Raw genomic sequence first — 101,001 nt, 5'->3', positions numbered from 1 at the left:
GAGCCCAGCCCCTCCTGGCTCCATCCTCCTGGCAGGCACTTGTAGGGAGCCATCAGGTCCCCCCTGAGCCTTCTCTTCTCCATCTGAACCCCCCAGGTCCCTCAGCCGTTCCCCATCACACTTGGGCTCTGATCACTAGAATAAGAGGGATGAACAGTCAGTTGTGTCGATTCCTTTCCATTATGCAACAAAGAACCCACAAGAGCAATGTAACCCCATACAAATCACCTGCTCTACTTTCTTCGTGGTAACTTAGCAGAGATCTTGCTGTGGAAAAACAAGCTCATGTATGTGCTCTGATGTAGGGTGCATCTGCATTAAGGTTCTCATCTCAATGGAACGCAGGGGATGGAGTGGGGAATGAAGTTAAAGGGAAGGCAGAGACATTAAACACATTGTGGTCCTGTGCTGTCCAAAGTCAACTGGCAAATCTGTAAGAGCAGAGCTGGATGAGGTGTTAGATCAAGTGAGATCTAGCCCCTAATTCCTTTCTTCCCACATATGCCATCTGGAGTCTTCCAGGCAAAACACAACAGAAGCCCTTATCAAAGGGAATTACTCAAGGATAGTGGCCTTCCATTCCACAATCCCCACGTAAGCTCCAAGCAGAGCTCATCAATAGATCACATCCCTCCCCAGGCTGGCTGTTACTGTTTTGCCCAAGGAATTTACCCTTGGATCCAAGCTGTGCAAGGGGAAACTCTTTGGTATTACAGAGAGATGAAATCTAGAGGGACGAGAGGATGCTGCAGCTTTTGGCAATGGCCTTTAGACAGTGACCACCCTGGAGCACAAAGAACGGGAGAAGGCACCACAGAAGCAAACTCATAAACTACCTACACCCAGCAGAACTAGTGTGAGTGTATGGGGGAGCAAATAGGAAAATACACTTGAATTAAACCCAGGTACAGGGAGGAAAGGGCTGAGCCTGGAAAAGGCCTCAGCAAGCAGCAGGAGTGAGTTTCTGTGCCACACAAGTGCTTTGGAGAGAGATGAGAGGTTGCTCCAGGATCAGTTTATACTCACCCCATTAATGACCAATGCAGCACAGGGAAAGCACCTCCCCAAAGTGATAACACGGATCTTTTTATCTATGTGTAAAGTTACACACAGATACATAATACAGAAGATTTCTATGTGTAAAGTTACTCCCTTGAGAGCCATTTGCTATCCCAAAGGACCAGAGGAGAAGGAGTAAGAGGCAACGCTATATGTGTAAAGTTACACATAGACACATAATACAGAAGATTTCTCTATGGGTAAAGTTACTCCCTTGAGAGCCACTTGCTGTCCCAAAGGACTACAGGAGAAGGGGTAAGAGGCAAGGTTATACTGCTTCATCCAATGCATTCAAATACCTGGTGACGATGCGAACAGCATCCAACAGACCTGCCTGGTGACAGTGACCTCTCCAAACCTCCCTCAGCCCCAAATTAAGAAACTCAGCAGTCTTTTTATTTAAGATAAAAAAAATCGGTATACAGCTGAACATGAGCCCAGTGTTTCCAACCAACCCCTCTCACAGGTCCGGGTTCCATGGTTTGCAGACTATTGGACACCAAAGGAATCAGTAGCGTAAAGAAACCACTCTCATTTCCCCCAAAATTAACGTCTCCAAGACAGCAGCATCCGTGATCAGTTTGTTTTCCATTGGACTTGCTCTAAGAACCAAGAGTTTTCCACATCATTTTGCTGGCAAAGCTTATCTTCATCGCAGTAATTGCTCTGTTTGCTTTAGAACACAGGGCAAGGGTCCTCTAAGAAGCCTCGTAGCGCTGACAAAATAGAGCTGGCTGACAATTCTTCCTGTGATTTACCTTCTAGGACATAGAAATGTTGTTGAGTTGAAACTAAAAGGGGAGGGAACCCCCAGTCCACACAGTTTGGCAAAAGGATTATCCATGAATTAGATACTCCAATGGCTGCAGGAAGCACACAGAGGCTTTTCCATCCTCCCTCTAAGGATCCAGCGGTGCTGAAGGAGGGATGCGTATTCACACCCTCATTCCCCCTTTGGTTGTTGCACTCTTCACATCGCTGCTGCTTCCTTCCTTCCCTCCTCAGGTCCTCCAAAGCAGCCTCAGCAGGGTAACAGCAGCTTGGCAGAAGCAGGCAAAGTCCAGGCAGCAAAAGATTTCCTTTATTACAATAAGCATGGTCTAAGGCTCCACATGATTCTTACAAATAAACCCAGTAAGAACTATGGAAACAAACTGGCTTCGCTACATGTAGGTCAGGATCAGACGTTCTCAGATCTTCTCAACCATACAAAATACTCTTCCCCTCTCCCATCACACGGATGGGAAGGCAGTTCACTCTTTAAGATGTCCCTATCGGGTGCCCTTCCACATTCAGTGACAATAGCACTGGCACCCTTCAGGGCAGATCTGTTTTAAGAAGCCCCCTCTGAAGAAGGAGCAGAAAGGGAGAGGGAGCAGTAATTCAGTCTCTGAAATAAGCATCTCAAAGTCGTTGACACGATGACTTGTGCTGACTCCATCACTTTAATGGTTGTTCTTGGCTGCCTCTTTAGCTGCAATAATCAGAGGAGTGAGGCTAGAGAGAGGCTTGGCAATTTTCAGGAACTGGTGCTAGGAGAAAGAATAAAGAGAAAGGGTTAAATCTGACCCAGAAGTCTTGTGGCTATTCAAAGTATTGGCACTTAGGCCCAGGTGAGTTGAGCAGCTTACTCTGACCTCTGGACAGGAGAAATCAAAAGGTCTTGATACCACCACAAACTTCTGGGGCTTGCCTGAAGTGATGGACAGATTTGCACCCAACACAAGCTAAATTCTCCAGTGTTTGTACATGTTCAAAACCAACCAAAGCTCAGGGAATTCCTCTGGGGAAATATAAAGTCTTGCAATAATCTATTTTCCTCAATGATATGGTTTAGTGGTGGTCTTGGTAGTCCTGGGGTAAATGTTGGACTTCATGATCTCAAAGGTCTTTTCCAACCTTTTCTATGATTCAGGTTCTAAGATTCTATGGTGAACTACAGTGTAGAAGAAAGGTGGGCCAAAAAAAAACCTGCTGGTTTCAAACCCAAGGCACAGGACTCCCTGCAGGAATCACCTCTCATTCCTCTCTTCCTTCTTATCACAGGTCTGGTAAAGGCATTGCCTTAGTCTTATATGGATATTAGAACCCCAGACTGGTTTGTGTTGGAAGGGATCTTAAAGCTCATCCAGTCCCAACCTCTGCCACGGGCAGGGACCCCTTCCACTGGAGCAGCTTGCTCCAAGCCCCTGTGTCCAACCTGGCCTTGAACACTGCCAGGGATGGGGCAGCCACAGCTTCTCTGGGCACCCTGTGCCAGCGCCTCAGCACCCTCACAGGGAAGAGCTTCTGCCTTAGATCCAACCTAAATCTCCCATTTCAGTCTGAACCCATTGCCCCTCATCCTATCGCTACCATCCCTGCACTGTGCAAAGCAGCTGGAATTTTGGAGAGCAGCACAGAACCATTCAGTCTCCTACACAAGATGCTCTGTTAAGGGGGCCTATAGGGATGCTGGGAGGGACTCTTCATCAGGGACTGTAGTGACAGGACAAGGGGTAACGGGTTAAAACTTAAACAGGGGCAGTTTAGATTGGATCTAAGGAGGAAATTCTTTCCTGTCAGGGTGGTGAGGCACTGGAATGGGTTGCCCAGGGAGGTTGTGAGTGCTCCATCCCTGGCGGTGTTCAAGGCCAGGTTGGACGAAGCCTTGGGTGGGATGGTTTAGTGTGAGGTGTCCCTGCCCATGGCAGGGGGGTTGGAACTGGATGATCTTGAGGTCCTTTCCAACCCTAACTGTTCTATGATTCTATGATTCTATATTGATCATCACAACAGCTCTCAGACGAGAGAGAAGCTGTGTAGGGCAAGCCCACCAGCTGTTCTGAGAACAAAAAGCAACTCTATCCCACAGGACTTCTGAGCATCAAGAGGGAACAACCACCCCAGGCAACATGCTTCAAAGATGGAGGGGAAAAATAACATCAGAGACTACAAAGTAGTTCAAACCGGGCTGAAATGTTACGGTCAAAGTGTTCTGCTCAAAGGAACAGAACATTACCGCTTTCTGGTATTTTGCGGCTGGAAAGTCCAGTAGAAAAAGCCATCTTTCAACTACTGCCATTCTTACAATGATTAATGCTTCATTACAGCCTCAGAAGGCAGCAACACACCCAGAACTGGATGCACCAAAGTAGCTGAAAGGAAGGAAAACAAAAACGGGAACTGTCTCACAGCTGAGGTCTGGGTGCCCCTGATCACAGATTCGTTTTAAAAGAGCTGCATTTTCCACCCCCAGAGCAAATTTGACAGAAGGAACACATGAACCACTCCTCACATCCGTGTCAGCAAGGAGCCTGGCAGCCTGGCCCTCCTCTTTCACCAGGAGGTCAAACTAAAGGCATCAGGTTTTGAGTGAAGAACTGATGATGGGATGATGGGACACTGGCACAGGGTGCCCAGAGAAGCTGTGGCTGCCCCATCCCTGGCAGTGCTCAAGGCCAGGTTGGATGAAGCCTTGGGTGGGATGGTTTAGTGTGAGGTGTCCCTGCCCATGGCAGGGGGGTTGGAACTGGATGATCTTGAGGTCCTTTCCAACCCTAACTATTCTAAATATTCTATGACACAGGGGCTTGGAGCAAGCTGCTGTAGTGGAAGGTGTCCCTGCCCATGGCAGGGGTTGGAACTGGAGGAGCTTTAAGATCTTTTCCAGCCTAAACCATTCTGTGATTAAGATACATCACAAACTTCATTCCATCACCTCTTCATGGAGCAGTGTCTGGCAAAACGTGGTATCACCAAACTGCCCCAGGTAATGCAAGCTGTGAATAATCCAAAGAACTTCATGATCCCTCCACCAGGAGGGAGACAACCAGAGCATCTGATAGCTTGAAGCCCTCCTGCTGTCCAAATCAGAATAGCACATCAAGATCATGACAACACATACAGGTGTCATGGCCAGCTGTGTGAAAAAGCCACAGGATTTAAGGGGCTCAGCATCTGGCAGGCCTGGGGCACAGCTATTACTGCACGTTGGTTACAGAACACACTGCACAGCTGCCACTAGTAGCAAGAACAGCATAGAAAGGGAGTAGTTTGCTAACACTTCATTAGAGATTTAGGTTTGAGGTTGGGTTTTCGTGGTCTTTTTTCTAGCAGGTTTCCTTAGCTCTGCTGATGCAGTATTTCAGACCCCAGACAAGATCTTGCCATAAGCCTGGCCTCACTCAGCTGTCCCTGCCCATGGCATGAGGTTGGAACTGGATGATCTTAAGGTCTTTTCTAACCCAAACTGTTCTATGATTCTGTGGTTGCAGGATTACAGTGATTCCTGTTCCCCACCACCTACCTGCAGCAGCTCTTTGGCAGAACCTCTCTTTTCCACATCCATTTCAAGACAACGGTTTAAGAAGTCTCTGAAGATGGGTGAAAGCTTCTCTGGGTTCTGCAGTTCAGGAGTCCCATTAGTGGCAATGAGATACAGGGCCTAAAGCAAAAACAAGCACCAAAGAAACAGGAGGTTATGAAGGTCAGATTCCATCTGTGGATTACAGAGACACCCATTTCTCCTCTGTCTCTGTTCAATGGAGAGGAAGAAAATCCCACCTTATCAGGGTGACTAATCAATGCTTCAGTTTCAGCAAACAGAATAGCTGCCAGCCCTGTTTTAACATGGATGGGATCCAATCCTTTATTGTTTTACCCTCCTAATCTGGGTTTGGATCCTGCAGTCCTCTCCAGGGATTAGGAGGACAAAAACAACATTCCAGACTGTGTTTATATAGGGAAGTTAACTGGCATGACTCTGCCAGTGCTAGACTCCTGCAATAACTATATCCTCATGGGAAAGTACCCCTGAATAAATAGGGTTATTTTCCTCTCAGTACTTTGCCCTAGTGCACAAGGCCTAAAACTTCACTATGATGAAGATGCAGTTGGTTCCTCACAATAGACAGATCCTCAAGCAGCTTTGAACATCCTCCAGAAACAAGTAGCCTTGCTACTGTTTGGGGCTGAAGCACTGACACACACCCCCCCTCTGAGAATGAAGGGACTCAGAATTCCATCCAGTTCTGGATTTCATGCAAGAAATTTCCTGGATGGATTTTCAAAAGGAACGGAAATCTGTTGGAGACTTGTTAATACACAGCCCCTGTGAGCACATCACTCAGCACATCCCATGGGAGCAGGCTGATAGCCTGGGAATTGGCACAAGCTGAGTTAAACGAGGCCAAAGTACTGTTACGCAGCCACCTTCCTTTAACTCGACACCCACTTCCGTTCCTTTCGCTCCTTGCTGCTGCTCTTCTGTCCCCAAAATCAGTTCCAGCGCAAGAGATGGAGACGAAAGTTAAACAGGATCTTTCTAGATCCTGTGTAGCTGAGGGAGAAGCCATAAACCTGGCTTGTATTAGGAGCAGTTACACCCCTACAAACTGACAGCATCACCCCTTTCATTATAAACTAAACAAGGTAAAGACATCAGGAGGCTTAAGCCCTGCCAAAGGTGCATTAATCTTGTAGCTTTATTTGGGACGTGCAAGGAGGAACAACCAGCAGGAAGAAAAAGCTCCATTTATAGAATAGTAATGTCATATTCCTGAACTTAAGGACAACTCTTCCCTCCTGGGTGCACAAGGATTCAAGAAGTCAGCTGCTTTGGTGCCATCAGGTACTCTTTCTGCCTCTATCAGCATCTCCAGAAAGTGGAAGATAATGAGTGTGCATTATCTAACTCATCTGAGCTTACCAGAGGGTCTGCACAGGAAGAATCCACACCTCTGCTACCCAGAGCAAACTATGGCTTATAACTAAAACTATCTCCATCTTCTCACTATGGCATGTAAGGGGGCTGGAGGAGCCTCTTAGCAAACACCTTAGGACAAAAGATACTTGCTTACTCTTAGGGGGTTCTCATTGAGGTAGGGGGGCTCTCCTTCGATCATCTCGATGGCCATTATCCCCAGCGACCAGATATCCACTTTGGGTCCATACGCTTTCCGTGTCACCACTTCAGGTGCCATCCAGTACGGGGTCCCCACCATGGTGCTGCGTTTGCTCTGCTCAGGAGTGATCTGGGCACAGAACCCGAAGTCAGCTGGAAAATAAAGGGGGGGGGGGGAAGAAAGAGACACAAAAATCAGCAAGTTTCTCCAAAACAGTGCTTACAGATGCTAGAGCTGTGGCTACCCTGATGCAACTGGGCAAGGAGGGGTGGTTCTGTGAAGGGCCTGGAGCCCAAGTGTGATGGGGAACGGCTGAGGGACCTGAGGGGTTCAGATGGAGAAGAGAAGGCTCAGGGGGGACCTGATGGCTCCCTACAAGTGCCTGACAGGAGGATGGAGCCAGGAGGGGCTGGGCTCTGCTCCCAAGGAACAAGGGATGGGACAAGAGGAACCGGCCGCAAGCTGCCCCAGGGCAGGTTTAGATGGAGCTGAGGAACAATTCCTGCCCCAGAGGGTGCTCAGGCATTGGAACAGGCTGCCCAGGGCAGGGCTGCAGGCACCGGCCCTGCAAGGGTTCACACCCCGTGGAGACGAGGCCTCAGTGCCATGGGGCAGTGGTGGCCTTGGCAGTGCTGGGAATGGTTGGACTGGATGGGCTTAAAGGGCTTTTCCAATCTTGATTCTATGATTCTAATACAGAAAATGGTGTTGAGAGGCAGGGTTCTAAATCTGACCCAGCAAGGCCATGAGGATCACAGACCTGTCTAATGTGGATGATGGAGATTAGTAAATAACTCTAAGATGCTGAGACACTTGACTGTGCTTGCAGCATTATGCAGCTGTAACACACTATGTAATATATGGCTTAAAGTCTGTTTCTGGGTATGTTAAGAAAGAAATTAATGTACAATCTGACCTAGATACATCCCCCAACCCACATGCTGCATTGCCTGGTGGTATTTGTTGATGGCTGCACAGAGAAGCCGTGGCTGCCCCATCCCTGGCAGTGTTCAAGGCCAGGCTGGACACAGGGGCTTGGAGCAAGCTGCTCCAGTGGAAGGGGTCCCTGCCCGTGGCAGGGGTTGGAACTGGATGAGCTTTAAGGTCCCTTCTAACACAAACCATCCTATGGTTCTATGATATTTGCAGTCCCAGAGATAGCACTTCCCCAGTAGATGCATCATCCCTCAAACAGGCTTTGCTTTACAGAGCAAACAGTGTTCAAAATAAAGTACCTAAATTTATACTGATTATTTTCCTTGAATAGACAGAAAGATGAGGAGCCCTCACACAGATTGCTGGGTCCTATCTCCTACTTGTATTTGACTTACCGAGAGAAAACTCCTTCTGTTCTTGTGAGCCCAGCAGAATGCACCCAGCGAGAGGCACTGCCCATCCTGACCCCCTGTGGCACCATGGCTCTAATTTTAGGCAGGATGATGGAAAGTATCCTGATCCCTCACTGAGGTTTCAAGGGTAACAACCAGGGAAGGTACATATGGTTCATGACGAGAGGAAGTGCTCAGCAGAGCCAATAAGCAGCTCAGGTCCAGAAGGTTACTGCATCCTATCCACAGGGACTTAGCTCTCTAAACTACAGCCCAGTACCTGCACAGTGTGCTCAAAGAAGTTGCTCCGTAAGAACAGAGCACTTTGGCCCTGATCAGCTATTCATTGCTAACACTCCAGAGATGTGACTGTACCAAAGTACAGCTTTAGTCTAAAAAGCAATTATGTGCAAAAAAAATCCCCCACCTTCTTACTCAGCATATCTGCACTGTGTGAATTTTGAGTCATATCTGCTGTCAGTGCTGACAAAAATAGATGTATTTATGCCTGTTGGGTGCCAGCCAACAGAACTGAGAGCAGGAGAAAAGGAGCACAGTTCTGTCAAAGCTAGAGGTGGAAGATAATCATTCACTGCTTTCCAGCCTTATCTCTGCATGGGCAAGGATAAGAACAGCCTCCTTAGCACCCCAGGGGCAGAACAGTCTCAAGGTCTTCATGAGTGGTGATAACACAAGCAGAAAACAATGTTTAGAGGTCAGTCTGGGTTGGACTTGGAAGACGAAGTGCTTTCTAGTTACACAGTTTTCAATTCACTCCTTTTCTAGACTGAAGTAGCATTAAAATACAGTTATCTTAGCCCACAAAACCAGATGAACAAATCCCAGATCTCACTTTGAGGCTGGTATCCATTCACAAGGATTCATGATTGCCCATCTCCCTTAAAACCAATGCCACAGAATACCTACAGGAGCATCCCCACAGCCTCTTCACCACCACATGAAACATCTCCAGCACCCATCTCCCTAATAGGCCTGTCTCAGAGCAGATAACAGACTTGGGTTGACAACTCAAGTCATCACCAGCGATGTTCCCCACATACTCAGTTTGACAGAGCCGTCCATTCCCAGCAGGATGTTGTCACTCTTGATGTCCCTGTGAATAACTTGGTTTGAATGGAGGAATTCCAGAGCTTGGAGACACTGAAAAAAACCCCAAAATGAAACACAAAAGAATTGAGATATTCTTACTGTGCATGAAATCATTCACCAGTCGCAATTAGCCAGCTAATGGTCTAACAACGTGCATTTTGAGTAGCAAGGGCTTGGTGTCTTAGAGACTTTCATATCCTCAGTGTGTGCGAGGCTACAGACAGATATCCCACTGGGATTAGCAGGTCATAGGAGGACAAGTTAGTCCTAAAAGTCCTGAAGAACAGACATAAGAGAACCCAAGGATTCCAAGCCCATTTTGCATTCTAGTCCTCCCTCTATGGCGAAATGTGCTAGGATTGTATGCTGCAACCTCCCGGATGAAACCCATCCTCTGAAAGAATGATGGATTGCAGGAGCTATTGCAGTGACTGTATTACAGGAGCTGGAGACAGCTATTCCCATGGAGGCAGTGACAACTCATGGAAAGCCCATGTCCCCTTCCCAATCCTGGCTCCCTCCAAGCACAAGTGCTGCTTTACCTCTCGGCACACGGCTGCGATCTGTCCTTCATCCATGCAGGTCTCAGTCACAACATCTGTTAGGGAGCCTCCTGCCAAGTACTCCATGACCACCCAGAGCTCTTCTCCTACAAGGTAACTGAAGAGCCAAAACCAGGTTTTAAAATCAGCAAGTGTGAGCGTGCCACCATTTCCCCAGCCAGAACACACTGGGTTTTAAAGCTGTCTTAGAAACACAGAGGAATCATGAGGCTTGGGCAGTGCATTTAACAGCACTGGGGCATCAGGTACTTGTACTTTCTGTACAGGGGAGGATCTGATCAAAACCTGAATGAGCAGAGAGGAGGGTGAGTGCAGAAAGTCAATGAGAGAGGTAATGGGAGAGCAGGCTACAAGTTTCCTGGCCATAAAATTGGGCTGGAGCACCTCTGCTATGGGGACAGGCTGAGAGAGCTGGGCTGGTTCAGTCTGGAGAACAGAAGGCTCCTTAAGGGGAGACCTTAGAGCAGCTCCAGTGCCTAAAGGGGCTGCAGGAAGCCTGGAGAGAGGCTTTGAATGAGGGCAGGGAAGAACTTCTTCCTAATGTCTAATCTCAATCTCCCCTCTGACAATTTAGAGCCATTCCCCCTTGTCCTATCCCTACAGAACAGGCAGAATGGGCTCCATCACTCCCACGTTCCTCCAGGCCGACCATGCTGTTAGCAAGCTGGAATCTTTCTGCAGCCAGAAGGGATAGAACAAGCCAAGAACCACACTGTGAACCAAAGCTGCGCCATGAGCAGCCAAAGGCACATGCCAAGACCGAGGCACCTCAATAATTGATCAAGTTGACACAACACGCAGGGAGGTGGAACTAACAGTGGCTCCTGCAAGCTGCTGCCAAGCAAATGCCGTTTCACAAGACTGGGTGATGCTGTCTCAGGGATGTTTTCACTCTCTTGCTGCAGCAGAGGCCAGTTTTAGCCACTGAGCTGCTTGTCACTGTTGGCGTGACTCAAAACCACCCTCTCAGCAGTGCTGCTGACACCACTAGGAAGCCCATACACCTACATGCTGCTCCCCATGTGCTGTCAGGCACAGCACGGTGTTGTACCTTGGCACCCGCAGCTTCCAAATCAAGGCTGGCAGTAAAAACAAGCTGATGAAAGTCTTTGAGGAAGGAGGAGGTGATCTACAGCTTTCTCTCCATCCATCTGCAAGAGCAGGTAGTGTCTACTGCTGGAAGGTGTTGCTAGGCGTAGATGCCTTAGGAAGGCGTCCACCAAGCCCTTCCTATCACACACACCAGTCACTAGTTGTCCTTTCTTATTGATCAGCTTTATGAAATATGGTTTTCCCCAGAGGTGCAAGATCGTCCTTTATAGATTTCTACACCAGCAACATGCAAACATGAGTCAGCCTGGAAAGAAATCAGTGTTTTCTGCTGCATGACTGTGTGTACCTTCAGCATTATCCCCTGACCTTCCAGCCCTAGTTGAGTTCGGGGATGGGGTGATGGCAACAGTGGCTACCACTTAAAGTAGAGGATTTGTGGGGGTTATTGGGTTAAGGAGAGTTCTGCAAGAAGGAAGAAACCAAAAAGCATCAGTTTGCTTTGAGTGAACCTGGGGATCTGCTGCCTGTGGTTGGAAGCAGGACTCTGAGGGCCTCCTTCATGCAGTAGAAACTGACACCTCCGCAAAGTAAATCAGCACAAACGGCTGCCTGTCTGCACAGGGAAACTGCTGTCCCACTCTTCAGAGCCAGATGCTTCTAAATTCAGCTCCTCAGTACAGCTGAATTAGGCCATGTCACTACCTTAAATGTCACAGCACACCTTCGTGCCACACTGGCTGCTTACACTGCAGCACAAATGCGCTCTTTACCATGAGCAAGTGGGACAAGCAGGTGAGAGGATAAAGCATAGGAAACCCCGGCACAAGGACAGGAGCTGAGGCAAAAAGAAGCAAGAGAGACGGTTTATGCCAATGACCCTCTTGCAGCCCTATTAGGGACTTAGAAGGGGAGACGATGTCAAGAACAGGTCCTGCAATGGTCAGTACATCCTTCCTTGTACTTCCTTCTGCAACAGCAATAGGCAGAAGGCAGTAAGCAGCATTCAAATAGCAGCTTAATTCAGCACCCAGGAAGCAAACAGGCACAATAGACCAGGCAGGAGGGACCAAGCTCCCCAGCAACAGGATCCTGGCATAATAGGCACAAGAATCCCCCTGTTCATCCTAGTTGCCACTCTGTCCAATTGCAGCACTCAAAGAACAGCTAATCCCTCTGAAAAAGATTAGGGAGAGAAAGTGGAGGACAAAAGCAGCAGCTTTTGTTGCTGGAAGTTTGAACAAGAGAGCAGAATGAGCATCTGCCCTGCAGCTGGGATGTGCCAGCCAGACAAGGCAAGTGCGTGTACTCAGCCATGCTCTCTCTAATGGGAAGAGCACGTCTCTCAAACAGCTTTGCCAAAACAAAGCCTCAAATCAGGCAGGAGAAATAAACAGTTTCAGCTCAGATGCAATTCATTCTGCTGGGGAGACCCCCCCTGCAGCCCTGATCCAGCACTGGGGCAGCAGCACAAGAGGGACATGGAGCTGCTGGAGAGAGGCCAGAGGAGGCCACGGAGATGCTGCAAGGGCTGGAGCAGCTCTGCTCTGGAGCCAGGCTGAGAGAGCTGGGCTGGGTCAGCCTGGACAAGAGAAGGCTCCTGAAGGGGAGACCTGAGAGCAGCTCCAGTGCCTAAAGGGGCTGCAGGAAAGCTGGAGAGGGGCTTGGGCCAAGGGCCTGTAGGGACAGGACATGGGAATGGCTTGAACCTGCCCGAGGGGAGACTGAGATGAGCTCTTAGGAAAGTTGGAACTGGATGAGTTCAGTCCTTCCAGTCCAAACCCATGCTGTAATTTTATGCTGTGCTGGGGACAGATGCAAACCTTTTGACATCGTTTTTAGTGGAACTAGCATGGATCTGAGCGGTCTCATTATCAAGGTCCCAAACCATTCTGTGATTCCGTAATTCCTAACTCTTCTTTACCATTTGTTTCATTTTACACCGGTAATCTCCTTCCTGAAAGAAGACAGCCCCTGCCCAGCATCACTTCCCTGCACACACACCCGTCCCCAAAATTTCAGGAGCAGACTTTCTGCCCCTCCAGCAAAGCCTCTCTTCACCGCTAGGCACAGGACACAACTGATGCTGCAGTACACAAGAAATAACTTCTTTTGGCTAAGACATTAAAAGCCTGTTAAAGAAAACTGTTAAAAGCAACAGCTGATAAGATTTTGATGCACACGCAGAGCAAGCAAATGTGCAAATACTCTCTCAGATTCCCGAAAGAGATTCTAGGTCACATCTCTCCATTGCATCTTCAAAAAGAGCTGCCAAGCTTGCAGCTCGCCCTATGCAGGCTCTCTCTTTACCCTGCAATGAGCAAACCTGTAGTTCATCAGGACTGTGAGATTTTGGTGCTGACTGAAAATCATGCTGCAGCCCTACTGGAATTAGCTGTATCTGTAACATAAGGTGAATGGCACAGGCTTGACACAATGCACCACAGTTGTGTTGATAATGGCTTTAACCTGACAGAGGGGAGATTGAGATGAGATCTTAGGCAGTTCTTCCCTATGCGGGTGGTGATGCTCTCAGGTTGCCCAGAGAAGCATAGTGCTAATGCTTTTGCTGCCAGCATCTTTAAAGAGAGCCTAAATACTCCGTGAGGACTGATTCAGATACCTAATTCTCTTAGCATATGGAGAGAGACCACCCAACCACCCCAGTGCTGCCACGTGCATTAAGCAATGCACGGTTGTCGTATACCAGCCTTAAGCTGAGACAGCATCACTCAAGACAGTGACAAGGCAGTGTTCGCAAGTCCCTTTGTGAACACTTCAAACCATGACTTACCTGTCCAAGTAGTTGACAATGTTGGGGTTTTTGTTTTCCCTCATCACAAGGATTTCATTAATAATCAGTTCCTTTTTGGGCTGCTGCTGCAGATTCATCTGTTTGATTGCAACCTGCAGTGAAGAAAGACCAAATAGAGCATTATAACAGGAGTCCCCTCAAAACCCGCCCAGTGTTGGATTACTGTAGTCCCAAACACTTTGTCCATCATGGGTTCCTCACCCATTTAGTAACTGCATTCCTGCAGCCAGTTCATTTCCACACATGATGGAAGGTACTTAAAGCCAAAAAGGACGAGGGGAATTAAAACTTTCACACTGGACCTCTATGTCACATCTGGATGGCCACCTCCATCTATAGATTCTTGATAACAAGAGAGAGATCTCCTCCTCTAATATGGACTGGTATGTCAGAAACCTTTTCTTTCTTAAAGGATTCCTATCAATTTTAGTTTGGATTGGAAGTTTCTGGGAGGTTTTTGGTGTTTTCCCTGCTTCCGTGCACATTTCTGCTTCTAGAACTCTACAGCAGGGCAGCCATGCATGGAAGGTGTAAGTAACACTAGGACGAGTTAGTAGTTTGAGTACTAGTAGTTTAGTACTTCAAGGTGGTGATTCTGTTTCTTTCTCTCACAGCAACACCTGGGAGAAAGAAGCACCAGTGTTTCGATAAAAGGCTGAGAAGAACTGAGTTAGATTCACCTTCATTCCCAGTTATTTACATATAAAGGCATTAGAGATGGATTTGTCTGTTGTAGCCCTTTGGCTTAGTGGCTTTCTGACTGCTTCAGGGTACCTACTCTGCATGTATAGGTGCAGAAAGCAGGAGGGTTTTAACAGCATGTTTTAACTCTCATGTTCCACTCTGTCATGACAGCACCTGGCTCTCAGACAGCCATCAAATCAATCAGACTACTCAGGAAGGCAAGAGGCAGAAGAGGAGAGGGAAGGCATAGGATGCAGATGAAGGAAGACCAGAGCAATACTAAGGATGCTTCAGAGAGGCTCCTGTACTTCCTCAGTCCCGTTCAGAGGGAGTCACTGAAGGGATCCAGAAAGAAGGCAGAAAACCATCAAAGGAGTCCCTCTTCTTCCTGTAAAATTCCTCATTGCTTCCAATTAACTGCAATGCTCTTTCCTCAAGGGCTGCAATTAAACTGAATTCTTCAGGAACTGGAAAAGGGGGTGAAGGAGCTTCAGCAAAAGCACAGTTACGACATTTACTGGTGCATGACCCTGATGCTGTACAAATGCAAAGCAGACACACTTTGCTGCAGACTTCCATAAATATATCTGGAATAATGCATACATTTTCCTCTTTAAAAGTCCTCCATCTAGCATTACTGATTTCCACAGATGCTGCGTATCCCTCACTACTTTATTATGCATGCATCCAACATGCAGGGCGCTTTTCAATATGCAGAAGGGGCAGAAAACCATAGAAAGACATTCCTTGTCTCTCAACTCAAGGGCAGAAAGCAAGTGGGCAAAGGGTGGGAGAGGAACTATTTCTATGTAAGTCAACTACTGTAAGTGTAGGCAGCAAAGGAGCAGAGAGCATATAAAGAGTTTAAGTGGGGACAGGCAGGAATCTTGGGGATGAAGAGAGGAACTACCCAGTCTGAACATTTGCTTTTAGCCTTTGTGGTCACAGAAAGCTTCTTTACACATATGAAATGATTCAGGAACCAACACTTGGGAAATCCTTTTTCCCAGTTCTCTGCCTCATAAATACTTCATTAAACATAGGAAGCCGTAGAGCCCTGACAGACCATCTTTGTCTTGTAGCATCAACTTGAACAGTTAGCACACAATCCAAACTCCACTACTGTGGTATCCTGGCAGCACTTACCTCCTGCCCTGTAGCTACATCCATTGCTGTGTAAACTGTACCTGAGGCTCTAAATCAGAGAGAAAAGAAAGAAACAAACATTTATTAGTGCCTTATAGCAAGACTGAGAGCCTAAAACATGCCCCTTCCCACCCGTCTCTGAAGTGTTCTCACTCCCATTCCTTTTCATGCAATAATTCCAATGGTAAATAACATCTGAAATAGTTCTGAGCCAAGGCTGCTGTTGGAGCAGAAGCCAAAGAACTTAGGGGCAACAAAGCCCCTAATAAGGGGCACTGTGGTCACCCAAACCTTTGCTGCTAAACCAGCAACTTAGCACGGCTTGTAGGACCATGAGTTGATCCCATTTCAGCTGGCATGGCCCCAGCTTGCAGACTGCCCAACGTGATTACAGAGCAACCAGCATCAGCTAAAGCAAACAAAATGAGGCATTTGTAGTGAGGGAAATGGGAGTTTGAGCCTCAGCACAGGGAGCCAACAGCAGATCTCAGTGACCTGCACTGATTTGCCGCACTATAACCTCTCCTACAACCCCTGCTTTGTCCTAAGTCCTAACCCTGCCAAGAGGGGCACAAGACCCATGGTCCAGGAGAGTTGACTCAGAAGATCGTCTTGTACACTGAAAATAAGCAGTTCCTTCCCTGCTTGCAGCTATATTTAGCAACCTGATCATCTAATGACGTGTTTTCTTCTATTAAAACACAACCACGCACACAAAAAAACCCCAAACAGTCCCTGTGACTCAAGACATTGCCAGGAAAGGGAGAGGAGCTGTGGAACCCCCTCAAACAACCAAAAACACACAAGAAAGCAAAAAAGCCCCAGTCAAACACAAACTCTCCAAAGCATCATCAACAGCAGCTTTCACAGCAAACTCACTTAGCCTGGTTTCGGCACTTCCTTCTTAGCATAAGGAAAGGCATAGGAGAGAAGAGGAGGATGTACTAACCCTTGTCCAATCTTCTCGAAACACGTGTACTTCTTTTTGGGGTCACCCACACTCACAATGCTTCCTATGAAAGAAAATAAGAGGCTTTTATAAGCACTTTGTGGTACAGCTTTAAGAACCAGCTGCACTTTAAGAGCAGCCCCATAGCCACAGTGGGCTCTGTTGAGCATTGTGAACCACTCATCAGGAATCCAGAGGTACATAAACACCAGGGAAGTCTTCAGTTATTTATGCACACACATCAGCTGCAGCATTCCCATCTCACAGGCGATTCCCTTTAGAAATGGTGGAATACAGACATTAAAGCACATTAAATCTTCACTAGTAGCTGAACACTGCGCGCTGCTAGGCACAGAATGGAGATACATGGCCCTCATGCATGTGAATACAATTATTATTTGGGCCTGTAAGGATGCTGGAGAGGGACTCTTCATTAGGGACTGTAGTGACAGGACAAGGAGTAATGGGTTAAAACTGAAACAGGGGAAGTTTAGATTGGATATAAGGAGGAAGTTCTTTACTGTAAGGGTACTGAGGCACTGGAATGGGTTGCCCAGGGAAGCTGTGAATGCTCCATCCCTGGCGGTGTTCAAGGCCAGGCTGGACAGAGCCTTGGGTGGGATGGTTTAGTGTGAGGTGTCCCTGCCCATGGCAAGGGGTTGGAACTTGACGATATTAAGGTCCTTTGTAACCCAAACCATTCCATGATTCTATGATATTCTGTTTCCAATCTGAGGCTTTGGAGGTGGGTGTATTCCCCTTAAAAGTGGTAACTGTATGCCAGGAATAACAGATCTGCATCCCTGATCTAGTTCCAGGGATGGGGCAGCCACAGCTTCTCTGGGCACCCTGTGCCAGCGCCTCAGCACCCTCACAGGGAAGAGCTTCTGCCTAAGAGCTCATCTCAGTCTCCCCTCGGGCAGGTTCAAGCCATTCCCCTTGGCCTGTCCCTACAGGCCCTTGTCCAAAGCCCCTCTCCAGCTTTCCTGCAGCCCCTTTAGGCACTGGAGCTGCTTTCAGGTCTCCCCTTCAAGAGCCTTCTCTTGTCCAGGCTGCCCCAGCCCAGCTCTCTCAGCCTGATGTGCCAGGGACCTGCAGATCACATGGTGAGTTGCCAAGGGCTGAATTGGAGAAACTGTCAAAAGGAGCATCACTGCAGCTCACCACCCCCTGCAAACATTAACTGATATTCACAACTCCCCTGAGGCAGGCAGGAATCACACCCTTTCTAGGCTGAAGAAATCTGAGCCAACAACTCCCTAGAGCTCAGCTGGGAGCAAGTCTCTTCTCTAACAGCACCCGGGTGGCTAATAGGATCAAGGGATGCTGAGCTGCATCTGAGCTGCTGTTTGCAAGTCACCCAAGCTGCCAACATACGGTGCTGCTTTCCAAGGGATCTCGGGCTGAGCCTAACCAGATGTATATTGGCAAAGAAGCTGCTCGTGGTCATCAGGCCAAGAAATGCAGTAGCAAGCAGAGTAAGAGCAAGCTATTTTCAGACAGCACTGGAGAGCAGCCAAACCTACAGGGTTTAGGGCAGACAGAGGTAAAGGAAGGGAATATGGCCCATGTTTGGAAAGGAGTGAGAGAAGAGCAATCCGGCTGTATAAACCCACTGTACAATTAGGGAAGCAATGCTGTCTGCCCTGAGGACAAGAATTCCTGGGTAAATACTCATAAACTCTCCATCAAAGCTTGACACAGGCTACAAGTACAGACTGTGAGACAGGGAATGCTTCCCCAAGGCACTGACAGCACAGAATGCTGCAGTGACAAGAGGCAGTTCCTAGTCTTGCCCTGTTTAATGCTCTCATCCCTCAAATGGGGTAATGTTTCCTACTTTCCAAAGAGCCAGGCGAGGATTCAGTAATGCTTGCACCAATGCTGTGATAATGCTAAGAGATTTATCAGCTTCCTTTTAACCTTTGTACATCTTCAGTACGTGTAAATACATATGTGCTTTAAGATTTTAATCACTGTAGTTACATGTCAAACCAAAAGATGTAAAGGTTGCATGTCTGCACAAGTACAACGCCATTGCCCTCAGTGGAAAACCACCAGTTGAAAACAGGATTAAAACCTCATTGCTTATTTCTGACCACTTAACAGCAACCACTGAACTTCACACACACATGTATATCTACAATGAAATCCCTCAAGCATAGCATCATAGAATAGTTAGGGTTGGAAAGGACCTTAAGATCATCCAGTTCCAACCCCCTGCCATGGGCAGGGACACCTCACACTAAACCATCCCACACAAGGCTCTGTCCAACCTGGCCTTGAACACCACCAAGGATAGAGCATTCACAACTCCCTTGTGCAACCCTTTCCAGTGCCTCACCACCCTAACAGGAAAGAATTTCCTCCTTATATCCAATCTAAACTTCCCCTGTTTCAGTTTGAACCCGTTACCCCTTGTCCTGTCACTACAGTCCCTGATGAAGAGTCCCTCCCCAGCATCCCTATAGGCCCCCTTCAGACACTGGAAGCTGCTCTGAGGTCTCCATGCAGCCTTCTCTTCTCCAGGCTCAACAGCCCCACCTTTCTCAGCCTGTCTTCATATGGGAGCTGCTCCAGCCCCTGATCATCCTCGTGGCCTCCTCTGGACTTGTTCCAACAGTTCCATGTCCTCAATGCTAAAGGATCACCAGTTCAACACTGAATGCCACTTGCTGGAGCAAGGAGGGTGTCACAAGTTACATCTGCCTCCCAACACTCCTAAGAGCAGCACTTGTACTTCTCTTCCTTACAGAAGTGAGTGTAGTTGTATTAGGATTGCACCTTTTTCTCCCTGCTTGTTATACCTCATCACAAAAATGGCTTGAATCCTGAATGGTACACAGGTTCTGATTGTGAAGTCAATACTTAGAAACACTGCATGCGAGTTTTCCAGTAGGTCCAGTTAACATGCCATCAATTCAATTGAAGCTTTCTTTAGAGGAATGAGGTACTCAAATGCCATTTTACTTTTAAGTTACACCGTCAGATTAAACTCTCCTTCATCTACCAGTTAGTCTTTGCTTCATGAAATACTGACCTTCAGGGGTATACCCTCAACCCAGGAGATCAGCCCGACCATAGAGGTGCTAACACAATTTACATCAACTGACAAGCAAGGCATGGCTGTAATTAATACAGGATTAGTAGTTCAAAGGATTAGAAATGCTCTACCCTAACAGAAACTGTCCCGGGCTGAGGATAGCATCAGCTGCACAGAAGAGCTGGTTCAGCTGTTGTATGTGCTACAGCATAACCCCGAAATACCAAGCAGCACTTGAACTGAAGGCAGACACTGTTAAAGACACTAAAACAGAGAAACACGATGTATTTGTCTTAAAAACCACCTAATTTGGGTGCCCACACAATGGTAAGGCACTTCAGAATAACCAAGTGCCTTTATACCATGGTATTGTGGAAGGTGAACATAGGGATGCATTTTCTCTCCATCTTTTAGACACTTTATGTCTAACACTGCAATATCCACACTCCAGAGCTGCAGAATATCATGAGCAGCAAACTCAGACCTCACAGTTAAGTAGATGTTACTTATTCAGGGCTTGTTTTGCAGAGCCTGAGGAGCTGTAACTCCCCGGGGACTTCAGTTGGCATCACAGGTGCTCAGCTTACATTTATGCTCCCTCCTTACATCTGCCCCCAGTTTTGGCACACAGTCACAACACATCATCAGTAAGGGATCTCAAAATGGGACTGTCAAAACATTGCAGCTTATGAAAGTTCTGAGAAAGCAACACAGGAGGACCCGGAATTTAAAGGAAGGAACATACTTAATTTTTCCAAGATCTCCTCATCTGACATTTTTGGCTTTTTCTTTTGTTTCTCCATGTTCCTGACCAGCGCATCGGGCGCCGCTGTGCTGTTTTCCGAGGGAGAAGAAATAGGAGAGGTGGCCACATCTCTGGTAGGAGGAGGCAGAGGGTCTATCACAGAGCGGGTGTAGATCTAGTTTTGTTGAGAGAAACATGTTACATGAAGACTTAAACACTTCTATTCACATTGTTCTTGATGCTGTCAGGGCTGCATTTCTAGAGCTACTTTGTTAAGAAGTAAGCAAGGACTCTCTTATCCTCCCAAATAGGTGATAAAACAAAGGTGCTGAGCCAGAAGGAATGGCTCCAACCTCCTCCCTCCTGCTCCCAAGGAGGGCTCAGCACCATGGATGAGGGATCACAGTCAGGACACGTCTCTGACTGCAGTGGTGGGGGCTGAAGGAAGTATTTCTGCTCACAGATTTTGTGTGTTCAGGTCGCGGAGCTATCACAGGGGGTGGAGCTGCATCATCTTCATCATCTTCATCTTCAGACACTGAGGGCACTGCAGGGGTCTCGGAGACAGCTTTCACATTCTGCATTTGGTCACACAAACAACAAAAAGGAAAAAGAGATCTTTAACTGCTTGAATTAGCATTAAAATCTTCATGTGTTCTCTGCAAGTTGGGAGGTTGAGTTATCATCAGCTTTGGGATGGTGACTGAGCTAAGGAGAGATACTGGAAGCAGAATCCGGTAAAATCTTTTCAAATCCCTTTTAAAATTGCTTTCTAAAAGAAAATTTAATGAAAAACATGAAAAATTCTGATTTTTTTTCAAGCTTTGGAAGTGGTTTAGCAAATTATCTGGATTTTTTTTTTTTGCTGTGATTAGAAACGAAAGTCACTTTTAACCTTCTAAATCTGAACCTGGGTTTGAAGTTCATGGCATCTTTACACTAGCAACATCTCAAAATACACTTGGTGACATCCTCAACCCACTAGACTGGCTCTGCTCATGCATCACCAGTTCCCTAAGAGTGGCAGGGGAGAAGAGTGTTAAAATTAAGTTCTCTGTGTAAGAGGGGTAAAGGTACATAGTATTTCACTGAACCTATAATACTTGGAGTCACCAGCACCCTGATATATCATTAACACAACAAAAGCTTTGTGTTAATGATATATAACATAACACAAAAGCTTTGCGTGTTAAAAGCAAGAAAAACAACCTATTTCCTGAACGTCACAGAATGGTTTGGGTTGGAAAGGACCTTAAAGCTCATCCAGTTCCAACCCCCTGCCACAGCCAGGGACATCTTCTACCAGTATATACCCAAAACTAAAGCGTATCCAGTGTCTTCCAAAACCAATCTTAGCACATTGGCAACTACAGCTTTTTTTCAGGGTTTACTTTAAAATCCAACAACCTCAGCTATTACAAACTCCCGAGGATTGATGTACAATGAATGAACAACAGCAAAAACTCTCCTTTCCCTTTCACAGAGAGTCCCAAATGGTCAGATCTGAACACGCTGCCTGTGGAAAGGAGCAGAACCAGTCAACTCCAGGCAATGGCATGGCAGTGAGAAAGCAAGAGATGAGGGAATTGTGGGGGTTTATGACTCATCTTAACTGATTAAGTTTGGTTTCTTCCATCTCACACACACCTAGAGAAACGTATTGCGTCTAACAAAGCAAACAGGAGTGGTGCCTGCCCTGGTACGGACAGAGTAAAGGTCAAGCAGAGAGGAGGAGAACCTTTTCTTTCCTGTTCTGCTGGAGATTAGTTTGGTTAATCAACAGTAACCAACATTAGTTCTGGTCAATCAGATATTGTGGGTTAGTAGCTAATTGGGTTTTGTATCAGAGGTGTTTATAGAGACTTATAAAACCTGACACAGTGGTGGTCAAATTCGAGCTGCAGGAACAGATTGACTTCTATGGAAACACAGCTATTTCTATTCATTAATTCCCTAATTTCTATTCATTATTCCCTAATAAAAGCTACTTCTGCTTACTTGGTTCTCCCCCAGTTGTTAGAAAAGGTGCAAGGAGCATGCCTTGGTTTATAAACATGTCTTCACTATACAAATGTATATAGTTCAGATTTTAAAACACTAAGCAAAGTAGTTTATATGTAATTAACTACTCTATGCAAGGTTTTAATCCCCAAACTCGAGACAGAATGTGAATATCAGGCTTACCAATGTATTTGATGAATTGTAATCCTCTGTTGATTTATCTGAAAGAGATAGTAAAGCCATTGTAAATGAGTTGTAATGCAGTAGCAGTGGGGAGAGGAGAAAAGGACAAGCTCCCTTTGGAAAAGGCAGGAAAAAAGGCTGCTCTGAAACTTTGGCATTACCTTCAGATTCCCAGAACAAGCTGACACCAGGCAGATATGGGAATAGAGGGTAAAAAAAACGGGAATAGAGGGTAAAAAACTGATAGATAAACGGAGGAGCCCCAAATCCCTGCTGCAGGGGGGTGTAACTTCCCAGAGCAACACCTGAATGAATACTGTCCCCATCCATATATGCAACATCTTTCCAATGGGCTAATCACTAGACTGAGGCACTGCAGGTAGCCTGAGACCTGCAAGATGCTCACTCTCAGCCACCTTAACTTCCTGGAACAGAATTAGAGGGACCCATGAGTCAATTGATGGGATTCTTGTTTGACTATTCACACACATACAGGGAAGATTTGTGCTTTTATCCCTGCCTGGAGCCTTCCTAATTAATACCAGTTCTGGTGACATGGCTCTATCCTCTTGAAAGAGCGAAAGCAGGGCTTAATATGAAGGGAATGAGTTGCAGTTGAAAGAGAAAAGGAGTGGTGGGTGGAGATGTTTTCCAATGGGCAGGTAATCCATACAAAGAAGGCACAGAACCTTGGCAGCTCTGACTTTTAGAGGAATCCAGCCAGCAATAAACAAGCAGTTGGCAGCTGAAGAGTATTCCTCAATCATGGAACACAGGAGCAAAGCTCATCCCAAGCATGCGTGAAACAACACAATGCTGGGAAAGTGGAACTGGTGCAAAATGTAGCTGCCTGTTTGTCCAGGGATCACTGGGAACTCAATGCCACCACTCTGGGATCTGCCTTCCAGCTGGAAGCTTCAGAAAACCTGTGTGGTTTGGGGATTTGGCCAGTTGACTGACTCCTCTTCTGCACCTATGTTAGGTAGCAGGATCAACAAAACAACGTGTTGAAGGAAGAGGGACGCTTGAGCAGCCACTCACTCACATCTTCCTTGATAAGACAGATGCACTTGTTGATTAAAGGAAGGAAACCCCACATATAGTGACTAATGGAAAGCTAGACAAACCAGCCCTATGAGACAACCAGCATGTACCTGTGAAACTCATGTACTTCTGGCTGTTGGAAATCTTCTTGGAGTTGTAAAACTCCAACACATCCAGCACTGCCTGAGGGTTCTTCTTCTGCTCTGACTTGGTGATGTTGGAAGTCTGCAGTAAACGTGCCCATTGCTCTGGCATTCCCTGTGGGGAGATTGATGGACCTTGTTAGCTCCTAGTGACCAACATGTTCACAGCACACAGATACCCACTAGAGTTGTGCCACAGCTACACTGTGCTGTGAGGGAAAATAGGAGAGGAGAAGGAAAGGAGGAGGAGAAGGAGAGGAGAAAGAGAGGAGAAGGAGAGGAGAAGGAGAGGAGGAGGAGAAGGAGAGGAGAAAGAGAGGAGAAGGAGAGGAGAAGGAGAGGAGAGGAGAAGAGAAGGAGAAGGAGAGGAGAAGGAGAAGGAGAGGAGAAGGAGAGGAGAAGGAGAGGAGAAGGAGAAGGAGGAGGAGAAGGAGGAGGAGGAGAAGGAGAAGGAGAAGGAGAGGAGAAGGAGAGGAGAAGGAGAGGAGAAGAAGAGGAGAAGAAGAGGAGAAGGAGAGGAGAGGAGAAGAGAAGGAGAAGGAGAGGAGAAGGAGAAGGAGAGGAGAAGGAGAAGGAGAAGGAGAAGGAGGAGGAGGAGAAGGAGAAGGAGAGGAGAAGGAGAGGAGAAGGAGAGGAGAAGGAGAGGAGAAGAAGAGGAGGAGAGGAGAGGAGAAGAGAAGGAGAAGGAGAGGAGAAGGAGAAAGAGAGGAGAAGGAGAGGAGAAGGAGAAGGAGCAGGAGGAGGAGGAGAAGGAGAAGGAGAGGAGAAGGAGAGGAGAAGGAGAGGAGAAGGAGAGGAGAGGAGAAGAGAAGGAGAAGGAGAGGAGAAGGAGAGGAGAAGGAGAGGAGAGGAGAAGAGAAGGAGAAGGAGAGGAGAAGCAGAAGGAGAAGAGAAGGAGAAGGAGAGGAGAAGGAGAGAAGAGAAGGAGAAGGAGAGGAGAAGGAGAAGGAGAGGAGAAGGAGAAGGAGAGGAGAAGGAGAGGAGAAGTGGAGGAGAGGAGAAGAGGAGAAGGAGAGGAGAAGAGGAGAAGGAGAAGGAGAGGAGAAGGAGTTACAAGTCACACATTCCTTACACAGACATGCAAACACAACTCTGCTCACAAGGCTGTGGGCAAGTCCCAGGTCCTTTGATGACCAAAACACAAAACCCAGAAAGGAGCAGACCCAAATGCTGCAGTTCAGGAAGAGCAAGAAACCCCCAAACCCCCAAAACCTTTACGCACATACTAAACACACAGATTTACCTATATCCAAGGCAGTCTATAGAACATATACTGTGTAGCACCTAGCACGATGGACATGCAACATTCATTTGGGTCTTCTCCTAGCACTAGAGCTCATTGATACTAGTGGTTTGGTGCCTATTGTAACCAGAGCTGGGAATGCAGAGATGTTAACTTCCCATATGAAGCTCAGAATTTTATTACAGAGACATCATTTCAGCCAGAAAACAAACACATCTTCAGTACAACCAGACTTGTGCCTTTCAGCAGCAGCAAGAATAAAAGTCTGTAGAGATGAAGTGGCAAGTGACCAGCATAAACTTACCCTCCCTGTTCAAAAGGATGCTGGATGCACCACTTGGATAAATCTATGTTAAACTGAGCAAGTCTAGAGGCTGGCATGAAAAACTACTGTACATATGAATGAGGTGAGGAGAGCAAAGTCCCTGAAAAGAAGCATATTAAAGCCAGGTAAAACCAGCTTGCTCACAAACAACTGCTGCTGCTATAAAATACTATCTCATAATGAAATTAAGAAGCATAAGATGATGCAATACAACTCTGTGGTCATAGTATTTTTCACGTCAGTAAAAACAGCCATAAAAGCATGTGACATTACCTTAGGACAGCACACACATGTTTTGTCATCAGCAGTTATACATGGCTGTGTGTCTCCTAAAGGGGAACTCTCAGAACCCCACTTGGTGGACACAGACTATGCTGTCAACCTAATCCAGCTCTGTAAGAGGAGGGGAGGCGAAGGGAGGAGAGATATACCATGTTTTGCTGTCCACATGAGCCAAAACAATAGCGAAGGTGAAGTTTGCTGGCAGCCTGGGCTCCTGGGATGTGCCAAGTTTGACAAACAGTCTCTCAGCAGGAATTAGTGGGTAACCTCTGCAGATGTGTTTCAAAGGAGATCAAATACACGATGGTAATAGCCTTTCCAGCATCACTACATGAAAGATTGATGGCTCCTCCCAGCAATAAGCCAAACCACAGAGCTCTCTTTTCCTCCAGATTCACTTACCGTGAATTCTCCCGTGACTGCATCAAACCCCACATGAATCGTGTGTTCAAAGTCTGAAGGGAGGGAGATCTCGGGCCGCTCTTTCTCTTTCTTTTTATTAGCTGGAAGAGACAACAAGAACAAGCCATAAGTGCAGCAAGAATTAAAACCTTCCCAATAGCTTCCAGTTCACCAACCCAACCATCCCCCCCTTTTTGCTAGTCATAGGATTTGATTTGGGGCAGGCAAACGGCAAGTTTAAGAACTTTGTCACCTCACTTCAGAGCAGCCACAGCAAATGGACAACAAAAATCAAAGCTCTGTGACACAAAACCACAGGGTTTTTAATGCAGAGTTCTGCATCAAAAGGAGCGTGACCAGCAGGTCAAAGGAGGTGATCCTGCCCCTCTGCTCTGCTCTTGTGAGACCTCACCTGGAGCATTGTGTGCAGTTCTGGTGTCCTCAACATAAAAAGGACATGGAACTGCTGGAACAAGTCCAGAGGAGGCCACAGGGATGATCAGGGGCTGGAGCACCTCCTGTATGAAGACAGGCTGAGGAAGTTGGGGCTGTTGAGCCTGGAGAAGAGAAGCTGCATGGAGACCTCAGAGCAGCTTCCAGTATCTGAAGGGGGCCCATAAGGATGCTGGGGATGGAGTCTTCATTAGGGACTGCAGTGATAGGACAAGGGGTAAGGGGTTCAAACTTAGACAGGGGAAGTTTAGATTGGATATAAGGAGGAAGTTCTTTACTGTGAGGGTGCTGAGGCACTGGCACAGGGTGCCCAGGGAAGTGATAATTGCTCCATCCCTGGCAGTGTTCAAGGCCAGGTTGGACAGAGCCTTCGATGTCATGGTTTAGTGGGAGGCATCCCTGCCCATGGCAGAGGGGTTGGAACTGGATGATCTTAAGGGCCTTTTCAACCCAAACCATTCTCTGATTCTATGAATTAACACAGGACAAGCACAAGACAAGGAAACTGTACTTTGAGTATGTCAAGCATCAATCAGCTGGCCTAGACTCAACAGCACAAGCACTATGTACCTAAAACATTCACTCAGACTTACACAGGTCAGAGTCAATAGCACTACAGTGGCATAAGTGGAAGCCATGCAGTTTTGAACACATTTTTTGATATGTTGTCTAAAGCTACTTTAAGAAACCAAAATATTATGGGCTGTTAAATATACACTCACCTCATATTAAGACAGGGTCAAAATTAACTACAAACACTGTTTTTCAATTGCTTCCTTCAACCTACTTCTTATGAATAATCCCAAATATAACATGTATCTGCTACAAATCTTATATGAGCAAAGCCAGTTATATTTTCCAGCTCACAAAATGAATTAAATGTGGTTTCAATAAGAAGCTTTGAAGATGCAGAGCAAGACAGCAGAATGGGCCAGGTGAGGAGCAGAAGTCACAAAGATACAGGAAAGGCAATAAATCAAAGCAGATGCACTCTGCACATTTTAAAGTCAGGCCTACAAATGAGATTATCATTATGCCTTGGATTAAGTTCATCCATAGAATCACAGAATGGTTTGGGCTGGAAAGGACCTTAAGATCATCCAGTTCTAACCCCCTGCCATGGGTAGGAAAAGGAGATTGACCACATATTAAGGACTCCACTTCCCTTTTCATAGTTACTGTGCTCAAGAACTTGAGATCAGATTGAGAAAAAGCCCCATTCTACATGGATTTGCTGCTGCTTGCAGTTACAACATGAGCAGAGCCAGGAGAAGTGACTAAACCACTTCTGCTTCCCAGCTGCTACCTTTTTTATCGCAAGCCAAACAGGATTTGTTTCGTGGCTGACATTCCTCAGTGCATTTTTGGCAGCAGGAATGCCAAAGCCCAGGTATGTCGGGAACCTGTGAGGCTAACACTCAATGTTGCACTTATTTAAGGCACTGCTGGCGGTGAGTTCAGCAGAGATGGTCAGGGCTCACCCCAAAGGACTGCAATATAGAAGCCCAGACTGGTTTGGGTTGGAAGAGACCTTAAAGCTCATCCAGCTCCAACCCCTGCCACGGGCAGGGACCCCTTCCACTGGAGCAGCTTGCTCCAAGCCCCTGTGTCCAACCTGGCCTTGAGCACTGCCAGGGATGGGGCATCCCATTTCCTTCAGCTCCAGCTCTGGCACTGTTCTGTGTCACTCCTGCTGCACGGAGTAATTTTGGAGAAAGAACAGGATCAGATGCTCCATGTGGGACACGAAGACAGAACAGATTGTTTTCGATCCCTCTTTCAAACAAATGGGATGGGGGAAGCTGAATCACAGAAAAGCAGTGGAGTTGGCAAGGAGAAGGAGAAGAGAAAGCTGCCAGGCTGGAGGAGCCATCACAGAGTGGGAACTAGAAGGAGACAGAGCAGCTGCTGGTTAGCAGACGGTGAGCATGTGCAGCACAGAGCCCTGCCGAAAACGGGACAAGCAGCTGCATCCAGCAGGTACACAGAAAAAGCTGCACGTACTAGCGGTGGATGGAAAGCAAGAGGAGAAGAGATGCAGAGAGAGCCATCAGAGGCACCATATGCTAAGCCCTCTCTACAAGATCAACCCATTCCTGCATGCTAACAAGTAAGGCGTCAACTCAGCCTAGAAGCCCATCATTCAGGTGAGGAAGAAGAGGGAACCTGTACTAGCACTGCTATGCAGGAGTGCTGCATGGATGATGCACAACCACAGAATAACTGCCACAGTAGACTTGAATATATCCCTAAAAAAAGCTTACGGGCATTAAGGTGCTACCCAGAAGTCAATACACTTGGGTGTTTTCTATTTCTACGTTCAAGCAGCCTGAGCTCCTGCCACACACCCAAATGCCAATAAACGTCTCTGCAACCAACTGCTCCAGTAGCTGTTGAGCCAGGAAACTGAAATCACTGCTGCCTGCTAATTTATCCCAAGCAGGAGATGACGGCCTGAGCGAGCCTCAGCTACACAGAGCAATAAAAACAGTTCTGGAGGGCCTGGATAAATAACATAATGGCCTTTGTCAGTCCAGCTCCCTGTTTATGTTCAACACATACGCTGCAGGATAGAAGCAGGAAGAGATTCTTGTGTTTGGAGAGGGACTTTTTACAAAGGCCTATAGGGACAGGCCAAGGGGAATGGCTTTAACCTGCCACAGGGGAGACCGAGATGAGCTCTTAGGCAGAAGTTCTTCCATAGCTAAAAGGAAGTGTACAAACAGGTCTGAGGCCCAGGATTTAAGCTCCTATGTGCCATTTAACCAGGGCTCTGACCGTGCACAGGGGCAGCACAATGCAAAAGACACTTTCCAAAGAGCCTTCAACTAGAACTGCCTTCTTGACCCAGCGACCTGTAGAAGATACCTTCAGGATGTCTCCCCTTGTTGGCCTCCCCTCTGATCTGGGCCCACAGCAGGTCTGTTGCCTGGCTCCACAGCAGGACCCTACTTATTTGAGCTGCACCTCTACATAAAGCACAACCCCTTCACCTTCATTCCCACCCATCCTTCATTAAGTGCCTGCTCCAGTACTGTTTCCTGCCCAAAGAGCTACCACTTCTCCGAAGGGATTGACAGCATCAACTTCAGCAGCTCTCAGGCTACAGCATGAAAGCCAACACCCGTCTTCACTAGCAGAATAAACCACAGAGCATTTCAGTTCTTCACAGGCTCTTTGCAACCCCAGCAGAGGCTAAACCCAAATCACTGCTTCCCTGGGGAAAAGATCCAGAGGTCATGGAGTTGCCCCAGTTACATTCCTCTAACTGAATGGAAAGCAACTCCCCTTTGAGTCATAGAATCATAGAATAGTTAGGGTTGGAAAGGACCTCTAGATCATCTAGTTCCAACCCCCCTGCCATAGACAGGGACACCTCACACTAAACCATCCCACCCAAGGCTTCATCCAACCTGGCCTTGAACACTGCCAGGGATGGAGCACTCACAACCTCCCTGGGCAACCCATTCCAGTGCCTCAGCACCCTCACAGGAAAGAATTTCTTCCTTATATCCAATCTAAGCTTCCCCTGTTTCAGTTTTAACCCGTTACCCCTTGTCCTGTCACTACAGTCCCTGATGAAGAGTCCCTCCCCAGCATCCCTATAGGCCCCCTTCAGGTACTGGAAGGCTGCTCTGAGGTCTCCACGCAGCTTCTCTTCTCCAGTCTGAACAGCCCCAACTTCCTCAGCCTGTCTTCATACGGGAGGTGCTCCAGCCCCTGATCATCCTCGTGGCCTCCTCTGGACTTGTTCCAGCAGTTCCATGTCATTTTTATGTTGAGGACACCAGAACTGCACACAATGCTCCAGGTGAGGTCTCACAAGAGCAGAGCAGAGGGGCAGGATCACCTCCTTCGCCCTGCTGGTCACGCTCCTTTGGATGCAGCCCAGGATACGGTTGCTTTCTGGGCTGCGAGCGCACACTGCAGCCGGCTCATGTTCAGTTTCTCATCGACCAGCACCCCCAAGTCCTTCTCTGCAGGGCCGCTCTGAATCTCTTCTCTGCCCAACCTGTAGCTGTGCCTGGGATTGCTCCGACCCAGGTGTAGGACCTTGCACTTGTCATGGTTGAACTTCATAAGGTTGGCATCAGCCCACTTCACAAGCGTGTCAAGGTCCCTCTGGATGGCATCCCTTCCCTCCAGCGCATCAACCGGACCACACAGCTTGGTGTCATCGGCAAACTTGCTGAGGGCGCACTCAATCCCACTGTCCATGTCAGTGAGTCCAGCCAAACTAACACATAGCACCCAAATTGTTTCAGGCATAAACCAAAGAGGTGTCTGAACACCTGGGAATTTCATTAACGTTTAAGCAGCAGAAGGCACTGTGAATTCAGTTGTCATCATGAGACTGGAAAAAGCTTTCATAAGATGAAAACCAACCCATCTGAAGTGAAGGTGACAGCGTTCAGGGTATTTTTTGCTCAACAGGAATTAGAGGACAGAAGCAACCACTCTCATTGGGGCAGGTGTATTGCAACAGAAGGCTCTGCTGAGCTTGGCTAAACAAAACTCTCTCATATCTCGAAGCATCTGCCACGTTGGCCAATCTTCAGCAAACGCAGGCATCTTCAGTGGCAGTCTGTGCTGATTTTACCCAAACCGTTCACTTCTGCAGCTCTCTTCTCCAATGCAGTTCAAACGAGTGCTTTGGGTTCTATTTTTAATACTCTCTTATAAATTTCAGGCAATCATAGAATCATAGAATGGTTTGGGTCAGAAAGGACCTTAAGCTCATTCAGTTACAACCCCCTGCCACAGGCAGGGACACCTCACACTAAACCATGTCACCCAAGGCTCTGTCCAACCTGTCCTTGAACTCTGCCAGGGATGGAGCATTCACCACTTCTCTGGGCAACCCATTCCAGTGCCTCACCAGCCTCACAGGGAAGAACTTCTTCCTTATATCCAATCTAAACTTCCCCTGTTTCAGTCTGAACCCATTACCCAGTGTCCTATCACTGCAGTCCCTGATGAAGAGTCCTTCCCCAGCATCCTTATAGCCCCCTTGAGACACTGGAAGCTGCTCTGAGGTCTCCACGCAGCTTCTCTTCTCCAGGCTGAACAGCCCCAACTTTCTTAGCCTGTCTCCATACGGGAGGTGCTCCAGCCCCCTTAGCTGTCTGGAACGGCTGAGCTTAGAAATTTAAGCCCCTCAATCCTTTAAGCAGGCCAACACAAAAATCCTGCAGCTTTTTAGGATTAATACTCTTAAGGGCAAGTTCTACCCAAGATCTGGCAAACATTTAACATTGAGTTCATGGGTCTCTGGATTGCAGATTCAAACAATCCAAATGTACAGACTGAGAAAGTTGGGTCTAAGTTGGGGATAAGGCAGAAGCTCTTCCCTGGGAGGGTGCTGAGGCGCTGGCACAGGGTGCCCAGAGAAGCTGTGGCTGCCCCAGCCCTGGCAGTGCTCAAGGCCAGGTTGGACACAGGGGCTTGGAGCAAGCTGCTCCAGTGGAAGGGGTCCCTGCCCATGGCAGGAGGTTGGAACTGGATGATCTTGAGGTCCTTTCCAACCCAAACCATTCTGTGATTCTATGACTGCTGTGATATTCTGTAGAAAATGAACCTACATCTTGCTTACTTAAAGCAGTGACACCAATTTGTCTTTTCACTCATAAAAACGAAGGAAGCAACCTCCCTCCTGAAGCCCAGGAAGATAAAGATACGTAGGCTTGCCTTCAGTGACCCTCTGTCCAGATACCATTGCAATGCAGACTCTACAGAAAGCTGATGTATTAGAAACTCCAAAAAACAGGTCAGATATAAAAAGGAACCGGCAGGAATTAGGGGATGAAGTTTTATTTTCTTTACATCCCTTCGAAAGATTCATGTGAGGGGTTTTTTAAATACCCTGATCTTAAAAATAAGACTTTCACGTAGAGTTCACAGCTCCTCTCTCCATTCCCATCTGTTACAATCCCTCTAACACCAGAAAATTCCTTTAGTTCACAAGAAATGTGCAAGAATCTGCAGTAATGGGTTATTCTTAACAGCAAGCAAGCAATGCCTGACCCAAACACCCAACAGTAAATGACCATGGAGTGACATATGAGAGGCCTAGCAGGAGATGGCCTGTTGGTCATGCTGAACTCACGTTATTTGCTGTTTAAAACAGCAAAACAAGCAAAAGACCTCCCACTGCTCCCCATCAAAGGGTTTGCCAATACCAGATTTAATTGACCTGCTTGTAATTGGTACAAAAGAGATGATTTTAAAGACCATTCTGCACAAGTCAGGCTGGGAAGTGGCAGAGCTCGTCCCAGTTTTCAAGGACACTGTTCTCCTAATTTGAGGAGAAGAGGGAAAACCAAGAAGTTAAAAGAGAAGCCCAAAAGAGAGTAAATGGGATGGATTAAACGTGGCAGGGTTAATCATTACAAAACAGGCTGAGAATGCTGTTCAGCCTGGAGAAGAGAAGCTGCGTGGAGACGTTACAGCAGCTTCCAGTGTCTGGAGGGGGCTACAGGGATGCTGGGGAGGGACTCTTCATTAGGGACTGTAGTGATAGGACAAGGGGTGATGGGTTCAAACTGAAACAGGGGAAGTTCAGTTTAGATATAAGGAAGAAGCTCTTTGCTGTGAGGGTGCCCAGAGAAGCTGTGGCTGCCCCATCCCTGGCAGTGCTCAAGGCCAGGCTGGACACAGGGGCTTGGAGCAAGCTGCTCCAGTGGAAGGGGTCCCTGCCCATGACAGGAGGTTGGAACTGGATGATCTTAAGATCCAACCAAATCAATCCATTCTATGATTCTATGATTATTAAAACCAGATCTACAGAGAGCACCTGATGAACCCCAAAATGACCAAGACAGCTCTGCAGGGGACAAACACACATTTTCTAACACCTAAACCATCACTAAGCATCAGGTGCTCAACTAAGGTCATTCAGAGCAACATTCAAACACAAGGTTTAGAAGAAAAGACAAAATACTGTACTTTTATCTCCTGGTAAAATAGATCGGTAAAATCGGTCCTTCCTTTTCTTCTCCTCCGGGTTGGGAGGCAAAGGTTTGGAGCCATGGTTTAGAGTCCCAGGATCTTTGCTTCCCGATCCAATCATAGTGCTGGTATTTCTCATTGGAGGAGCAGGTGGTTTGTCTTCTGTTTCAACTCCATTGTTTGACATTTTCAGCTGGGGAGGCCGTTACTAGGAATAGGAAAAAGAGAAGAAAGGACAAGCTTGATTTATTGCTTTGTAAACTAGAATCACACACAGTCAAATGAACCACAATAGGTATTTGTGGACCAACCCCCAACCTCATATTAACACAGACATGGTGGCTTGAATTCACCATCATCACTGCCAAGGATGGGGCAGCCACAGCTTCTGTGGGCACCCTGTGCCAGTGCCTCAGCACCCTCACAGGGAACAGCTTCTGCCTAAGAGCTCAGCTCAGTCTCCCCTCGGGCAGGTTAAAGCCATTCCCCTTGGCCTGGCCCTACAGGCCCTTGTCCCAAGCCCCTCTCCAGCTTTCCTGCAGCCCCTTTAGGCACTGGAGCTGCTCTCAGGTCTCCCCTTCAGGAGCCTTCTCTTGTCCAGGCTGCCCCAGCCCAGCTCTCTCAGCCTGGCTCCAGAGCAGAGCTGCTCCAGCCCTCACAGCAGCTCCATGGCCTTCTGTGGCCTCTTTCCAACAGCTCCACGTCCCTCTTGTGCTGCTGCCCCAGAGCTGGATCAGGGCTGCAGGGGGGGGGGGTTCCCCAGAGCACAGCAGAGGGACAGGATCCCCTCCCTGAGCTGCTGGTCCCAGAGCTCTACCCACATCATCTCCATGGCGCAGCCCTGGCTGGTCCCAGGCTATTCCCAGCCTTCCCGCGGTAGCAGCACACTCCAGGCACAATTCAAACCACCAGCAAGTTGACTGCATTTTGATCTTGTTTGGAAGGGTCAAACAAAACTAGATCCTCAACACACACGTAAATCCTTAAGCAAATAATCCCCGCTGTGCAGATTTAGAGACGGAAGCTTTGGAACAGGGTAACGGGTTTATTCTGCAACAACTAACTTGTTCCACCCAAATGAGATCAGCGCTACTGCAGACACAGCCTGCCTACAGCCAGATCCTTCTGGAAGCTGGAATTTGTGTCATGTTCTCAAGAGAAAGTTGGGAGTTAAGTGCAGAACAAAGAGCAACGCAGGACCAGTGTCTGTTTGGGTGGGAAAAGCAGTTCAGCTCCTTTATGAACTTCACAAGCAGTGCGGGAAGATGCTTTGCTCAGGGAGAATTATGGGGTAGCAGAAGGTCAAAAGAGGTTTTGCTCTCTGCAAGTGCAGTTACAGAGCTGAGATCACTGCTGGCTTCCATGGAGCTGCTCTTCCATAGGATGGACTCGGAGGAATAACACTGGGTCACAGTCCAGATCGATCCCACTACCATACCATGGCCCTGTGACCACACACCACCCAGCCAGCTTTCAGTCTTCTCTGGCAAAGCTAGTGATGCTGAGCATCACTGAAATGATTAAGCCCCAGGGCACACGCTGCTCTTGCAGCCGTGGGGAGCTCAGAAGGGCAAATGCTGCCCACAGAAGGCACTCTGCAGCAATACAGAATCATGGAATGGTTTGGATTGGATGGGACCTTAAAGCAGGACCTCACAGCATCTCCGTGGCCTCTTCCGGACTCACTCCAACAGCTCCATGTCTCTCTTGTGTTGATGCAGGACTCTGTGTTAGACCTCACTTAAAGCCGTGATGCCCAAGCTGTTGCCTGCCAAGCATGTCTGCAGCTCTGCCTTCTCCTACACTTACTTGGTTCCTGGTTTCTTCACGCTTGTTCTGATATGGGAGGGCTGGCAGCACTGCACAGCCCTTAATGCTCTAGATAAGCTTTCACGCACAAGGAGCTTTCCAAGAAGTTAGACCCCAGCCCCGCTTCTTCGCAACACAACTGTGCAATGGCATTTTCTATCACTAGCATTTGGAGCAGCGATTTTAACGGTGGGACAGCTTTGGCATTTGGGAGGAGTGGGGGAATTAGATGTGCATTTGTCTGGGTGTGTTCTGGCATGTGCCCTGGGCATCTCCCATCCTCATGCCATTCTCCAGTGTAAAACAGAGCAGAACCAAGTGACAGCTGAAGTGCCAGCCACGAAGTGGTGCAAACAACTCCTCTCTCTGTCCAAGCAGTGGAAAATAGCCTAAACTAAACCCCACGTGGTAAATACCTTGTGCAACATGAAGATATTGAGGCCTCGCTGAGAGGCTTTGCGCATCGCCGTGTCAGTGACTGGAACTGAACTGGCACAGCTAAAGCATCAAAGCACAACATAAGCAGTCGTGCCATCAAGCTGCAGTCTTTGCATTAATGATTATTTAACCATGAGAAAGCAAACTGCTGGGAGGGTGCTGGGAATATGCTGCAAATAGGGAAACAGAAGGAAAATGAGTGTTAGCAGCTCCGTGCCTGCCAAACAGCCTTCCCTAAGGAGCAGGCACCGCATTTGCTGCTGCAACGCCCCGGTTTACCCTCACAGGGGGTTGAACAATGGTGCACTGAGATTTCCCCACTGGCCAGAGTACCTGGAGCTGCAGATGGTGGGGTACAGCCTCATTGCGGGGTCCTGAGCCCACCAAGCGGAGAGGTGAGAATCAGTGCTTGCCACCTCCTATGCAAAGCATGGGACTAAACAGGGGACAGTGTAAAGAATACTGTACTGGGCAATGGGTTCAACATTAGACCAAAGTGCGATACAAGGAAGAGAACAGAGCAGCATGGGGCTCCAGGATGAAGGAAAAGAAGTGAGAAGAAGAAAGCCCTGCCCAGATTCCAGGCAGAGGCTGGCTTAGTGCTGGGGGAAGGAAAAAGAACACGAGCACACAAAAAGGGCATGAAAACATAAGAAGAACCTTCTGGATGTCAAACATCCTCACTCTCAATTCCACCCGTGCCAAACCCCAGGGACATCTGCTCACAGTTTATTCAATATAAGAGGGCTGTTCAAAATCCCTCTGTCAGAAAGGGTAGAGCACAAGTGAATTACTGTTTTACTGCAGGGCTAGAAGCACCAGCAGTACAAGCTCTTGTATCTTGCCTTATTCCCTGAATGAGCAAGTAACTGATGAGAAGTTGCACAGTTTAACACACGATGTTGGTTTACACCTCTCTGAAAACTGCAGCTTTCATAGGGGCAAAGCCTACAGTACACCCTCTCCTTTTGTCTCCATCACTCAAGATCAGACCTTTCCCCTCACCACTTCAAATGTGTGGCATTACAAGAGCTATTTAGTCTGTTTGGAGATGGGGGACAAGAGAAATCCTTCAGCCCCCCACATTAACAGACTGGTTGCACAGATGTTATCCCTGTAACAGCAGCATTATCCTAGAGGGTTCCCAAAAGCCTTTTCCCACTACATATTTAAAGGGAAAACTAAAAACCTGCTTGCATGAGTCCTCCCACTGTGATGCAGAGACACAGACTAACCCAAACTCAACATTGTTATACTTTAACCTTTTGTTGGCTTTAGCGTATGTGGATGCAACCCTGTTCTGACAGAATTAGACCCACCTCTCCACGTCTTTACAGCAGAGCTGAGAGCATGAAGCATGGAGCCATAGCGAGCGGTGCTCATCCCTCTCATGCTAGCCCTAGCTGACTGCCGAGATTCCTTTTGTCCCAAAATAATCTCTTGCATATTCACATGGAATGAGGCGTTAAACACCCCTCTTGTGCAGACCCTGCCCAAGCTCAGAGCACAAGGGAATTGCTTCCCCAGCCAGCATAACACCAGTGCTGCATCACTGAAGTGAGTGGCTCTGCTTGATCCATCCTAAAGGAATGCAAAGCATCACCAGACTGAGTTCCTTCCTTCTTCACACCAGCACAAACCTGCTTTGGGAAATTCATCTTAGATCTCCTCAGTATGATTAAGTGAACAGGGGAAGCAATAAAACAGCACATGAACTTTTCAACCAGAGTCAGATGAGGAAACACATCTTAGCTGCAGACACAATTACTCTCAACTACTGTATCTATTAAGGTACCAGCACTCAAACCAAACCCCACAGGCATCACTAGGAAGGTGCAGCCATCATCATAGAATCCCAGACTGGTTTAAGTTGGAAATGACATTAAAGCTCATCCAGTTCCAACCCCCTGCCATGGGCAGGGACCCCTTCCACTGGAGCAGCTTGCTCCAAGCCCCTGTGTCCAACCTGGCCTTGAGCACTGCCAGGGATGGGGCAGCCACAGCTTCTCTGGGCAACCTGTAGGATGTAGGACTATGATACACTAATGATGTACTAATGTAATGTATGAAGTAGGATGCAGGACTATGATGCACCAACGATGTACTAATGTAATGTGTGAAGTAGGATGTAGCACTATGATGTACTAATGTATGAAGTAGGATGTAGGACTGTGATATACTAATGATGTAGGGCTATTGTTTCTGCAGCCATCTGGGAGCACTGGAAGTTCCAGCTGTTTCAGCACACAGAACTTAGGACAAGTTTTATTACATACAGCAAACCATGACTGCCATAACTCAAATTACAGGGGCCTTCAAATGCTCCCTGCCCCTCCTCATCTTTTGAAGCCCATTAGCTGAACAGCAGACCTGACAAACTCTCCTTTCACGCCTACAGAACTCTTCTGCAGACAGGAAGGAGTGACAGACAACCACACACAAAGGGACAACAGCCACCGGAAACCACTTGGCAGCTCAAGATGGAGCAAGAGGAGGTGCTGAACAGAAGGTGGCAACCACAGGTGCCAACAGCAGCGTTCAAGAGTTCATAGCACACAGACGTGAGATCTGCATTCAGCACCTATGGCTCCAAACCACGAAGTTGGTACTTACAACTTCCATCAAAGCACACTGCTCTAGTGGAAGGTGTCCCTGCCCAGGGCAGGCAGTTGGAGGTCCCTTCCAATCCAAACCAATCTGGGATTCTACGACTCTATATACCTGTAGCTTTCCTGTAATACAGGCGCAGGCTCCTAAGGGGGAGCAGAATGGAACTCCAACATACTGGAGCTTTCCAGCACTACTGTGTGTAACACATACAGAGGAAAGAAAAGAGAAAGAGAACAAAGATCCTCCCTTTATACCATTTTTCCTTCTGGTAAACCCCATCATTTCAGACCTGATCCTCCACACTGAACTACAAGTTTCCATCAAGCCGGTTGTGTTTTCTTTGCATTCCTTAGCAAGACAGGCAGCTGAGTGATTGCTGGAACAGAAAGCAATTAAAAAGTCAGAGGAGCATGAAAACCTCCACTACAGTAGATGCCATAAAGATAACTATGTCCAACGCATACTAATCACAGGAGTCAACACAAAACCTCATAAAAGAGCCATCTATTACTCATGCAGTCTGGCAAGACAGGGGCTGTGAGTTACTCCCTCCAACTTACAGATGAATAAACCATGTTAAACAAGAGCGCTCAGCAAGCGATCCTCCCTCTCTGCCTACTCCCAGAAGGAAGTCTCACGTTTTTCCACGAGGATCTATTTCTCTTGTTGCCAGGGTGAGGAAAAGGTGTTTTGCCCACAGAAACAACAGACCGGGGGAGGCTTGACCTTTAATTGAGTTGATCCTGATCAGAACAAGTGCACCCCTTCAACCCCATAGTGAGACATTGCTGGTGCACACATACACACAGCTAAAACCTCCTTCCTCCTCCTGGCATCGGTGGGAAGGAGCACGGGCTGTCCCCTGCTCTGCTCAAACACGTTGAAAGCAGCAGATTCCCTCCCCTGTGTCACACTTGCATCCAAATCCCAGCAGAAAATGAAGGGCAGAGTTTTCCAGCTGGGTTTCCATACAGGATGAAAAGACTCTCATTTGGGCTAGTTTATTACTTTGAGATGAAGTCTCACACTGAAGGAAGAACACTCCCCCCATGTTCCACCTGAAAAAGAGGGAAGAGGTGTCCTTTCCCTCCACACACAGCAGATGGGATCAGGGACACATGCTGTCACAGGAAAGGGCAGCAGCAACACACTCCCCCTGAGGGAGGACAGATGGATTGTCACATTTGGAGGTGAGGAAAAACCCCCAGGATCTATAGCATCTAGCTGCTTCGCAGCCACTTACTGCACATCCCAGAGCTGTGCAAGCATGCCACTGAACCCAAATGAAGGCAAGGGCCATCAATGCATCAGCACAGACCCAGCGTTTGCATGTGAATTAAAACACCCTCCAGGTTTTCATGAAGGTCTAATAAAGAATTAGAAACCAGCAGTGTTTGCTCTTTAGAATTTACCTGCTAGAGCCCTGCAGGTGCTGCCAACACAGAGATGCAAATGAAATTGCTAAATGAAATGAAACAAGAAATACCTAACGATAAGGACAGGCTTAGAGGAGGATGTCTCCACTGCTGCAGCCGGAGCGGGTGGGTGCGAGGAGGGGAAGGGACACATTCTCATGGCAGATGGCCAACTACTAGTTGCAGTCTTGCTCCGCTGCCAGCATTATTTCCATAGGGCTCAGACATAAAGGATGGCTGAGCAGTTACTGCCAACGGGAATGCTGGAGGGCTCCATGGGCTTGGAATCTTAAAGGGCAAAAGACTGGCGGGTCCTTTTAAAATAAGCTTTTAACTCAACCTCAGCTGCTTAGGGTGGGATTCCCCAGCATGTATTGTGCAGGAGGACATGGACCATCACCGCATGGGGATGACTTCGTAGAATCCCAGAATGGGTTGGGTTGAAGGGACCTTAAAGCTCCTCCAGTTCCAACCCCTGCCACGGGCAGGGACCCCTTCCACTGGAGCAGCTTGCTCCAAGCCCCTGTGTCCAACCTGGCCTTGAGCACTGCCAGGGATGGGGCAGCCACAGCTTCTCTGGGCACCCTGTGCCAGCGCCTCAGCACCCTCCCAGGGAAGAGCTTCTGCCTAAGAGCTCATCTCAGTCTCCCCTCGGGCAGGTTCAAGCCATTCCCCTCGGCCTGGCCCCACAGGCCCTTGGCCAAAGCCCCTCTCCAGCTTTCTTGTTGATCCCCTTTAGGTGCTGGAAGACTTCTGTGTAGGAGAGCTGCAAAATCGCTTCCTGGGCAGATATACACGTGCTAACCCATTGTACCACAGAGGTACATTTCTAAAGAAGAACAGACTAATTATAACCACTTAACTCCTAGCAACAGAGTTCTCCTTTCACTCAAGGAAGCTTCTGTCAGTTTTGTTTTAAATAATCAAGCCCAGTTTGTCCAGTGTGAGTCCATGCACGATTGCTGTGACAGCCACACCGCAGGTTTCGGGAGCATTGAAACAGGTCAAGCCCTTTCCACCAGATTAGGCTTGGATCCAAACCTGCAGAGAGGCAACTCCAGCTTCAACTGCTGTGTTTCAACTTAGCTTTGGCTGTTTCACAAGTGGCAGTGTGAAACTGTTCCACAATCAAGATGTGATGATCTTAAAGGTCATTTCCAACCTGGCTGATTCAGGTTCTATGATTCTATGATCAATGCCAGCTATGTCTGTACCTGGAGTACACAATGAACTCAAGCTTAAACTTTGGATCTGCTGCATCCCTGGGCAGCATCCTGCTCATTTAGACTGAGCACTTACCCCAGTCTAACAGCGCTTTTAAACAGCCCCAGAGAAATAGACTGCATCCATATTTAAAACAAGCAAATCCAAGCTGAGACAGAAGGAACCAGGAGTATCTATCGTTTTTAAAAGCTCTCAGCCCACAAATCATCCTCCTTATTTCCTCCCCTCCAAAGTGCTGCCTCCCCTCCTCCAGCTACATGCCTGAACAAGCACGTTCCCCATTGCAGATGTCAGCCCTGAACAGAGCAGCCTTGGCTCCAGCTCACAGGAAGGCAGGACCAAGTCAAAGCAGCGCCTGGAGTCAGAGTGTGCTAAGCAGGGTAGGTAAAATAAAGGCCTCTTATGTTAAAGCAGAACCCAAAGCTATGTAAGCAGGTTTCCTGGAGGAAATGTGTGTTCCAGAGGAAATGACCAGATGCAGCATAAAGAAAATATACTGACACACACGGTAAAACACCCCCCTGCTGCCCTGCACACAAGTTGTTTTGCTCCCAGTCCAAGCTGCAGATTAGCAGCAGCCAAATCATTCATCATTTTTCCATTGAGAAGTTCCCAATCCAGAAGAGGAACATGGAGCACAGGGCTCAGAATTAAGCCCTTCTGTCCACTAATGTGGGAAATTCATAGTAAAACCGACTCACTTTTTAAACACACACAGGTACTGGTAAAAACTGCACTTTGCTAAATGCACTTCTGCCATTTAAAAAGCAATAGGGGTAAGAAATCATAGAATCATAGAATAGTTCGGGTTGGAAAGGACCATAAGAACATCCAGTTCCAACCCCCCTGCCCCCCCTCACACTAAACCATCTCACCCAAGGCTCTGTTCAGCCTGGCCTTGAACACTGCCAGGGATGGAGCACTCACAACCTCCCTGGGCAACCCATTCCAGTGCCTCACCACCCTCACAGGAAAGAATTTCCTCCTTATATCCAATCTAAACTTCCCCTGTTTAAGTTTGAACCCATCACTCCTTGTCCTATCACTACAGTCCCTGATGAAGAGTCCCTCCCCAGCATCCTTATAGCGCCCTTCAGACACTGGAAGCTGCTCTGAGGTCTCCACGCAGCTTCTCTTCTCCAGGCTGAACAGCCCTAACTTCCCCAGCCTGTCTTCATACGGGAGGTGCTCCAGCCCCTGAGCATCCTCGTGGCCTCCTCTGGACTTGTTCCAGCAGTTCCATGTCCTTTTTATGTTGAGGACACCAGAACTGCACACAATGCTCCAGGTGAGGTCTCACAAGAGCAGAGCAGAGGGGCAGGATCACCTCCTTCGCCCTGCTGGTCACGCTCCTTTTGATGCAGCCCAGGATACGGTTGTGTCAGAGAACATTATCAGGTTAAGGAACAACATCCCATATGCACAAAGGACATAGTAGTGCATTGGCTGCAGAAAACCATAGCATGAAAGTTTGCATTAAGCTGTAAAAGGCGAGGTTTTCTAAGGAGGAGACAAACCTGCAAAGAGGAAACCAATGTTCTTCAGAACCAAACGTATTCAGCTCCTCCCTCGCTGGGAAACTAAAGAGCAAGATGACAACAGAAGCATCCTTAGGGGGTGAAAACTGGGAGGAGTGGCTGACACACCAGAGGACTGTGCTGCCATTCAGCGAGACCTGGACAGGCTGGAGAGTTGGGCGGGGAGAAACTTGATGAAATTTAACAAGGGCAAGTGTAGAGTCTTGCATCTGGGGAAGAACAACCCCATGTACCAGTACAGGTTGGGGGTTGACCTGCTGGAAAGTAGTGAAGGGGAAAGGGACCTGGGGGTCCTGGTGGATAGGAGGATGACCATGAGCCAGCAATGTGCTCTTGTGGCCAAGAAGGCAAATGGCATCTTAGGGTGCATTAGAAAGGGAGTGGTTAGTAGGTCAAGAGAGGTTCTCCTCCCCCTCTACTCAGCCTTGGTGAGGCCGCATCTGGAATATTGTGTCCAGTTCTGGGCCCCTCAATTCAAGAAGGACAGGGAATTGCTTGAAGGAGTCCAGCGCAGAGCCACAAAGATGATTAAGGGAGTGGAACATCTCCCTTATGAGGAGAGGCTGAGGGAGCTGGGTCTCTTTAGCTTGGAGAAGAGGAGACTGAGGGGTGACCTCATCAATGTTTACAAATATGTGAAGGGTAGGTGTCAGGATGATGGAGCTAGGCTTTTTTCAGTGATATCCAGTGATAGGACAAGGGGCAATGGGTGTAAACTGGAACATAGGAAGTTCCACGTTAACATCAGGAAGAACTTCTTTACTGTAAGAGTGACAGAGCACTGGAACAGGTTGCCCAGGGGGGTTGTGGAGTCTCCTACACTGGAGATATTCAAGGCCCGCCTGGACAAGTTCCTGTGTGATGTACTGTAGGTTACCCTGCTCTTGCAGGGGGGTTGGACTAGATGATCTTTTTAGGTCCCTTCCAACCCTTGGGATTCTGTGATTCTGTGATTCTGTGAAGCCATCCAAAAGCCTCAATTAGACTGAGAGGGAGATGCCCCAGCAGCTCAGTGCTAATTGGAAATGCAAATATTTATCAGCAGAGCGTAGCTGCTGTGTGTAGCTCCATTGTGCTCAGTGCAGCTAATGACAGTAGGAAGCCCTGTGCTCCCTGGTATTTAGGTAATGACTGGGAAAGCTGTCACATTCCCTTAATTGCTAGCCAGGATTTTCCTCCTGGCAGCAGTGTTCAACGAAAGGAAATTACAAAGATTGCTCCAGTCTCACGTTGCTTCATTGAAGTTTTAGTTCTTCTTCAAAGCTGGGCAATGATGAAGAATGAATAATTCTCCCAAGGCAGATCGTGCTCTGCATCAAACATGAGCTCGGTGTAGACAAACTGAATTAAGAGACAAGGAAAGCACGGTCAGACACCCAGAACTGAAGGAGCCAATTTAGCATCAGTAAAGACAAACAATATGAGAACCATACATAAACCTGCTTCACGTTTGCCATGAATACTCCTTCAATTATGATACATGTAATGTTCTAAAAGCAGTTCATTTAACAAGCAAAACGAAACAGCCAAAGGGGAGCTTTGGGTTTCCACCTAATTGAGCTTTCACAGTAGAGCCTTCTTTGCTCTTGGAGCATCAGCTCTGTGTTTATTATTCTATGCCATCTAGGAAAACACTCTATTGTACCTACTTCATAACCTCAGTATGAGCAGAAGCAACTGTGGTGAGCACAGTGGCAAGGCCTCATAGAATCAAAGTGGTTTGGGTTGGAAGGGACCTTAAAGGGAAGAATTTCTGCCTAAAATCTCATCTCCATCTCCCCTCTTTCTCACATTCCTCGACTTCCTTCCTTGTACCAAATGGACTGCAGAGCATTCACCAGTCCATTAAGGATCATCAGCATTTAAATTAATGAGGAGTTTGGCTTTAGGAGGTACCATCAGGCCTTTTAGCGCATCATTTACTCGGATCCCAATCATACTTACTGTATGTCAGCAGGGAAAAGAAAGCTCTATCGGACTGGTCCAAAGGAACTGCTGTTTCTGCAGTATATTATGACACAAGTCTACATTAGCACTCAGTTAAATAAAGTCTATGAGCCAAGTGAAGTATTTTTACTCCACTGAATAAAGGGAAATATAAGAACATCACTTATTATGGCAGCAGACCCATTGTAAGGCACGGTGTAATTAGGCATAGGAGTTAATAACAGGACCAGGACTAATAGCCAAGGTTTTCCTCAACACCTTTTTGCAAGCCTTTCTGGGGCATTGATCTTCTTATCCCGTGTTCCTCCTACCACCACCTAAGCAGCTGTAAGTGGGATGTGTGGATCTTCACTGCTACCTATTTAAAACTCATTCCTTCTCATGAAGCAGCAACATTGACTATGGTGGCAAAACCCAATCCAGTGGAGACGGATCAAGCTCCTAGCACAGCCCTGTCAGCACCTGCAGCAAGTGACTTGCTCCTTCCAATCCAATTCTCAGGGGATGAGCATCTACATCATGAAATTAGCAACAATATGAACTGCAGATTCAGCACAACTTGGATTGCACTGATGGATGGATTCCCAGCGTGCATGTTTTATTCATCTCAGGGATGCTTTCTCAGGTTGGTTACATCTGCCCTCTGTAGTTAAAATGCTAAAAGTCATTTTAGGGTCACTACTGAGCAGCCAAGAAGCTCTGCAGGCAGTGCTGTACCTTTGCTAAGTGCTAGCAGCCAAAACTCACTTGGTTTCCAAAATGAAGATATCAACCAAAGACTGATGTTCCAGGAAGCTGTAGTAATCAAGGCACTTTGTTCAGTATCCTGTTCCCTCCCATTGCTGTAAGTCACCTTGCTCAAGTCCCACAGCTACTCCCAACTAAGGTCATCAGCATGTGAATTAGCATCCCTATGAGAGCACAGTGTGCGGCAGATCAGGATGCAGAGTTTCTCCATCATCCTTGATTCCTCATCATCCTCAACTGCAATAATTAAGATTCAAGGACGTTCACTATAAGCACACTATGATAGAGGTTCCTGCTACCTACCCAAAACCCCAAAGCTTCCTCAGCGTTCAGGCACTCAAACCAATTCTCATTTCAGCATTCACCCCAGGTTACCTGACCACGGTCCCTCTATCGCAAATCCAAGAGTGTAAAATGAGACAAGTTTAAATTCCAGAGCTAACACACTGTAATTTCACCCCTCACCTTCACAGTAACAGCTCTGTTCGCTATAAAACTCAGACACAAACAAGGCAGTGGCTTTTGGAACCAGCTATTTCACAGCCCACAGGAAGTCTCAGTGCTGGTCCCTGAGCACACCAAGAGGAATGAATGGAGCTGCGCTTCCCAAACCCAGAGCACAGCAGAGGGGCAGGATCCCCTCCCTGAGCTGCTGCTCACGCTCTGGGGGTGCAGCCCAGCACATGGGGGGGTTCTGGGCTCAAGCGCTCACTGAAGCCGGGTCATGGGGAGCTGCTCCTCACCCAGCACCCCAAGTCCTGCTCCTCAGAGCTGCTCCATCCGGTCTGCCCCGGCCTATGTGTGTGCTGGGATTGCCCCGACCCAGGGGCAGGACCTTGCCCTTGTTGAACTCCATGAGGTTTGTACGATCCCACCTTTGTTTCCTCTCAGCTGAGGTTTCCTGCATTCCTGGTTATTCTCATACCTGGTATTTGCAGGTGCTGATTCACAGCCTTCCAGAAACACACATTTGGCTGCTTTTATGTGTAAGAAAAGTCACTTCAGGATGGAAATAACTTCTTTTTCTGTGAACACTCTGCAATACATATCTAGTTTCATCCGAGGAGATTAAATAAAGCATAAATAAGGAGCTCATAAGGCTGTGTGGAGACCTCATGGCAGCCTTCCAGTACCTGAAGGGGGGCTATAGGGATGCTGGAGAGGCACTCTTCATCAGGGACTAGTGACAGGACAAGGGGTAATGGGTTAAAACTTAAACAGGGGAAGTTTAGGTTGGATATAAGGAGGAAATTCTTTCCTGTTAGGGTGGTGAGGCATTGGAATGGGTTGCCCAGGGAGGTTGTGAGTGCTCCATCCCTGGCGGTGTTCAAGACCAGGTTGGATGAAGCCTTGTGTGGGATGGTTTAGTGTGAGGTGTCCCTGCCCATGGCAGGGGGGTTGGAAATGGATGATCTTGAGGTCCTTTCCAACCCTAACTATTCTATGATTCTAAATATTCTACTTTAACAAAAGCCTCAAAGTTTTATCAGTCTCTGTTGTTCTATTACAGTATTATAAATCACATAGGCAAATTCCTGGCCTGCCATTGTACTAGGTCTCTTTTACCTTTAAAAATAGAAGTTGGATTTGAGCCTAATATATATTCTTCACGTTTTGGTTGAATTTACATCTCCACATTTCCCCTGAGGGGAAGCCCCAATACAATTAAACTGCAATTCAAAATCCGCTTCGTTTCTGTCAAAGCTGAACCGAGATACCTCCAACCCAAGTGGTCATATCCCAGATCACAACCTTTCGATGCGGGTTCTCTAAAATTAGCCTCAGAAGATCAGCCCACAAGTGATTTTGCATCGTTTTAGTACCTTATGTTATGAACAGCTTCTATCCCAGATCTGAGGTGATGCACTACCTCCAGCCCCTGCTCCGCTGGCTCCTAACCTTCTCCCCCCAAAGGAGCATCTGTATTCTGGATATTCCCTGGGAGATTCATTAACTGCTCCTTCCTTAAAGGCTGAAATCATTGGCATTTGTCTCAGACTACATGTCTCAAGCATTTAAAAGACCTGTCAGGACACAGAAATGAGTACATACAGAAACCATCACTTCATCATTCTCTCTGTCCAGCCATCGCAGGCAAAGAGAAGACCTAACTTTTGCCTAATGTCCTTAAAGACCATTCTCTATCTTGCACTCCTGTATATCATTTCCACAGCATTTCACACTCCCTTTTCATGGCAGTGCCCTCAGAGGGAAAGGGTGAATTAGAATATTGGTGTCTCTAGCTTAGGAGGCAATTAGACCAATAACAACAAAGCAGAGCTGAACGTATGCTCAAAATAACCTAGTTAGGATCCTATTTTAATTAAAAATCACTCACATAATCCTATTATCCCGAGGCATGGATCCAATCCAGCACATCACTTCTTAATCTTTTAGCCCCACACCCAGAAAGTGATTAAAAACCCACTGTAAAGAACCAGAATGGTCCTTGCTGTATATCAGGTTCCTCTCTCAAATGGAGAGTGCAGGAAGATAGAGAAATGCATGTTCTGATGTCAGTCAGGCACGCACTAAACAGCTTAAACAAAGAAATTAAAAGCAAAACAGTGAAAGAAACATATCTCAAGCCAGTAAATGGCTTTCTCACTACCTGCAAGCACTTCCTTAAAGGCACCTCTTATTTCCCTGTATTTCCATGCTTCGCCTCCTCTGTCAAAAAGAAGCAAGAGCCTCTTCTACAGCTGCACAAATTACATGATTTTGGAGTAAAAAAAGGGAAAAGAAATATTTCAGATTCACCTTGCATTTCTGGATTTGCTCTCACATGCCCTGTGGGGCCCTGCTGCATAACAAGCATTCTATCCATAAGAGACAGCAGCAGGACAAGCCAGCACTGCTGCCAGAGCTATCTACCTCTGTGAATGGGGGTCCAAAGGGAGATAGCAGGAGCAGAGTAGAGTATGCACCACCATAGAGTGTGAATGTATAAGCGTATGTACACAATACACATACATCTACATATGTGTGCATGTAACTTGAACCACCCAAGTAACTCCCTTGGTTTGTTTACTCCCAGACAGTGATTATGCATCACATGAACCATTATAAAACTATGTAATTACCCTCAAGTGATAGGAAGTACTCAAAAAAAGGGGCTGTGAAAAGCACAATAGAGAGCTCTGAGTTAATGGAATTTGGTATTACACACTGCCCAGTTACTTCCCACTCGTTACCCCCTACTCCACTATGGGGAAACACCCCCCTGCAGCCCTGATCCTGCTCTGGGGCAGCAGCACAAGAGGGACGTGGAGCTGCTGGAGCGAGGCCAGAGGAGGCCATGGAGCTGCTGCGAGGGCTGGAGCAGCTCTGCTCTGGAGCCAGGCTGAGAGAGCTGGGCTGGGGCAGCCTGGACAAGAGAAGGCTCCTGAAGGGGAGACCTGAGAGCAGCTCCAGTGCCTAAAGGGGCTGCAGGAAAGCTGGAGAGGGGCTTGGGACAAGGGCCTGTAGGGCCAGGCCAAGGGGAATGGCTTGAGCCCGAGGGGAGACTGAGCTGAGCTCTTAGGCAGAAGCTCTTCCCTGTGAGGGTGCTGAGGCGCTGGCACAGGGTGCCCAGAGAAGCTGTGGCTGCCCCATCCCTGGCAGTGCTCAAGGCCAGGCTGGACACAGGGGCTTGGAGCAAGCTGCTGTAGTGGAAGGGGTCCCTGCCCGTGGCAGGGGTTGGAGGTGGATGCGCTTTAAGGTCCCTTCCAACCCAAACCACTCTGGGATCCTGTGATTCTATGAATCAACCCTTATTTTTGATTTGTTCATAGTGTTAATTGAAATAGAAGCAGCCACCTCTATGAACAATGACTGAAAGAATATTTTTGCTTATAGTGTATGAGTCTGGTTTAGCAGAATACTGAGTTTAGTTGACGTGCACTAGCATGTGAACTGTTTGCCCCTTCAAGATTTCAGAGCAAACAGATCAGTTAGGCTTTAATCTAGAAAGTGAGAAGACGGAAGAGACTCATTTAAAGAGATTACAGATCCCTAAACCAAAGTCTTTAAGGTCCCTTCCAACCCAAACCATCCCATGATTCTAATGCAAGAGCACCTCCAAAGCCTGACTCATGCTGCCATGTGAGCCTGAAGCTGACAGAAGAGGTGATATTTTGATTGAACCTTCTCTATACCATTAGTGCTTGCACTCATCACAACAGCGGCAGTGGCCCTGATGGGAGGGCTGAACACAAGTGCTACAGCTGTCAACTGCATTCAAATCCTTAAGAGTTTCTCATTTTGGGGCCAGAACCACAATCCATGCAGCAAGACTCATGGGCCTGCAGCTTTTCTGGGGCAGAGTGCTTCAGAAAGGCAGTACAGCTGACACAGACATCACAAACCTAAGCTGGTTGCCTGGTTCTCAAAGGGATTTAAACAGCAGGTGAGTGGGGCTGGGCTGTGGGACATGACCTTTCTTTATTTCAGCTATTTAGATGCAAATTGGTCCCCTTTCCTCCCCCTTTCAACACCATCTGTTAGCCCAGAGGTTCAGACTCTGCCTATGGGGTAGGTCTGGGGGGATGGGGATATAACTAAAGCATGGAGAGTATCTCAGTTGATGCCCCTGTTTCCTCCGAAGCACAGTTCAGGGCAAGAGAAAATATCACTTTGCAATACTGTTCAATTCCAATAGGATTTTCCTCTCTTTCTGCTGCACTTTTCTTACTCACCCCCTGGATTTCCTGCCCTAGAAAGCATTCCTTGTCCAGATTTTGGCCAACAAGCAGCAGAGTAATGCTTGCAGCAGGTTGCTACGGTGTTAGCATAGGGCATGAGCTGGTATTGCAGGAAGTATCAGGGATTCAAGGAATTAAAAGTCTTAGGTGATAATGATGAAGTCCTTCACTACAAGGTGCAGTATTTAATGTTCTTTTAGTGCTAGGGAAGCCACCTCATCTCTGCCTGACTTTCCCAATGAACAGCAGTGTACTCTCAAGAAGTGTTGAGAGATTTGATTCATTAAACACTTCACCCAAGGCTCTGGATTCTTCCCAAAGGAAGGATTATGGGTGATGACACAGAGTACATAGTACACTTACAGGAAGCTTGGAGATGATGGAGGCCTGGGAGGGGTGATGGAAGTGCTGCTACTCACAGGGATACGGACAGGTTGGAGAAACTGGGCAAGACCAACCTCATTAACAAAGGAAAATGCAAAGCCAAGATGCTCCTGAGGAATAACCCCAGGGACCAGCATAGAACGGGAGCCAACTGGCACAAACGAAGCTGCAGACTGGTGGACATCAAGTTGACCATAAGCCTCCAGAGTGCCTTTGCAGCAAAGGTCAACAGCATTTAGGCTGCATTAAGAAAGGCACTGCCATTAGGTAAAGGGAGGGGATCCTTCCCCTCTGCTCAGGGTGGTGAGGCACATCTGGAGTGCTGGACCAAGTGTTCACCTCCCCAGTACAAGAGAGACATAGATATACTGGTCAGAGGCCAGTAAAGGGCCACAAAGAGGATTAAGGCACAAGAGCATCTGATGTACAATGAGAGGCCAAGAGGGCAGAAGGAAAAGCTCCCGGGGGTCTTATTAAGGTGCATAAATACCTGATGGAGGTGTAAAGAAGATGAAACCAGGCTCCTCTTGGTGGTATCCAGCAACAGGACAAGAGGCAACAGGCACAAACTGAAATACAGGAAATTCCATTTCAATGCAAGAAGGAAGGAGGGAAAAAACAAAGCACAAACCAAAACGAAAAGCTTGCTCCCTGAGGGAGGAACCAAACCACAGAACATGGAGTTTCCATCCTTGGGGATGCTCAGAGCCCCACTGGATGTGCCCCTGACCAAACTGTTCCAGCTGCTGCCACTTTAAGGAGGGGTTGGACTCGATTATCCATGGAGATTCCTGCCAACCTCACCAATCCTGCAACTACAAGGCACAAAAAGTGGCAGGGAGGCTCTGAAGGAATGAGACACAACATCATTCCAGCTACTTTTCTGAGTCAAGTGTTTCAGTCAACTGCATCCAAGGCCCCAGTTCAGTGATGAAACAAATGAAAAGAGGTGATAAGTGATAACCTTGAGCAGAAAATGAGTTGGAAGAGTTGGGATCAGTGATCCAACAGCCTCATTTTGAGTTTTAATGTGTGGAGTACAGGCCTGGTACTTGGGAGATGCAAGTTCTCCTCCCAGTCCTCACACAGACCTCTTGTGATGTTGGTGGCACATGAGCAGGGAGAGGAGTGTGAGTAGTGTTTGCTCTACCCTCCTCCAACCGATCCCCTCGCTAAAGGAAAGGCAATTCAGGTAGTTAAAGAGCACACACACTATGAATAAAACCCTTCCCAGGTGCTTCTGCAGCTTCAGTTACCACAAGAAACACATTCTCAGTTAAAAAAAGAAGGGGAAAAGAGAACTACATATGCAATCCTAATGGGAAACTCAACAGCAGAGGGTAAAGGGGGTATAGAGGGATGTGGAAACTCTTCCTTCCCCTTGGAGCGCAGATGATGGGACAGAAGAACCCTCTCCAGCTTGGACTATGAATAGGCAGAGACCCCCTAAGAGGAGGCAGAGAAGGAAGAAAATAGAGTGTGGGCCTCAAAGCTTCAACTATAGCTGAAGGAGTCCTTAGGCTGCCATTGCACAACAGCCAAGGCTGACACCAAGCTGGGTTCAGGCAGACTTCAATGACGATGCTTTACTGAGGTGAAGGCAAGGAGCTTTTACTTCAGCTCTTACTCTGCTGCTTACATCCCTGCCACACAAGGTTTGCACCACAATATCTTATAAGGGCTTTGGAGCCCTTCTTTACTGTTGGGATATTGGTTTGGGGGTTGAGTGTCGCCAACACAAACACATTTCCCTCTTTCTTGCAGACAGAAAAGGCCGGAACAACGCATGATGGGTGACAGTCAGGAACTTCGGGTACCTGGTCCCAAACTATTGACTTCTAAAACACAAGCAATCGAGCATCTCTGACTGGAAAGCAATATTCTGACCAAAGCTGCAGCATTCTATAGAAACATTTCCCTATAAAAGAAGATTAAAATCAAGGCCATGTTGGACACAGGGGCTTGGAGCAAGCTGCTCTAGTGGAAGGTGTCCCTGCCCATGGCAGGGGGTAGGAAGTGGATGAGCTTTAAGGTCCATTGCAACCCAAACCGGTCTGGGATTCTATGAATTATCTCAACAATGTTTCAATAAATTTGTGCTGCTGTTTTGAATGATTTAAAAGTGTTCATTTTAATATAAAAGTGGGTAAATGTTCTCCACTGATGCAAAGTAGAGTTTACAGAACATCGGCAATGAGTGTCATTGTTCTGCACTGCTCTGTATCACCAGCTAAGTTCTGTTTCCAGATCTCTGGCATTTCACCAGCATTACTGAGACTCTAAAGAACACTTACTGGAAGTGTTTCTATTTCACCATCTTCTTGTTCACAAGTCCACATGCATGTGTAAGTTCTAAGGGCTGCAACCCTGCAGTTTGATCTGTAATACAAGATACAGGCACCAAATCTCAGTCGCCTTGGCTTTAAAAAGGTCATGTGTGATAGATAGCTAAGGGGTACTTGGCCCTCATGCCAGCAAGCCGCCCACTGAAAACACTGGGATTTTGGCGTGAATTAGGTTCCTAGGATTCATCCCATAATGCCCTGTAACACTTCCCACACAGAACTACCTGACAGCTCCTGGAAACTGGCTAAATGTGAAGGACACATCGACAGCATCTGAGGTGAGGCTTCCAAGGTGCACTGTGTAACAACTGAATTCAACCAACACGTGTCTGCATTGTGCACGCATCCTCCCCATCCCACATTAACAGGGTAAGAGCAGGCTGGTTTCAGAAGAACAGTGGCTAAAAACCCACCTCCAAAAGACACTTAGAGCCAAAACCACACTTGTAAAAGCAAAAAGCCCACAAAGCAGCTGCACACCCAGGACATCACATCACACGTGCAATAACCCTCTCGCTTGGGTTCCCTGCTGCTAATAGTGATTGGATAAGTAAAGGCAACAACAGGCAAATCATAGAATCATAGAATGGCCTTGAACACCGCCAGGGATGGAGCACTCACAACCTCCCTGGGCAACCCATTCCAGTGCCTCACCACCCTCACAGTAAAGAATTTCCTCCTTAGATCCAATCTAAACTTCCCCTGTTTCAGTTTGAACCCGTTACCCCTTGTCCTGTCACTACAGTCCCTAATGTAGAGTCCCTCCCCAGCATCCCTATAGGCCCCCTTCAGGTACTGGAAGGCTGCTCTGAGGTCCCCACGCAGCTTCTCTTCTCCAGGCTGAAGAGCCCCAACTTCCTCAGCCTGGCTCCATACGGGAGGTGCTCCAGTCCCCTGCTCATCCTCGTGGCCTCCTCTGGACTTGTTCCAGCAGTTCCATGTCCTTTTTATGTTGAGGACACCAGAACTGCACACAATGCTCCAGGTGAGGTCTCACAAGAGCAGAGCAGAGGGGCAGGATCACCTCCTTCGCCCTGCTGGTCACGCTCCTTTTGATGCAGCCCAGGATACGGTTGCTTTCTGGGCTGCAAGCGCACACTGAAGCCAGCTCATGTTCACTTTCTTATCAACCAACACCCCCAAGTCCTTTTCTAGAGCCTCTTTCCAGCACCAGATTGTCATCATCTCCCACAAACACCTCCAGATCATCCATACAGTAACTGCTCCCACCCACAGTGTGACCTGGGACAGGATGGATGGGTTTGCAGCCAGGAAGCATCGAGGTCTGAGAGCCAACTGCTGCCCACAAGGTGCCTTTGTGCCCAGATCTAACACCAGGGATGCTCAGGAAACTGGTGTGCTGCTGGTTGATGGTCTTTCCCATTCTGTTCCACATTCTCTCTGCCTCCATTCCTGGCAGTGTTCAAGGCCAGCTTTGATGGGGCTTGGAGCAACCTGCTCTAGTGGAAGGTGTCCCTGCCTGTGGCAGCCAGCTGGAACTGGAAGAGCTTGCAGGTCCCTTCCAACACAAACCATTGTCTAGAACTACGATTCTATGATTCTTATCTGGTCAATATTTGCTTAGTTAAGTATATGCCAGAGTTGAACATTCCCCCTGAGGGAACATGGCTACGAGCCCTATTCAACCCAATCTGACCCTCATCATGTAGGGAGCAAGCAAAATCCGGGTCATGTATTCCATGAACCAAGGGCTTCATACAGTATCCCTGCTCTGAACAGGAAGTCTGGATCATGTCCAAACTGGTCACCAATTTATTGATAACAGCATAAAGTCTGCAGGATCTAAATCTTCAATGGATCCTTTATTCAGATCCCTGGAGGCAGCAGGGGCTTGTACACAAAAGAATCAATAGCTACAGCACAAGTCAAATCCTATCCCTGTAAATCACAGAATCATAGGATGGTTTGTGTTGGAAAGGACCTTAAAGCTCATCCAGCTCCAACCCCTGCCACGGGCAGGGACCCCTTCCACTGGAGCAGCTTGCTCCGAGCACCTGTGTCCAACCTGGCCTTGAGCACTGCCAGGGATGGGGCAGCCACAGCTTCTCTGGGCACCCTGTGCCAGCGCCTCAGCACCCTCACAGGGAAGAGCTTCTGCCTAAGAGCTCAGCTCAGTCTCCCCTCGGGCAGGTTAAAGCCATTCCCCTTGGCCTGTCCCTACAGGCCCTTGTCCCAAGCCCCTCTCCAGCTTTCCTGCAGCCCCTTTAGGCACCGGAGCTGCTCTAAGGTCTCCCCTTCAGGAGCCTTCTCTTCTCCAGGATGAAGTTTATCTGCTCCTGCTGGGAGCAGGGCTTTGTCCTCCAGACAGACAGCAGTACCTCAGCTAACACAGGAATTGTCCTATAATTATCACACAGGATTTATAGTCAACAAAACACAAGGGATTTTTAACTTCAAGAGCATTTCTGAAGGCAAAAGCAGCAGAGAAAGCTTTTCAAATGATGACTGTGAAAGGCCAAAGGGGGAAGATTGTGCATTCGTATTGGTCACTGACAACTGTGCCTGAGGCTGGTCATGGAAGACCAGGGTTAGAATCACAGAATAGTTTGGGTTGGAAAGGACTTGAAGATCATCCAGTTCCAACCCCCTGCCACGGGCAGGGACACCTCACACTAAACCATCCCACCCAAGGCTTCATCCAACCTGGCCTTGAACACTGCCAGGGATGGAGCACTCACAACCTCCCTGGGCAACCCATTCCAGTGCCTCAGCACCCTAACAGGAAAGAACTTCCTCCTTATATCCAATCTAAAAGGCATTCACAGGCCATACCAAATCAGTTTTATCTTCACTGAGGGAGTTCAGTTGATAAACTCTCAGAAGAGCCCCACATAAGAGAGTAAGTTGGCAAAAGAGACCTAGGCACTCAACTGGCTCCACAGACTGGACCCAAGCTTGATTCTCTGAAGCTTTTTCTTTTCCCTTCCACTTCGAGTTAATTCTGGGATGGCACCAGTTCTCCTCTCCCAAATGGAAAACCCTCTGAGAGCAAACCAGACACCACAGCTTCCTAACAACTCCATAGACCATGCTGGCAGAGCATGCTGCTCACGTGTGAGCGTTCAGGGCATCCACAGCATCGTCTTGGGATCAGAGCAGAGCTACAGTTGGATGCTCTCCAGGGGTATTTTAGGAGAAGAGAGTCAAATTGCCCCACAACATCACTTCCAAGTTTCAGTCTAATGTTACAGCAATTTGCTCGACACGTTTTATTTCAGAGGATAGACTGGTGGAGTGTTATTAATGTGTCCACGTTCCCTAATGCAGCGTTCATATCATAAGGGATGGGATTCCTTCTCCTTCAGTTTTGCTGCTGATAACAGAAAGCATTACACATTCTTTGTGCAGCCTGGAAAAGAGATTTGGAGAGACTGAGTTTAAGGCAGGCAGTGAGAAAGATGCATAGCAGGATTCTTAAGAGACCTGCTCCCTCCCCACATCCACAGACTTCGAGCAGAGGATGCTTGGTCCTCTGGTTTCTCCTGCAGAAGTCCATTCAGACAACCAGCTTACAAGACATTCACTGAGGACATGGTGGCTGCATCACCTGATGCTTTCAATTCCTGCAGCTCACCCAGAGCCACATCATCTGGAGAACAAGAGTTCCACGCCTCCAACCTCACAGTATTTGACAGAGGTCACGCTGGGACCCCTTCTGAAAACACGCCCAGAAAAACGTGCAAGATGAGCATGTTTCTGTGCTCCTGTCACCGCCATCCGCCCAACTCTTCCTCAGTGCAACTGTTTCCAAACCTTGCAAGGATCTCACAGCATCAAAGAGAACACACTCAGATGACCCTTGGAGAGACATCAATTTGATGGATGGACCACTCAGTGCATAAAGAACTGGCTGGATGGCCACACACAAAGAGTTGTGGTCAATGGCTCAATGTCCGGCTGGAGACCAGTAACGAGTGGTGTCCCTCAGGGATCGGTGTTGGGACCGGTCTTGTTCAACATCTTCGTCGCTGACATGGACAGTGGGATTGAGTGTGCCCTCAGCAAGTTTGCCGATGACACCAAGCTGTGTGGTCCGGTTGATACGCTGGAGGGAAGGGATGCCATCCAGAGGGACCTTGACACGCTTGTGAGGTGGGCTGATGCCAACCTTATGAAGTTCAACCATGACAAGTGCAAGGTCCTACACCTGGGTCGGAGCAATCCCAGGCACAGCTACAGACTGAGCAAAGAAGAGATTCAGAGCGGCCCTGCAGAGAAGGACTTGGGGGTGCTGGTCGATGAGAAAATGAACATGAGCCGGCTGCAGTGTGCGCTCGCAGCCCAGAAAGCAACCGTATCCTGGGCTGCATCCAAAGGAGCGTGACCAGCAGGGCGAAGGAGGTGATCCTGCCCCTCTGCTCTGCTCTCCTGAGACCTCACCTGGAGCATTGTGTGCAGTTCTGGTGTCCTCAACATAAAAAGGACATGGAACTGCTGGAACAAGTCCAGAGGAGGCCACAAGGATGCTCAGGGGCTGGAGCAGCTCCCGTATGAAGACAGGCTGAGGAAGTTGGGGCTGTTCAGCCTGGAGAAGAGAGGCTGCGTGGGGACCTCAGAGCAGCTTCCAGTGTCTGAAGGGGGCCTATAGGGATGCTGGGGAGGGACCCTTCATCAGGGACTGCAATGACAGGACAAGGGGTAACGGGTTAAAACTTAAACAGGGGAAGTTTAGATTGGATCTAAGGAGGAAATTCTTTCCTGTGAGGGTGGTGAGGCACTGGAATGGGTTGCACAAGGGAGGTTGTGAGTGCTCCATCCGTGGCAGTGTTCAAGGCCAGGTTGGAGAGAGCCTTGGCTGGGATGGTTTAGTGTGAGGTGTCCCTGCCCATGGCACGGGGGTTGGAACTGGATGATCCTAAGGTCCTTTCCAACCCGAACTGTTCTATGATTCTATGACCTGAGGGCATCAATGTGCATTCGGACCATCCGTTAAACCCACAACGCATCCACTGTCAGAAGATCTGTAAAGACTGGGGAAGCATCATAGAATAACAGACTGGTTTGGGTTGGAATGGACCTTAAAGCTCATCCAGTTCCAAGACCTTCTTTCTTATATCTAACCCAAATCTTTCCTGTTTAAGTTTGAACCCGTTGCCCCTTGTTCTGTCCCTAGAGGCCCTTGTCCCAAGCCCCTCTCCAGGTTCCCTGCAGCCCCTTTAGGCACTGGAGCTGCTCTCAGGTCTCCCCTTCAGGAGCCTTCTCTTGTCCAGGCTGCCCCAGCCCAGCTCTCTCAGCCTGGCTCCAGAGCAGAGCTGCTCCAGCCCTCGCAGCAGCTCCATGGCCTCCTCTGGCCTCGCTCCAACAGCTCCACGTCCCTCTTGTGCTCTTGGATCAGGGCTGCAGGGGGGGTCTCCCCAGAGCACAGCAGAGGGGCAGAATCCCCTCCCTGAGCTGCTGCTCACGCTCTGGGGGTGCAGCCCAGCACACAGCGGGGTCGGGTCATGGGGAGCTGCTCCTCACCCAACAGCCCAAGTCCTTCTCCTCAGGGCTGCTCTCACTTCTCTGCCCAACCTGTAGCTGTGCCTGGAATTGCGACACAAGTTTGAGCACGGCCCTGGTTTCCTCTGCAAATGAAAGTCTTCAGTACAACACTTCACATCCTGAAAGCCACACAGAGCCTTGAGTCACTCGCTGGGTCCCGATCAAGCTGATTCTAAGAATCTGTATGCAAGTCGCTTACCCCGAAATTAACCTACTGCCTTGCAAAGTGCGGCTGAATTTAGGAGAGTGATGACTTCCAGCACCTGCTGCTAGTCTCACGGCCCAGCTTCTCCCAAATGAATGTGAAGTCTTCTAAAACTATTTACAGCAGGAATTAAGGAAAGAACTAAAAATAAGAGTGCTAAAAGTGGAACAGAACCATCAGCTGGCTCAGCAGCCCCAGCTGAAACTCTCATTTCCAAAGCAAATAGCTAAGCTGAAATCACAGTCGGTCCTCACGGCAGACTTGCATCCTCAGCCAGGCATAACAGGGAATCACAGAACGGTTTGGGTTGGAAAGGACCTTAAGATCATCCAGTTCCAACCCCCTGCCATGGGCAGGGACACCTCACACTAAACCATGGCACCCAAGGCTTCATCCAACCTGGCCTTGAACACTGCCAGGGATGGAGCACTCACCACAGGTTCCACACACTAAGTTGCACACATGCAGGACATCACCTCAGAAGAAGCTCTACACAGCAGGAAAACCTTTGTAACAGAGGTCTCCTGGCTTTAAGGGCACATTAAAGAGAAGCTGTGGCTGCTCCATCCATGGCAGTGTTCAAGGCCAGGCTGGATGCAGCTGTGAAGACCTAAAGGTGTGCAGGCATTAAGAAGAACTCTTGCCATGGTTTCAAGAGGCAGTGCAAACCTTAACTACTGAATGCACGGGTTTATTCTGGTTTATTTCCAGGGAAGGAAGAGCTCGGGATTAAACAGGGAACCCTCCACACACAGGTCTGCCTCAGAGAAGAGCTGGACCACTTGCTTGTATGCACAGCAGTTGGAAGCAATTCAAACCTGGGGCTTTATTTCTGTTCCTAAGCCAAACAGAGGTTACTTGTCAAAACTCAGCTGGGATGTTAAAACCTCCCTCATGTTCCCTTTTGCAGCTTAAGAACATGTAACAGGCTATGCCTGCTTCCTCCCCTGACCCATATATATCAAACTATAAAAGCTGCAAGCAGCCTATGCTGAAAGGTTTGCTCTTTAGGAGGTGGAACAAAGAGCATGGCATTCCTTTCTGAGTGCAACGAAAACAGTGTGAATAAGGTTTCAAAGGTCACCATCATTACAGCCCCTCAGAGCTAGAAGCACCCGGTTGCAATTCAAGCCTCACAGCTCATCTTTTGAAGCCCAAAAGCTTGGCTAAGTTTGCAGGTCTTTTGGAGATGCTAAAGTGTACCCAAAGGGGCTCAGCTCCAGACACAGGCTGAAGCCAAAGAAAACAGAGTAAAACTCAAAGTACTGAGGTTTAGGAGATCTGCATGGGCAAAATCATAGAATCACAGAATAGTCTGGGTTGGAAGGGACCTTAGAGCTCATCCAGTTCCAACCCCCCTGCCACAGGCAGGGACACCTTCCACTAGAGCAGCTTGCTCCAAGCCCCTGTGTCCAACCTGGCATTAAATCTTCCTTCACCCATTGCTTTAGAGCTGAGCAGCAGCCCGGAGAGCATCACGTTATATTGTTCCTTAGGATGCTCTTACTTCTTTGCTTATGGCTTATGTATTCATAGAATCCCAGAGTGGTTTGGGTTGGAAGGGTCCTTAAAGCTCATCCAGTTCCAACCCCTGCCACGGGCAGGGACCCCTTCCACTGGAGCAGCTTGCTTCAAGCCCCTGTGTCCAACCTGGCCTTGAGCACTGCCAGGGATGGGGCAGCCACAGCTGCTCTGGGCACCCTGTGCACCCTCATAGTGAATTCGAAGCACTCCTGATGTGTGCAACTTTCAGAACCAGCTATCTGCTGAATAATGAATTAACTAATGCTTGGAATAAAGAAATAGCCTGAAATGGTTGTGGTAGGGAAAATGAGCACGAGTTTCTGCAGAAAAGGATAGTACTCCACACACACACACACACACACAAACCCAACTCTTTCTGCCTGCCTACACCAGAGGCTCATTAAGTTCCAGGCTCTTTTTCCTCAATTTCAAGGCATTCACAGCAAACCATCCCTCCATAAAACACTACTCAGTGACAAAATGTTACTAATGAGGGTGAAACAACTTCTGATGGGTAACACCGAATACCTGAAAGTGCCCAACAGCTTCGCTACCTGTGTGTATGCAGAGGACGTTGTTCAGACGAGGTGAGAAAGGTCCCACGAGTTTATAGCTGAGGAGAAACACAGTGTGGGTTTCCAGACTCCTCTTCTGCCCTGATTCTGGGTTTTCTGTTTTCACCCTCCACACTGCTGGGTCATGGGGAGCTTAAAGCGATGCTCACTTCAGCTGCTGTAAACAAGCAGCAGATGCTAAGGACAAGCCAGGTTTGACTCCTAAAATTCATTAGCATCTTCACAGAGTTTGTGGTTTGTTTTTCATACTTCTCCTTGTGCACAGTAAAAAGAGTCTGTTTTATTGACGTGCTCTGCTGCCAGTAGTGTAACAGTTGAGTTTTAACACCTTCACCACTTCTTCTTATAATCCCAGACTGGTTTGGGTTGAAGAGACCTTAAAGCTCATCGTATTCCAACCCCTGCCACGGGCAGGGACCCCTTCCACCAGAGCAGCTTGCTCCAAGCCCCTGTGTCCAACCTGGCCTTGAGCACTGCCAGGGATGGGGCAGCCACAGCTTCATCTTCTTAAGAGATAATAAAAGCAACTGAACAAAACACCTCTTGGATTTTCCCTGCTTAATTGCCCAGAAACATTCTACTCAGCTGCTCCCTGAGGTTTTATAACCCAAAGAAAACTTCAGTTTGATGGTATTTTCAAAAGCAAACCCAGAAACACACGTCCACCACTACATGGTTTGTGACCTACAGTGTGATGTGTTTTCATTCTCAAAGAGTCAGAGACCCGCCATGACCCCATCCCATCGGCATTGCCACTACATCTGAAGCAACTCGACTGGATGGTGAGGACTTTGCTGGCAACAGGCACTCCTGTTCCAAGGAGGGGGGTGAAGAGAGTGTAGCAAAGTAATACCCTGACACCGGGCACAGTGGAAGAAGTTGTCTGAGCCAGCATCAAGCCATGGCTGAAAGGGCTTGGGAGCAGATTCATATCCCATTCAGCTCTTTATCACGGACTGTAGAAATAGGACAAGAGGTGATGGGTTCAAACTGAAACAGGGGAAGTTCAGGTTGGAGATAAGGAAGAAGTTCTTTACTGTGAGGGGGCTGAGGCACTGGAATGGGTTGCACAAGGGAGGTGTGAATGCTCCATCCCTGGCAGTGTTCAAGGCCAGGTTGGACAGAGCCTTGGGTGCAATGGTTTAGTGTGAGGTGTCCCTGCCCATGGCAGGGGGTTGAAACTGGATGAGCTTAAGGTCCTTTCCAACCCAAACCATTCTATGATTCTATTCCCACTACATGAACAACAACCTCAGGCAGAGCTGCAGCCTCCACCCCTGTGTCTGCCCAGAACCCCATATTAGTTGCCCCAAAATAAAGCCATGAGGAGGCAATCCCTCTGCATTTGTTCACCCTCTGAACGTCAGCCAGGCTTGAGCAAGTCCCACAGGTGGAGAGCACCTAAGAGAGACTGGAATCAGGCCTCTCCTTGGTGAGGCAACCAATGACTCTTCAGCAGTCCCTCAGGGCTGTTTTCACTCTCTCATGAGAACCTGGGATACAGTTATGTAAAACAGATTCCTCACCCTTAATTAAAGTGAGGTTCACATGCACACCCTGCTGAAGGCAGCATTAAAAGAATCACTTCCATGGAGGAGAAGGCAGTTATAATTAAAGCAACCAAGCACCTGAGCATGCACACAGGGGAGTGTCCCACAGTCGCCAACAACAACCGGGATAATCACTTCCTCTGGAAACCTGCAGGAGAGAGCGCTGGGGAAAGGACAGGTCATGCGGACTGTTCTGCAAAGGGATCTGCCCTGCACGGGGGAGCGCGGCAAAGCCCATCACCAAATTCCACCTATTCTGAGGCCACAAGAACCAGCTCTCCATGGCACAAGCAGGCTCTTCCAAGGAATCCCAGACTGGTTTGGGTTGGAAGGGACCTTAAAGCTCATCCAGCTCCAACCACTGTAACAGGCAGGGACACCTTCCATTGGAGCAGCTTGCTCCAAGCCCCTGTGTCCAACCTGGCCTTGAGCACTGCCAGGGATGGGGCAGCCACAGCTTCTCTGGGCACCCTGTGCCAGTGCCTCAGCACCCTCACAGGGAAGAACTTGGGCCTAAGAATCACAGAATGGTTTGGGTTGGAAAGGACCTTAAGTTCATCCAGTTCCGACCCCCCTGCCATGGGCAGGGACACCTCACACTAAACCATCCCCCCCAAGGCTCTGTCCAACCTGGCCTTGAACACTGCCAGGGATGGAGCACTCACAACCTCCCTGGGCAACCCATTCCAGTGCCTCACCACCCTAACAGGAAAGAACTTCCTCCTTATATCCAATCTAAACTTCCCCAGTTTAAGTTTTAACCCCTTACCCCTTGTCCTGTCACTACAGTCCCTAACGAAGAGTCCCTCCCCAGCATCCTCATAGCCCTAAGAGCTCATCTCAGTCTCCCCTTGGGCAGGTTAAAGCCATTCCCCTTGGCCTGGCCCTACAGGCCCTTGTCCAAAGCCCCTCTCCAGGTTTCCTGCAGCCCCTTCAGGCACTGGAGCTGCTTTTATCTACTTTAAAATCAAAGTCCAGGTTGTTTTATCAGAAGATCCCTGGACGTGAGGGGAACATCCTCAGCATGCAAAGAGACAGATGCCGCATTCACCTTTACCTGTTGGACTTTATCACTTCACCTCATCCATGTTCCTCACCTGATTCCCAAAAGAAGAGTCCCATTTTAGCTTCCTCTTGGATAGCAGCCCATCTCTCTGAACCTTTTAGCTGCCTTTATTCGGTGCCTCTATGTCCTCCTGGCAATGTGGAGACTAAAACCGCACATCACACACAAAATACAGGGGCACCCAGCATTCATACTGAAGCAATACTGTTCATCGCTTTCCTGATGATGATGGTGGCTTTTTTGGCTGCTCCTGCAGGGATGTTTCCTTCTCCATCCTGAAAAGTTAAACCATCCCCAAGTTTTACTTCCTATTATTCATGCAACATTCAACCTACAAAATAACCTTTCCTCCAAACTTGTAGGAGCTTAAGATCTTGAAAGAACCTTTCTGAAAAGTCAAATGCATTCCATCCTTTCTTAGTGACATCCCACAGAACATCCTGGGCTGGGATTTTCCTGCTGGGATGGGCAGCAGGATTTTCATGTTCAGATGCCACACTGACCCTTTCCCAACAGTTAACATTTATTTGTATGTTCAAAGATCCTTATTACAGACCTTCCCATTCCTGATCTCCTGTGCTGCTCCCAGAATCCCTTCTGGAGCCCTTTTTATAGATGGGAATTGCACTGGCAACAGCCCCGTCCCTTGGCACAGCAGCTGTTCATAGTGACAAACGATACAGCTGGGCCAGCAGCTCTGCAGCTTCACATTCAAGCTCCTCAGGACTCTTGGTTGAACAGCATCCAGCTCTGGTGACTTATTAATAGTTATATTTATTAATACCTTAATTACCTATTTGGTCTAATTTTTGTATTGATCTCAAATCAGTTCCTCTGATCTATTGGCTACAAAAATTGCCCTCACGCCCCCAGCACCTTCAACAGTTGAGACCTGATGCTCTTTGCTATGGTTCTATCAAATGTAAGTAACATTTCAATACCTTTGTTATCAAGCACTCCCCAAAATACCCTAATCGCAATGGATTATATCCTAATGTGTGTGATATTCATGACTTAATGAATATGAAAAGCAAAGTCCTAACATCCAGACCAGGAAAATAAAGGTCCAGAACCCCCCTGTGTGCTGGGCTGCACCCCCAGAGCATGAGCAGCAGCTCAGGGAGGGGATCCTGCCCCTCTGCTGTGCTCTGGGGTGACCCCCACTGCAGCCCTGATCCAGCTCTGAGGCAGCAGCACAAGAGGGACGTGGAGCTGTTGGAGCAAGGCCAGAGGAGGCCATGGAGCTGCTGCGAGGGCTGGAGCAGCTCTGCTCTGGAGCCAGGCTGAGAGAGCTGGGCTGGGGCAGCCTGGACAAGAGAAGGCTCCTGAAGGGGAGACCTGAGAGCAGCTCCAGTGCCTAAAGGGGCTGCAGGAAAGCTGGAGAGGGGCTTGGGACAAGGGCCTGTAGGGCCAGGCCAAGGGGAATGGCTTGAACCTGCCCGAGGGGAGACTGAGCTGAGCTCTTAGGCAGAAGCTCTTCCCTGTGAGGGTGCTGAGGCGCTGGCACAGGGTGCCCAGAGAAGCTGTGGCTGCCCCATCCCTGGCAGTGCTCAAGGCCAGGTTGGACACAGGGGCTTGGAGCAAGCTGCTCCAGTGGAAGGGGTCCCTGCCCGTGGCAGGGGTTGGAGCTGGATGAGCTTTAAAGTCCCTTTAACCCAAACCCCTCTGGGGTTCTGTGATATTCTGTCAGGCTCTGTCTCCCAAATACATTTATTAAAAACAGAACTAGCTCAAGAGCAGTCAAAATCCATCTTGTACCAAAGACTTCCAGATACGGAGCAGAATCAGGTCCAGCAGGAACTGGATGAGCTTTAAGGTCCCTTCCAACCCAAACCAGTCTGATTTTATCTCAGAAGAGCAATCCCAAGACTGTTTCACCTACCTGCTGCCCCTGCTCTCCTCCTCACACCAACCTGCTCCCTGCACAGCTGGTTCCCATCCTTTCCTTCCTCGCTTAGTTTTTAGATACCACAAAGAGATCGGTAAGATTAAACTGTGTCACCATGGCAGCCAGCTCCACTTTAACTAACACAGGGTTGAGATCCAAGCATTAACAATGCAAGTTTGGGACTGGAGCTATCATGGCCTGAAGTGGGGTTTCAGTCTGGGTTCCTCCTGATCTGGCCCGAATGGAAAGTCACTCCTGTGCAATGGGATGACACTGACAGACATCAGGTTAATACAGGGTCCAAACAGCTACACATTGAAACGGTTCACCCTGTCTGAAGTACTAAAGCAGGCCCCTTCCTTGCTGTCACCCAAAGTGCTTCTGTTCCTCACCAGCACATCCCTGTGACACTCGAGTTCAAGGCTCCATTCAGATGGGGCTGTGTGAATCTACCTGCCTGCACAGGCGCTTGCAGAGCAGAGACTCAAGCAGTTTCCTTCTTCCCCACCCTCCGTTCCTTGGTGTTTATACCCTTCAGAAGCCCATAAACAGGCCTGCCCTCCTTGGTGAGGAGAACAACGCAAGCACAGAGCTCTTTTATCTCCCTTCTGCGTCAACCCCTCCAGCCCCAAAGTCAGTTCTGTTGCTTTCCTCCTATTTCCTCCTGCTTATCCGCTGGAAAGTAACAAGGATCAGAGGCAGGAAAACCCAAAATCCCCCCAGCCCTCAACCCCTCACTCCAATGAGCAGCAGGAGAGCCAATTGTCAGAATAAAGAGGTTTTAAAAATACCTTTCCATCTTAGGTGCCAAATCCCAACAGTTTCCGAGGGAATCAAAGCTCCCACGCGCTCGCTGGATTCCCACTAGAAGCCTACCCACATATTTCAGTACGTAACCACATGAAACGTTACTTCTGTTCTCGAGGTTAGGCTCTCCCAAGTGCTGCTAAGACAGTCCCCGACTGTTCCCACTGGAACCCATGGGCTGCTGAGAGAGTTATGGCCCCAGGTTAGGGAAAAAAAGGGGGAAAGAAGGAAAATAAACCTGCAGCTTTGTTTTGTTCCTTCATGCCCAGCAGATCTTACTGAATATCTGCTGCACGGGCCCTGACAACATGAAAGGATCTCATCTTGGTTTCGTCTTGGCTGTGTGAATTTGGAGGCACAAATGCTGCCCAAGTCTTTCTGTACGCATTCCAGGTTGTTCAGAGATAAAGCAACGTGATGCTATAGCAGAGGGGCTTTGGCCAAGGGCCTGTAGGGCCAGGCCAAGGGGAATGGCTTTAACCTGCCCGAGGGGAGACTGAGATGAGCTCTTAGGCAGAAGCTCTTCCCTGTGAGGGTGCTGAGGCGCTGGCACAGGGTGCCCAGAGAAGCTGTGGCTGCCCCATCCCTGGCAGTGCTCAAGGCCAGGTTGGACACAGGGGCTTGGAGCAAGCTGCTCCAGTGGAAGGGGTCCCTGCCCGTGGCAGCGGTTGGAACTGGGTGAGCTTTAAGGTCCCTTCCAACCCAGACCAGTCTGGGATTCTATAATATTCTGTCAGGCTCTGTCTCCCAGATACATTTCTTAAAGACAGAACTAGTTCAAGAGGACTCAAAATCCATCTTGGACCAAGGATTTCCAGATATGGAGCATAAGCAGGTCCAACAGGAGCTGACTGGGCAGATGCTAGGGGTTCACAGAGCTTTGGGACAGAGGAAGGTAAGAACATAATAACCAAACTAAATGTTCTATGCAGCAGGTACCACAATGCCAGACAGATCTGCCAAGAGTAAAAAGGCACTTACTTGTGAGCTAATTCCGAGCAGCCACCAGATGTTTTCCAGTCCTTACCCCAGGTTCCAATCCTACCGACAGCTCTGGATCTTCAATACCACACCACAGCTACATTCACTCCAATTGCTCTGTTAAGGTTTCCACCAGGTCAGCTCCCAGCTAAGTGCTGGAAGTCAGAAGCGCCCTTGCCTTTGCATGGCTCTGTGCCACAATGAGCTCAGCTGTGACAAGGTTCATCCCCTGATCCTCCAAAACAGCCCTAGTGAGGAGTACGCTCCCAGCAGGTAAAGAGAGAACCCTCCCATCCTTTCATCACACACTGAGTCTCCAAGAAAAATGCAAGTTCAGAATCATACTTTTAATAGCAATTTTGAGTGGACCTCATCCAAAGGAAAAGAGCTGCCAAGAGCCACATCCCTGCTTTATAGTCTTGTGATAGGGACAGGGACAGGGGACGGGACTGGTTTGGGGGAAGAAAGCAAAACACCAGACTCTCATCTGTCAGATGAGAAGAATGCAAAGTCAACCACAGGCTCGTTCCATCCAAATCTGTAGTTAGTTCATTAGGAATGCAGGATCAGAGCCCTCCCAGAGAGGTCAAACAGGCTTGATGTTGAAACTAGCACAGGTTATGCTATATACAGAAGCCTTTCACTGCTCTCCCTGTTATAACTAAAACAACGCTCACAAGAGCCCCACCACAGAAGGGAAGCTGTGAATTCATGAGACAGGAAGACAGACCACAGAGATCCCGCATGCTCATCCTGCTGGATTTCTGAGGATTTACCTATAGCTGCAGGACGTGCAGACGGAACAGAGCCTCACGTCTTCAAAAGCAAAGCCAACCACACCGCACGCCGCATGAGATCACCATGTTGAGGTCACTGCTGCTCCATACTGAGCCAAAAGAAGAGGGTGGGATGCAGAGAGCAACTGAGCACTATCAGGTGCACAAGGCATCTTCTGTAACGCTCAACTTAAGCCTTGACGACAGAAGCAGGTCTGACGTGAAGAGCAGAAAGCCACTTGCTGCTCAGATGAGCTTCTAATCTCCATGCCCATCACCTCCTGAACTGCACGCTTATGCATTTAATGCTGCCACATGTCAGTGTGTGATGAAATGGTTTAGAGGCAAGCAGAAGAAGCCCACACAAGCCCTGCTGGTGGCATTTGGACTAGGTCCCAGGATGAGTAAGTATTGGATCAGAAGGCAGGAAGGGCTCTTGCAGGATGTACCTAGTTTCGGAGAGGACTGGCTCTTAAAAAAGCAAAGAGCATCTAAAATAAAGCTGATGATATGAATTCAACAGAAAACAAACCCAAGATGCTGATGAACCCCCGGGGAGCTGCAGGAGGCCAAGGAAATCAAGCTGAGATCATTTCAACGTTGGCATTTGTTTAAAGTAGCCAATACTTTTAAAAGAAGACAGTGCACACACGACGTTTTTGGTTGGACCAAGTAAATGACTAAATTCTCCTAACTGTGGCCAGCTCATCCCTTGTGTATGTTTGTCTTTTGCAACTCAAGGACTCATTAAAGACACAGAGACCAAATGAAAAGCTGGCTGTAAGGAAAGGGCAATGAGATCTCTGATCATTTAACATCCCCTTGCTGCCTTCTCCCACCCTGTCCCCCCAAATCCTCTCTTCTTTGCCACGAGTAAACTGGAGCCAAGTCAGGGAGGGGGGAACTGTCAATATGAGCTGGCAGGACGCTGTTTCAGCAAGTAGAACTTTGATGTGAGAGCCAGAAGTCTGACTATGACAGTGCAGTGAGTCACTTGCTGACAAGTTGTTGAGGTATTTAGATCCTGGGTTTGAACTCCAACAGCTGACACTGCTTTGCGTCGTCTAACTGAAGGATGTGCCTTTATTGAACCTAGAATTCAAACACCGCCTGTGACCGTCTGCCTCCATTTACAGCCAGCCTACACAGCGGGAGACACTGATTTACGCTGCTTGGGCTCTACTTCCTGGCTTTCAGGAGAGGGCTGAAAGAATCTTTCTGCTTTTTCTTCTTCAAGAAAGTGCTGCTTTTGGCCTTCCCAGCCCTACCCTCACCTCCTCTGCACTGGGCACTGGTGTGGCTGCACCTCGAATACTGTGTTCAGATCTGGGTCCCTCACTACAAGAGAGACATTGAGGGGCTGGAGCGGGGCCAGAGAAGGGAATGGAGCTGGTGCAGGGCCTGGAGCCCAAGTGTGATGGGGAACGGCTGAGGGACCTGGGGTGTTCAGATGGAGAAGAGAAGGCTCAGGGGGGACCTGATGGCTCCCTACAAGTGCCTGCCAGGAGGATGGAGCCAGGAGGGGCTGGGCTCTGCTCCTAAGGAACAAGGGATGGGACAAGAGGAACCGGCCTCAAGCTGCCCCAGGGCAGGTTTAGATGGAGCTGAGGAACAATTCCTGCCCCAGAGGGTGCTCAGGCATTGGAACAGGCTGCCCAGGGCAGGGCTGCAGGCACCGGCCCTGCAAGGGTTCACACCCCATGGAGACGAGGCCTCAGTGCCATGGGGCAGGGGTGGCCTGGGCAGTGCTGGGAATGGTTGGACTGGATGAGCTGAAAGGGCTTCTCCAAGCTCGTTGATTCCATGATTCTATGGCTCCCCAGTACGGGAAGAGGGACAGGAACTGGTCTGACTCATCCACAGCTTCAACAAGGTGAAGTGTCAGCTTAATTTGGTTCATACTCCTCAAAATCTGGTTTAGGAACGTAAGGAAGGGATTGAAGCAGGCCTGGAAAAGTCCGAGTCCTGCTCTTTCAGACTGTTTTGGCACTGGACCGGTGGTGGATGAGGCTCCTGCTGCTCTCTGTCACTTTGGTACAGCCTCTTTCATCATTCTCTCTGCTACCAAAGGAATCTAAACCATGTAGAATTTATAAACCAGATAAATGACTGCAATTTTTAGCAGACACCTCATTACCAAGGCATAGAAGCTGAGGCAAGAACAAGAAATATGATGAGCCAGAAATTAAAAGACAGATTCTTTTGTAATAGATGAGCACAAGGGTGATGCTTGTCAGTGGTGCTGCAGTTCCCTCCCCTCACAACTTCTCTGCTTTTCTGTAAGTGAAGATTTCACTGATTCGGGTTCCTTTACTCATAATGTTAATGCTAGTGTGAAGATGCAGTCGATACCTTCACTTCTCCCCCCAAAAAATGAAGAACTCAAGGCTCAAACCAAAGCCTCTGTGTGCTTAAATCTCATTTTTTAAGCCTTCAAGGCACACATGGATCAAATCCTGACATTTCCCTCTGCAGATGAGAGTGGGAGAAGTCTCTTTTACATGACACAGATTTCTGCACAGCTCTCACATCTCCACAATCTTGGAGCTGCACAGAAAGCATCAAACACCTTACCACACCCCCACAACACGCATGCTTTTCCCCAAAGAACCATGCCAATTCCTTGGATTATCAGAAAAGCGGATGGGTTTGAGGAAGGGCCACATGGCATTAGCACCGCTCATTTTTAGGCTGCTCCTTTGAGTTCAGCTCCCAAAGCTTATCCAGTATTACCAAAGCTGTTCTGATTGTTCCCAAGTGGGACTGAAGATGAGTGCAGTGGCAGGGCAAAGCAGGGGTGTGAACTATAAGCTTGTGGTTAATGTTTGGTGGTGAAACAGAAGAGGGGGATGTCCTGGGCAGTGTGGCAAGAAAACTCAAACTTCCATGGAAAAACGAGTTGGGAATGACCACATTCAGGAGATGAGCACCAAGAGGGGAGATTTCCATTAGATAAAAGGAAGAAATTCTTTACTATGAGGGTGCTGAGGCGCTGGCACAGGGTGCCCAGAGAAGCTGTGGCTGCCCCATCCCTGGCAGTGCTCAAGGCCAGGTTGGACACAGGGGCTTGGAGCAAGCTGCTCCAGTGGAAGGGGTCCCTGCCTGTGGCAGGGGTTGGAGCCGGATGAGCTTTAAGGTCCCTTCCAACACAAACCAGTCTGTGATGCTATGATCCTCATTTCATATCTTTATCTTCCTCCAGCCTCTCTCTTGCATGGACACTGAGTATTCCTGGAGCAACATCTCATTTCAGCACAAAGTGCCATGAGTCAAGCAGCTCAAACCCTCTCAAGCAAATCCTGTATTAAAGACATTATTCAACAAATTATAATACTTAGTAAAGCAGAGATATTCCTATTGGAAATCCAGCTCTAAATCACTTAAGGTTCCACAAGGCAATTAGATCTATAGCCTGAAAATCCCATTTCTGTATTACAAAGGCCATAGAGATATTTCTGAAGCAGGAAAAATGTGAAGCTTTTCCTTTCCATGAACCAATGTTCCCTTTCACAAACTTATTCCTTGACTCCTGAGCTTGAACCAAGGGGTTTGCTCTCGATGTGCTTTGTTCTGAAACAGGTTTTGTCTGATCTACTAAGAACTAGCCAGAATGAGGTTGCTGAGGCGCTGGCACAGGGTGCCCAGAGAAGCTGTGGCTGCCCCATCCCTGGCAGTGCTCAAGGCCAGGTTGGACACAGGGGCTTGGAGCAAGCTGCTCCAGTGGAAGGGGTCCCTGCCCGTGGCAGGGGTTGGAACTGGATGAGCTTTACGGTCCTTTCCAACCCAAACCAGTCTATGATTCTATGTGAGCATCTGCCTTTTCATTTTTGACCCCAACCACACTGACATTAGCCCAGTTACACACTAATTTGGATGACACCCAATCAAAGTAGCTTGTTAGAACATTATGACTGTGTCTTCCAGGCTGTTAAAACCAATGTTGTACTGCATCAAACACTTGGGCTTCACTAAGAGTTAAGATACTCCGCGGTTTGCAGCAGAAAATGACATTCAAATTAGTCTGGCATGAGCTATTCCTGAAAGGATAAGGACAGATAAATGGTTCTATTTCCAGCAGAAGTGCAAAATGTAATGGGAGTTTTGTAATTGAGTGTCTTATTAATTTTAATGAGCTAATCAATATTGCATTTCAAATCCTGATGTGGCCGTTGGTTAACTCCTTTCTGTGCTGGGCACTCCCTGGTCTTTGCAGCTGCCACCTGACTGTTTAATGTACCTTGTATTATGAAGGGACACCAGAGTTCAGGCTCAGGTGAGCAGCTGAATGAACTAGAAAAGCAAAGGATACATCATGAGCCTGGAATCATTTGGGTTTTATCCCCTCTATCATGGAATCATAGAATTTTTAGGGTTGGAAAGCACCTTAAGATCATCCAGTTCCAACCCCCCTGCCATGGGCAGGGACACCTCACACTAAACCATGTCACCCCCAAGGCTTTGTCCAACCTGGCCTTGAACACCACCAGGGATGGAGCACTCACAACCTCCCTGGGCAACCCATTCCAGTGTCTCACCACCCTAACAGGAAATAATTTCCTCCTTAGATCCAATCTAAACTTCCCCTGTTTCAGTTTTACCCCGTTACCCCTTGTCCTGTCACTACAGTCCCTGACGAAGAGTCCCTCCCCAGCATCCCTATAGGCCCCTTTCAGGTACTGGAAGGCTGCTCTGAGGTCTCCACACAGCTTCTCTTCTCCAGGCTGAACATTCTATTGAACATATTATTTATTCTATTGAATATATTATTGGTGGTAGCAGCAGTGATTTGTGTTATACCTTAGTTACTAAACTTTTTATCTCAACCCGTGGGAGCTGCATTCTTTTTGATTCTCCTCTCCATCCCTCCGGGTGTAGGGGGAGGGCAAGAAGTGGGGGGAGTGAGTGAACGACTGCGTGATTTATGGCTGACTTTGTTTAAACCACAACAATTACGCACGTTGGTAATTGGGATCACAAAGGGCCACTGCAGAAGAAATGGTTTCATTGCACGAAGTATATTTGGTTACTATTTCTGCAGCCCTCTGAGCTGGCCTGGTTCTTCCAAATTAGGGCCTTTCTGCTATACCATTAACTTGTTTTTTCTTCTCCTTTTTCTAAGCCTAAGGTGATAAAAGGATGCCTGATTTGCCACCACATTACTTGATCAATTCTAGACAGGAAGTAGGGACTTTAAAGCAGTTAAATCAGCTTAAGAGTGAAATAAACCACCTATAGAGCAGGTCCAAAGAGCACAGCCTGCAAGAAGGAAAGAAATTGTGGAAGGAAAGTTACTGTTTAACCTGCATCTCAGACTAGATGTGGGAGATAGAGAAAGGACATTGTCAAATATACGTCTGGAATCAGGAACTTTTGGATTACCAGTTTAAGCAGATACTCCAGAGCCCAAACAATTCACCAGGGGTGTATTAGTACATAAAGCAGAACAGAAAACTTCCACTTTTTCTTCAAACTCCCCCGGAAATGCACTTAATCAGATCACTCTTTAGTTTCCTCTTCCCTCAACCCCAACAGACAAGTGCTAAAATGAAGGGAACTGGCGCAAGCTGTGCTACTAAAGGGGCTGCAAGAAACTTGGAGAGGCACTTTGGACAAGGGCCTGTAGGGACAGGCCAAGGGGAATGGCTTTAACCTCACAGAGGGGAGACTGAGATGAGCTCTTAGGCAGAAGCTCTTCCCTGGGAGGGTGCTGAGGCACTGGCACAGGGTGCCCAGAGAAGCTGTGGCTGCCCCATCCCTGGCAGTGCTCAAGGCCAGGTTGGACACAGGGGCTTGGAGCAAGCTGCTCCAGTGGAAGGGGTCCCTGCCCGTGGCAGGGGTTGGAGCTGGATGAGCTTTAAGGTCCCGTCCAACCCAAACCATGGGATTCTGATTTGGTTGCAATGCTACCTGCCTGCATCCCTACAGCAAGAAGGGTAAGCGAAGCTCCTCTCAGGTACCTGCTGCCACATACGAGCACACTGCATGGGAGACAGAGGAAATCAGGGTGGCTACAATGAGGCATCAGCATTTTTAGAGTGCAACTTTCTGACCTATATTAAAACGCCTACTGAAGGGCTCCACATACCACATCCCAAAAGGGCCTTTACCTCTCTCCTGATCATACTGAGAGCCTGGGGAGACTTGTTCAGCTCTGAACATCCCTGTTTGCATCAAATGAACCCCCTCAAGGGCTCTGAAACTGCGACGATCACCCCACCACCGTGTGCTGCAAAGGAGAGAGCATGGGAGGACTCCAACACCCCTGCCTAAAGCTCTGAGGATGTGCCTCAGGAGGGACAGGAGTAAAATCTTCCTCTCCTGCACAAAGGAGCAGTCATTGATTGTTATCCCTCACAGCCACATGTGCCATGCACACTGCTCCCAAATTCAGGAATTTCAAGCCTAAACTTGAGTAAATCCTGGTTAGCATGAGCAGCATCAGATGTTTTTAAGCTATTCATTCCTAAAGAGCATCACATGCCTTATGCTCAGACGGGAAGAACTGATCACAGTGACTTATGTGCCGCATGAGTGAGCATCTGCTGACAGTCAAAGTCCTGCTGCCACGGAAGGGAAAGGACCAGCCATTCCCATCTCTGGGAACAGGGGTGCAAAGAGGCTCCTCCCAAGTGGGAGCTGTGCAAGTGCTTAACAAGAGTCACACGCTACACAAACTAATTTCCCTGTAAGAGCAAGCCCTCAGCATCAAGCAGAACATGCCCGCATCCTCCCAACCCTTACACAGACCAAGACATCAGGCTGAGAATGGGTTCAGCTCCTTGACAGGCATAGAAAAAGGCTCCTTCAATACCTTAAAGGGGCTACAGGAAAGCTGGAGAGGGGCTTGGGACAAGGGCCTGTAGGGACAGGCCAAGGGGAATGGCTTGAACCTGCCCAAGGGGAGACTGAGATGAGCTCTTAAGCAGAAGCTCTTCCCTGGGAGGGTGCTGAGGCGCTGGCACAGGGTGCCCAGAGAAGCTGTGGCTGCCCCATCCCTGGCAGTGCTCAAGGCCAGGTTGGACACAGGGGCTTGGAGCAAGCTGCTCCAGTGGAAGGGGTCCCTGCCTGTGGCAGGGGTTGGAGCTGGATGAGCTTTAAGGTCCCTTCCAACCCAAAGCAGTCTGGGATTCTATGATATCCCAATTCGAATTACACAGTAAGATTCTGGCACACAATATTCTTTCACCTTCCCATAGAGGAAAACACCAACAAAAGATATTCTTGTACCTGTCAAAGGGCTAACAATTGACTTAAGAAGTGTAACTTTTGGTTTTAGTCGCCTGGTTTCAGTCCATTTCTTGTGCCTCCTCACAACGAGTGGCCACATCCTTCACAAAGCCTGTTTGCTTCTGTTGTCTGCTGCTGACAGGATGAGCTGTAAAACCAGAGCACTTTCAGGGTGAAGCTCTGGGTCATTTCTGCATTCTGCTGCTGAGAGAAGCCCATTGCAGCTCTCAGTGGTTGTGCAGACTCTGGCAAATAGAAGGGAACTGGAGCATAACAACTGACTTCTGAAATGACAGAACTTCCCACATGAAGGAAGTGGCACAGGTGCACAAAAGGGAAAAGAAGGGAAGAAGCAGCACTGCAGCTCACTCGTTCACAAAGCAAGACAGAACCAAAACCCTTCTTCGTGAAGTAGGTGAAATTCATGCACTGATGGTCAAAGCTGAGGGAAAAGGTCTGCACAGACCCGGAAAAGGCTACACAGGAATCTGCAGTAATAAAACAATTCTTTGGCATCTTAGGCAAGAAGAGGGTTTAATCCAGGGGGAGCAGTGCAGAGACACAATAAGCAAGCAAAGTATTTCCACTTGTGCAAGTTCCACTGGACCTGTCACATGTTTCTTCCAATATCTCCATGCTGCATGGAAAAGCATGGATAAAAGCTTACATTTCATAGAATTGTTTGGGTTGGAAGAGACCTTAAAGCTCGTCCAGCTCCAACCCCTGCCACGGGCAGGGACCCCTTCCACTGGAGCAGCTTGCTCCAAGCCCCTGTGTCCAACCTGGCCTTGAGCACTGCCAGGGATGGGGCAGCCCCAGTTTCTCTGGGCACCCTGTGCCAGCGCCTCAGCACCCTCACAGGGAAGAGCTTCTGCCTAAGAGCTCATCTCAGTCTCCCCTCGGGCAGGTTAAAGCCATTCCCTCCCCTTTCTTCTCTGAGCAACCTCCAGAACACACAATATTCCCTACAACCAGTCAAGGCATTCCCGCTGTCACGCTACAAGAGCGCTTTCCTCTTCAATTTTATTTTCAGCTTTCATTTCCAAGTCAATGAACAGCAGTTATATCACCTCATTTAAAGCAGCTGGGCCCTCCCCACAGGGCTCAGAACGGCTGAATACCCACCCAGCTTATCCAGCCTCAAACTCCAGCTTTGTTCTCCAGTACAGCCAAGAACAAATTCCATCCCGTGGCACAAGGCAGGGGCAATCCATGGTTAAACACATGCAGTATTCAGACCCATTTAGATTCTCACTGTACCTTCTGTTCTCTGTGCAGAGCTTCACTCTGCTGACGTACCCACAGAAAACAGGCAGGGAAAAGCAATTTCTATGCATCCAGCAGACACACACATACCCAAAGAGGAGTTTTTCCAGCCTTATCCTAATAAGTGAGTGGATTAATACACAGAGAGGTGCTGGAGCAGCAGGTAGGAAGATGCTCCTGTGTAATGTGTGCAACACCAGGAAACCCCAGGTAAGGGGAAAGGGGAGGTGGTTCAGGGAGAGGCATCCATGAGGCACTGTACAAAGAGTAAGTGCAAGCAAAGAGAACAAACCCTCTTCCGTTTGTGCCTGGCACAGCCATTTCACCCAGTGCAATACCTGCTTTCACTTTGTAAAGCCTGGCTCACTGAGCTTTTACAGCTGTTCTTAAACACGCATATATATCTATATACCATATTTAATCAGCCCACAAAGCACATGGCTTACAGCCCATAACAGGTCCCAGCAATGAGCCCGGTTTTGACATCTATTTATAAATCCTGCTCCTGAAGAACTCCTGGAGTTAATGTCGGACTGAGGACCGAGTAGTGCTCAGCAGGAGCCGATGCACCACGACACACGCACACGGATGGAGCCGGCTCTCCCGAATGCGAAGCCCTCTGGATAACAAAAGCAGCAGGAACAAGGATGAGAGGCACGGGGGAGCTGTGGATCGGGGCACTTCCATGCAGGGTGGAGGAGAGAAGCGCTGCTGCCCCGGAGGGCTCGTACTGGGGGTGCGGCCTCCCCCTCGGGCTCCCACTGAGGAGCACTCAGAGGTGCCACCATCTCACGGTGGCCATTCAATGGTACTCCCGGCTGAAGCCCCTGCTTTTGGGTCTGGGCTAGAGAGCTCCTGAGCTCGCTCCCAACCTGAATTATCCCACGATCCCAAGTTCAGCTTTCCTTTTAAGTACTTTCTTAGCCAAAAGCCACGGCTTCATCCACACACACGGGTGAGGGGGGTTGAAAATCATCCCATCCCTTCGCATCAGCCACACAAAGCCCGGGGCGGCATCACCCCATCGCCCAGCAAGGGTCCAGCTCCTTAACTCTTTGTGTCTGCCCACAGCACCCGGCTCCTCCAGCCGAAGGCAGCGCGGGGTGCGCAGCACAAACTAAGGGCTGAGCCCCGATTCTCACCCCAACCTCTGCTCTGGGACCCCAAAACCGCGGTTAAAGATAACTCCCTTTGTTAAATGAATGAGTAGGAGGGGGGAGGCAGGAGGGAGCCAGGCTCAGAAACCCCATCCGATAAGAAAAGGAGGAGGAAAAAAAGGATGAAAAGAAGCAGCAAAACCCCAGCAGCTCAACCCCTGCGCAAACTTCCCGGCTCCACAACAACAAGCGACGAGGAAATCCCCTTTCCCCGGCCCGGCGGGACTCACCTTCCGCCCGCCGCAAGGTGCTGCCCGGCTCCCGGCTCCCCAGCACCGCCTCCCTTCTCCTTCTCCTTCCCTTTCCCTTCCTTTCCCTCCCCTCCGCTCCCCGCCTTGCCGCAGCCATTGGCTCCGGCCGGCCGCCCCGCCGCCGCCAAGGTGGGCACCGGAGCGCGGTGGGGAGGGACCGGGGAAGGGGCAGCATCGGACGGGGAAGGGGTGGTGGGGAGGGATGCGGATACGGGATGGAAAGTTTTAAGGGGATGTGGTACCTTCACGGTGCAGCAGATCCGGGGTTCGGGGCTTGTCTCGCCGCTGTGGTGCCCCGGGGAGCCCGCACCTTGGTAGAGAGAAGGAAGGAGGAAGGAAGGGAAGGAGGAAGGGAAGGCAAAGCGTTTGTGGCTCACGCCATCACGGGAGGCACAAGGCGGGGAGCACACCGGTGATCACACCCTTGGCGTGCAGCGCTGCAGTGACTCTATGCTGTTAGCCGTATCGCGCTGTGCTATCGCAGAGCCGGCTCCGCTGAGGGCCGGGTGATCCCAAAAAGGCAGGAACTAACCCGGGCCCTGCCCTGCTGCCGAGCTGCACAGGCTGAGGGGTTGCGCTGTAGAGTGCAGGGATGCGGATCCAAAGCTTGCTGGGAACTTGTCAGCCTACTCGCAGGAGTTTGGGCTCAGGGTTTGTGCGCTGCTGAGAGAAGGAGAGGAGGGATCTGACTGAATTTGAATGGCAAGAAGCGATTCCCATGTGAGGGAAGGTGTCCCTGCCCGTGGCAGGGCGTTGGAACTGGATGAGCTTTAAGGCCCCTTCAACATAAAAAGGACATAGAACTGTTGGAACAGGTCCAGAGGATGCCACGAGGATGATCAGGGGCTGGAGCACCTCCTGTATGAAGACAGGCTGAGGAAGTTGGGGCTGTTCAGCCTGGAGAAGAGAAGCTGCGTGGGGACCTCAGAGCAGCTTCCAGTGTCTGAAGGGGGCCTATAGGGATGCTGGGGAGGGACTCTTCATCAGGGACTGTAGTGACAGGACAAGGGGTAACGGGTTAAAACTTAAACAGGGAAAGTTTAGATTGGATATAAGGAGGAAATTCTTTACTGTGAGGGTGCTGAGGCACTGGAATGGGTTGCCCAGGGAGGTTGTGAATGCTCCATCCCTGGCAGTGTTCAAGGCCAGGCTGGACAAAGCCTTGGGGGTGCCATGGTTTAGTGTGAGGTGTCCCTGCCCATGGCAGGGGGTTGGAACTGGATGATCTTGAGGTCCTTTCCAACCCAAACCATTCTGTAATTCTATGATTCTAACCCAAACCATTCCATGATTCTGTGATTGTACAGCTGCACCACTGACAAGAACAGAGCATGAGGTTGTGGGCATAGAACACACTGTCCAGAAGTAAAACATTAGGTAGGTAGAGACAAAAGAGACACAAATAACACAGGTCACCACCCCCGAGCTGCCTTTTAGACCCAGTGTGTAGCCCATGTAGGACAGATTAAGGCAGTGCTGCCACAGACCTGCCCTTCCCCCTTGTCCCAACATTTATCAGTTCCTGTGATGTCTGTTTGAGAGCTGAACCAGCAGAAAAATGAACACTGCAAAAATAAACCGATGGAGGAAGTGAGAATGTGAGTGTGGGGCTGCGATGAGCGTGAGCAGGCTGCAACAGGGCTGATTCCAGCCAGTGGAACCTGGTGGGGAAATGCACGCTGGGAATTACTTCCCTCTGTTGAGTGTATTTAACATTGGATTTAAAACCACACAGACAGATTACCTGAGCTCCCTGGAGTGTGGCCTGTCTGTTGTCTGTCGTCTGGTGGCAACAGGAAGATGCTCATGTCAGTATAAGGCAGTGGATCAGCCACTTCACTTTGAAGATGGCCACAACTTAGCCTTTTCAGAAACATGGATGCATCCTGATAAAACAAAAAAAATAAACTCCTGAAGCCAGGTGAGGGATTGGTCCAAAACACTCATAAACATGTCGTGTTTGATAAGATATTTTACCAAACGCATTCATTCAACCACATGGGTAACAGCTGGGTGAGGTAATTGCAGTGGTTGACCAAAGGCCTGATCCATACACAGTCAATGCATTGATCCACAAGCCCTGCTACAGCTGTACTTGTATGTGCAGCGTGAGCAGCAGCTCAGGGAGTGGATTCTGCCCCTCTGTTGTGCTCTGGGGAGCTCCCCCCCTGCAGCCCTGATCCAGCTCTGGGGCAGCAGCACAAGAGGGACGTGGAGCTGTTGGAGCGAGGCCAGAGGAGGCCATGGAGCTGCTGCGAGGGCTGGAGCAGCTCTGCTCTGGAGCCAGGCTGAGAGAGCTGGGCTGGGGCAGCCTGGACAAGAGAAGGCTCCTGAAGGGGAGACCTGAGAGCAGCTCCAGTGCCTAAAGGGGCTGCAGGGAACCTGGAGAGGGGCTTGGGACAAGGGCCTGTAGGGACAGGCCAAGGGGAATGGCTTGAACCTGCCCGAGGGGAGACTGAGATGAGCTCTTAGGCAGAAGCTCTTCCCTGTGAGGGTGCTGAGGCGCTGGCACAGGGTGCCCAGAGAAGCGGTGGCTGCCCCATCCCTGGCAGTGCTCAAGGCCAGGTTGGACACAGGGGCTTGGAGCAAGCTGCTCCAGTGGAAGGGGTCCCTGCCTGTGGCAGGGGTTGGAGCTGGATGAGCTTTAAGGTCCCTTCAACCCAAACTGTGCATTGATTCTATGATTCTATATATAAAGCAGCATGAAATAACCAGGACTTTAATTATAATTGCTTTTAAAGCTGCTTGAAGCTGAGGAAAGACTGTGCACACACAGATTAACTCAGTTCAGAAATTGTTTCAATTAAAGCTTTGTATATTCACTGCCAAGGGATCTCACCAGAACATTCAGAACTGCATTACATTTCGTTATTATCCTACTCTGTAGTAACTTGGAGCCATAAAGAGATCTCCTGAAGGGATATCCTGGGAATACAATACTTACCGTTTTCTGAAACTACCCAAATTTCAAGACTCTTTTGTCTGAAATATTGCTGGATATTTCAGAGGGGGTTCCCAAACAAAAGGAGGAAAAGGCATTAGGCATGTCCATGAACATCATCAGAAAGGGATAGAGAGCTACCACTGCCAACCAATCTGGTACTTGAGAGAGGAGTGAGTGAGATATAGAATCACAGACTGGTTTGGATTGGAAGGGACCTTAAAGACCATCTAGCTCCAAGCCCCTACCGTGGGTCTTGTACTCAGGATAAGTCAGATGACCCTTTTCCAGTATGGGTTGAAAAGAGGATTTCTTACTCCTCCAAAGGATCTCTTGTGTCCTGTGGGAAGAAGCCTGGCACCAGGCCCTAGCCTCAAAGACCAACTCTGTTGCACAATCAATTTTACAGTGATCATGTCAGAACCACAGTTTCCTCCCCATCAGACATCCAGCACAAGGAGCAGTCCAGATTCCTTCTCTGTCAGCAGTACCAGTATCAATAGTTCTTACCCTGCTGTGCATCTCTGCTCCTGAGCTACTGCCTGCACAGCACGAGCACAGCTATTCGTGCAGGAGGGATCCAGGGACTGGTCCACATAAGATTTGTCCTGGGTGTTTCTTCAGCCAGCTTAAATTCCCAGCTATCCTGGCTGACACAATGCAGAGGGAACACAGAAAGTGAATTTCAGAGAGTGAAATCAGAGAAGGTAAATCTCAGCTGAGGGCCGTAACTTGTTATGACATACCAGCTTAGTCACCTGAAACCATCCACCCTCCCCTTTCATCTGCTCCAGCAATTACAGACAAATTGGCCTCAGCCTACAAGGAAGAAACCAGAGTTCATGAATGACTTGAACTTTAATTGGCTCGAAGTCTTTAGTAGTCAGCAAGGAGTGGAAAAAGAGAAACAGAGGAAAGGATTCCTATAGTCATACAATACACAATTCCAACGTTCCTCAGCCAGAGATCTCCCTGTGAAGACACGGGAGCAGCAAGCACCAGCAAGCAAAGCAGAAGGTGATGGTGGGTCAGCATTTTACTGCCTGGAGGTTTCTCACCCAGTAAATCAGCAGTCAGTCCAGGAAACTAATGTTGTTTGTGTGGTGTGAAGCCATGGAGAAGACACTGATTCATCGCTGCCCTACATATGGCAGAAGCTTGTACAGCTCTGCAAAGTATTCCCAAACCATTCCCACATCAGAACTGTGTCCTTTTCATTCTGCTTTGTCCAGAGAAAACAAGAGACTCAAGGAGCAGGGGGAGTGTTTCTGGATACAGATCTGGGATGCACATGAGTGCATGTTTTCTCTAAGCAAGCACACAAAAGCAGGTCAGCCACAATCTTTCATTTCCTCAGTCAGATTGAGGGTGTTCTACTGCCAGAAAAGCAAAATAAAAGGCCCAGAACACCTGAGTGGTGGAGAACAGCATCTGGTTCCTATTGTACATATCCTGATGTTAGATGGTGTGTGAGACCCATCACAAAAGAAGCTAGAATCTAGCAGCAAAATGCCTGCAAGCTGCACATTGCATCTGCTGCGTATTTAACATGGATGTGCACTACTTACCATAGCGGAGAAGGGTTTGCTAAGTCCCTGGAGAGAGGCTTTGGACAAGGGCCTGTAGGGACAGGCCAAGGGGAATGGCTTGAACCTGCCTGAGGGGAGACTGAGATGAGCTCTTAGGCAGAAGCTCTTCCCTGTGAGGGTGCTGAGGCGCTGGCACAGGGTGCCCAGAGAAGCTGTGGCTGCCCCATCCCTGGCAGTGCTCAGTGCCAGGTTGGACACAGGGGCTTGGAGCAAGCTGCTCCAGTGGAAGGGGTCCCTGCCCATGGCAGGGGTTGGAACTGGATGAGCTTTAAGGTCCCTTCCAAACCATTCTATGATTCTATGATCTCTCTGCTTAGAATGAGTTCAAATACAGGGTAAGAACCTGTATTTAGCAAAGCTGACTCTGGATTTGTTTGATTTTCGCACTGTGTGAAGTTGAAAATCCAGCATATGCATTACTATTTCAAAGGATTTGGCTCTATCCAGTTGTTTCATTCTAGATAAATGGATAGAGCATCATACTGGGCACATTCCCTGTTGCTTCTTGGTCCTGCATTTCTGGATCAAAGGCTCAAAGTAGAGTCAGGATCTGTCTGGTTCATGTATAACAGTAAGTACAACCTGGTACACGTTTTTGATGCTTCAAACCCAAATCATTCAGCTTCTCCTTAAGGGTTACATTCATGTTGGTTAAGTTACCCTACAGTTGATTGGGAACTCAGAGCAATCTTCATGCCATTCCAACTTTAAAACGTCTCTTATTGCTTCACTGAAGCCCTGGAATCTGGCAGAGCCTCTGGTGATGAATTCACTTCTACATTCCAGGTTTTCTTTAGCCAGGAAATTGCAGAGAGACAGCTAGGAGCACTGAGAGCTTTGGGGAGCAGTGAGTACTAAGGAAGCCACAAGTGACTGTTTGATTCTGGAAGCCTTGTGTATCTCTGGAAGTCCTAAAATACAGATGGGTAATGGCTTAACAGTGAGGTCAGTCTTTGATTCATTGGTTAACAGCTGAACCTAAGCACATATAGCTCAGTTTTGAGGCACGCTGCTAATTCAAGCTTAAGAAGATGAATCCTGCACTGTAATTCCCTATGGAGCTGTACTGGATCCTGGGTTTGACTCAGATTTTGGATGTTTTCTCACTGATCTGAAGAGTTTCGTTTCTTGAAAAGATACAACTGGCACAGGTAACCTTAGCTAAAAAACATATTCAAATGCCATAAGCTTCTTTTGGGGGGTTATGGAGCATAAGCTTCAAACACATTGGGTCAGCCACTGGAGCTATGTGAATTTACACCAGGATCTGACCACTTGCATTTTAATCCTCCACTGTGCAAGAGAGGAGTGCCATGACTGAAAGGTCTGCTTTCAGACAGTAAAACCAGTACTGATGTGCTCCAAAAGCAGGCATGAAAATGGAGTCATGATTTCCTCTTTTAATGTCCTAGCTATACTTCCCTGTATCAGAACTTCCCTCTGTCTGCAGCCCAGAAAGCCCCTATCCATCCCTGCCCCTATTCCTCCCTAGCTTTCGTGAAACATGTAGTCCCACTTCCTTCCATTTCCCCTTCCCTCCATCCTCCCCAACCTTACTTCATTATTCCTTTCATTTTCCAAAGTCCCTTCCCAATCCTACCAGCTAAGACAAGGATACACATACAGTCTAAATGCTCCTTTAGTGATCAGTGTTCAGCCTTGACTGGAAGTCATGGCAGCAACTCTGCTTTGTAAAACACAGGCAGTGTTTCATGGCTGTGCTGCAGACAAAGGAGGCAGCCAGGGAGAGCTGGAGGGGCACCACTGAGAGATGAGGAGGGGGGGAAAGGGGAGGTGGTAAATGGTGCTTATTCACTTGGGCCTTTGAAGCACGAAGGAGCTTGCTGACAGTGCAGGAAGTGTGGAGAACAGCATGGTAAAGGCAGACAAACATCTCAAGCACACGAGAACATGTCTCCAGACTGCAAAATACCTGCAGAAATCACAGCACACAAGTGATGGTTGCTGGTTCCTGCCTGGCTGCTGGTATAAGGAAGTGGTCCTGGTCTGTGGTGTTGTGTGGAAGGGTTATCTTGGAGCTGTTTGGGTCACTATCCTGGCCTCAGGTAGCAACAGGATCTCTGGGCTGCCCCAGAACTGTGATTTTAATCTCTCTTCAATACAAAGAACTCAGAAAAAGACTAACTTGATGTTAGCCAAAATGTCAATTTGCTGCCCAGAACAGTGCTTCCACCAGAGCACTCTGTGGCAGGTTTTCCTTCCAAGATCCAGCTTGCAGAGATGTGATGGGTTTATATCACACAGATGATATAAATCAGAATCACTTGTCTTTTCCTTCTCTCTATTTTACTAGAGACCTACGATGAGATAACTCCTTGTCTGGGAGCAAGTGGAAGAAGAGAGCAGAAACAGATTTGCATGTAACTTGAACTCAACAACTGCTGAAACAGTAAGAAATCCAGAACACTTCTGAAAGTGAAATGAATCCAGATTATCCTGAACTGTGTCATTTTTAACACGTCCTTTTACCTACGAGTGGGAAGAGAGAAAAGAAAGCTGTAAGATCAAGGCAACAAGGGAGCCGAGCCTGAAAGTGTGGTAAACCAGACTGCAGTAAACTTCCCTCTCATCAGGGAGTGCCCAAGTTTAATGGGGTCCCTTACAAAGAAACTACTAATAAAAAGAATCCAAAAATCAATTAGCTTTTCCTCTCTTCATTGATTTTTAAAGTATGGCTCTGGAGGGCTTTCACTTCCAGTATCGGGGTTAAGAGAAACCAACTAGGCAATGCAAGAGTCTGAATGAGACATCAGACAGGGACTACTAATCCAGGGCTATTTATTACTCAGAACCTAACAAAAGCAGCTCCTTTTCCTCCATAGAAAGTCTTGGCTGCACTGGAGGACACTGAAACAGAGGAGGGTGAACCCAAAAGAGATTGTAAGAGAGTACAACAAAGTTAGATTCTTCTGCTGGTTTTGCTGAGCTTGCTCAAACAGAATGAGTCTGAGGAGCTGATCCTGTTCTGACTGAAAGCAGGGGGAGATTTGTGACAGGTTTCAAAGGGAACAAACCCAGCCCTTCAGTCCCAGCACCTCTGCCAGATTCTGTTTCACACCCTGCCAAAATGTCAGAGCCTGAATCACTTCAGCAGCTTGAGCCATTTAAAACTGGGCCGAACAAAACCCTGGAGAATGAACTGCAGAGAGAAATCTTCCCTGCTCTTTCCCTTATCACTGCTCTTCTGCCTCACTGGGTTACATGAATAGCAACCCAGAACTGCAGAGCACTGACAGACACGGGGTCTTTGGGTGTTTCAGAGGCTTTATAAGCAAGCAGTGAAAATAGGAAACCACCACCCTTCCCTCCTGCCTGGTTGTGTTGTGTCCAAGGTGGACTAAGTGGATTATAACACAAATATTATAGAGCAGCTGGAAAACCTACACTGAATTTGGGATAGTTCATGCAGCTTCAAATATCGATACAGTTAAAGCCTCTTAAAGTGCAAAGGAAAGGTTTTCAGCAACATAAGATGCCCAGAGAAGCTGTGGCTGCCCCATCCCTGGCAGTGTTCAAGGCCAGGTTGGACACAGGGACTTGGAGCAAGCTGCTCCAGTGGAAGGGGTCCCTGCCCGTGGCAGGGGTTGGAGCTGGAGGAGCTTTAAGGTCCCTTCTAACACAAACCATTCTGTGATTGACCCGGAGCATGCAAAGTGTCATAAAACAAGCAAGGTTCTAATTATTAACTCATCAAAAAACTGGAGAGATGGAGAACCCGTGTTGCCAGGTAAAAAGCAGCTTTGATGGTTAATTCAATAGAGGGAGCTATAAAAGCTCAGAGGCAATTTGGCTGAGGACAGTGACACTGGTAATTCAATTATACTGGTTGGTCACACTAAAACCAAAGTTGCACTGGAGATATAGATCACTGTGAGGCCGCCAAGAGAGCTGGCCCTGCAGAATTCCTTTGATATGATGTACATCTCAGTGCTGCCCAAATTGCTGATGAGTCACGGATGGTTTTGCAGGACACAGGAAATCTTCATGAATTATATTGCAGCATCCTTTCCAATTGCTTCCTTGTATGTACCTGCAGGAACTGCAAGCTAACAACATAAATCCCCTTGAGCTTTGTCACCAGCTGCCTTAGCACAATACATTGATCATAGAATGGTTTGGGTTAAAGGGACTTTAAAGCTCATCCAGTTCCATGGGCAGGGACACCTTCCACTAGACCAGGTTGCTCGAGGTCCCCTGAGGAATATAAAGGAGCAGAGACTGAAGCTCTTCTTCTATAACAGAACCAAGAATACTGAAGCGTTGTAAGCTAAGGTTTCAGGAACATGGCATCTTTACACTTTACATTGCTGTCAAGCTGCCCCTGGAATCAGAGGAACATCAAGGTGCACTGGTAGTAACTGGTGACAATACCTGTGATGAGGTTTCTGTGCTGAACTCACCATCTTGCCTGGGTTTGTCTTAATAGGGCTGGCTCCTTGGGTTTTCTTTTTGCCACGTTTTCTGGGATACACAGAGATTCTTATCAAATTATTCAGTTCTTCCCAAATAATTCACTGCATCAGCAGAAATTAATCACCAAACCATGCTGTGAGCAGTACTGCAGATGGGGAAGATGAGGTAAGAGCTCAAGCAGTAGCCTCAGGCTGTGCAGCAAAGCTACTGGAATTATGCTGCCTGAATTCAGGCATTCCTGTCTCCAGGTCTGTTCTCAGACTACCTCAGTCCTTTAAACTGCATCTGAATGCTCCCAATTGCAGCAAATACAAACCTGGTGGAAGAGAGTTCACTCAATGCAGTCATCCAGACACCTAAACTTCAGCAGGCAACGAAGAAACAGGATCACCCTGTGCATCAGATTCCGACCTCTGCCCAAAGCCTTTGTGTTAGCAGAGAGCAGCCTTGCAATAAAACATGAAACTGAAACTTCCCCTCTGTTGCTGGTGGCCTTTACCCCACCCAGACAGGAAGATGTACATGTGTGTATGGAGCAGAAGGGCCTAGAGCTGTAAGGTAAATGGTTTTCAAGGAGCAGAAAGGGAGCTGAGCGCTGATGTGTTTGAAACAGTCTGGGAAAGTTACTGGCTCACAGGGGTTGGGAACATTGGAGCTCGGGGATGTTCAATGCTCTGTTGTGAAATCTGTGTATTTATTTGGTGCGCATATGCCTCGATTCCTGGGAACAGTAGATGTAATAAAACCAGGTTGAAGAGGACCTTGGGGAAGGACTTGGTTTTCCCCTTTATGTTTTGAGCCCTTAGAACACAATGAAGCTCTCAGTTCTTTACACTTCACAGGGGAGGAGGTACAAAGAGCTGCTTAATCTCTTTCAGTTGAGCTCTCTCATTCTCATGGGTATCCAGTTGCAAGGTATCTGTATCAGGCTCTGACTTCTCAGCCAATCCCTGAAGCAAAGCGCATCCAAGTGGAAGCTCTTGTTTTAACACGCAGCTTCAGGACCCACCAGGTTTCAGCATGAGCATGTGAGGGTTGCTGTGCTTAAATCCATCTGACACTGGCAGAGGAGCAGTATCACAAAACCCAGCAGGACTCAGGCTGGTGATGAAATGCCGAGTAAGCACTTTCACAGTGCCAGGCTGATCTTAAATGCTGATGTTTGCAACCTAGAAGGAAGCAAGCTCTACAAGTAAAGCAGCAAGGAAGAGCTGAATGCTTCCTGATTGGCTTTCCAAAGAATTATTTCAGTTGCTTCTAAAAGAGACTAGCTTGCAGTTCAAGTATTAGATGGGTTGTTTCATTGCAAGCTGCAATTAAAGTAACAGATGTAAAGCATGGAATGGTTTGGGTTGGAAGAAACCTTAAAGATCATCCAGTTCCAAGCCCCTGCCACGGGCAGAGACACCTTCCACCAGAGCAGGTTGCTCAAGAAGGGGCATGATTGTGTAACTGGCTACAGGATGGGATAAAGAATGGTGAAACCAGGCAATATAAGGGATTCAGATTCATTTCTCCCATTATTGTCAGGCACAAATGCAAACAGGAACATAAAATGCATCTATAGGTAAGGTAAGAAATTACCACCTTTATGCTAAATTAGTTAAATTTGGGGAATTTGAATGCTAAATATGGCTCTGTCACTTAGCAACATCTGTACCAGTTCAAGATGTTTCCGTTCTCCAGCTGTAAGCTGTCACCTCAGGCTGGAGCTCCCATCCCTCCAGCAAAGTCAGCAGAAGGGAAGGTGTGCCTACATTTTGCTCCTCTCCAACATCCAGTGTCTTCACTCTGATGCATCTTTATCAACTCTCTACCAGCCTGGCTGTGTTGTCGGGTAGAAGCCTCAGCATGTGTTCATTCTGACAGCTCTGATGCAGTAACACATCCAAGTGACAGAAGAAGTCAGTCGCATCTTCAGCTGCCACAGCAATGCTCACCAGAGTGTGCCCATCAATGCCACAAGTTAAGATGAAAGTAGAATTGTGAATAAGGATGAAACAGACCAAGATGCTGCGAGGGCTGGAGCAGCTCTGCTCTGGAGCCGGGCTGAGAGAGCTGGGCTGGGGCAGCCTGGAGAAGAGAAGGCTCCTGAAGGGGAGACCTGAGAGCAGCTCCAGTGCCTAAAGGGGCTGCAGGAAAGCTGGAGAGGGGCTTGGGACAAGGGCCTGTAGGGCCAGGCCAAGGGGAATGGCTTGAACCTGCCCGAGGGGAGACTGAGCTGAGCTCTTAGGCAGAAGCTCTTCCCTGTGAGGGTGCTGAGGCGCTGGCACAGGGTGCCCAGAGAAGCTGTGGCTGCCCCATCCCTGGCAGTGCTCAAGGCCAGGTTGGACATAGGGGCTTGGAGCAAGCTGCTCCAGTGGAAGGTGCCCCTGCCCGTGGCAGGGGTTGGAGCTGGATGAGCTTTGAGGTCCCTTCCAGCACAAACCAGTCTGGGATTCTATGATGTAGTACAGAACAAAATAGAAGTTTAAAAAAAGAGATGATGAACTGTTTGCATCCTATGCCCTGTCAGAACATAAATGGCTATGAAGGATACTGAGCAGATGAGCATCAGGCCCACGCAGCTTATTAGGTCTTTTTCCTGAGTATATTTATGATGCCTGTTTGTTACAGAGATTACTCATAGGTTTGTGATGCTGGATGCTTTTCCTCCACTGGTGCACAAGGATGTGCTGCTCCCAGTGGAAATAAACAGAAAATAACTCCTGCTTTCTTCAGCTGGGAAGTGTGTGTGTGCGTATGTGTGTGTGTGTGGGGGGGTGCTATGAGTCCAAGCTTGGCAAACTAGTAGAGAAGCATGTAGGCTGGAAATTCTTACTCATAGTTAGTGTCCTGGTGATGCTGCCAAGCCATGGCCTTGCCACTGGGGGTACTGATAAAAGCACTGAATGGGAACTTGACCTTGGTCTGTACAATACACAGGGCTCAGGTAGGGTTTATCAGCATTACAATGACTCTGTGGCCCTGGCTCTGTGCGTGTTTTGTCTGCTTAGTGGTTTAAATCTGAAATGCATCAGCCAGAGTTTGTGGCATCCCTTGTGTCTACGCAGTGCGTACACAGGGTGAGAGCAGAAAGACTGATTTGTCTTCTTCTGTTTGTGAAGAGAGACAATACAGTGAAAACCCACAGAACTCAATCCCACTGTCGATGTTACTGACAAAGATGTTGAACAGTGCCAGTTCCAATACCAGTCCCCAAGGAACACCACTCGTCACTGGTCTCCACTTGGATATCGAGCCATTGAGACCAGTGACAGTCTCTATACATGTCCACATATAGAATTAGAACTAGTAAAAAAACCCAGCTTCAGAGTATATGCTACTATAGCCATACTATGTATAGTATATATTTCATATATATGTAATATGTATGCTATATATATATTCACTAGTAAGTCCTCTTAAGCTTTTGTTAGCCTGCATAGGAACTGCACATGGTTCCTTCCTACAGGAAGCAAATGAATTTCAGGAGCTAAATTTCCTTTAGTCCTTATGCATAATAATGAAAGGTGGAACAGAAGATTTGTGGGGAAACGCGAACAAGAAGCAAACAGGATGCTGGTATTAAACCAATTCAGATTGGATTGCAGTGGCTGTAGCTTTTCCTTGTTTTCTTCTCGAAACCCTGGAAGTTAATGTGATGACTAAGAGGATCACACAAACAGCAGCAGGTTGCAAGGCCCACTTAGTACAGAAAAAGAAATCCCAATGCATTTCAGTTCCTTAAAGAAATAAATCAGCTCAGGAAGCAACAACCCCAATCCTCAGAGGCTGAATCCTCTGCTCCCCCCTTTTGAGCCTTCCAGTTTTGTGGGGTTTTTTTAGCAGCAGAGTTATGTGCAGGTGTTCAGGGTGAGCAGAAATTCAGCTGAATTCCTGCTTTGTATGGTGTAAGGAATGCTTCTAGCACATTCCAGTTACTGAAAAAGCCTCCCGTCTGCCCAGTCAGTGCCAAAGGAAAAGAGCTGCTGTTTTCTCTAACAAACAGTGTTGAAATGCTGCCAAAACTTCCTTCTCTTCCCAGACTGACCCTTTCCCTCCTGATTTCCCATCCTACCTGTCTTGTTCTTCACCCACTCCAAAGGCCGGCAGGAGCCCACCTGGTCCAAACAAGGAGCGCAGATATTCCACCTCCTTCCCAGAGCATTTTTCCGAGTCCATCTAGATACTGGCGTACAATCAGATGGATAAACCCAAGGCTGACACAGAGATTTCCCTTTTAACTCCACTCTGCAAAGCACTTCCCAGACAAGCTGACCAAGTCTTGATCTACTTCATATAATACTGAAAGCTGGCTTCTTGTAAGCTTAGAAGCACTACATAAGAGTGGAATTTTCACTGGCACGGACCTTAGCAGTAGTCCATGTCAAGCCATCAGTCACTTCATCCCATTGTAGACTATTTAATGTATCCAAATCACAGAGGGCTCAAAACACACAGTGATAACATCCTGACATCTGCTGATCACTGACCCAGGTGGAGCTTGGCAAACCCAGGATATGGTATCCCCCACCCTTTGCTGTTTACTGCATGTTTTCCATAAGTCTTCCCAACCTGTTGGTTTGATGTAGATAATGTGGCACAAAATCAGTTTAATGGGTGGATGGGATGTAATCCTCCACTAGCCCAGATAAGTGGGGAAATTTGAACTCACTTGTTTATGTCACCATTCTGGTCATAATCCTCAGTTTTGCCTATTTGACTCGGTCTTCTTTGTGGCAACACACCAACTACTTCCACTGAAGTCTCAAGAGATAGAATCATAGAATTAACTAGGTTAGAAAAGACCTTTAAGATCGTCAAGTCCAAAGATCCTATTTTTCTTGTCGAAAAGCAGGTATTTTACACAATAAACATGTGCCCTTGTTCTGATACTATTTTCATTCACTCCTTTTGCCTTTTACCTCATCTCCACTTGCCTCTATATTCTCCAGATCTCTTGCAAAGCCTCCGCTTCCATCAAGGCCAGAGTAATGGGTCCGAGAGGTTTAGTGACTAAGCTGCAGTTTGCTGTTCCTCTGTAGTATGGCCAACAAAGAACCAGCACACTCGAGACCTCTATTCCACAGAGATTTAGGTTTTCTTATAAAGTAAGTTGCCTTTTTGCTTGCAATGCAACCCCAAAGAAAGCATTCTCTAGCAGTGAAGTCACAATGTCAAAGTGTGGTTTACACTTTGACTGCAAGAGAACAGCTTTGCTGGCTGTGCCCACTGTTGTGTTTGCTGTGGTGTCACCTTCTGTGGCAGGGAGGGGACATCATTAGGAACATCTCCTTTATATAACCAAGTAATCATTTAAAGTGTGATCGCTGGTACTTAACTGCAGATCAAAGGAAGGCAGCTGATGAAAACAAGTTTGAGCACAAGATGACTTTTTGTGTTGTTTCAATTGGAATGGAAAGGTTTGAGCCCATGGTTCATCCACACGCCTGCAAGCAGAGCCAAATCATCCTGTCAGTAACAAGTTTGCCACAAGCATTAGACCAGAGTAATTCCAGGTGTAACTCTACAGCTTTCCACACATAAGTTCCTTCAAAAAATAAATCAGCTCAACAAGCAACCCCAGGCCTCAAAAACTCTGAGAACTTCTCCATTCCCCCTTTAACCTGTCGATAAGATCTAATGTACTGTTGTATTTTTTTGCTTTCAACAAAGTTTTTATCCAAGCTTTCTAAAAACTTCAGTGGACATCATAACCTCCCTGTGTTTATACCATCACAGAGTAGTTTGGGTTGGAAGGGACCTTAAAGCTCATCCAGTTCCAAACCCCTGTCCACTAGAGCAGCTTGCTCCAAGCCCCTGTGTCCAACCTGGCACTGAGCACTGCCAGGGATGGGGCAGCCACAGCTTCTCTGGGCACCCTGTGCCAGCGCCTCAGCACCCTCACAGGGAAGAGCTTCTGCCTAAGAGCTCATCTCAGTCTCCCCTCGGGCAGGTTAAAGCCATTCCCTTGGCCTGTCCCTACAGGCCCTTATCCAAAGCCCCTCTCCAGGTTTCCTGTAGCCCCTTTAGGCACTGGAGCCGCTCTAAGGTCTCCCTTTAAGGAGCCTTCTCCAGGCTGAACCAGCCCAGCTCCAGCCCTCACAGCATCTCTGTGGCCTCCTCTGGACTCCAGCAGCTCCACATCCCTCTTGCCCTGGATCAGAGCTGGATCAGGACTGCAGGGGGGGTCTTCCCAGAGCACAGCAGAGGGGAAAAATCCCCTCCCTCAGCCTGCTGCTCACACTCCTTTTGATGCAATGTATTAAACACACCAAATAAGCTTAAAGAAGCAGGGGGAGTCAGAGCTGCCAAACACTGTGCTGACTTTGAAGAGCTGCACCTGGAGGCCTGAAGGCAGCTGGAGCAGAACCAGTGTTGGCATCCACATGGAATGAGCTCCTCTGACAAGCTCCTGACCTGTGAAAGCCCTCGTCTCCCAGCTCCCTCAGAGAGGACTGCAGCATGAAGAACAAGACAGCCAGACTGTCCTTGACCTCCTGCCTGCCTGAGCTGGTGAGTGATGGTCACTCAGGCATTCTCTGGGAAGACGACTGTAGCTGTTTCATGTGTGACGAAACCAAACAGCTTATCTAATACTGTAAGAAATGCAGAGAAGATAGAAACTTCCATGGTCACTTCTGCATGTCCATATCACGCTGAGCTCTGCGGGAAGGAGAAGGATGGATGTCTTCAAAACCACAAGCATTTACAACAAAACACTATTGCAATCTCTATTGTCTGTTAACAGCACTCTGTTAACTGCAGCATATTAACTGCAGTATTTAGGATTTTAAAAGGTTTTATATAATAGATTATTCCTGACCATCTCCATTCATCACCACAGAATCGTCCTAAGGTGGTAACGAAGGACAGTAGAAATGGGACAAAGATAACACATCTCTTGTTCTGGAAAGCACACAGTCTAAATAGACAAGGCAGGGACTGCACCCTGCTATTCATATTCCCAAAACAAAGTTCATGCAGCTCAGGTTTCCAAATGAAGTCCAAGTCAGTAGGAACTGAAAAGTCTGAGCTTCTGACAATGTGTTGTGACTGCAAAGCCTCAGAACACTTGCCCAGGGCTTCCAGGCTCTACCTCTGTCCAAACAATACAGCACATTAATGATAGACACAAAAAGGATGGTGAAAGAACACTAATGAAATCAGCAAATCTAAGCACTGGAAGGCTGTGAAATGCCAAAGCTGCACCACTTTCATTAATCCTCTTTGCATATGCACCTTATAATGGGTTTTAATGTCTGAGTAGGCGCTGGTTTTCCAGAGCTCCTCATTTGGTTCACAGAAAGAACACCACTCACTCAAGGGGAGAATGGTATCATTTTTGTCCCAAATTTAGGTAGCCTGAGTCTTAAGCAAACTGAATCTCCTTCTGAAATCCACCTCTTACCATGATGAAGGTACAAGGACGTGGTACTAATCCACCCTTTAAAGCCGCAGCAGCTCAATTCCTTTTTCTCTCCTTATTTCATGCATGTTGCAATGCGCTATTCACTGTAAGATGAGGACAAAAAATATTAGTTTATTGTATAGCTTTCTAGTTTTCCATTATTATAGAACCTCAGCATTCCTTTCTTGGTTTTATAATACCCTAGAAGGGGAGGGAAGTGATCTCTGCGGTCCTATAGGGAACAGCTCTTGCTCAGTCTCAGTTTCTCACTTCCCATACACCCTGTCATTCCCATTTTGTCTGTCCAATGTCTCTGTCCCCACGCACACCAGACTGTTTAGGTCTAAGTGTCTCTACTCCCCCTCAGCTGATCCAACACCTCCATAAGGCCAGTCCTAGTTCCCTCTTCGTGTCCCCTTTCTCCCACCACCTTCTCATCCAGTCTCTGTCACTCTCCCACCCACTGTCTTATGCTGCTGTTGAAGCTCAGCACAACTCCCCTCAACACAAGAAGTGAGATTCTTTCTTCAAAGGCTTCTGACTTGGCCCAATGTAGGTCAGTTTTTAGAGGCACAGACACATGGTCCATCCTCTTGCTAAAGTGAAAAGGACAAAAAAGAACTTCTAAGATGTTTTAAGACTGAAAAACAATCTATTCTTCTCTTTTCATACTGGGAAATGAGTGAACAGCTCAGACTGAAATGTCAGGGGGAAATGAGGATGAGTCAGGCCAAAACAGACCTTTGGCTGAAAAACATTAGTGTTGATCAAAACTACACAGATAGCCTCAAACAGAGGCCCCATTATAACTGGTTAAAGGAAAGTAACTATTTTTATTGCAAATTATGCTTTTTCCATGGTCTCCTTATGAGCTGAGATTACCCTGGTGAGATATCAGGTCATGCAAAGTTATAGTCTGCTGGCTCTTAACATCAGTTCATTACATTCATCTCAGACTGTAAACTCTGAAACGGGGAACTGGGTTTTCACCTGCCTGTGCTGAATCCTTACCCAAGGGGATCCATGCAGCTAATGATCATGTTTTAAATATCTTTTGAATGCATTGCATCCTTTAGCTGCCTTTCTTTTTGTCCTCCACACTCTCATTTCATCAGAACCTGCAGGATTCATTCTCCATTTAATATTACCAAGTCTAGTTCCTTGGGTCAAGCCTGTATCCCAGAATCTGAAGCATTTATTATCCTTGTTACTGGTGGTTTATCAGGTTGAGATTGGAGAACTGCTGTGGAGCAGGCACTTTTGCAAACACTGATGCAGAATCCTATAGAACCAAGGTTTCAGGTAAGCCCGAGCTCAGAAAATAAAAGCTCAGACTCAGTCTTGTTAATGTAGAGGTACCTATGAAAGAAAAGATGCATCCTTCTCCCTTTGCTGACCTTCAGGGCTGCAGGGGGGTCTCCACACAGCAGAGGGGCAGGATCCCCTCCCTGAGCTGCTGCTCACGCTCTGGGGGTGCAGCCCAGCACACGGGGGGGTTCTGGGCTCAAGCGCACACTGAAGCTGGGTCATGGGGAGCTGCTCCTCACCCAACACCCCAAGTCCTTCTCCTCACAGCTGCCCTCAATCCGTTTTCCACACAGCCTCTATTTGCTTCCCCCGTGGCTTAGAGGTTGTTAGATTTTAGCAGAGAAAAGTATTACTGACAGTAACTGAGCCCATGCATTTTTTAGCTGTGATTCTAGGAACGAAACTGATAACATGACTGGCAAGAAAGCCTTGAATCATGAATTCGTGTCCTCTGCTACAGGAATCATGGGAATCAAAACTTAAACTAAATGAGTTTGAGTTTTTGCTTAGCAATCTTCTCCTACTTAGCATTTTACACTTATATCTTTCTGTTTGTTCTTGTGTCTAGATTGTCTTTTACATTAAACAGGTCATCTCTCTGTGGAGCATTGGATCGATCCATGTATTCTGCATGAGCACCCAGAGACGTTTTAAGATTCAACCGTATCCTGGGCTGCATCAAAAGGAGCGTGACCAGCAGGGCGAAGGAGGTGATCCTGCCCCTCTGCTCTGCTCTTGTGAGACCTCACCTGGAGCATTGTGTGCAGTTCTGGTGTCCTCAACATAAAAAGGACATGGAACTGCTGGAACAAGTCCAGAGGAGGCCATGAGGATGATCAGGGGCTGGGGCAGCTCCCGTATGAAGACAGGCTGAGGAAGTTGGGGCTGTTCAGCCTGGAGAAGAGAAGCTGCGTGGAGACCTCAGAGCAGCTTCCTGTATCTGAAGGGGGCCTATAGGGATGCTGGGGAGGGACTCTTCATTAGGGACTGTAGTGATAGGACAAGGGGTGATGGGTTCAAACTTAAACAGGGGAAGTTCAGGTTGGATATAAGGAAGAAGTTCTTTACTGCAAGGGTGCTGAGGTGCTGGCACAGGGTGCCCAGAGAAATGGTAAATGCTCCATCCCCTGCAGTGTTCAAGGCTGGGCTGGATGGAGTCTTGGATGACATGGTCTAGTGTGAGGTGTCCTTGCCCATGGCAGGGAGTTAGAACTGGATGATCTTAAGGTCCTTTCCAACCCAAAGCAGTCTGTGATTCTATGATTCTATGTTATACAGTGCTTCCTATATGATGTTCCAGTTCTTTGGTTTGATATGGTTTTCCAATTTCATGCCACCAGTAAATTTACTCGTCAGATTCTGTCTTGCCTGAAAATTAGAACTGGAAATATTGTTAATTTCTTGGTTTTTATGTTTTGTTTGTATTGTCTTACTGCCCTTTGCCTTCATTCTACGCACTTGACAAGCTGGAAACCACACAGATGTAATAAGAACTACATGTATGTTTAAGCAGCACAGTTGTGATTGCTCCTGTCACTTTTCCCATTGAAGATTTTCTATCAATCACCCTTTAAACTGCCATAGTTTAGTCTTGCTTGGCCACTGGGCAGGCTGGGAACTGGTGATGATATTTTCCAGTGATATTCATATTTGTTCCGTTCAGAAATGTCACCCACTGAGAACATAAACCATATTCATGTTCTTAAATCCATGTTTCTCTGAACTATGGAAAGCCCTTTCAGTCACACACTGAATTGTGTCCTGAAATCCTGAGGGTAGAAATGGGAGAAGGTGGGAGAAAAGGAGTGTTTAGAACTAAAGTTTCTCTCCTGGGAAACTAATGGCATTACAGTGATAGTGCTGGCTGAATGTGACCCCAAACCAAGCTTTGCTTAAAGGTGACAGAAGGAAGTTAAGGCTTTAGAGGCTTTTAAACACAGCACCTCTGGGCAGACTAAAACTCATGCAAAGGTAGAAACAGAATAACTGAGAGGTGGCAGCTTGGTTCAAAGATTTGATGTCTCAATGCTCTCCTTCACGTTACATCTTACTATCCGTCTTGAAGGATGATGCTAACATCTTGCTGAGGAAAGAAATTCTCTTGATGCTCAGTGCCCTCATCTCACCCGGATGCAAACTCGCAAAGCTCCACTTGATTCAGCTTGGACTCAACACAGCAGCAAAGATTTTGTCCTTGTTTTGGGCCAGCAGCTGCTGAAGGGAAAGAAGAGCCAACCAAATTACACCCAGTCAGCACAGCTTGTGTGTTCTCTAAACATGGGCTATCACAGGTCTCAGGTTTACCAATAGCTTCAAGTGACTGGAGGAGCATCTGGGGAAGGTCCATACTTTACCTTGACCTTGTGATCATGGTACAATCACGGGAGTGCAGAGGGCTAGATGCTGCTCCACATAACCCACAATCTTCTGTCATCTCAGATGAGGCATTTAACTATCTATTCATTTACTGCCCAGTAAAATGAGTCATTTTTTACTGCATCTTGTACCAGTGCTGTGAAACACACTTGTAATGTTCACGTAATATTCCAAGCTCACTGTTATTACTGTTACTGGGGTTACAGATTCCACCTGAGATCTGACTACACAACACTCAGCAGTGATGATCCAGACATCCATGTGTTAACACTGGAATTTGACAAGTAGAAGGATGCAGGCAAGCAGAGCAGTCATCAAACCACAACACAGATTATAAGGCAAAAAGGATTAGACTGCACCTCTCTCGACTAACATACATGCTTTGCTACCAGATTACCTCATATCTCACAGCTAAATTATGACTACTATATAGAAGATCACTCAACACCTCTTCTGACACTGGAAAATAGACATATATTAAAGCATAAAATATAAGCAAACAAAAGATGTGGTAAACCCCCATGGAAAAAGTATTGTATGTGCTTGAGTGAAATGAAGGATGCACAGGTGTGTTAATAAAGCTCTAATCTTCTTCAGCTTCCAAAGCAATCCTGGGAATGTCCTGATAAAGAGGCATGAGACGTCTCCTAGAAGCAACAGCTTCACTAACTTAACCTTCTGCTACAGGGAGCCACTCACTCAAGTCGATCTTCCTGCCTGACACTGAAGTTTTCCTCCGCTTCGGCTTCACAGCATCAGAAGCATACAATGAACAAACGCACCTCAGCAGGGACTCCAGCAAAGATGAGCTTCCAAAATGCTCTCTCTGAAGGAAACCACAAAGGACACAGCCATGGTACAGAACATGGAAACATAAAACCAGGTATAAATCAGAGTCATGCTCCTTTTCCACAGTTCTACAAGCTCTTTGGCATCAGAAGCAGACAACAACAGAGCCAGCTAGAAGTTGTGATCATTCCCTGTCTTACCTGTTTCTTCCCTCACCTTTGGTCAAGCTTGCTGCTGCTGCAGCTCTCTGATCCAAACCTTTCTTCTCTTCAAATCTTTCATCACCCGCTCATAAGGAAAAGCAGAGCTCCCATGTGCTTTCTGAACTACTGCTATTCTGTTTGAGGCTGCAAGCAACACGGAGTCATTATCACTAACAATTGGGAACAGAACAAATGAACTCACTTCTTTCCCACAGGGAAGTTCCTTGCACATTTGCTAACATACCTTTGCTGATAAATGCTTTCATGCTTGTCAAGTAAATACCATGTCTGACAGCAGGTTCAGCAGGGCACCTGGTGCTGACAGCAGGGAGATGATTTATCCTCCAACCCACAGCTTACCTACAATGAAACCTGAATTCAGGAACTGCTTCACCTGATCCAAACCCCAGCAAATGGAAAAGGAAACACGACTGGTACAAACTCTCCTGCTCACACAGTGAAGGCCACTCACAACCCGCATCTGTGAAGGACAAAGTCCAAAGTGAATATGAACCAGGCTGAAGATGTTTTCACAGAGCTAAAGTGTTTTGCTAGAAGCAAAAGCAGGGTGCGAAAAGCCTGTGGAGTCCAAGGCCCTAACTCAGCTGGCAACACATAAATACATATTTAAATAGATGTTAGTGCTATGTGAGACAACACAGTCCCTCTTAACCTTCTTTCTAGCCTTGAAACTGGATTTGTACAAGTTTGTTGGTTTGGAGACTGTTGTTCTAAATACACTTGAAAAGCAGTCTGTTCTCCTCAGGGCCTTAGAATAACAGAACCAACTGGGTTGGAAAAGCCCTTTAAGCTCATCCAAGTGCAGCCATTGCCCAGCACTGCCAAGGCCACCCCTAACCCATGGCACTGAGGCCTCGTCTCCACGGGGTGTGAACCCTTGCAGGGCCGGTGCCTGCAGCCCTGCCCTGGGCAGCCTGTTCCAATGCCTGAGCACCCTCTGGGGCAGGAATTGTTCCTCAGCTCCATCTAAACCTGCCCTGGGGCAGCTTGAGGCCGGTTCCTCTTGTCCCATCCCTTGTTCCTTGGGAGCAGAGCCCAGCCCCTCCTGGCTCCATCCTCCTGGCAGGCACTTGTAGGGAGCCATCAGGTCCCCCCTGAGCCTTCTTTTCTTCTACTGGCTTTTTACCATTTACAATTCTTGGAAATATGGATCTAAGTTACCTTTTCTAATTAAGAAATGTATGCTTATAAGCAACTAAAAAACCCTGTGCATGGATCTTAAGGACATCTTTACAATTTTATGAGGTATAACTTATATTTAATGTTAAAATATCATTTGAAACTGATGGTGCCCTTGCAGGAGTAGCAAGCTACTTGAGAGGAAACAGAAAAGGGCACTGAAGAATTACTTAGAAACATACCTGAATCAAGGAATTACAGCATGGTTTAGGTTGGAAGGGACTTTAAGCTCATCTAATTCCAATACACCTGCCACAGGTTGGAACTGGATGAGCTTTAAAGAACCAGATAAGCTTTAAGATCCCTTCCAACCCAAACCGTCCTGTGATTCTATAACCTCCCTCTAGTTACTGCTGCCTGAACCCAACAGGGTTTGCTAATCCCAGTTTTCAGGCTGGGCCTAATCGCTATCATTACACCCACATTGGTAAATTAAACAAGTCTGGGACCAGTCTCTGCCCTTGGGGCCAACTGGCACAGGATGTCCAACATCAATTCTATGAAAGCCTAAAGAAGTCATTAAAAACACACAATCTGCCCACATGTATCCCCCAAACCCTGCCCTGGAGTATTTTGGGAAGCTGCTCATTGGCCCAGGCTTAAAACCATGGAAGGATTAATGAGAATCAGCAGAAACAATAGAGCTCCGGTGCTCAGGAACATCCCTGATGCTGTTTAGCTTGCTGGTATCAGCAGAGATTTAAGGACCATGGACATTTTTCATGCTTTGATCTGCGCTAATACCCTCAGCGGATCCTTAAAGCAATAGTCCGCACATGCAGGGGCATTTCTTGCGCTAATATCAAGCACTTTTAGATCTATTATCCAAAAAGCTCACACGTGTAGTGAGCAATTCCCCAGTGTCATCATTCCTGGCTCCTTCCTATCATCCACCCACCAGGACCCACAGCGGTGTGGGTGCAGCAGAGCTTCCGAGTGCCCTCTAGAGCAAAGTCTGGCACCGTCCTTCAACCTCTGTGAAGAGCAGCCAGAAAGGGGAAACATCTTAAGCCTCCACGGCCCCTTGCTAAAAAAAGCTGTGCTCCAGCTTGGCAGGGCCTGTGCTCGACGAGGCTTTTCTGTCTGGAGGCACTAAGAGTACCTTTAGTGTCTGTATCTAATCGATTTCAAGGGAAGTTTTCAATGTCAGTGCAAAGCTACTTAATCGGGGGGAAAACCAACTAAACCACAGCAGGGAAAACAGGAGCACATGAACTCCCTGAGACAGATTCAACTCCTCTGCAATCGTTCATTAACATTAAAGTGGTTGGAAGCGTTTGCCACCGTCTTCCAGCACGATAATGCCCAATTTCACCCCTGCAAAACCCATCCAAGTATTCTTGGCACGTTGTACCCACCAAATGACTCAGTCTGCCATAGGAAAAGGAAGTAGACCAGGGAATTTTCGGAAGGAAGGGGGCTGAAGCCATACACAGAGCTAAGAACAGCTAAC

At 48.0% G+C, this 101,001-nt stretch overlaps 1 protein-coding gene across 5 annotated transcripts; it reads right to left on the bottom strand.

Moving 5' to 3' along the window:
• Positions 1 to 1,433: 1,433 nt before the first annotated feature.
• PAK1 (p21 (RAC1) activated kinase 1) lies at positions 1,434 to 77,886 on the bottom strand. Of its 5 annotated transcripts, none has more exons than XM_065678875.1 (16): positions 77,558 to 77,886; positions 50,686 to 50,764; positions 33,399 to 33,609; positions 26,001 to 26,101; positions 23,716 to 23,863; positions 22,562 to 22,599; positions 20,839 to 20,955; positions 20,378 to 20,552; positions 16,590 to 16,653; positions 15,641 to 15,689; positions 13,790 to 13,902; positions 9,925 to 10,042; positions 9,334 to 9,433; positions 6,900 to 7,096; positions 5,348 to 5,485; positions 1,434 to 2,591 (listed from the first exon to the last, which is right to left on the bottom strand). In XM_065678875.1, the coding sequence occupies exons 3-16, from the start codon at positions 33,586 to 33,588 to the stop codon at positions 2,505 to 2,507; spliced, it is 1,635 nt and encodes a 544-aa protein (XP_065534947.1). In that variant the 5' UTR covers positions 33,589 to 33,609; positions 50,686 to 50,764; positions 77,558 to 77,886; the 3' UTR covers positions 1,434 to 2,504. The 5 variants fall into 5 exon arrangements, with proteins under 5 accessions (XP_065534947.1, XP_065534948.1, XP_065534951.1 ...); XM_065678876.1 differs by lacking the exon at positions 77,558 to 77,886 and adding an exon at positions 77,295 to 77,364; XM_065678879.1 differs by lacking the exon at positions 50,686 to 50,764.
• Positions 77,887 to 101,001: the final 23,115 nt, after the last annotated feature.

This window comes from Lathamus discolor, chromosome 4 (genome assembly GCF_037157495.1).
Source record: "Lathamus discolor isolate bLatDis1 chromosome 4, bLatDis1.hap1, whole genome shotgun sequence".
Lineage (NCBI taxonomy): Eukaryota > Metazoa > Chordata > Aves > Psittaciformes > Psittacidae > Lathamus > Lathamus discolor.
Note: the sequence above shows the minus strand (reverse complement) of the source record. Positions and strands in the feature narration are given on the sequence as shown.

Bases quoted from the DNA above. Each gene is read 5' to 3' on its own strand.
- PAK1 (XM_065678875.1), bottom strand. From the start codon at position 33,588: ATGTCAAACAATGGAGTTGAAACAGAAGACAAACCACCTGCTCCTCCA. The intron at 20,956-22,561 runs GTAAGCCTGATA...GACCAAATGCAG, and splicing joins ACAATTCATCAAATACATTG to AATGTGAAAGCTGTCTCCGA. The intron at 5,486-6,899 runs GTAAGCAAGTAT...TTTTTGCTTTAG, and splicing joins TCAATGAGAACCCCCTAAGA to GCCCTGTATCTCATTGCCAC.